Source organism: Perna viridis, chromosome 3, assembly GCF_037379345.1.
Source record: "Perna viridis isolate PV_CMFRI_1.1 ecotype Kerala chromosome 3, ASM3737934v1, whole genome shotgun sequence".
Classification (NCBI taxonomy): domain Eukaryota; kingdom Metazoa; phylum Mollusca; class Bivalvia; order Mytilida; family Mytilidae; genus Perna; species Perna viridis.
This window is the reverse complement of record NC_142447.1, coordinates 28827857-28972035: the sequence shown is the minus strand read 5'-3', so window position 1 is coordinate 28972035 and position 144179 is coordinate 28827857. Positions and strand designations below refer to the sequence as shown.

Sequence of the window (144179 nt, the reverse complement as noted above, 5' to 3'; positions counted from 1 at the left end):
CTGGTGGTTAATAAGTCTCGTGTATTTTTAATCACTGCCTGGTGGTTAAAAAGTTGCATCATTTTTAATCACTGGCTTAGAATGGGAGGAAAAGATTTCAATGGTTGATTATCTTGTTTTGTTTGTAAAAAAATGTTCTCTATTCAATTTCTTTTGAGATTGTGTAATTAATAAAATGATTTGCCCATACATTTGATGACATATGAAATAAATTTGTATTGTGTTTAAAACCACTTTATTTTGATATTTTGAAGGATAAATGTGGTAAAAGTCTAAATGAGATATGGCCTTACCTTCTACAAGAAATTAGACCAACCTTAGATGAATTAGGAATCTTTACACCAGAGGAACATGGCTATGACAAACCAGAATTGTGGTTGATTGATGTAGATGATCTCCATGGAAAGTAATGCGACATATTTTTAGGTAGGTAGAAGTGTACAAAAACATATTTTAATTTGGTACAGTTATGCTAAAGTTGACTATTTTCATCTAAATCTAATTACTTAGAAATTACTAAAGAGATGATTTATTCTTTTAACTGAACATCTGCAGATAGGCACAATTTTTAAGTATTATTGCACTCTCAGAAAGACATATTTTGATATTGATGAATACAATATTGTTCTTTCATAAGGTGTTTTAGTAAGTGTCACTTTTTTTTCTTTTACAGGTAGTGTGGAATCCATCTGTTGTGTTAGGATGAAACAGGACTTTATATTTTTCCTCTATTTCTATGGTGAAATAGACATTTCTTGTTTTAAGAATAAATGAAGAAAACAATTGTATTTACCATTTTAAAGGATCTACATGTATCAAGCATTGCAAACATGCTTACAGCCATTTTATAAGTTCCCTGCCATTTTTGTACATAGGTGGATGAATTGATTGATTCCTAAGTATCCTGTGATAAATTTGGGTCTAATCAGAGAATTCCTGTTTATTGACGTCAGGCGCATAGCTGCTGTTAGGCAAAAAAGCTTTTGCTTGCACTTAATTTTGCCAATTTAAAAAAAAAAATTTTTTTAGATAAAATACATCCAGGAGAGGTATAAATGATGCTCTAAAACGCTTCAATTTGGCCTCAGTTATGCACTTGGATGTAACCTTGATAGTTTATAATTGTGCTATAATCTCAGTGTGTATCATTGGGCAAACAATATTTGTTAATGATGAAAGTGCAAGATGTTATGTCGATAATTCAGATTGCTAATTCTTATGAAGATGTCAATTAATCTTACAAAGATATTGTCTGCAGTGTAGGATGGATAGCAAGCTTGTTACAATACCACCTACTCTCATAGTGGCATTAATCATTTGTGGATACTTAAAAATTCTAAAGATTTCCTTCAAAACTTAAAATCCTGCAGCTTTCGGAAATTAGTTCTCTCCAAACTTTTGACTTTAAAACTCTTTACACTACGTTATCACATGATTAATAGAAATCTTGTTTGAAAGGACTTGTTGGTAAATTTTTGCTGTTTCAAAAAATTATGTTGTTCTTGGTTACAAATCCACATATTTTTAGCTCACCTGGCGTCCGTCGTCGTCGTCGTTAACAATTTTTCAAAACTCTTCTCCTCTGAAACTACTTGACTAATTGGAACCAAACTTGGTATGAATGTTCTTTGGGGTATCCTGCATAGAACTGATGTGGGGATTTTTGATCCGTCGAAAAACATGGCCGCCATTACTAAAAATAGAACAGGGGTCAGACAATAGTTTTTTGCATATATCTACAAAACGGTTAGGTTAAGCCCAATCCTGACTGGGTAAAAGTGTTCAGCGTGATGAGATCTATCTGCTGTCAAATTTTCATTTTAATCTGTTCAGCTACGTTGGAGTTATTGCCCTTCTTCAACGTTTTTTACTATTTTTAATGTTATTTCTTTCAAAAATCTTCTCCGACACTATTTTACCAATTGAAACAAAACTTGGTGTAAGTGTTCCTTGGGGTATCTTGCATAGAACTGACGTGGGTTTTTTTTTGATCCGTCGAAAAACATGGCAACTGTTACTAAAAATAGAACGTAGGGACCCGACAGTAGTTTTTCGCATATATCTCCAAAACCGTTAGGTTTAGCCAAATTCTTTCAATAGCTGAAATGATCCTTATTTTTCGGACTACAAAAGTCTTCAGGCATAAAATTTGTCAGACGCCTTCTTATAAGAGGTATTGCCTTTAACGGGGAAATGACAGGTGTTTTTTTTTACAGTTTTCAGCCAATATCTTGAAAACTAGGATAGATTTAGAATTTCATTTACTGAAATGATCCTTATGATAAGTCTTATCAAAGTTTTCTTGGGTCAAAATTGTTGGACAACTTATTTAATTTATTGCCCTTGAAAAGTGAAATGTAACCAGGTGAGCGATTCAGGCTCCTGGGAGCCTCTTGTTTCTAAACAATGACAGAAAGGCAAGTTTGCAATATGCTTGATTTCCTAATTGATATAATACATGTATTTGTCACATTTGGAGGAGCAAATTTTCAACAATAAGTTGGCATTCCAATGGGCACTGTCTGTCAACTCTCATAAAGAATAAATTTAAAGGATGCTAAATCATTTAACTTGACACTGACATATTGATATATTTTCCATCAACAACCCTTCTTTTGGTAAATGGTTACCATAAATATATCCAACAGAGCTCGAGATAAAGGATATTACAGAAACAGCTTCTTCTGCATCTTTTTTTGACCAACATCTCGAATTTGACAACAGTGTGCAAGATTCATCTCAGCACTAAGATTTATGATAAAAGAGACTAATTTTAATATAAATCAACCAAATTTTTAACCCAGCTGAATTCTGTGAATTGCTGTGGATCGAATTGGTCTGGTTCAGTTTTTTTTTCTCCGTGCAGGTCCGGGTGTCAAAAGAATATGCCTGTAGCAGGGCAAAGCTTGTCGTAAAAGGCGACTAAATAGTGCTCAGAACCCTAGCCGGGGGCTAGGGCGCTCTGCCCACAGAACAACTGGGTTGTGTGCCCCAGGTGGTGGAATGGGGTACCCATGGCGTGTTATATGCTGGGGTTGTCAGGCTATAATACGGAAAACCTGACCGCAAACTACAGTAGTGCACCATGTTGGGAAAGATGCCACGTTCCTCGTACGTTAAAGAACCCTGCTGTGGTACTCGATAGGGGTAGGAACCTTTGCGCTCCGCCACAGGAGGTTAAATTGCCCGACCCTACCCATCCCTTCCTTTTTCTTGTGACAATCAAAATTTGACCCTACAATACTTGTGTCCTATCCCTTTTTTTCATTTCATCATCCCATTTCATTGCCCGAATATAGCTGAAATATTGCTGCTGGGGCGTTAAACCCCAATAATCAATCAAACAATCATTTTTTTGGCTATTTTGCTAATTGTTCATTCTATGGTCGTTTCATAAGAAATAAAAGGTTTTTATGTGCATTCCCAATAAAGATATGGGATTTTTTCCTACATGTCTGAGAATTGGGAGTAGGGAAATCAGTGAGTTTTCTTTCAATGAATATCAGAAATCAATTTTTAAAATGGAATATGTAAATCAGCATCTGCAATACTATACATCCTATAATAAATGTGTTTGGTAAAGTTATATTTCACATTCGTTTAGAAAGCAGGGTATTAAATTTACGGAAATAAAAACCCACCACACACTTCAGGTACCATATCGAATGGTAAGTTATTGTCTGGATATCAAGATTATTTTCTATCCCAAAATTCTTAAACAATTTCAAGTCATAACCCCATAATAAATTAAAGTCCATTAATTGTCGATGGACTACGACAACCATCGTATTATGGTATGGTGCTGTCATGTTCTCTATCGTCTGTAGACCCTTGTTTTTGTGCAAAATTGTAAGTATTTGAAAGTTTGATCTTTATTCAATGTTATAACAAGGTTCAAAACCACAAAATAAAGATTGATATCGATTTTGAGGGTAATGGGTCCCAACTGATTTTGATTTACCAGTAAGGACAAAAAAATTAAAACAAGCATTTCATACAATAAAACCATTATATGGATGTGCACGATATTGTTCCACAATATTCTTTACAACAAAAAGCAGACTGGGTTTGATTTCGGGGCTTGAACCCTATTGGAATAAGAAGCCTAAATAGGGCAAGAAAACATCATATTTCTGGTATCCGGCCAATAACGTTTCTATTAATGGATCTCTCTTAAATTGGTCAACAAGATGCCATATCAACAAAGGAATGCTTGGATTAAATTTTAGAGGCTATGACAAATTTACTGGGAATGAAGAATTGTGAGCTATTGCCATCACTTGGCGTACGTCGTCGTTAACAATTTTTCATAACTAGCTCTTCTCCTCTTACACTACTTGACCAACTGGAACCAATCTTGGTATGAATGTTCGTTGGAGCATCCTGCATAGAATGATGTGGGGATTTTTGACCTGCTGAAAAACATGGCTGTGTGACCATAGGGGTCAGACACTAATTTTCTGCATATATCTTCAAAACGGTTAGGTTTAGCCAAATTCTGACATGAATAAAAGTGTTCAGCATAATGAGATCTGGGGTCAAATTTTTGTGTTAATCTGTAGAGCCATGTTGGAGTTATTGCCTTTTTTCAAGGTTTTTTTGCTATTTTTAATGTTATTTCTTTTAAAAATCTTCTCCTCTGACACTACTAGACCTCATTGGGGTATCCTGCATAGAACTAATGTGGAGATTTTTTATCTGTTGAAAAACATGGGCGCTGATACTAAAAATAGAACATAGCGGTCAGACAGTAGTTTTTCACATACAAGACACGAGACTGCAAGATTTTAGCAGAAATATCAGAACACAACAAATCTAGTCAACTTTTACATATTTTTTTTCATTTCGTACACATCATAAATTTAAATATTTTAACCAACGAATGGGTGAGAGTGAGGTAAGGAGAACTTTCCTGGTAGGAGAGATTAGGAAGACATATTGTTAAGAGGAAATACAAGTACACATGCACTGTTCAGTCTACAAACTTTTAAACTGAAATACATTTTTGGATTTGCAACATTCTATAATCTATATATGTTTTTCATCACAAACTACTTTACATTCTTAGCATTGTTCATTAAAAAAAAACTTTCCCTTAGTATGCCACTGTAACGAATAGTCTAGATCAGAGGAAAGCTGCAAGGCACCAAAAAAGTATTACTACATGTTATAACAAATATATAATATAAATAACTACCATTGACAAGACAGATTCTAAAGCAGGAGTGGAACAATGTTTCTCTGATAAACTTGCATATTTAATCAGATCAGTTTATATTTAGGACTGCCAACAGCTTAGCTATTGAAGAAAGAACTCAAAATCTACGAAGAATTCTAAATATGTAATAATGCTACCGACACATCATATTTGTCATTGCACAATGTCCTTTCAAAACAAGTTTCTTCATGTCATAGAATTTCATTTCATACCCTGTAAAACAGATCTTGACTTATAAATGGTGCTTTATAGTATTAATACATTTTTGACAACAAATGTATAATTAAAGTTAATTCAACTGACAATTAATACATCACTTGAAATACAAGGAAGGTGGAGTAGAAACATGTCTTATTGTACTCCATTACATCACTTTAAATGAGTCCTGATATGAGGATTAAATGTTTTTCAGCATTACAACATATCAGTACAAATCATGGTGCAAGTTGGAATACTTCACTCCTATGTACAATTTACAGTTAAGTAAAAAATTCTTTTTATTAACAATAATTTATAGAAATGAAAGACATCTTCAGACTGCATTCCACAAACCCAACATAATCAACACCCATAAAGAAATAGCACGTTGAAATAGCACTTAATACTAAACATGCTACACTGTATATACAGGGCTTCATTTTATAAATCTTACAGAATAAATATACAAGGTAATTATGTAAGCTGGATATTTTTGCCAGGTAATCAAACACACTGTCATGGTTTCCACAGGGAGAAAAAGCTCAACCACCAGAATAAAATGGGAAAATTTGTGGTAAGACAAATCAACAGGTTTGCACTCACAAAAATTATCCATACTACACAATTACATCCTTGATAAAAGTTGAACAACATTTAAATATTGAAAAAATACAATATATCCTTATAAGATATAAAAGTAGTTAAAATTATACTAGTACATTTTGTATTGCACTACAGCTCTTTAATATTAAATCCCTGATACTGTCACCTTAAGTACTGTGAAAGTATTTTTGTTTGTGGGGCAACAATTTTTAAGGATTCATGAGTTTTACAAACAACAAAATTTTGGTCTATATTAAAAAAAAACCATATTCATTCATTAATAATGCTGTTGATTCCAAAAAAATCAAAAATTTACTAATGTTTTTTTTCCATTTAACTATGAAAATTTGCACCTATTCGTTAAAAAAACTTTCACAGTACTTATTATGGCTTTCACTTACTTGAAACAGTTCAATTAATTTCTATTTAAGAAAACAAGCCATTTTTGTTAACTATATACATAAAGTACCTAGCAATTTCATTCTCTCCTCGAATTCAGATCAATTACATGGTGCCAATTTACTTAGCAGTTCCTAGCTTCAATGGTCAAAATCTCTCCTGACCAGTATGACATCATCAAGCAAATTTTAAGCTGCTCTGAGTTGCTTTTAATACGTCCTGAGTTTTGACATGAAAGATCACCAATAACAACTCAAAGACATAAATTCATTCAATCTGCTTTAAACAGCAGCTAACTGAATTGTAATATCTGAAGCCAAAGGGCTATAGTAACAGCTAGGCTCAATGAAAGTGATTCAGTCATAAAATAAATCATAAGATATCATTCGACAAGATAAGATTATGAAACACAAAAAGCAAAGAAAACATCTTTCATAGGTAAAACCTGAAAATGAATACAAATCTGGACAGAGTACAGATGTAATCTCATACAAAAATTAAACACAATAATTCAAAACTTGCGTTTGACATGGCAATACAGTTCAAACCATGTACATGGTTTCAAAAAATTAGCTTTAACAGCTGCGAAGCTTTAGAATAATCTTAAATGCAAATCATAGAATGTGGGATGGAAAAATTAGGAATGTACATAGACCAACATACTAAATATAACTTTACCAAGACGAAAAATAATACAAAACTGATATGCAATAATGATGAGTATAAACCAAATAGAACTGTTCTAGAGCTTGTTGTGGTTGAGCATCTGTAATTTTTCTTGCTTAATTTATTCTTTTTTTGAAGGGTCACCTAATCTTTTCCTAAGAGCATCATTGATAGCTCCTTGGCTAACATCTTCAGCAAGGTCACCAACTACAAATAGACAAAAGAAATTTTAAAACATAAAACCTTGAAAGATTTCAACACATCTAAAACACAGTTACATGTACAAACATTTATGGACCCCAAACACATTATTTGGTTACAATAAACACAAGACAGTCTAAGAATACTGGTTAAGAATTATCAAGTGCAAATCATTTCCTACAGAGATGTCACAGAAGAAAAGAGACAATTTCTTTATTTTTTATTCATCGAGTTAAGTTTTTTGACAAATTTTTATTGCACATCTTTAAGCCCCCCAAAAGAAGTCATACATGTCAATACTCAACTACTAGCAAATAGGAAAGTCTGCTGACATTTGTGAGACACAATATTAATGGGATATAAGTTGAACTCAAAGTGAATGACAAGGAAACTTGACATTATCTAACATGAACATTTCTAAATTTTACATGTATTAGCATAGGTATTTTCATTAAAGAAGAAATCAGTTACAATAATACTTCCATGTAATCACTATTTTTATATAACATGCATTTAAAACGTATGCAAAAGATCAAACCCTAAAAAAACAAAAGGCTCCCAGGAGCCTGAATCGCTCAACTGGTTAAATTTTTGCCTTTCAAGGCAATTCTGACTCCATGAAGACTTTGTTGGAACGCGGAACTTAGCATAACGGTAATTTTATCCTCTCAAGGGAAATAACTCTTAAATGGAATCGTCTGACAACTTTGATCCCATGGAGACTTTTGTAGGCCTTATAATAAGGATCATTTCAGCAATTGTAAGATATTAGCTAAACCTTAAGGTTTTGGATATATGCACAAAACTACTGTCCAACCCCTATTTTCTATTTTTAGTAACAATAGCCACGTTTTTTAACAAATCAAAAATCCAAAGAACCATTTTGTGCAGGATACTCTAAATAACAAAAATACCAACTTTCATTGAATTCTGTATAGTAGTTTCTAAGGAGAAGATTTTTGAAAGTAATAACATCAAAAGCAGCAAAAAAATGTCCAAAAAGGGCAATAACTCCAACATGGGTCAACAGACTTTCACCAAAATTTGACCACATAGATCTCATCATGCTGAATACTTTTACCCTTTGCCAGAATTTAGTTAAACCTAATGGTTTTGGAGATACAAGGAACATTCATTATAAGTATCATGATAATCTATTCAGTAGTTTCTGAGAAGATGTTAGAAGAAATTGGTAACAACGACAACAGACGCCAAATGATGGCAATAGCTCATGTGGCCTATGGCCAGGTGAGCTAAAAATCAGTATTCTATAAGTGTACAAGAACCCTTGTGCAAGAAAGATATACATTTAAGAGCAGCACAAGTAACCCATCTTTCTGTCTATGTAAACAGGTACATGTACTGCATGGTTGTAAAATTCTTGTTACCGTAAGTGCAAGGATTGAAAGGTAAAAATGGAAACAAAACTTGCTATGTGATGCAAAAAACAATCTTACAACATAAGAGAAAAGCAACAGTAAATATAACCAATTTCACAAGTCATGCATGTGTTTGCTAAATATTTATTCACTAAGAAAGTGTCAAGATAAAATCATTTTCATTTTATGTGTTTCATCAGTATTATTGACAAGTTTATGCTACTTGTAGATGATCTGTATTTTTGACTCTATTCTCTGAAAATTGATCTGCAAAATCCTGAACTTGAGTGATTAAAGCAAAGATACAAAATAGAGAGATTCAATGTATTATATTCTATAGTGTGTACACACACAATATAATTTGCAGTCAAAATTTGTAGAAAATAATGATAAACACCTCTGAGTTATGCACGGTAAGAAATATATTCATACAGGGGCATACATGAAAAGGAGTATTTAAAATAATACAAATGAAAGATTCAATCAATACATTCATTAAATTTTGTTTCAACCAAGACAAATACTTGCAGGCAAGCTTCACAAATTAACCAAATATCCTAATACATGTATATATTAAAATATAAAATATTTATCACATTTTCATTAATTGGGCGTACACAGTTAAGAAGTGCTACATTCACTTTCACTCATTCTAAACCTAACATAGGACTTGACTTGTACACATATAATAGTGTACATGAACATATAACACAGGATCATGCTTTTGTATTTAAAGTTTGTTTACCTCCATACATTGCTATATAAGAGAAAAAGCACTTGAGTGATTTGATACATTTTTTTTCTTATGGATTAAACATTTTAAAATGGGTTAGATTTCAAGGGAAATCAACAAAAAATAGGTTAAACTCCTGTTACCATGGTAACCATTTTACTTACCTTTTTGTTTAGCCATACCAAACACTTTACAAGTAAAATGGAAAAATATATGTTGGTTAAAGCTGACATGTTAGAGGCTGATTAAAATATATTAACAAAAGCAGAGAGGTTTTGCTAAATTGGGTGAAGGTTATTACCCACAAAAAAGTTGCACACTTAATGATTATTTACTAACTCGTACATGAAACACTGATTATTAACTTTCATTCAGAGATCATTTCTCATGTTCATTTTATGCTCTAAATCATAACTGAGAGGTTCCAAATCATTCACAACTGAACTTTTCAAATATGAATAAGAGAAATGATACAATGTACCATGCGAACAGCCATGCAAAAGCAGACATAATTGAAGAAGCCTTGCAAGTACAAGTACCATATATACATCAACTTTAAATTCACAGACTAAACAAAAGTATTGTAATGTAAACAGAAGATGGGAGAAAAATTTGTAAAGTATAAAGTAATTATTCTAGATACATAGAATAAAATGAAAGTAAGTGTTTTATAAATTTAAATGTAGTGAGAAAGTAAAAGAAAAATATTACTGAATACCTATAAATGAAAAGACAGTAGGAAGGAAATTACTTCATGACAAACAGATCGAAGGGTTCAAGTTATGCTCAGCACAAAGGTTAATATTGGATGAAGGTGATCTGAACACAGTTATGACACTAATGTACGTATAAACCCAAGCAGTTTAACAGAAATTGGCTAAGCTGTCTTGAAGCAAACTTTAAATCTACATGTATGACAGAAACTTAACTTCAAACACAGTAATGGCAGTACCAAGCCTTGCCAACTGCCAAAATCTGTTTTTTTTTTTAAATCCAAAAAAAAAAAAAAAATTAAAAAAATCCAGCCATCTTGTTCTCACCTTCATGAAGTTTGTCAGCTGCCTTGTCTAAAGCATTATCAATATCGCCTTGATATTTCAACACAACAGGCTTAATTAATCTGTGATAAATCATCTGGGATCCATTTGATGCTATTGGGGCCATACACCATGTCAAGAACACACACTGAAAACAAAGCATATACATATATTTGTGCCAGATACATTATACAATTACAAAGTAAAATTGATGTGTCAAGTACATGTAACTACAAAGTACCTTTGAATCCCCTTTTTTTTTTTTCAAAAACCACTGATAGTAAACATTGATTTAGTTTCTACAAGGTGAAAAAAAGGTCAATAAAATTATTGGGCAAAATTAATCCCAGTTAAATGGATGCCTGTCTTTCATGTGAAAATCATTCATATTTGATATTATTACTTCAGATGTAATGATTTTAAAACACATTGAATATTTTCTCATAGTCTATGTGGTAATGACTTATGTCATTGTATGTCTGTATTGTTATTTATTTCAATATTTATATTTATTTTAAAAGCTCAACAGAGCTTTGTTTGTATGTTTTATATGTGACAACTTTAAATAAAGCTTTTGACTTGATTTTGAGTATAAAGAATAAATCTTTTGAAAGAAAGAAATGATACTTGTTGCAAAAAGATACACATGGCATACCTTCAGGAACCAGTAGAATGGAATCCAGAACAGGAAAATGTCAGCAAAGAATTCAACTAAAGCGAAAAAACTGTAAGTTACCCAATAGGTTAACCATTTTGTATCATCATCTTTCTGGCGGCTTTCAATCGCCTTAACTCTGAAAATTAATAGTAATATGATTACGATTTTTTTAAATAGCATAACCCATAACAACCCTGAGTAACACACATTATTACCTAAGAGATAGCTTCAAGTTTATAAATTGGTGGAGAGGTTATGGAAATGACAATGACTGATAAGAAAAATGTCAATCATTGTGAAAGTGTTACAGTTTTTCCTGAGCTGTAATGTACACTGTATCACTAAAGTTCAGCTTGCACAACATAGAATTCTCATTAAGGTTCACACTGTATTACATTTTGTATGTAGAAAACTTGTATTTTTTACGACAGTTTAATACATGACTGAATGTACTAAATACAATAATATAAAGTCATTTTTTTTTCATTTTATCAAATAACAACTGAATTGTGTGCATTGTGGTCATGGGTAATTTTGGTGTACAACTTTTGAGAACCTCAAAAACTCAATAAACATTAAACACATCAAAATGCTAAACAAATACCTGCTGTCTCCAACTATAGATTTACATACATGTAAATATGTACATGTAAATGTAAGTACTAAGTATATTGTACTTTTACACATGTAAGTGGTGTTCAATCTAGAACTTTTTCACAGGGAGTCATCATGGCCAGAGCAAATTGGCAGATGGGGCAACTACTGGGAATATCATTTTGGGTCAACAGAAAAAAATATCTATCAACAATACAATAACCAATATCAGAAAAGGTGTCCACAAAAAACAGATTGGTTGCAATCATACATGTAGATAATTTAAGTGGTGGTAAATATATGAAAAAAACTGATATGAAATTTGAAGAAAAATTTAGTTCTGAAATTGAAACACCCATCAGTTATTTATTTTTTTATTTGAACAGAAATCCACACAATCAATGTCCTTCTGCAGGAACTTTTTTATACTCGACAAAGTTTGAATTTGCACATGGGTGTCACAGGCACCTGTATCTATCAATGGTGGAAGACTATCATTATGAAAGCATACATGTATTTGATAGGCACCGACCAATTATGAAAACAAATGCCACTGACAAAACTTGCTGAAAGGTATAATTGACAAATTTCTGACACCGTACATATTTCAGTTATATATTGTCATTACTTCCTTCAGGATATTTTTCAGGATTATGAAGCACTTATCTCTCCTGCACAGTTCTATAATATAAAGAAATATGCTCAAAGTGTTTAGTTGGCTTTGAAGTAAGGAAAACAGAAAATGATGTATCATGTGCAAAATTGACTCAGATTTTTCTAAAATCATATGCATTATGCAAACAATTCCTGTGACTCATAAAAAAGGCTAATCTGAAAAGGTGAACATTCAAAGTGTTCCATTCGGCCAAGATTACCATTTCTATTGTGCGAGAATGACAAAAATCGCAGAAATCCTCAAATGGCACTCTAAACTGAACACTGTGTAAGAATAATATAATATCAATATAATGTAGTCAAATATGTAGGAAAGATCACCTGTATTCTGTGATAACCTTTCTAAGAAGACTGAGTATACTGGTAATACACCTATGCATTCTACATGTATATGAAAAAAAAGTTAGCACCTGTAATGTATTTTGTGAGTACAGTGACTATTATTTTGCTCTCCATTAGAAGATCACTTAAAATGGGTTTGACTGTATTAATACAAACATTTATCTTTACTTACGATGCATAAGCTGGGTAGAGAAAGCCTATGAAGTTACAGAGGAACTGTGCTCCATACCCTACCATCAAATAAAGACCTATGAATGCAGCAAGACCTGAAAATGAAATTAAATACTTGTACCATTGAGATGACTCCTGTTGAAGGCAGTTCAGGAATTTGGAGGCCTTTACAATTAAGTCGGAGGTAGTGTATTTTTGAATGTTAATGTGTGATCCAGAAAGAAAAAATACACATTGTATAAGTAAAAAAAAAATATTAACATATGTACATTTAAAAATTTGACCTCTAGTATATATTTACATGTAAACATAAAAAGTGGGTACATGTATGTATACAACTTTCTACGCAAACTATCAGTAAATGTCACTTTAGAAGCAAATTTTTTAAGTACAAATAAAAGAACAGCGTTCCAATGTCCCCTGCAAAAAAGAAAGAAGTGAGGAAAACTTTAAATTTACTGAAATTTTCAAGTCCAAGTTCAAATTTTAGTCCAAGAGCCGTAACTTCTAAAAAAATCATTCAACCATAACCAAAGTCGAACTTAATCAATCTGTAACTTCTCATAGTAAATTTAAAATCAATTGGTAAAAGCATTACAAAAAGGTGCAGAACACTAAATTCAACGAAATTTTTTAAGTCCAAGGGCCACAACTTCCATAAAAATCATTCAACCGTCACCAAGGTCGAACTTAATCTGTAACTCTTCATAATGAGGCCACATACCAAAACAAACTTATTTGGTAAAAGCATAACAAAAAAAGAGAGGATAACGCAGACGGATGCCTGGCATTTCAAAGTCCTCTTGCAACGAGTCGCAGAGGACAAAAATGTACCACCCGGTGTATATTAAATCTCACACTGCATTTGCCACCTTTGCTGGCATATGAATTATACAACATGTTCTGGCTTCCAAATTATAAATTTTAAGTACACCTGTACATTGTTACTTTGAACAAAAGGATCCCAGGAGCATGAACCGCTCAACTGGATAAATTTTTGCCTTTCAAGGGCAATAACTCTAACAAGAAGTTGTCTCACAATTTTGACTCCATGAAGGTCTTGGTAAGACTTATCATGAGGATCATTTCATCAATTGAAAGTTTCATTCTATCTAGTATTGTTTTCAAAATATTGACTGAAAACTGCAAAAAACGTAATTTTTGCCTTTCAAGGGCAATAACTCTTATATGGAGTCTTCTTACAACTTCGATCCCTGGAGACTTTGGTATGCATTTTAATAAGAATCATTTCAGCAATTGAAAGTTTCATTTTATCTACAAGTATCATACATGTAGTTTTAAAGATATGGGCTGAAAGCTGTAAAAAAAAAAGTCATCTTTCACCTCTCAAGGGCAATAACCCTTATATGGAGTCATCTGACAACTTTGATCCCTGAAGACTTTTATAGGCCTTATAATAAAGATATTTCAGCAATTGAAAGGTATTGGCCAAACCTAATGATTTTGGAGATATATGCAAAAAAACACTGTACGACCCCTATGTTCTATTTTTAGTAACAATGGCCATGTTTTTTAACCGATCAAAAATCCAATCAGTCATTTTGATAAGGATACCCTAAAAAACAAAAATACTAACTCTCATTGAATTCTGTACAGTAGTTTTTGAGAAGAACATTTTTGAAAGTAATAACATCAAAAACAGCAAAAAATGTCCGAAAAGCACAAAAACTCCAACATGGGTCAACAGATTTTCACTAAAATTGGACCACAGATAGATCTCACCATGCTGAATACTTTTACCTGTGTCAGAATTTGGCTAAACCTCCCGGTTTTGGAGATATATGCAAAAATCTGCTGTCTGACCCCTGTTCTATTTTTAGTAACAATGGCCATGTTTTTTTAACCGATCAAAAATCCAATCAGTCATTTTGAAAAGGATACCCTAAAGAACAAAAATTCTAACTCTCATTGAATTCTGTACAGTAGTTTTTGAGAAGAACATTTTTGGAAGTAATAACATCAAAAACAGCAAAATATGTCCGAAAAGCACAGGAACTCCAACATGGGTCAACAGATTTTCACTAAAATTGGACCACAGATAGATCTCACCATGCTGAATACTTTTACCTGTGTCAGAATTTGACTAAACCTCCCGGTTTTGGAGATATATGCAAAAATCTGCTGTCTGACCCCTGTTCTATTTTTAGTAACAGTGGCCATGTTTTTTTAACCGATCAAAAATCCAAACAGTCATTTTTTGCAGCATACTTTAAGGAACAGTCATGACAAGTATCATGCACATCTATTCAGAAGTTTCAGAGGAGAAGATATTTGAAGAAATTGTTAATGACGATGATGTACACCAAGTGATGGCAAAAATAGAACACTAGAGAAGGGATGCTGTTAACAAAATTCTGGACTGGCAAATTCAAGGCACTAAGTTCTTTATTTTCTGAAAATTTACTTGTATAAATGTATGTGTACATGTGAGTTAACAAATTCAGGAGTAATTACTACCTAATCAATAGGTAAACCATAACTACATGTACTTATGCTAGTAAATTCATTTTAATCTCAGTCTCTGGAATGGGATTCCAAACATTCATTGTAGAAGTAATAACAAATATATAATGCAGTTGTGTCCATGATGAGTGGTGCAAGATCTAAAATCCCTTAAGGAGAAAAAAATAGGATGTACATGTGTACAGGAAGTGGGTCTTACAATTTCACGTTTAATAACAACGAACAACACAAGGAAGATTTAAAAAAACATTAACACAGCATTTACATGTAAATCAAGTTAAGATTTTCTTGTCGGATAACATACATGTAAATATTTCTTAAATTGTTATTAATAATATAAATTTGTACACCTACAAGTACGTTACAAAACATGATACTGTACCTTGCATGAAAATGTCAAGGTAAAAATGCACATTTACATGTATCAATGAACCAGTAAATAAGGACAAATGCATTGTACCTCAAATGTCAATACAAAATTACATTATCCATTGTCATCATTAAATAAAAAAAAATATAGCACACTATTGATCATAAACACATGACATGTATAATGTAGAAGATGAATGGGGAAAATTTTTCCATATTTCAGTTTCAATCATTTCAAGAATGTAAGGTTCACTCATTCATCATATTAAATTGTGCATGTGTACTACAATTAATCAGAAATTGAGAATATGCTGGAACAATTTACAAGAACAATTTGAGGATGTGAACATTTTCTATTCAATCATTCTGTCCTTACAGACACTGATTTAAGCTTTTTTACCATACATTTGAATCATAGCAGTATTCTGGAAATTTCAAAGCTCTGGAGCTGTACATGTAGATCAATATTTGCAGGACCAAACCAGGATTAAAAAGAATCTGTGAACACATTTCTGGCTTAAAACAAGCAGGATATAAAATTTGCCCACTGTAAGAATTATGCATGTAAGAATTATGCATATAATTTAAGCATTTAATGCATCAACATAAATATATTTGTATGCAAGTACTTTAATTTGTACAAAATCAATAAGCAAAGTCAGACACACACATATGCACTTTTCTCAGTGATCAAGTTTTATAGCAGACCAAAATTCAATTGTATCATGAAAAATAAATGAGAAAAGGTGTTATATATATTACATTTACTATATGTGTAAGTCTAAGCCTTGAAATCCTGAAATTTCTGTACGCATTCTCAAACTATCTTCATGTACACATATATATATACATGTACTTGCATTTATATTTCAGATACATTTCCCTGCACGCCGATTAGCCATTAGAACATGTTAGAAAAGATCTGAATTTCAATCATTTTAATTTAAACCTCTAGTCTATTAGTATGCATTACCACACATTTGTGTATATACATGTAAATTCAAGAGAATGGGCACACTTTTTAATGAAAGATGGCAGAAAAAGGCTTTAAAGTAAATTTGAAAGATTGGACAGCATTTTTCAAAGAAATCAAATCTGCAAGATGGCGGAAAAGGGCTTTCCTGCAAGTGAAATATCTCCAACTCCTGCAATATCATAAAATCACATCAAAACATGGTGGGAAGTGGGACCATGATTCAATCTGACCTGCAGAAAAATTGATGAGAATGCTTGACAATATAGTGTTCTTTTGTGAGAATTTATGAGACAAAAGAATTGTCCTTGCAGAAGCATACAATGAGAATAGGTATGTGTTTTCAAAGAGAAAACAATTTCACTGGAATGAAAATGTCAGCCCAAAGCCACCCATTGGTCTACAATGAACGATGACGAAACCCTCATACCATAAGGAAGGCTGGCCCAAATATACATTGTACACGCATATTGAGCAAGCTAAATTACCAGGGTTTTTCCTGGGATTTATTTTTGGTCCACTATCATGAAATCCAATGGGCCTTCAAACCAGGATGTTGGTCAGGAGGCTGCCTAACTCCCAGTGGGGTCAAGGGGCAAAGCTCCTGTAGGGTTCGTGGAGGCAAAGCCTTCTCAGCAAAATTTTTGCTAAAGTATGGAAGTAATTTCTTGGCTGCTACATCTGTATTTCATTTGCAGATCATTTGCAATTGTTTCAAAAATTATTATTCAAGGCTCACATTTATAAATTTGTTTTTCCGATATATTCATATTTTAATTGTATTCAGGTCCTTTTGTACTTTTTAAATGTCGCTACTCTTATTGATGTTTAATTTGAGCCACTCACAAATTTTTAAATAATGTATATGTTTTAAGTTTTGTTACAGAAAATTTGAAAACTTGGAAACAAAAACATGAATTTAGACTTTAAAAAAGACCTGGTTTCGGAGATAAGCTGTCTTCTAAATATTGTAAGGATAAGCAACCAGTCTGAGAAATTCAAGTGTCAATGAAACACACAGCAATTTTGACAGAGCAGCATTTGAAGAATAAATGCATCAATTCCACCATGCAAAGTTCAAAAACTATCCCTGAAATATTACTAAGCAGTGTGACGAAGTGGTCTACTGGGGGCACGAAAATTAATTTGGACACAGGGTGGGGTTCCTGGTTTCACCGGTCTCAATATATTTTCCAAAGGAAAAAATTGATTGTTAAATTAAAACAAAATATACATCAAAACAGAGCGCAACTCTGACTCACACAATACATGATATACTACATGTACATGTACCAGACCAGTCACTACACAGAACCGTGGACAGCTGTTGCCGGTTCAAGGTTCACCAATAACTTTAGAAAACTTTCAAATCTTACCGATTGCAATGTACAAACGTCGTACACCTGTCTTTTCTTCCACCTTTTGTAACAAATCTGTGAAAAAGTTCTTTTCTTGTAAGGCTTTGTCCAATTTTGCCTTCCATCCATCGGCGGTTCCTGAAGTGCTTGCCATTTTGATGAGGTCTCGAATCAATGTGAAGCGGATGCTTGTTTAGCAGTAATATTTTGGGACCACGGATCGAAATCATTCAAATCTAAATTAATGACTTCAATATCTCGACCCGATTCCCAAAATAACGGAACGTGAATACGAGTAATCAAGGGAACCAAGGTTATAGCGGTAATCAAAAGAATGTAACCCAGGGACAAGGACCAGACATGGAAAACCGACATACACATCAAAGGACATAAAGTAACTAAAATCATGCAAACATAGTAACAAAAGCAAATGAGCAACAATGACTCCACTAAAAACTGAAATCATGGATCAAGTGCACCGGTAGGGTAAGCGTCCTCTGCTTTTCTAGAAACACCCACCAAGTTGCTCATAGAAAGTCCGGGGTAGACGAAAGAGGGAAGGTAAACTATGACACGATGAACAAATCAGTTTTCATGGCGCAGATGGATACACCGTAGCGATCCACGAGTTCATGATGACGACCATACAACATTCCAGCATTTTGTAAACATCACCTTCTGTATATTTGGAAGATGATTTGGAATTATTTTTCACAAAGTATGATGAATCTCTACCAAGAACTATATATTTGTATCTAGGTGTACCATTTTTTTTTGGAAAAACAACGATGTATAATGTAATCATGGTCGGGATTTTAACTGAGTATGGGAATAGAAGTATACAGTGTTGAAAAGTCATAGGTTTTAATGCTACTTTATTCTGATAATAGTCTTGACCTGATTGTCTCCAAAAGATCTTTCGAATTTTTCAGGATCCACATTGAATTAATACCACTACGGGAGTAACAAGTATAGTGATCAGATTGCAGACTCTCTTTGACAGTTGTGAATATAGAATTTAAAAGTTTAGAAAGAGGTTTAGTGGTATACTTTGCAGAATCCAGTTATGTAACGTTGTGTGTATGGATTCTTGTGGAGTTTAGGAATCCAGTACATAGATGGTTAATCACAATCATCGTCTTTGGTAGAGAGACCAAAAGAGGATAGCACAGACTCATGGTTTTCCATAATCTGCTGGTACGACAACATATTTGTCATGTATAGTAGACAATGCTTTTGCTACATCGGGGTCTTTCAAAACTGATGTAGCTTTGGCACTCATTGACCTACTTGAAACTTTCATTCGTTTCAAAATTTAAGACCTCACGGCCTTTAACCACCCTGACAGAGAATCAATGTCTTCATGTTCTCGTTTTATCCATTTTCTTGCGTAGTCCTCCACGGCATGCATTCATAAGAACTTTAAACTTCATTGTTTTAGTTTGGCCTTTTGTGTACCCTACTTAAGTTAATACTTCCTGACATGGTGATTGGACAAATTGCGCTAATACCCAAAATTTTATATTAATTCCAGACTCAAACATTATTATACTTTAAAAATTGCATTTTATTAAAAAAAGTTTTATATAAATATTAAGATTTTAAAAAAAATTTAATGTGCCTTTTGTAGAAAAAGGGGGGTCTTTGACCCCAAACATCATCTGCTTGAAATACAAGAGAAACGAGGCAGTTATGATATGACTTTGCTCGTATATTTTTGCTACAGAAATGAAGATATGACTGGAAAAAAGTCTGTTTATAGCTCTGTCATTATTTAAAGGGGTGAATTTATCAAACGTTTTACTATTGCCGCCTATAGGAAATAAATAGTACCGTTCTACCTATACGCTTCAGCAAGGAATATTACTTTGTCCTCCTTGCGAAAGAGTATATTGGGCATTACAAAAAAAGTCAATAATAATACTGAAATATCGAATAGGTGAGAAGAGGATACATAAAAACATTAAAACTGGGCGTTATGCTTTCCCTGTAAAAACTCTCCTTTTCCCATTACCGAATCAATTTGTCGCCAAAGAATATTTTAGGATTATTTAGCCTATATTTGTACCCCACTGGATCAAAAAGCCAAGATTTTTGTGTCTCAATTGTTCGAGCGTCTATGTCTCACTGGGACAGCAGGTGTTAATAAACTAAATATATATATATCACCCATTATTTCAGCTTTACAAGGGTACCAAGAAAGTTGTGGTGGCGCATAGGATTATTTTGGGGTAAGATAAAAAATGTACGCTACCCCCTACCGAAAAATCGCTTAAAATGACATACTTCCAATGTTAAAACCCTTAAATTATTCATACTTCAGTCAAAAAATGACTTATTTCTGGATCATAACGTCTCAGTTTGGTATTATGCGATAGATAATTTTATTTTCTACATAAATACACCACGAAAAACTATTTCAAGAAAGAATATTAAAAAAATGATAATAAATAGTACCTCTACCCCTAGAAATCTGGTCTCAGTATCAAACATAATTTTCATTCACAGCACACCGACGCAGTGAAACTCATAAAATTTAGGTATTCATAATTATTTCTTTTCTGTAAAAGAATACAGGAAAAATAGCAGAAATTGGAGAAGGTGATTTTAATGAAAAAACTTGTACATGTAGAATTATTATCTTCATGATTTATTTTTATTTTTGGCATTTTAAAAACAGAAGATAATTAAAAAAAAACACCCGAGGTTTCATCAAAACGTCAATAAATGAAACTGTTTTTCACAATCAATATAAACTTTTTGTCTTTAATGCTACATGTAGTTAAAACTAGAGAGCTGAAAGCCGGGTTCAATCTTCCGCCAACATCAAACACCCTGCATTGAAATAATACTTTTATAATTAGTTGTCCATATTCGAATATTAGAATTGAAGAATTACTTCTCCAGTTCCCTTACAAACAAAACATTCCATACAAGAAGTCACGATGACTTAAATTGCAAATCAACAAACTTAATATATGGATTAGAATGCAACTTATGTGGTTTAATATATGTCGGAGAAACGCAAGAACGATTAAATAAAAGAATGTGCGGTCATCGTTCGGAAATAAACACCGCCAAATTCCCGACAATTTACAAGCACTTTAATCAACAAGATCATTCAATCCTCTTCATGAAAGTTCGTATTTTAGAAAAAAAATTACCATCCTACGAACAGTCCCGCGCTAAAAACTATCGTAGGGAAAGAGAGGAGTACTGGATACGCAAACTAGGTCCTACAATACCTTACAGATGCAATGACAACATCAAAAGTATAGGAAACTTTTCAAGCCAATATAACAATAACATAAATGTGATGAATTTATTTGACAAAAATCCAAGACGGGAAAGGAGTCATGGCCATCGCCACTATACGTCACCTAAGTTACATGATGTCTCCATAGATGGTCTCCTTCCTTTCATACAAAAACCTCTTGGACTTCATCACATTAGAACCAAACTTTATTCTATACCTCTCACTCTACTACATTCCCTTTACAAAACAAGTCTTGACACTCCTGTTTCTGACTCCACTTCATCATTATGCAGACTTGTTGCCATCATTTTGGATATTGGTTTCCACAGACTCTTTAAACCAGTTTGTGTGAAAAGTCAAGATGAAGAAAAACGATCATTTCTTCCACTACCGTTTGCCAACAAAGGTATAGATGCAATTAATTTGGCTAACATCCTCCATCACAAAAACGTTACCTACAAAATTCCCCAATATTTCAAAGACAAATCCATACCAATTATTTCATATTCCTATACTTCACCCATAGCATCCAAAATTGTCAATTATAAAAGGCTATTGCAGAACCTCGAGATTGAGGACTTCAAGGCTAAACCACCTGACTGTTCTTGCAAAACCTCTCCATTCAAATATGGTCTTTCTGGTCACGTCGTTACGGGAGATTTAACCATTATCGAAAACGAATCTCTGCGTAATATCCTTTCTAAAGGTCCCAAGTACCGTGAACCACGCTCCATAAATTGGAATTATAACTTTAAAGTTCTTATGGATGCCGTCGAGGACTATGCAAGAAAATGGATAAAACGAGAACAAGAAGACATTGATTCTCTGTCAGAGTGGTTGAAGGCCGTGAGGTCTTTAATTTTGAAACGAATGAAAGTTTCAAGTAGGTCAATGAGTGCCAAGGCTACATCAGTTTTCAAAGACCCCGATGTAGCAAAAACATTGTCTACTATACATGACAAATATGTTGTCGTACCAGCAGACAAAGCCCAAAACAACACTGTTTTTGTCTGCAAAACGTTTTACATCCAATGTTTATTATCAGAGGTAGACGTAGAAAATAATAGCAGTGATAAGACCTACAGTGCTACCACTCTTTCCAAAGAAGAGATTGTGGAAAACCATAAATCTGTGCTATCCTCTTTTGGTCTCTCTACCAAAGACGATGATTGTGTTTTACCGTCTATGTACTGGATTCCTAAACTTCACAAGAATCCACACGAACAACGTTTCATAGCTGGATCTGCAAAATGTACCACCAAACCTCTTTCAAAACTTTTAACTTCTATACTCACAACTGTCAAAGAGGGTCTACAGTCCTACCACAACAGTTGTTACTCCCGTAGTGGTATTAATTCAATGTGGATCCTGAAAAATTCAAAAGATCTTTTGGAGACAATCAGTTCAAAACTATTATCTGAATATGATAGCATTAAAACCTATGATTTTTCAACACTGCATACTTCTATTCCCCATACTCAGTTAAATTCCCGACTTAAAAACATTATACATCGTTGTTTTTTCCAAAAAAGATGGTACACCTAGATACAAATATATAGTTCTTGGTAGAGATTCCTCATACTTTGTAAGAAATAATTCCAAATCATCTTTCAATATACAGAGGAAGATGTTTACAAAATGCTGGAATTTTTAATCGACAACATATTTGTCCAGTGTGGTGGACGTGTTTTTCAACAAACGGTCGGCACTCCAATGGGAACAAATTGTGCTCCTTTACTAGCTGACCTATTCCTTCACTCTTATGAGGCTGACTTTATAGCTGATCTTATCAGAAAGAAAGAATATTGTTTGGCTAGATCATTCAATCACAGTTTCCGCTATATAGATGACGTGTTATCTTTAAACAATCCTAATTTCGGAGATTTGATATATCGCATCTACCCAAAAGAACTTGAGATAAAAGATACTACAGACACTGTGAAGTCAGCCTCATATCTTGGCCTACACTTAGAAATCGATGGTAAAAGAAAACTATTGAACAAACTTTACGACAAACGTGATGTCTTTTCATTCAGAATTGTCAACTTTCCTTTCATCTGTGGCAACATCCTTTCGGCTCCTGCGTATGGAGTGTTCATATCACAACTCATACGTTATGCCAGAGCTTGCCGGGACTACGCAGACTTTTTGTATCGCGCTAGAACTCTAACAAATAGGCTTCTAGAACAGGGTTATGTTGCTACAAGATTGAAGTCATCACTACAGAAGTTGTATGGTCGTCATCATGAACTCGTGGATCGTTATGGTGTATCCATCAGCACCATGAAAACTGATTTATTCAACGGGTCATAGTTTTCCTTTCCTCGTTTGTCTACCCCGGACTCAACTTTTTATGAGCAACTCGGCGGGTGTTTCTAGAAAAGCAGAGGACGCTTACCCTACCGGTGCACCTGGTCCATGCTTCCAGTTTTTAGTGGAGTCCGAGTTGCTCATTTACTTTTGTTACTTTGTATGTATGATTTTAGTTACTTTATGTTCTTTGTTGTGAATGTCTGTTTTCCATGTCTGGTCTTTGTCCCTGGATTACATTCTTTTGATTACCGCTATAACCTTGGTTCCCTTGATTACTCTTTCAAGCTTAACTATATATTCTCAATTCCACGCACCTAAATCCTCCATTCATATAATGACCAGACTGTATAATGAAATAATGAACGAAATTATTTTCAACAATAGTAAGGACGAAAGGAAACAAAATCTTAATCGAAATGTCCAATATATAGCATCATTTCAAGACCCTTAAAACGTGTCATTTAAGGGATTAAGATTTTATCTGATGCTGCCAAAAGGAAGCGAATCAAGAGAGAAAAAGATAAGAAAAGAAATGAATAAGAACAGAAAAAGAAGAGAACATGTGAAGTAAATGTATCTGAGAAGAGTTCGTTCTTATCAAACATCAGACTGTGGTAATAAAGAGACGTACTTTGAGCTGGTGCTTACTTCAATTCAATCTTTCCCAAATAAAATGGGCTAGCATATGGCTCTTAAAAGGCATAGAAATAGTCTAACTTTGTCGCCTACTAGAGATTTCCACTAAATTGACAAACGAACGGTCGTGCAGATAGGGATCGCCCTTGAAAATAAAATCAAAATAAATGGACTGGGCCTTTTATGTATTCATCAGACTAAAGGTCGAGTAAAAATTTCATACGTACCTTCCGTTCGGTTACGAAGGTAAACGAATCCCTGGGATAATGAAAGCGGAGAAAACTTTTAATTGTTAAATTGTCGCTTTTATCATTATTTTTTCTGCTTTATATAGTTTTCTTAGAGTTTTTCAACATTTCTTATATATTATGATATTATCCGAATCAACGTTAAGTATTTTGAATTTTATGAAATGTAAACTATTATTTTTGCAAAATATTTACAAAGCTAAACATCATAAAAACATATAGGCAGTGTATGGACACATATTAAAGCCAACAGACAACATCTATGGCACATATTAGTCAGTTTCATTTCATTTATGAACATGTGGCAAAGACGTGTAGTTTAGTGGCGTTTGGAAATCTCAGTCTGTATATAAATTCGGGTGGTAATTGGCATAAAATTGTTATTCCCTCTAAGGATTCATTATTTTTCACAGTAAACACATTCATAACTGGTGCTTTTGACAGTCAGGCATTTTGTGGAGTATACCTGTATCCCCATATTGAGTAGACTCGGCGAATGACTACTTTGATAGTGTAGTATTATACACCTACTGCCAGAAGTAGACGGTGGTACACTAGATTACCGCACGAGGGAAGAATATTGCATTAGACGAACTCTGAGTGAGGTGTATGGCACGCGATACTTCAGCAATGCTTCAGGTTGTCTGGCAAGCTATTTTCCGACTTGGTGCCATCCTAACCTCTAGCATCTGACATTTTGAAAACAATTGTTTTAAAATATTTTAAGTCTTTTATTTACATAAAAGAAGTTTAACCTACCGGAAATCAAGCGATAAAACTCCTAAATATTTGTTTAATACCAAGAAAACATTTGTAATGAAGACAGTTGTCAAAATGACCAGCCGTTTTGAACTAGGTCACTTATTTTAAGGAATAAAATATATTTTTGACAAAACGAACTTAAAGTTGGTAAAGGCAATTCATTGGTTAATTTCATATGGTCGTTTCGCAAATTTTAAAATCCGTAATTTTATCAACCGGAATAACACACTCAAAAAGCTGAAAAACCAAATATGAAGTTCATTTTAACTGCTTTTACAAAGGATTTCCAGGATTGCTGGATTTTCTCTTCAGGAAGGTCATTTGTTTTTCTTCAGTTTAGTCACCTTCCCCCGTGTCATGGTAAAGAAACTGTATTAACGTTTTAAATGGAAAATAGTGTACTTTATTTCATATCAGTAACTAATCCGTCATTTCAATTGGATAAAACCTATACACGTAGTATTAACTAACCTGCAATATAAAGTTTTACCAGTCAATATCATAATGTGACAAAGCGGTATTGACTAAGACCGTGATAATGAGCTCGCCTACGGCTCGGCCATTATCGCTGTCGCAGTGAATACCACTGTCCTATGGGCAGTCTAAATATCACGATATTGACCAGTTTATCAACAACTATTATGTTTATTTCATTGAGGAACCACTATCACGGTCTTAGTCAATACCGCTGTCCTGTGGGCAGTCTAAATATCACGATATTGTCCAGTTTATCGACAACTATTATATAAATAATTCTGCCGATTTCAAAGAACGTCGGAAGGAGCGTTATGCAATATGGCGCTCGGAAGTAAGAGGTTGGTGTATGGAAGAACGGAATTCCAACCTCTTACGTTGTAGGAGTAGGCACGCGACAGCAACAAAAATTCGATAATCTGGGTTTATCGCACGTAAAGTGTAATAAGCGGCCGCTAAACCTAGTTTATCGCACGCAAACTGTAGTTTACGATAATGATAATTAATCATACTTATTTTATGTATTTTCATGTACGATTTCTAATGATAATGGGCGTGAATTACTAGTACCTGAAAACACCGAACAAGAATAATTCAACATTACGATGCATAATTCTTGTTTGTTTGCCATTTTTCAGAAATTATTAACGCAATACCCCCAACGCGTGGAGACTCAATAATCTACACGTAAATATCCAAAAATAAATTAGCGCCCTAAAATTAAGCGATTATTTATTAAGTAACCAATGTTATAGCGGCAATAAAAAGAATGCAATCCAAGGACAAAGACCAGACATGGAAGAGTAATTAAGGGAACCAGGTTTATAGCGGTAATAAAAAGACTGCAATCCAGGGACAAAGACCAGACATGGAAGAGTAATCAAGGGCACCAAGGTTATGGCGGTAATCAAATGAATGAAAGCCAGGGACAAAGACCAGACATGGAAGAGTAATCAAGGGAACCAAGTTTATAGCGGTAATCAAAAGAATGTAATCCAGGGACAAAGACCAGACATGGAAGAGTAATCAAGGGCACCAAGGTTATGGCGGTAATCAAATGAATGAAAACCAGGGACAAAGACCAGACATGGAAGAGTAATCAAGGGAACGAAGTTTATAGGGTAATCAAAAGAATGAAAACCAGGGACAAAGACCAGACATAGAAGAGTAATCAAGGGAACCAAGGTTATAGCAGTAATCAAAAGAATGTAATCCAGGGACAAAGACCAGACATGGAAAGAAACAGATCTCCAGAGAGAAAATAGTGCAGCAAAAGGCGTCATAAAATCAAATGAAACGAATCTCCAGAGAGAAAATAGTGCAACAAAAGGCGTCATCAAAACAAATGAAATAAATTTCCAGAGAGAAAATAGTGCAACAAAAGGCGTCATAAAATCAAATGAAACGAATCTCCAGAGAGAAAATAGTGCAACAAAAGGCGTCATCAAATCAAATGAAATGAATCTCAAGAGAGAAAATAGTGCAACAAAATGCGTCATCAAATCATTTGGCAAAACCAAAAAAAAATGTTTTGTACATTTGAAAACTTGAAAGTTATTTGACTTTTAATGGGATTTTAGATTCTGCGCATGATCAATAAAATATATCCCATGCTTAATAAAAATGTGACTTATTCCATATATTAATACAAAATCTTTTAAGATATGTCACTTATGCAACTCCTCACTTCAGTACTTTAAGGTTAAGAAAAGTATTAAAGTATATAAAACGCAGACAAACCTGTATGCATGCGGACGATAGTCGGGTGGATTATTCGAGTGCTCTAGACAATAACTGAAAATTATACTGAATTATTATCTATTCGAAAAAAAAATCTTTAATTCAAATTTACTGTCGCATGAGCGGAGCCAGTTGTACTAAGGTTTGGAACCCCCATTTTATTGGAAAAGTTTACTAATTTTATGCAAAATTAGAACAAAAAAAAACGAGCTATTATTATTATTATTATTATTATCACAATATTTGCACAATAATTATACAATTACTCTAAGCGCTTTACATGTTAAAACATATGAAATACATTCACAATATATCAATATATAAAAATGAACAGTATTTATAACAATTTTGAGCTCAACTGCATAGATAAAATTATTCAGCGGATACACATTAAAAATAATCAAATGAAAAACCACAATGAATAAAATCAACACTTGAGTCAAAAAATAAATTAAGTAAAATATTTTAAAATGAATAGAATAACAACATTTCATGTTGAACATTACGTTAACTTTAAATGCAGAGAAATTTTAATAAAATTTTAAATGACTGAAAGAGTAATCAAGGGAACCAAGGTCATAGCGGTAATCAAAAGAATGTTATCCAGGGACAAAGACCAGACATGGAAAACAGACATACACAACAAAGAACATAAAGTAACTAAAATCATACATACAAAGTAACAAAAGTAATTGAGCAACTCAAAAACAGGGAAATTAGATTTATATTTGACAAAAAGTAAAGAAGGCATGAATAATGTATATGAATTAATCAATAAAAAGTAAGGCAAAATAATAGCTTAAATTAAATGCTTACACAACATAAATATTAATGTACAAAATTGATACAATAAAAATATTGAAATAACCACTTAGATTTGATTGATAAAAATCTTTAGATGAGGAAAGTTCATTCAAGGGCGACAAGTGAAAATAAAAAAAATAAAAAGTAAATGTCTCAAAAGCGAGTTTAGACAGGTGAGTTTTTTTAAAAACATCCAGCGATGTTACATTGCGTAGTTCAGCAGGTAAATTGTTCCAGAAGGTTGCTGCTGATTTAGCGAATCGCCTCTCACCGAAAGTTTGTGTTTGAACTTTCGGGACTTGCAGAAGGTTACCATTATCTGAACGTAAAGATCTGGAGGGTTAATAGATAGAAATCAGTTCTTGGAGGTATGCTGGTGCTGTTCCATGGAATGCTTTGAATATATAAAGTAAAATTTTGTGCTGACAGCGATACTGTATTGGCAACCAATGAAGAGTTATTAGTACAGGTGTGAGATGATCATGCTTTTTAGTTATTGCAACAAGTCTTGCTGTCGTATTTTGAACACGCTGGAGTTTTGCTATTAAACTTTTGTTGACGCCATATAACAATGCATTTCCGAGGTCCAGTCTAGAAGTAACTAATAAGCACACCAACGTTTCACAGGCATTCTCAGTTATATATGGTCGAATACGTCTATTGTTTCGAATTTGATAGAAACAGGCTTTCCTGATAGCACTTGTTCGGTTTTCCTTACTTCAAGTTTTGTTGAAGAAGACGCCAAGTTTTTTTTTACACACCGAACGTCGGTTCAATCCAACGAAGGCGAGGCGAAAATCGGATAAGCTGCTACGTCGATGTCTCGGAGCGAACACAATACGTTCCGTCTTATCTTGATTGAGTTGAAGTAGGTTGGAATTTATCCATGCACTGATATCGGATAAGCAATGTTCTAACCGAGTTGATAACTCAGACCAATCCGTCCAATACGGATTTTATTATACAATACGCCATATTGGCCTAGACCAATATCACATATTGGACTAGTTAGTGAATAAAGGTATAACTGCGTAAGGTTTTCCATATTTTCGGAGGCTTTGGTCCTCGACTAGCAATATTTGACTTCGGCTACGCATCAGTACAATATGGCTAGCCTCGGGACAATAACTAAGCCAATATGGAAAACCTTACGCGAGAATACTAAAGTAAATTTGTCCCGTATATAACATTCTGAGGGCCTCGCTTTATCTCAACCCTGCATTACATGGCTAACATTTATGATATGGCCGACTTAACATTTATTTTATAGTGATCAAGTTTCCTTCAAATTATTTTTTTGAATGGTTAATGCCTAAAATATTCACCATATAAAGAAATCTGTTCATTCCAATGGACCAAAATTTGGCAAATAATTCATCCGGAATCAGACAAAAAATATCAAATTACGTGATATTATGTGTCCTTGTTTATTGTATGTAAAAATATTAAATTGGACTCAATTGGCGTAAAACAAAATAAACATATTTCTTTTTTACTATGACAGATGTAAGTCGCACTGCATAAAAAAGTAAAAAAAAATCCGATTTTTACTTAACAAAAATGACAGAATATCTAGTCTTTGTAAAGCTTTTGGTGTTTCCGACATAAGTACAGTATCATCTGGATATAACAATATAAATATTTTCATAAATACACTTACTATTTCATCTGATGATGAAGTTAAACCTAAGATATCATTCCTGTCTGCATTGTTCTTAAATGATTTTAAAACATTAATATGTTTTAAAATCATTTAAGAACAATGCAATCAAGAAAGGTGAAAAGTTTTTACCTTGACTAACTCCAATTTTAGAAAGGAAATATTCTGATGTAGTTATCATAAACAATGTTTGATTTAATATTCTTGTATATCTTCTGTATAACACTGAACATTTTGCCATTTATAGTTCTTATAATGCATTTATGCCAGAGCCATCTCTCCAAACTTTATCAAATGCCTTCTCAAAATCTACGAAGGCACAATACAACCAAAATAAGCTGGGCGATGAATATCATTTTTGTTTTTGAATGCATCACTCTGAAAGAACAACGCTCAAAGTATATCCACACTTATTTTGTGTAAAATCACAATATATTAAAGTTGTGTAAATTCACAAAGCAAATAAAAAGCAGTGTTATAACACCTGTCTAATACCAATTGGTGGCATACTGTTAACCAAATATCTGGGATTAAAGGGGTGGAATCTAGTTTTCCACCGCTGATAAAGGGGGATAATGTTATATTTGACGATCTCGACAAGGCAAATGAGTTTAATAATTATTTTGCATCTCAAGCCAGGGTCGATGACTCTAATAAGAATCTTCCAGATTTTCCGGGGAACGCCGAGAGTATGTTTGATAACATTATACTCAATGAAAATGAAATTTAGGATGTGCTGTCAGTTTTGAACTCGTCGGAGACTTCAGGTCCAGACCTTATCAGTCCAAGATTACTGAAAGAGGGTGCCACTGTTTAAAGTATCCATTATGCAAACTTTTTAATCTATCCCTACGTATTGGCATCTATCCTTCTAGTTGGAAAAGAGAGTGAATGTTACTCCCGTTTACAAAAGTAAGGCTCCAAACGAAATAGAAAACTATCGCCCTATATCCCTGCTTAGTGCTGTCTCTAAGTGCATGGGGCGATGTGTATATAAATATGTCCATAATTATGTGCTTAATAATAGTTTATTGACAAAACATCAGTCTGGTTTTTTCTAAGGGGGACTCACCAATTAATCAACTTATAGATATATCAAATAACTTTGGGATTCAAAGCTTTGGATAGTGGAAAAGAAATTAGGGTAGTATTCTGTGATATCAGTAAGGACTTCGATAGGGTTTGGCACAAGGCTCTTCTCTTTAAACTTATGCATCTGGGAATTTCGGGTAAACTATTGGATTGGTTCAAAAACTATCTTTCAGGGAGGGTCCAAAGGGTTGTTTTAAACGGTTCACACTCAGAGTGGCAACCAGTAGAAACTGGGGTTCCTCAGGGACCCTTGTTATTTCTTATTTTCATTAATGATATTATTACAGAAATTAATTCTGTCATTAAGCTTTTTGCCGATGATACAACCTTATATATGGTGGTTGACAACCCAAATGAATCCGCTACTATTCTGAATGGGGATATTGAGAAAATAAACAAATGGGCATCTACATGGTTGGTTACATTTAACCCACATAAAACAGAATCATTTGTTGTATCTAGAAAACTGAATAAACCTGATCATCCTCCACTCGTTATGGCTAATCAACTGATAAAAAATGTTTCTAGTCACAAACACCTCGGTGTCATTTTCTCCAGTGATGGTCTATGGCACAGTCATATAGATTATGTCGTTGCTAAAGCCTATAAGAGATTGAATATTTTGAAAAAAAAATTACATCTCTTTTATACGCCCCATCCTAGACTATGCAGTTGCAATCTGGGATACAAAAAATTTAGGTCAGATAGATAAAGTTGAAAATGTACAACTTGAAGCAGCCAGAATAGTTACAGGTGGGAGCAAATTGACCTCACACCAAAATCTGTACATCGAAACTCACTCGGAAAAACTGACGAACAGACGGCAAAACCACAGACTGTTGTTATTCCATAAGATGTTAAATGGGAAAACACCGCAATATAAGTGAGAACAAGAACAAATTTTTATTCAGATTATTTTCTTCCGTCTACAGTAAAAGACTGGGATACCTTGCCTTCCGAGTTACGAAATACTGAATCTGTTGCCTCCTTTAAACGTCAGTTGTCAAATCAAAATAGGAAGACCCCATCTTACTATTACTCTGGTTGTAGACTTGGTCAGATCCTACATGCACGACTCAGAATGCATTGCAGTTCCCTAAATGAGCATCTTTTTCTAAAACATTTATCTGACTCACCAAGATGTATTTGTGGGCAAATAGAAACAGTTGAACATTTCACCTTACACTGTCAAAGATATGCTACTATAAGACAAGATATGTTTAATGCTATGACGGATTGTAATATCAATGTTAGTATTGATACGAGCTTATTTATTTTTGGATCTATTCTGCTATCAGATGAACAAAACTCTATGGTTTTTAAGCTTTTCCAGAAATTCATTCTGAAAAGTAAAAGGTTTAACACATAACTTAATTGTTATTGATACTCATATATTTATACATTTATTTACTTATTTGAAAAAAAAAATTATAATATTTTTTTTTCTCTCTCTTCTCTTGGAAACTTAATGATCATTCCAATATATACATTTCTTTTTGTAATTGTTTTCATTCACTTAATTTTTTCAACTGAATTCTTTATAAGTTCTTAAACTGTGCTATATTTTATTCAATGTATTTGTCATTGAGCATGCAAAAAAAATGTCAATTATATCATGCTTGTTCTTATGAAGACAGATTTATAAAAGCATAACTATGCTTGTTTCTGGATCTTATATCTATTATATTTGTATGTATGTTATCACATTTACGATTATATGTTTAAGCTAACACCTAGCTGGCTTAATTATGTTTTCTGTGTGATTGTATATAATTATATGGTGTATATAGCTGTTCAATTGTGTTACTTTCATGTACACGTATTGTTTTTTCATCGTAATTCTTTGTACCAGTGTAAAATTGGCAATTTGAAAAAAAAAATAAAATAAAATAAAAAAAATAACCCTAAACTTGGATGCTAATTGCAATATCGGGGTTTGTTTCTAAAAATGATTTGCTTTTAAATTGATGAAAATGTGTTAAATGGAAACAGAACAAAACAAAACAAAACATGAAATTTAGTTGAATAACCGCATGAAATATCTTGCATTTTTAAATTAATACAGTCGAATCCCAAAATGAAACTTAGAGCGCTCTAAATACAGTACTCCATATGATTTTCTAACAACCCTCCCCCCTAAAAAGAATCAATAGAAAAAAGAAGTAATCGTTTCAGGTGTTTTTTACTTTTTACCGAAACATGCATAAACAGTAAACATTAACAGTTTATTTTATCACACTGTAATAAATCACACAAATCAATCAAATTTGCTTTTATTTCTATAATTTATCTTATCTTATAAATTATTACCCCTACATTTTAAGATAAACCATTAGAAAAAAGGGAAATTTTAATTCCATACATGTACGCACATGTACATGATATCCAATGGGATAATTTAGGATTTCTCTGAAATATTATAAAATAATACGATATATTTCTTATAAATTTTTATGCAATATTATATAAATCATTCATACAAACATACATACGTACAGTCCATAAAGATGAAAAAAAAATGAATTAAAGTCATATGGCAATTATTTCATGCAATGATTGACCAGTTGGAAAGACCGACCTGTATTGTACTAGTCCAGCACGCTAAACCAGATCTTTATTGTGCTAACTCATATACAAATGTTGTTGCAACAAACCGCAGGAAGGCATGCCATCTAACGCGGACTCGGATTCCGAGTCAACCAATCGTCACTCTATTTACTACATGTCACGTGCTTCCAAGGCAGATAAGCAGAAACGACTATTAAAAAAAATTAGTGTGACTCGGTCGGGGATAGAACCAACAACCTCCCATACTCGAGGCGAGCACGCTACCCCGAAGCCACCGAGGCGGTTAATGTTTGAAAATATAGAATGGTAGCTGTGGGATAAACTTTGTAGGGAAGTGATTAAAACCATTTTCTTAATCCTATCTGTTGTTAAATGGATAACCAGAAAACAAAACTAACTTAAATGAAGAGATTCTATTTCACGAAAATTCCGATGGTTAGAGCCGTATAACAACTTGAGGTAAATTGATTAATTGATTGCTGGTGTTTACCGCCCAAAAACGAACATGAAATGAAAAAAAAAGGATGGGACACAATGATGATGGGGTCGACAAGTTTTGATTGCCACTGGAAATAGGGGGAAGTTGGTAGGGACGGGCAATTTAGCCTCCTGCGGCGGAGCGCAAAGGTTCCCATACCAATATAATACCACAGCAGGGTTCTTTGACGTGCGAGGAATCGGCGTCTTTTCCAACACATTGCACCACTGTGGTTTGCAGTTACTAATAGGTTGATTTTTTTTCGTATTATGACCTGACGATCCCAGCATGTAGCATGCCAGGTATAGTCCATTCTATCACCTAGGGCACACAATCCAGTTGTTTTGTTGGCAGAGCGCCATAGTTCCCAGCCAGGGTTCTGAGCACTGTCTAGTCGCCTTTTACGATAAGCTTACAGCTGCTGGGGCCTATTCGTTTGACCACCGGGACCCAATCAATGGGGCATTGAGGTGACAGACAGCCCCATTAATTTTATGGTATATTGGAAATGAAAATTTAAACATGTCTTTGATTATTGTTACACGATGTAAATTACTGATTTTACAAATTTATAAACCTGCATGCATGTGTAGGACACTTAAAGATACTGTACTCACGAACAGATATACTCACTAATCCATATATCCTACCCTTTGATTTTAAGAGGGGAATCAAAAAGGCACGATTTAAATTTTCTCAAAATAAAAACACAGGATAAAAAAATTGATCCTAACCACCCTATACAAATCAAATGGTTGCTAACCACTGGGTATATAAATGTAACTACGGGGATTTTTAACAGACATGCATCCCGTTTAATGAAATTAAACATAAAATGCATTTTCTAATCGAAACGAAAAATATCTTACCTTTTAAATAATCATTTGTGTCTTTTGGTAAACCTAATTCGTGCAGCGTAGTAAAATTAAAATATGAGGAATTCGAGCAAGGATTGCCACGTCTTGATTTCCCATTAGAATTGCTCCTTCCTTCTTTACGTGTCATTTCTACTTGATGCCAAAATTGCACACTGATACTTGTATATGTGTAGTAGTGATCACATTTAAAAGTGATCAATGTTCGGAGCAAATACTGACCCGATCGCAAGTGCATGAGCGAGGTCAATAGTTTATTTGGCCCTGGGTATAATTTAATGTACTGCCTATTAAATTACACGCATCTGTAAATAGTGATCATTTCCACGTTATCCCGAATGTACACATTATTCTAGAACTTTCGATTATAGTCCAAGAACGGACAATTTTTCAGTTTGTAATTGAGTTTAATAAGTCATATATTCAATGTCATGTGCTAAATTAAGTAACTTTTTGACCGCTTCAAAAATCATTGCTTACCTTTAAGCGTAAACGTTAATTAAAATGTAAATGCAGTATTTTTGAAAGTTACGTTTTGCAACGTTTCAAAGAAATATTTTGTTCTAAAATCGTCTAATTTAGAAAACACAATGTAAGTTGAATGAAGGCAGAGTGCCTGTCTAGGAGAGAACGAATCCTAAACAATTTCCTTGTTAACATTGAAATTCCCCACATTTTCTAAACCTCAGCGTGTGTTGTTAGCACGAGTAATCAACCAAGTTATTATATTATATCATATGTATTTTTTGGGGGTTAATTAACCACAGAACACGGTTATTAATAATTTCACTGACCAGTAACATACTTGACAATATAAAGCAATTTAAAAGCAATTGTAAGCATATGTACACGGTAGGATTTTGTGTATATAAACATAGGGTGAGCTTGGTGATTTCACCAAATATACAACAAAGAGCTTAGATCATGGTAAGTTTCTCTCCTTATTATTGATTTTTCAACCTTGCATTCTATGCTGTGTTCCATATGTACGTACAAGTGTTTTATTATTTTATTCCCTTAGAATTATCCAAACTTATACGTAGAGACAACATAATCATAAGGGTCCACAGGCAAATGGGCATTATGGGGATTTTTCCCCTTTTGCGGGTGAATTTATAGCAACGATGTATTTTTATGCCTCATTGGGTATGTTGTGATAGGAGTGTCCGTCTGTCCTTCCATTATAAGGGTCTGAAGCTAGGCTATATAATAATATAGCTTTATTTTTATATAGCCTAGCTGGCCGAGTGGTCTTGGATGCTAGAGTTCGTGCAGGCGGTGTTGCCATAGATGTCACAGCGGTACGAGTTCGAGTCTTGCGGTGGAAACGACCAAAAATTTGCATCGCAAATTTGACAGTTCTAACATCGCTGGGAATTTTTCAGACCCTTCTATAAGTTTACATTATCTTTCCTGTATCAATTTGATCCGATTTCGCAGTGTAGCTAATAGAGTCGTCACATTCTGAGACGTTTATATAGCTATATATATATCGCAAATTTGACAGTTCTAACATCGTTGGGAATTTTTCAGACCCTTATATATATATATACTTCTTCCTTCGGTATTGCGTACTCAGATTGTGCATATCTTATTTTATATTTTGATTCAAATCGATTTGTAGTATTCAGACGTTGTCATTTATGAATATGGGGACACAGGGTACCCATCCCATATCGGTTACTTTAACTACACGAATGAATGAAATTTAATGGAACTCAAACAGAATCTTAATTATATATTCCCATTGTGCACCTTTAATTGTTGAGGTCAAATTTTGCATGTTATCCATGTGGGAGTTGGATATCAGTGAAGTGAGCGTTGCCTAACATCTTTTTTTTTCTAGTTTTACCTTTTTTTAATTAACAGATAAAGATTCTACTGCTAGTTGTTTTTGTGGGCGTGGCTTCAGCTACATGGAGAGGCGGAGGTAATCATAAAAATGATACTGTTCAAGTCAATAGTTGAATAATCAGTTGTTTTAGTCGATGTCTTAGCAAGCCATATAAATCTTAAGCCAGAAAAAAATATTTTCCAAACAAGGGCTATTTAAAGATTAATGGGTTAGACGAGAGTAGAGATTATTAATACAATTTACATGCAATATTATACTCCTTTATTATTATTTGACTGAAAAGTTTTATACATTTTAACTTAGAGGGGAGAAGGGAGGGGCGATCAGTGGTCTTTTTGTTTGTTTAAGTCTTAATTGCATTGTATGAACAATGCAATCTATAACGTGTACAGCGGTCAATTGCCATACTCTTTGCTTACACATGTACCACGACTAAATGTTTACTCAGTAAAGTCAATCAACTTATTACAATATAAATAGAAATACATATTCATTATATTAAACAGAAAATTTTCATTACCGGGCAATTTCGACGAGAAGGACAATGAATTAGTAACAATAAAAAGAACAGAAAACACCAATATTTTCGCAAAATACAAATTCTTAAATGATAACCAATGCCACAAGACAAAAATCAAATTTTGTGTAGGACGTCAATTACAGGTGGCGCTATGTTAACTTGAATATTTTTTCTAAAAAAAAAAGCCTTTTAAAATGAACCGTTCGAGAGAATAAACTGATACATAAATTACTTTTGTGAAATCAAAATTGTACTAGAAATTTTAATTTTGTTATTCGTCCTGATAAAAAAAATCAAAACATTTTTAAAATTAATTTATACAAATAATGGTTCACATTTCTTTAACAAAAACATCAATGCCCGCTTTCGGTACCAATAATGGACCTGGTAAATGTCCTAATATGATCTTTTCTATATTTGGACCTATACCATGTCATTGGTATCAATAAAGGTCTAGGACGGCTGTTATAGCCCTCGGCGTTGTCTCGGTCCTTTACAGAATTCTCGTCCATTATTGATACATCGGGAATGTTACAGCGCCAATACGGAAAAGAGCATACAATAATACTATAATAGATAAGAAAAAAAACAACCAAAAAAACAAAACAACGAAAGGAAGATGACTTTCACAATAACTATCCCATTGACATACGTCCTTGAAATGACTAGTTGACAAGTACATGTGTAATTGTTCGCATCGTTGTAGGCGGATGGGATGACGATTACTATCGACCAGGATGGGGAGGTGGTGGAATAATGGGTGGCGGGAGATGGGGCGGCGGAGGAATCTGGGGAGGATCTGGGGGTGGCGGAGGAATCATTGGAGGAGGTAGATGGGGCGGTGGAATTGGAGGAGAATGGGGAGGAGGAGGAAACTATGGTCGATATTGAGAACATCACCAAATATCCAATAAATGGTGAGATTTAAATTTAGCGTCAGATGTACAGGTTCACGTCTTTTACCATTAGCACATTTGGTCGATAGAGCTCTTAGGATAATACTATAGTCAGATCATTCTTAAAGTCTAGTATTTCAAAACACGAGCAACATTGGACAACTAGTAAAGTTATTAATTAACTATTAAAAAAGTATAGATATTCAGTTTGTCCAACGAAGTGGGTTTCGGTATTTCCAAAATTTTAACCGATTACATCTTTTCTACCTAATTTAAGATATTTCATTTAATTACATGTATCTATAATATAAATTAAGGCTTTACTTATGAGGAGCGGGCTATTTACATTTCGGCTCATGCCAGGCACTTATCCAAGGAAAGGCGAACCGGGCGTGCGCCTCCTAAAATTGGAATTCTTGAGTTTTCACAAATTCTACACCCTACTATTAACGCCCCCTAACACGAAGTGCTGGATCCGGTTCCGCATGCTAATGCATGTAATACGAGCCATGCATTCAAACCCGACTAATTTGAGAAATATTTGTAAATTTTATAACATAGTTTAGTTGATGCTCTTTAGCTGGAAGGGTTTAACACTCATGCAAAATAAATGGGACTTGGATCACAGGGGCTTGCTCCCACTATCAAATATGCAGCTCCACTTGTATATATACAGGAGCTACATATTTGATAGTGGGTGCAAGCCCCTGTGCTTTGATTATTGATTCGGCAAAACTCATTTAAGGTTCTGCTAAAGTCAAAATCTAGAACATGAATTGTCAAGATGATTTTAATCAAGATGTTAAGAATGCAATTATTATGTTCCTGAAAACTTTGCTTAATGCTTCTTTATACAGTATTCTACATATATACATGTTTCCTTTTCACAAAACTTGTTACTGCAGCCATATTTTGCTAACGACAGAAGTGTAAACATCAAATTTTAAAATAAATGTACAGATTTACCAGCACAGATCTTTGATTGGAAATATGCTGTAGCCTAAATATCCAGTGCACAGTAAGCTAGCAATTAATTGTGACAAATTGCTAGATTTTAATGAAAAGTTTAATATTTTATGTGGATTATGGCGTAAAATATGACCTCAGTTCATTTAAATTTAAAGAAATTGCATTTTTTTTCAAAGAAAATTAAGCTAGCTTGCATAATACATTTAGGAACAGGGCTAAACGAATTTCGGACTTCAAATCTTGTTTAATAATTTTGACAGCTGTACATGTAAATTTATTTTAGAATATGTTTACATTTTTGTTGTTAATGTTATGTAGAAGTCATAAAACTTGTTTTCCTAAGTTTGACTTGTGCTTGTGTATCAAATACATGTAAAGATGCATTGAGCAATGTTTCAGTACTAAATTTGATGTATTATTAAAACTATGAATGAGAACATTTCATTAAGTAGTGTCCTAGACACTGACTTTAGTTGAACCTTAACTTACCCGTAGTAATACTTAGTATTACTCAATAAGAACTTGATGTTGATGATTTCAAGTGGGTGATATCTCGACCAGTAGGGATGTACGAGAACTCCTTCTGAAAAGGCTTATTACATTTCAATCACAGCCTTGAACATTACAACAGCTACTGATTATTAATGTGTAATTTCATAAATGTTTGCTGCTTTTTCCCCGTCAAATCTAATAACAAATATAGCTCACCTGGTTCATTTTGTTACTTTTAATGGCGATAACTCTTACAAGATCTGATAACTTGACCCATTGACGTCTAGAGTAGGCCTTATCATAAGGATCATTTCATCAATTGAAAGTTTTTTTTCTGTCTATTATACTTTCAATGTAGGTATTGATTAAAATCTGCAAAGAACCTCATTTCTCGCCTTTCAAGGGCATAAACTCTAACAAGATGTCGTCCTAAAACTTAAACAAAATAAAGACGTTTGTAGGCCTTATCATAATGATAATTTTATAAATTAAATGTTTTCTTCTGTCTGTTATAGTTTTCAAGATATTGACTGAAAACTGAAAACACATCCTTTTTGGCCTTTCAGGGGCAATAACTCTAACAAGGAGTCGCCCGACAATTTCGACCAAATGAACACGTTTTGTATGCCTTATCATAAGAATCTTTTTATAAATGAAAGCATTTTTTCTCTGTATTGTAATTTCGAGAAATAGGCTGTAAACTGCATAAAAAGTCATTAATATTCGCCTTTCAATGCCAACAACAAGGAGTCGACCGACAATTTTGACCCAATGTAGATTTTATAGAACTCTGCAAGCTGAAGGAGGATGTTCACATTTATTTTGCAATATCTCTAAAAGTTCTTGTAATATATGTAGAAGTTGGTGACTTGACCCCTGTGGTGTAAACATAGCAAAGGCGGCCATGTTTTTTTAAAGATGGTGGTGATCAAGTTTGGTAGTAATCCTTTGAGTGATTTCAAAGGAGAAGATTTTTATAGAAATATTAACGACGGACGACAGACGACAACGGACGCCAAATGATGACAGAGGTTCACACGGCCTGTTAGGCCAGATGACCTAAAATAAAAGATTAAGTACAGAAAGATTTTGACCCATACCTGTTCCAGACCCTTCGGGTTTGTATGTATAGATAAAGGATATCTATATTTCATCTATTTTTAGTTAGATACACTTGCATGGGATAGTATACCTTTCCGTCAACAATGCTCACAACATAAGCCCACAAAAGACCAAAACACATGTAACAAAAAACTAAAAAAAAAACAAAACAAAACAAAACAGATTTATGTATTTAGTTTCGAAACATTGTAGTGGTAAAGTAATAAACTTTTTTAATCATCATTATTTCACTCGATAACCATAATTTACATGTGTTTTTTTTAGGTGATATCTTTCATGAGATCAAGACGTAAAATGACGAGACGTTTTTTCTTTTTGTCATGACTTCAATAAAAATATCGTTGTGTAAATATTTTTTCTCCTATTATTTGGAATCGTCTTGTTATCGTGTACGTACGTTCGCTGAAACACATGTACATTTGATTTCTTTTGAAATCATCCAGTAAATGTTTGGCATGAACTGATTATGAAATGAAAAATGGGATGAGACACAAGGATAATAGGGTCGACGAATTTTGATTGCCATTGGAAATAAGGAGAGGCGATAGGGCCGGCCAATTTAACCTCCTACTCCTAACGAAAACCACAGCAGGATTCTTTAACGTGCGAGGAACGTGACATATTTCCAAGGACGTTGCACCACTATGGTTTGGGGTCAGGTTTTCCGTATTATGGCTTGATGACCTCAGCCTGCAGCATTGTTGCGTTTTCTATTCTCTTCGAAGTTTACATATATATTTTCAATATTTGCATAACATATCAAGTGTTTTGCCCTATACAATGCATAAAGGCTTCAAACAATTTTTACCAACGCATGAACTTAGACTTTTATGTAAGAAATGTTTAAAAACTATTACAGGGGCGTAGCGACAGGTACGGCTTGCATCGTACCAATAATTTTGTTGGTAAGGCATGCCGTACATCAATTTTTTGTACAAAAAGACAAGAACAAAAAAAAAAGATTATTATCAGAATTTAATAACATTAAAATCCATGATTTTTTGAACTCTTTATACTTCTATTCCCCATACTCAGTTAAAACCCCGACTCAAAAACATTATTCATCGTTGTTACTCCAAAAAAGACGATAAACCTAGATACAACTCTTGGTAGAGATTCCTCATACTTTGTAAAAAATAATTCCAAATCATCTTCCAAATATACCGAAGAAGATGCTTTTAAAATGCTGGAATTTTTAACCGACAACATATGTGTTCAGTTTGGTGGACACGTTTTTCAACAAACGGTGGCATTCCAGTGGGAACAAATTGTGCTCCTTTACTTGCTGACCTATTCCTTCCCTCTTATGAGGCTGGCTAATCCGAAAGAAAGAACATCGTTTAGCTAGATCCTCAGTATCCGCTATATAGATCACGTATTTCGTTAAACAATCCTAGTTTCGAGGATTTGATATATCTCATCAACCTAAAGTATCCAAAGAACCTGATATTACAAACTACAAACACTGTGAAGTCAGCCTCATGTCTAGAGATCGAAGGTAAAGGAAAACTGTTGACCAAACTTTACGACAAACGCGATGACTTTTCATTCAGAATTGTCAACAGTTATTTTCCTGTCATCTGTGGCAACATCCTTTCAGCGCCTGCGTATGGAGTTTTCATAACACAACTCATATATTTTGCCAGAGCTTGCCGTAGAACTACGCAGACTTTTGCATCGCGACAGACTTCTTACAATTAGGGTTCTGGAACAGAGTTATGTTGCTACAAGATTTAAGTCATCACTACAAGAGTTATAATTATGGTCGTTATCATGAACTCGTGGACCGTTACAGTTTTTTGTGGAGTCCTTGTTGGTCATTTCCTTTTTTTTACTTTGTATGTATTATTTTATTTATCATATGTTCTTTGTTGTGTTTGTCGGGTTTCCACGTCTGGTCTTTGTTCCCGGATTACATTCTTTTGATTTCCGCTAAAATCTTGGTTCCATTGATTACTCATTTAATCGCAAATAGTTCAACTATAATCAAGACGAAATCGCAAAGAAATAAATATGCAATACATATTCAGTGTCCTAGCATATCGGAAATATGGGTATGAGGTTAAGAAACGGGGGTTTCGTGAGGCTTTGCCGAGCGATTTACTCCCGTTTCGCGCCGAGTAACCCATATTTCCGATATGCTAGGACACTGGTTTTGTATTGTGTTTATTCTGCAAATACAAAAAAATTTTGGTTGAAGTCAATTCTATGTAAAATCGCTTTTTACGTGGTTTACAAAAGGTACCCCTATTGCGCCTCTAACGACACAGTGCGAAGTAATATCTTAGCGACAGTATAGGTGTGCAAATCCGTACGAGTCTGCCAATTCATTTTAAAATGATACATTCGGGAGAAAATGCTTTCTGTATTTGTAACCTAAATATTTTTATAAATGTAAATGACTTTAAAAGTATTTTGAAAAATATTTTCTTGTAATTCCATGCCGAAATTACGGTTGCGGGGCTGAATTATTTCTTTTTTGCGTAACCGGCGACGCACTTTTCTGAAGCAGTTGTTGACAATGGGCGCTAAAATGAGTACATAAATTTATGATTTATTTTGATCTTTATATCGTGAAAATCACATATCACAATAATATAAATGAAAAAGGTAACTGTTTTACACCTTGATGAAAGCGTCGATAAGTCTTGTCAAACGCTTTTACTGTATCATAACGTCACGAAACGAGTCATTCATGCATGGAATTCGGCGGTAAATGCATGTAAACATTAAGATTATGGAAATTCAATGTCGGCGACCAGTCCATGTTAAATTGCGATACAGGCTCCGTTTCACTGTCGGAAGACATTTGTGGACGGCTACCGGTCGTCTGCAGTGGAATGCGGAACGAGAAGGATAGACCAGCATAGGGTTATACAAAATAACACAAAAATATTCAGACATCATTTATTTATACATCACATAAAAACAAGTCACGATTTCAATATTCAAACTTTTTATTTCCAATGAGGAGAAATATTACATGCAGAAAACGTACAAAATGTATGACTGATTTTCTAAGCGACATCGACACGGAGGCCGCCATATTGTTTACAGTTTCCAAGGCAAAAGGTAGTTCCCACGTTATTCTAAAAATAACTGCCCAATATCGATTTACAATATTGGACAGGCAATATTGGCAGAAAATGCGTCCTTTGCAGGATAATATTAAATCGGTGGGCAGTATTCCCTCACAACTAGGTATAATTTGATTTTTGTATTTCTAGAATAGCAGATGACGCTTACACTATCGGTGCACCCGGTCCATGCTCCCAGTTATTTGTGGAGTCATTGATGCTCATTTACTTATTATTTTGGTTGTTTTATATTCTTTGTTTTGCGTACCTGTTTTCCATGTCTAGTCTTTATCTTTGATTTCCGCTCAAATCTTGATTCCCTTGTGGTTACCTTTTTGTACATTTATTAAATTCCTCTGCTTATCGAAACAGTTTTTTTGTCTACAGTAAAAAAATGTTTGTCATAGCATTCATTGCAATGATCGAGTTGTTTTGTTATTTGTATCTACATTGGTTTTATCATACCAGTTTAGTTTGTCGGTAGTCATATTTCTATTTGACGCATATGTCATTATAGTGAAAAATAAAACACGTACCTGTGTTATATTAGTGTAATTGATACTGGTTAGTGAAATCAAATCAATTTAGATTGGCTTATCATTTCATGATAAGCATGGTAGTTATGCCACACCCCAACTGCTCATGCATATTCATTATTTTGAATTGTAGAAAGCACGTGCAGTCTGGGGGATATAAAAGAGGATTGATGTTAATTTTTGGGTGTTGGGTTTTTAGATAAATTTTAAGGATTCTACAAGTTATATTTAGTAGTGAAATTTTATAATATGAGAACGAACTGATGCTATATGTTAATTGAATACCGTATACTATGTAGCCGCATTCATAATTAGATTTAGTGATTAGTAGAATAATACATAGTAACAGAGCTATATCTTGCCTTAACTTTTTATTTAAAACTGAAAACAATTTATTGGATTTCGATACCTGCAGTACGAATCTAAAACCTGAAGTGTTAATCAAATGCGAAATGTTTGTTAGGTTAATCAAAACATAATTCACAGAAAAATAAAAACACAAAAGGCAATAGTTTATTAGAAAAACCCTTGACAAACTTGGGCACAATGTATTGCTATTGATTGTATCCAATTGTTTTTAGTAATATGTAACATCGATGATTTAAAAGTATTATTTCAAGAGATTGAGGAAAATTACAGGGCATGATATAAACAATAACACCATCAACAAGTCACTTTTATTGGATTAAAACAGATCGAATGTATTATATAAAATTTACAACTCGATAACATTTTATAACATTGGAAACAATCATGGGCAGAAAAGTAAATAAGTATGATGATTACTATTTTTGAGGACACATAGAAATGCGCATGTAACCCCCATGGTTAGTTACATGTAGCATGATTGAACAATAAACAAATAATTGAAATTTGTTTTTTTTTTTCATTCATTTAAGTAGTCACTGAGTCGAACTGAGAATCACTTCGGACAAACATTTGTTACAAACATACACACAAGATCAATTACGTTGGACAGTAAGCAAATTAAGTGGACATTCGTAACGTGAATAAATGTTTTGGAAGCCATGCAGAGTCACATTTGAGGGCCGATATTTTTCCTAGACCAACAGTAGTTATAACGTATTTACCTCATTTGCTATTTGTTTACCATACTGAGAGAGATTATTGTACAGGCACATTGACCCAAAACTTCGAATAGATTCAATTAGGATATGAAGACAGTAATACGGCACCGACTCCAGATAGATATAGCCGTTATACCAAAACGATGCACTGTAATTTTTGTATACTGACAATATTTGTCGAATATAAGTTAAAAACTTCACAAAGGCACTAGTTGACAGAACTACAGTCATTACAGTCTGTATTTGTCGAAAAGAACAGTTGTATTAATACATAAGCCAATAATTTTGAATAAAATGCTTCCATTTCATTTTATCAAACAAAATATCCTTTAACAAATAACCTCTTTATTTTACATTTTTTCTCTAAAATTACACTTTACAACAATAAAACCATTGAAAAATAAGGGAAAATATATTTATGAATGGCTATTCATTCGATCATTATAAGCTATATTACTTTGGCAGCTTTAATATGGTGTGTTGCACATGAAACATGACAGTTTATATCATTGAACAGGCAGACAGTAGAAAAATATTCCTCTATAATTATTAGAAGTATCTTTAAAAAAATGTTTGGCTTAGTTTGCCTGTGCGCTTCTTTCTTAAATGAATGACTAAATGAAACAGCATATTTTAAAGACAAACTTACTCCGCTATCATAAGTTTGTTATGTAAATGTCAATTTCCAAAAACAGAGATTTTGTAAAGTGTAAGGTTGACCAAAAAGCAATGACTCTTGCTTCGATGATGGCCACATAGTACAATTTTAACTTATATCTGTATCATACGACTAATTGTACCTAGTACATCCACGATTTATGTACGTTAAGGAACTAATCAGTGTTGTTGAAAAATGAAATAAGGAAATGCATATACCAAAAAAAGAAAAAAAAGAAAATAAAAGTAAATGATAAAGAAAACACATTAACAAAAAAAAAACAAAAAAAAACAACAAAAAAAAAACAAGAAAACAAAACAAAAAAATCCAAAATACAACCCACCAGTAAACATAACACACACACAAGCAAACAAACCAAGAACAGTAATAGTTTTATTGAACTAATTTGTAATACCAACACCAAATTCATGAAACAAATGGTCTAAAAGAAAATATTATAATATCTATATCAGTCATATTTCACAAAGAAACATTTTTTTCTGTCCGCAATATTCATCAACAACCTGTCTTGGTGACATTTTTAGGCAACCACAGTCAGATTCCTTCCCAGGGTAACCACTGTCATTGTTGTTGAATGAACTGAAAGGGAATGATGATGACGCGTCTTTCATGTTCCAGCGCCAATCACCCTCGTTTTTTAGATCACTGGCACCAATAAAGTATTGGTCGTTACCAATGGCATCTGCAAAATATAAAAAAAACAACACAAACGGTTCTGTGTAGAATTTGGCGTTGTTATTCTGTTCAGTGGACGGGATTCTGTTTACCCAAAGCACACATATATAAAATTGGCACGACTATAACTAGATATACAATTAAACAGTGTTAGTTAGACTTGAAATATATTTGAAATGCCCGTATAAACTGCATAAGACAGTTTTGATTTATAACGAGAGCAGTAACATTGTAAGTATCATGAAAAAACTGATGTGTATCAATGAATATAACTTAACAATACATACATGTGTTATCTAAAAAGTCTAACGCCAACAAGTGTTTAGATGTAGAATCCATAACAATTAGTTGCCCTCCATCTTGTTTGCAGTGCGTTTTAGCGTCATGCCAGTTCAATTTGTCGGTACTTCTTTTAACGCACATTCCTTTGTAGAAAATATATTGCGAGTGGACACAGACTACAACGATAATAATAAATAGGAAACTTTAATGACGTACAGTCTACGTCTACTTTCTGCACGTGTACGTCATTTCCTACAGCGTAAGGTTGTATTCAAAAACCGAAAACACATATTTTTTTCACTTTGAAAAGATAAAAAGGAAAGCAATCGCTTTTGATCCTTACACTAGAAACTTATTGAAGTTGTTCACAAATTGACAAAATAGAAATATGAATCAGTAATAAAGGGCATGCAAGATTAGGTCAAATGGCGGATGCAATCTGTGAATATTTAGCAAAAAGAAAAATAGCAGTTTGATGTTGAGATAATGGGCTATCTCAAATACCGATGATTGTTTCTCTCGGCTGTAAATTTGTTTAAATTTTAATGACATGTCTCTTGCTATTTGAAAAAAGAAATCATCGTTGCAATAGTAAAACATACTAGTTTAATTGCCGTGTTTGTACCTTGATTTGGTGTTTTTATGTACACGTCGCTTTGTGAACTCCCCTTGTATGAGTAGGTCATGGAAGTCGGATAGTCACTAGCGTAACATGATGCACCAATGACAATCACAACTAAGCAGTTCTCATTCTGGATACAATATTCAAAGCAGGAGTGTTTTGTATTGTCATTTTTAAATAAATAGCTAAAAGGAGTAAGAGGTAGTATTGTTGACAATTCCTTTGTTTTCTTGAAGGTGACGTCGACTACAGTGACTGGAATGAATTAAGAACTAAATAATTACGTTTGCAAATCATATATACTAGGAGGCCTTGACAGTGCAAATTAAAATGAAAACTATTAAATATTTTAAAATTGTGATAAGTGGGTTGAAATAATTTAATACGGTTCAAGTTTTATCTTTTGCAAGTACCATATACATATAAAAAGTGACGCAATAAAAGTTTTAGCTAATAATCCTCTTTGATCAGCGAGTCTACATTTCTAGATCGTAAACGAGTATTCAAAAACCGATGATTTTCTAAGGAATTTTTGACAAAGTAGGGTGACTGAGTAAACCTAGAGGTCCCTAACTTGAAATTTATTTTTTAATGTGAAAATAGATGTCAATTACGTACCTGCAGTATTATACGCGATTATGCATCCAAATACCATAAGATAGATAAAACCGGACATCTTATAGGATTAGATTCGTAGCACCTTTACTTAAACCTTTTGACAGAATATCCTATATACCTGATAATAAAATTAATTAGCTAAATTGATAAATCAAGTTCACTTATAAATTGATGACTGATGAATATTAATTTTCTCCCCTTTAAAATCGTAACTTTTATTGTAGTAGTTAATCGACTTTGATAATAATCAATATGATCGTTTGAAAATATTTTCATAAAAACTTATGTCATGACATAAAACAAAGCAAAAATAATCCTACATTTAATAAGTTTACGAAATACACAGATATTTAACTATTATATCCATTTTATATATATCCAAAGATACAATATACCCGATTATTTCCGATTTATCCTGCAATGAGGTTATTTGTTAAACGAATAAAGGTTTACGGTTATTTTTTGCTGTATCCGTACATTAGCAGGTTATCGACTTTCTGGCTCCGCCCACTCACGTGATCGGGGGAACTACTTTTTGCTGGTATGCGTAAATTAATCATGGCCGCCACCATAGATACGATATAAACAAATTGCGATTTCGTATCGGTTAATCTGTTTTTTTTTTCTGTTTTGTTTCGTTTTCTCCTGAATGAAATAGAAGACCTTTTTGTAAACCAAATAATGATTTTGTTTGTATTTTTTTCACCGTCATATATATGGCAAATCCCAAATCTCGTTCAGATTTGATTCATTATCAGCTTGCAGACGACTTCCCCTGTCATTTCAGTCATGTCGGACTCGGAGTCAGCGTGTCCGTCACATAACATAAACTGGGCCCCACTTAAAGAAATTGAAACATTACAATATGATAAAACTCTTGAAGAGACAAATGACCAGGGAACTGTTATGGTCTTGGATGTATTACTGCCTAAACCCCAAGATAATGAATCATGATAATTATAGATCGGCCATACAACTGCCTTCTCTTCTTCAAAAATCTTAAACAAATATTTCAAATCCCAAAGAAACTAGTGCACAAATTTCACCCCTGAACTCTACTGCCATATAACAAACAGAAAAAAGTCAGCTTCCACCTTGCTCGCGAAATTCAAGACTTAATGTTCTTAAAATCGACTTTACAACATTCAAAATATTTGTGTTTATTGTTCATTTTACTTCTTTGTCTCTTGGAATTAAATAAATTTTGATACATTGCTTATTTTCTTCAAACAGCTTTGACTGATTATATGGTGCGGATTGAATTTCAATGTTTACTGAGTCATGCGCCATGCGTATTAATTTTTTATCTTCGGGTTTAACGAGCCGGGGCTCATCAGGGGATATGCATTTTAAAATTTTATTTTAAAAATGTACACACGCACAAAACTAATAATATAACAGGATGAAAACAATATAGGTACATTGTCGAAAATTATTGAAGATATGTGTATTCGGCTTGGAACGGGGGAAATAGCTCGGCGGAGACTCGCATTTCCTACCCGTTCCGTCGCCTCATCACATATCTTCAATACTTTTCGACAATGTACCTATATTGTATATATCCCTCTGTTATTGATAAATATTCCGTTCCTGACAAACATATCATAGATGTAATTTTAAAGTGACAACAAATTTATTTTCTACATATTTTCACTTGTAATGGATTATTTAATCATGATGCGTTTTCCCGTACAAAGATCAAGAGAATTTGGGAGTTCTTTGCTGAAGTTATATTTTAATTGTAGTTAATTCCTTTCTATTCAACTCATTTATACTTCATATCGTCTGTACTATTTTGATTACTACTTTTACCAATATTGACTGGTGTCAATTTTATGCTACCCGTTTGTACCTTATTATACATGTACATGAAATGATTATCCTTATGGAAATGGGAGGTTTAGCGCGCCATTTATCTTGGTTTAATCCACCGTTTCCATCCGAAATGCCTGTACCAAGTCTGGACCATAGCGATGGTTTCCAAATTTCAAGGTGCTCCCTAGGTATTGCCATTTGTTATATAGACTTTCCTTGTTGATAATTTCTTTTGACTATTGCCTTAAGTTCATCAGTTCGGTAACTTGTAATTATCCTTCATTGAATTAATTCTGGTTCCGTTACCTCCATGCGCAACAAATGTTTAACAGTTAAAAGGTTATAATATTAATTTGAACTATATATACCGTATTTCTTTAATTGAATTACGTTTTCGTTTTAGCTTTGATGTAATCTTTACTTATTTTATATCTGAGCATTTAGCAGGTATATTAATTTGTATATTTCAAGCTTTTACTTAACAAGTAACATTTGCCTATCCCTATGATGTGCCCCATTTACCCCAAAGAAAACGAAATAGGTTGGTTTTATTTAGCACCAGTAAATACACAAGCAAGTACAAGAAAACAGTATGCAAAAGTGCTTCGCAACATTTTACGGCAGTTCGGGATATTTAGCTTCTCGCTTTGTCGCTAGCTTTGTAGTAAAGAAGAGCCCGAAAATCCCAGCTAGACAATCGGTGAAAACTCCACGCTTTGACAAAAAATATGTACGTATTCCCTTCAAGGCTAGGCAAATAAATAAGAAAATAACACAATACACAACTCAAATCAGCTAGAAGAGTACAAAAGAACTAAAAATATGCGATGAGTTCCACATATGAAAACGACATCTACGATGTTGGTAGAGATGACCACACAAGAACAATCAATAAGTTCATAATATTGACCGTATTTTTTTCTAGGATGAGATGGTAGAATAAAACTCCATATAGCTTCGGCAGGCTTTGGCAAAATATATGTGATGCGATGTAGGAAGACTTATGCAGAGATACGGACACATAGACAATTCACAATTTTAAATTAGGTCATTGCATATGCCATATGATTTAGTTCTGAATCGTACTCCTTTGTTGATTTGTAATAGTAGGTCAAAATATGGGCAAACCTTTTAGTGTCCATAGTTTCTAGACTGTTATTGGTTGTCTTTTATATATACGACTTTTTATTTCAACTGACAATGTGCTTCGTTGCCATCAAATTATAAACCATAGTTATAATATATGCTTTATTAATATGTTATTCTATGAAATATAAACAGCTAAAAATAAATATTTACAAATCAGAATTCCGTGTTGTAAACAGGGCAATGTTTTAGGTTAATATGCTGAAACTGAAAAAAAAAATATTGATAAACAAGTGACGAAACGAGAATAGATCATAATCGTAACAGCTTAATGTAATTACGTACAAAATAATGAGAAAAATTATCAAACTTTACACCAAGAGCAAAATACGCCATGGTCAAGGAAATAAAACTGCATTCTTGCATCTTTTAACTGTCCTTTAATTTAACACTTCAATACTTTTTTGCAAATATAACTACATCATGAAATACTGAAGCAATGGAAAAATTAGTCATGATTTTAGTGAAGAAAAGTTTCTGTCCGGTAAAATGTTCGTTTTTTTATTGATAGAAGGGGTAATTTTGTCGACTTCGCCACAACTAAATGCATTTACAAACCTTTCTTGGCGCCGCCCCAAATTCCACGTCTGCCTCCTAAAATGCCACCTCGTCTTCCCCATATACCACCACCCCATATGCCACCTTTGCCACCCCATATGCTTCCACCAATACCACCACTGATTCCACCATACCCTCCTACTAATCCACCATATCCTCCTCCTAATCCACCGTATCCTCCCCATAATCCACCATAACCTCCTCTTAATCCACCACCATAACCTCCTCCTAAACCGCCATAACCTCCCTGTCCTCCTCCATAGCCACCTAATCCACCGCCAATGCCGCCGTATCCATATCGTAGGTAACCCCAGCGACCTCCTCCAAAACCGGGTCTGCGATAACCACCTCCGTAATAACTTTTATAACCTTAAATAACCAGAATAAATCTACAAGTGTGTATTCTCTTAGCATTATTACCATTTATAAAATATACCAATAATATATGAATCATAAAACATGTCCGTTAACTGTGGTATACGTGGTTTTTCATTCAATACGAGATTTTTTAAGCTATCAATATTATTCCACCATTATTGCATTTTATCATCCATTTCATGTTCATCGCCTGAATATAGATGAAATATTGCTGCTCAGGCGTTAAACCCCAATAATCAATCAATCAATCATTCCATGCGTTCTGATCAGTTGTATTTAAATGGGGTGGATGGGGTTTCTCCCGGAAACGACTGACCACCGAAGTAATTTATGTAGGATAAAACGATGAGTAACAGATAAACAAATGAAAAAGGAAAAATATAATTGAAGTGATAAAAACAAAATGAATAATAATTAATGAAAAATTACTTGCAGATGCAGCAGCAAAAAGAAAGCAAAGGACGAGAAGCTTCATTTTCCTACAAATAAAGAAACAAATAATTGTTGTTACCTGTTGTACAAATACTTTTATTCTTTAATTTGTCATCCGTGTGTCAAACATTATAGCCGTATCTTAATACATTTTAGAATTTTTAGAAAATATTTTATTGCATATTCATAATTGAAGCTATGGTTCTATGCTATTTGAAAATTCGAATGTCTGATTTAAGTATAACTATTCGTTTGGACTATATCACTAATATTCATCCAAATAATTATTGTTAATATCGTCGAATCAGAAAAACTGTAAGATAAAAGCTGAAAAGAGGTGATCTATTCGGACGACTATTAAGTGTTTGTACTTTCACATACACATGCGCAGACAGCTTAGTAAGAAAGACAAAAAAAAAAACAAAACAAAACAAAACAAAACAAAACAAAACATCTACTATAATCAAACTATCCAAATAAAATAGTTTTAAATAAATAAATATTAAAATAATATTTAGGATATTAATATAAGTAAATCTATTGGCGATTTTATATATGAAAATAATTAACATATAGTATTTAGATATTGAATATTAGCGATGATCTTTATGTTATTATAGCTATTTGGAAACCGTGAGAAATATGTAAAAGGTACATAATTTCAAATGGAGTACTTTGAAACTAGTTTTTTAACAAAATATATTTTTTAATTTTGTGGTCGGCAGATTGATACATGTAATCTAAATTATCAGTGAAGTCTGTTACAGTTAACGCCTCAACATATTTTGACAGGAGAAATTCCTTGATTGAAATTATAAACTGTATGTTCCCATTTCAATTATAGAAGACTAATCAAGCGAACCAAGATTCTAGCGAAAATCAAAATAATGTAATCCAGGGACAAAGACCAGACATGGGAAACAGACATACACAACAAAGAACATGAATTAAACAAAATAATACATACAAATTAACAAAAATGAATTAACAACTCGGACTCGACTAAAAACTGGGAATGATGGACAAGGTGAACCGGTAGGGTAAGCGTCCTCTGCTTTTCTCGAAACACCCGCCGAGCTGCTAATAAAATGTTAAGTCCGAGGTAGATGTTTAGCATACATGGAACATTCGATAATTCACTGCTATTTATATATAAAATAAACGCATTGTTAAAACAAAATAAATCTTATTTGTATTATAATAGCATTCAAGCAAATACAATATATGCATAATGAAACACAAGCAAATACAAATGCGATTTTGTTTTCTTAATTCATACTATTCTTGTTTATCGAGTTTTATCTTATAAATACATTTACTTGTTTCATAAAATTTTAATCATCTTTGAATACATACCTTCCTGCTATGTGGAATCTGCTCGGCACTGTTGTTGCAGAATAAACTAAACCTATATATATAATATATAATATATAATATATAGATATTTTATATATAAGATCAAGAAAGGAAAATTCTAGTAAATAGTTATCTAACTACTTAACTTATTAACACGTGTTTTAGCAGATTTTGATGGGTTGTTACTTGATGAATAGGTTTAATGACTCTAAAGTTCTTGTTAAAACTGATTTATTCGACCGCATTACAAAAACAATCAATGTTTTGTTTATAATGATTGACATATACTGTTAGTTACTGGACAATGATGATATTCCTTTGATTTAGGATGAAGCTTATAACAACACTCACAACACTTGGTTTTGTTATGGATTGTTTTGCCCGATATGATGTTTGTTTCCAGTGTAATGCATTTGCCTCTTTGTAGTACTCGTGTCCTTCTCATATGATTGGGGTCATTGTCTTTTTTCATAATTTGACCTTTTTCCATGGCACTTCGATTTTTTCGCTCTGCTTTTCTTCATCCAAATTCAAACGATTTAATATAAATTAATATAAATATTTTGAATGAAAGATGTTTACAATTAATAACGTGTGACAAATGTTTTAATGGAATGTTTCAAAAGGCTAGGGTAAAGTCACCACAGAATCATCAAACAAAATAAAGTACTAAACACAAGACAATTTAAATTTGCAAAACACTGAATTGCAAATCTTGCGCCGCTTTTTCTTCAATCTACCATGTCATGTGAGTAACCATTGGATGCAGATTCACATGGGATTCAATGAAATGCATTTTATTTTACAATTTTTGATAAAATAAACTCATAGTTTCAATTTAAAAATCATGGGATTTTTTTATCCCATGGGATTCTTCATTATCCCATGGGATTTCATGAAATCCCATGGGATTTTTTTTCTCCCATGGGATTATTTTTGTCCCATGGGATTTTTTTTGTCCCATGGGATTTTTTGTTTGTAAATCAATACAGTTAGAAACATATAAAAATGGGTACATGTGTATGAAGAAGTATTATGATAAGATACCAGAAAGTACAAATGTGTGTGTAGATTGAATGAAGCTATAGAATTTAAATAATTTTACATCTCTATTATTTATAAGCAAGTAATAACCAATGCGTTCTCACTTTTAGTAAGTATATTTACTACTTTATTAAATTTTATAAGGAATATGCATGTTTTTATGTATTAAATTATTCAACTTAAAAAAGAATTGAAGCTAAATTATCTTGATAAGTGTTATTTCTTGAACATGCTTTATAACAAAATATAGTTCTTTTTTTTTTGCATTGCAAAAGTACTGATATTGTTGATAAACTACAAAAAGGTTAGTCTTTCATAACATTTCATAACCATATCCACATTCAACACAAAAGTATCTGTTTTTTTTTTGGCATTTTATGTCCATTCTAAAACAAAAAGTGTTAAAATGCAAAATCAACTTTATTTAATACAACCCCCCCCCTCCTTTTGTGTAAAAATTGGGTTGATTTTGTGCAAAATTTTGGCAAAAAATGAGCAAATTAACGCCTAAACCTTCTTTCATAATTTCTAAGGATATGAAATAGATGCCCATGCAATTTGACAGGAATTAAATGTCTGAATCAAAGTCTAACTTATCATTTTGAACCTTATATCATGGGCAGGAATCACAGTTCATATAAACTATTCCAATCTGGCTAACATAGACATAATAAAAACACCTAATATTGTCATGAATGTAAACAGATATAAAATTACTTTAACAGAAAATGAATGCTTGATACATATTACAGCACGTCAAATCATAGTAAGGTACAATAATGTATGTTCCAAGTTTTTTCTGAATCGACAGACATTTATTAATGATTATTTAAAAAAATTAAAACCTTTTTTGCAATGGTGGGGTTTTGAATAAAATGAATTGATTTCTTCTGATGAATAAAGGTGTAACTACATTCCTATTTCAAAATTTATAAGTTTGTTGCTTATGTCTAAACCCCTATAGTTTCCTCCAATTTTACCCTTCTGTGAAGAAGGCTGATACATCAAAACTATTTCTTGAATGTCAACACTTTAGCTTCAGTGGGAATAATATTAGCAGTCACAAGTACATGTATGTACATATATCATATGTAGGTAGCAATGATGATTTCTTTACAACTGTACTCCAGTATCACCAAAAGAAGATTCTCAATTTCTCATTTGATGGTAATAATAGTAAAAGCTCATGTTATGAACTGTACACTTTGTAGTGATGATCTGATCATGATAGTGTTGCTCTTAAATATAATGTGAAAATCCTCCTAAAATTTTGCAGGAATTTCTTGCTGTATACCAGTAGCTATTCTGACCATAGAATCCCAACCAATAATGATACCTAAAGAATAGTTAAGAACTAAAAATGTCATAGTATTGGGTAGATTTTTAATTAAAAAAAAATGCAAACAAAGCACAAAAATGTGATGTCAAGGTCAATGGTAATTAACCCTAGAGCATGTAGAAGGCTATACATCTTACAAATGCTTCACAACATGCCAATTATCAAAAACCTACCTTGAAAGATAATAAAATAACAACCTAGTGTAAACATGATTTGTGTTACTGGCTGACTAATTACTGAGGGTGATTGGTCAGTTTCAGCAGGCAACAACCACCCCCTCCCTTTTCAAAGCCATGCAAAGCATAATCTGTAGGTCTTCAACTCTTAAAGGTTTCTTACAAATATTTATAACTTGTTAATGTATTCTGATTTATATGGATCTCATTCATGTATAAAGACAGAACTTAATGTGCTAATTTGAAAAACTAACTACAAGTAATATGCTTCTTGTGCTCAATTAACTAACAGAGTGCACAACATTAATAACAATTTGAAGTAAACTGATTACCTAAAAAAAACATCAAAATCATGTACAAGTAATGCTTTACCATGCATATATAGGAATACCTGTAATTACAAGTTATCACATGTTGCTCTCACTACAGGATCCAAAACCCAATCCATCAGGTTGGTCAATGTATTGATAGTCATTTGGCATTATCAGCTTGTCCCTACAACATACAAAGCTAAAAGTACTGCATTGAATCTCTACTGATGCATTTCTTCACATAATTTTTTTTTTTTAAATACCTTGAGTGGTTTTGGAGGAGCTGTGCTAACAAGGTTTTCACATTAAAAACCAATCAGTTTAATTATCTCCCTTTATGGGTCTAGTGCATATATTATATCTTTACATAAAGCCTAACTTTCCAATTTTAATAATATAAAAAATTAGATGACTTTTTAATCATTCAAACAGTATGTGTGAAAGTTTCTGATAGTCTGTGAAACGAAAAACAAAATCAAACATCTCCACTACTATTTTGCGAGTTTAAGTGTGCTTTCTATTAAAATGTGCGTCATGAAAGCTTCATGTGTATTCAAAGCAAAACTGTTTCAGCCTATTGACAATGTCATCAAGATTATGTTAAAAAATGCATACCTGTGGATGAAAAAAAATTGTTTAATTATTTAATAATCACTGAGTATTGCATGTATAAGTACTTACTGCTACAGTAATTGTGTCAAATGATAATCACCCTTTTTAATTGGTCAATATTCTTCTCTAAGAAATGTGTAAGTGTCTCTTTTTTAAATACAAGTCTTCACTTAAAGTTCTGAAAAAATAAAAATACAGCTAGACAAATTTAGTTGTACAAGTATTAAAATGCCAGCCACATGTGTAAAGATTGAGTTAAATATGGTTCTGTTGAAAAATTTCTGTTGGTATTGAACCCTCCCCCCTCCAAAAAAAAAAAAAAACAAAACAAAAAACAAAAAAACAAATGCCAATCAACATATTTCAATCTTTGCACACAGCATATCTTATCTTAAGTTCTATTTAAGAACTTTTAAGAACTAACATGTACTAGGAACACATACTAAGCAACAAATCCAGTTAAAACGTTTTGCAGGATTGTCAGGAAGTGCCTGTTTTGTACTATAAGTAAACAAATTGTAAGTCTATTCTACTGACTGAAAATTCGTGACTTGTTCTTGTAATTAATGTTCAAATGAGGTTGAATTGATTACAAATACTTTAATTCTTCTTTGACAGATAAGTAGCTAAATGCTGGGCAGATCCAGAAATTTGTAAAAAGGACTGGGTATTCTTTTTATCACTAAATAAGTATAGCTGAAAAAAAACTCCCCATTAATTAACAAGACATATTTTCAAATAGAAATATTGATTTTGCTTGCTGGTTAAATATAAATAAAAATATTGCACTTGCGAAGCAAAAATTTTCATCCGGGTCGTCCCCCCCTTCCCCCTGCTTTGTAATGTCCATTATTATTTTTATAAGACTTGCACAGACGGTACATATACAGTAAAGCTCACGGTGCTCGCTGACTTAGGCAATGCCTACTCCATATTATAAACTTGGTAAAGAGTGACCAGTCCCTGTAATATAAATTCCCTGACCACGGTAACTTTAATCATTAAATATTACAATTACAGTGAACCTAATTCAAAAAAGGATTCTTCAGATACAATAAATATTCCCCCTTCAAATAAAATACTAAAAAAAATCTAATTTCATAATGGGTAAACACCGCACGAGAACTCAGCTGTAGTTCCCAACTTGTGACTGTGGAAGGAGGAGACTGTTTCAGGAGCAGAGTAGTCAGAGCAAATCATGCAGATTTTCTGGAGCAGTACAACTCCTAACTTACTGCAGTCGGAACTTGACGTATGCATTCATTGCTGTATTGGATTCGTTAGTTTCTGAACGACTGCAGCATCAAGGTACCAGTATCGTATTGCATATCCCTGAGTGGGTGTACGTCAAAACATGGATGCCATAAAAATATAGTGCATTTTCTTTTTGCCTCTCTACAAACTAATGTTTTGTCAAAAGACATGAACAATGACTTAAAAAATAGAGCAAACATCACACTGTAAGATGAAGAACTTTTTTAAAAGAAAATCTAACATAATATCATAAAAATGTTCCACTGAAAAGGTTGGTTTGATGAGTGCAAAAGGAAAGTGAAAGTAGGGAAAATGGCTATTTATAGTTCAAGACTACTTTTCTGTCCAATCTTCGTGGACTCACCCTATTTTCTTTGCGGAAAATTATTTTTTCACATGTCCTTAGAAATGCTACATAAGTGAAAGTTTTATTGAATCAATTTACATATTTTTTAAAAAATCCTAAAAATATGCACTTCACTATAGAAGTCTATGGGAAAATTAATACGATACTGAGACCTCAACACTTATCTCGCAGCTGGGACGAGGTCATAGCGGGGAATGAACCGTATACAAAAGCGTCTAGTGTCATGCGTGATTTCGGCACCCCGTTTCGCCACTGACTGACAATACATATCCGAGGTTTCCTTTGTAATTATCCTTTCGTATAACACTTGTTGTTTTATCGATGCAGGAACGCACAAGATGAGCATTCCAGTAACGTAGTAAATAGTTGTACAAAAAGTTATTTCATAGCTAGCGAAGGAGTTAAATTTAGGTAAATGCTATATATAATATAAATCCTTGGGCTAACGAATGAAACTGCACTTCCTCTGGACTTTGTCTTGATTAAACATAGTACGTGTACATTTTAATACCCAGAATACTAAGATGCTGGCATTTCCGTTCGTCCATAGGATGGTGCCATATCAGAAAATAACTTCCATGCAAGCGAACCTCTTTCACGGGCTGCAGTAATTCAGTAGTGTAATTTAAATTAAAGCATGGACTGTAAAATCATTGGTGACAGTTACACGCATAGACCTGTAATTAAAGTTTAGGTTACAGACCACCAATTCAACCAATGAGCATTTGGAACGTACGCAAAAATAGTCCTACGCAGAAATTACCCCTGTTCCTCATAGTGCTGTGAAAAAAGTTCTCATCTCATTTAAAAAATTTAAACAGTTTCTGAAAGGAAAAACATTTCTGTACATTTTATAGGTGCATTTTGCTTCTTGTGATGTGAAGCCTAATCTCCATAATGATTTCTAAATATACCCCTATCTTGTGAAAACACTGGGATTCCCCATGCTATTTACAGACACTTCACTTCCGGTGACCAGTACTGCACTGCAAGTCTGCTAACCCCACATGCCATTTTGAGGATTGTGAGCTGACATATGTAGAATCATGCTGATATATAGTCCTCTGCAGGTTAAAGTTAAGGTAAAGTCCAGAGAAGCCATTGAATATTGTGAAATTAGCATAGAAGCCTATGGGAAGTGGAATTAGTGGTTTTTAGCCTTATAACTCCCTGTTACACGTACGGTTTTAATTCGCTAGTAAAATTATAAAATCCTTATATAAATTAAAAGAAAAAAAAACTCATTCACTAGTAAGCAGATCCTTTCAGTAAATATAATTATATACAAGGACTTTTATAATAGCCTATCAAAATCCTTTGGTTGTTGTATTCAAAAAAAGAAGTATTAAAATGATATAATTGGATTAATGTGGATAATTTCATGCAATATTTTGGTGAAAATGAGGAAATATTATACTATGATACGCCCCTTTTTCTAGACCCCACCCCTTTTAGAACCCACTTTCAAAATCTCGGTTAAGTTTACGTACGACACTACACAGGCCAGGTGACGAATAGAATCGCCCTGAGGTAATTTTTAAAAAAAATAATTGTTTTATGGCTCAGACAGATCAGGTGACTCAACGGGTGACAGGATTTAACTGTCCAATATTGCAGTAGAAGATGTTCGTTCCCTTACAGTTCTGATCATCCGCGTGTATATAGTGTACAAAAGTGCGTTTCTGTTATATACAAGAAGCTTTTACAGATGAGATGATGATAAAGGTATACTAGTATATTCCAACATTACAGTAAAAATCCTTAATTGTATAATTTCAAAATCGCCTACATACATGTAGGGAAACTGAAGCTCTAAAGTTTGTCATACCTCTGGTTATAGCTACAATTTATATGATATGCATTAAACTGCATTGTACATACGTGTAATAAGATTCACCCATTCTACTTTTCGAAACATTATACGGTGGAATCTATATGTACAATCTATACCTGGTGTACACTGAACATACTATTTTGTACAGTTCATATTGGTTACCAAGTGTCTACACGTTGAAGTTCAATGAAAGTGTACATGGCGCGTTTTTCGATTCAACTTTTGCGCCAATTGGATAAAAAACTAGTTTAATTGTCCCAACATATTTCCCCGTGTTTGAATTGCGCTTAAAAAGACTGGCACTAATTGTGTCAGTCTACCTGTAAAAGGTAGTGATATCAAATATTTCATAAAAATATGAAAATAAAATAGAAGTTAAGAATATATATATCCAAAAAATGCCAAAAAGATGTAATCTACACTTAAATAGATTTACCTTGTATTGGATCTAGTATTGAAAAATCTTTTAAATGGACATTACCTCCGCCCGGATAACTTGCCGGTCCCAAGTCTGGATGTCCCTATCATATGTAAAATCAATTTCAATTCTTCACATGCGCGGTTGAGCCACGGTGCTTCACACGCCATACAGTAAGGACACAACCCATGTCATGCCAAAAACTGTTTTAAAATATAGGAGAGTTCTTCGTGATGTCATCACTTACCTGTGATTTGGAATTGGTTGGCAAAAAATCCCTTGAGTGGCATGGGGCATCAACTTAATATCATCATAACGTTTTCGTTTTTTAAGATAATTGAAAAATTCTTTTGGTTCTCTACACTGCCAATAATACTCTTTTTATCCACTGAATTTTAAAATAAATATTCAGTAATTAGACTATGTGAGCATACAAAATTTAAAATATTTTTTAACGATAATAGAGCTTTACATATAAATATCATTTCAAATTTATTTTTTAAGTAAGAGAGAAAAAATTTACACACAAAATATGAATTATTTTATCTAAATGAAACATTTTACAGAACCAAAATTGGATATAAAATAACAAAGTTACAAAGTTTTGAAAATTGGGATTCTAATCATGAATTTGCTAATTGTTTATTTCGTTGTTTATTTGCCAACCAATTTGACACTTAATGATATGAAAATTAGTGAATATGACATCACTAATGAGATTGGCGAACTCTCCTATAGTGGTCCAATTTCTATTTAAAGACTCCATGAGCGAATCAATGAAATACCAAAAAAATGTCATCCTTAAAGATCTGACAAGAATATCATAACATATCCCTCACGAATAAGCCTATTCAACAGTTTAGTTTACTTATTGGGCGAGTGTCGAGCTTTCCGTGCTATGTGTAGAATATTACCGTAAAGCAAAGGGTGAGGGGCAAACATGAATATTTGTCCATAACAAATGAATGGTTATTAACAAAGTTATCGAAGTGATAAACTCTATATAAGAGTCAAAATGAAAAGTCTGCATAAAGTTTAAATGGTATTATCAAAGTACAACCGGAAAGTTTGCAACCATTGCAATGGTCATCGTCACTCGGTACAGGCATTTCCTTTGGACATTGAGGATTAAACCAGGTTTTATGGCGGCTGTCCTTGGTCCCCTTATAAATTGATTTTTTTAATGTGACATTTGTGCATAAGAAATAATCAAACAAATAGTTGCTTCACATATTTTCGATAAAAGTGAATAGAATGTATCATGTATTTATTACCTAGATTATAAGTGCCCCCAGCTAAACCGACCACTTCCTGTATATCGTACTCAATTAACAGTAAAACGGAATATCGAGCTGTTAAGGCTAAAAACCACTAATTCCACTTCCCATAGGCTTCTATGCTAATTTCACAATATTCAATGGCTTCTCTGGACTTTACCTTAACTTTAACCTGCAGATGACTATATATCAGCATGATTCTACATATGTCAGCTCACAATCCTCAGAATGGCATGTGGGGTTAGCAGACTTGCAGTGCAGTACTGGTCACCGGAAGTGAAGGGTCTATAAATAGCATGGGAAATCCCAGTGTTTTCACAAGATAGGGGTATATTTAAAAATCATTATGGAGATTAGGCTTCACATCACAAGAAGCAAAATGCACCTATAAAATGTACAGAAATGTTTTTCCTTTCAGAAACTGTTTCAATTTTTTAAATAAGATGAGAACTTTTTTCACAGCACTATGAGGAACAGGGGTAATTTTTGCGTAGGACTATTTTTGCGTACGTTCCGAATGCTCATTGGTTGAATTGGTGGTCTGTAACCTAAAGAGTCACTTTTTGTCTTAGAAAAAATAAAGAACTATACAGGTATCTTCCTACACACATACTGAATGCATTTGCAAAGTTTCAGTGAAATGTGACAAGCACTTTTTTAAATATTTGATTTTTAAATATAGGGTAACCAAGTTGTGCGAGCAAAAAAGTGACAATATTTTACCATACTTAAATGCATTAAATATTTGCAAAGAACTTTTTCTGACTTTTCAAATAAAAAATATCAATCACAACTTGTTTTGTAACAATATTAATGAAGAAATAGTTTTAAAAGTAATCATTTTCTGAGAAATTGGTCTATTTCTAAAAATTTATTTCTGACATGCCTCCCCCTTTTTCTTGATCACATGTCAAAAATCCTAAATCTTTAAATTTTCACAAAAGGTGATATATTTGGCTTTAAATTTGTAAATACAGTGTTTTCACATTAAAACATGACCAGTAAAGGGCACCTAAAGCAAAAAAAGTGCTCAATAATGGATTTTCCATGTTGCCATAGGGGAATGCTTATATGGCCTTAACCGCAATAATGAAAGTGAGTTTTTCCTCATTTCTAACCTAATTTTTGCTCAAATCTACACAAAACTTGATTTCAAGTGCTTATTACTACCATATTTAGGTAAATATAGCCCTCAAAGTTTAATATTTGATATTTTTACTAAATTTTCTACACTTTTTACAAGATAGGACATAAAAATCAGCCAAAAAGACCAATTTTCCATAATTTGGACCTATAACTTAAAAAAATGCATATTTTGAAGGATTTTTGTAGTGTATTCCTCTCATGGCAAAGTTAACAAGATCTTCAAGTAGTTTAAAGCTATTTCAAGAAACTTTTCATTTTGCCATGGCTTCAACTTAAGGCTAAAAACCACTAATTCCACTTCCCATAGGCTTCTATGCTAATTTCACAATATTCAATGGCTTCTCTGGACTTTACCTTAACTTTAACCTGCAGATGACTATATATCAGCATGATTCTACATATGTCAGCTCACAATCCTCAGAATGGCATGTGGGGTTAGCAGACTTGCAGTGCAGTACTGGTCACCGGAAGTGAAGGGTCTATAAATAGCATGGGAAATCCCAGTGTTTTCACAAGATAGGGGTATATTTAAAAATCATTATGGAGATTAGGCTTCACATCACAAGAAGCAAAATGCACCTATAAAATGTACAGAAATGTTTTTCCTTTCAGAAACTGTTTCAATTTTTTAAATAAGATGAGAACTTTTTTCACAGCACTATGAGGAACAGGGGTAATTTTTGCGTAGGACTATTTTTGCGTACGTTCCGAATGCTCATTGGTTGAATTGGTGGTCTGTAACCTAAAGAGTCACTTTTTGTCTTAGAAAAAATAAAGAACTATACAGGTATCTTCCTACACACATACTGAATGCATTTGCAAAGTTTCAGTGAAATGTGACAAGCACTTTTTTAAATATTTGATTTTTAAATATAGGGTAACCAAGTTGTGCGAGCAAAAAAGTGACAATATTTTACCATACTTAAATGCATTAAATATTTGCAAAGAACTTTTTCTGACTTTTCAAATAAAAAATATCAATCACAACTTGTTTTGTAACAATATTAATGAAGAAATAGTTTTAAAAGTAATCATTTTCTGAGAAATTGGTCTATTTCTAAAAATTTATTTCTGACATGCCTCCCCCTTTTTCTTGATCACATGTCAAAAATCCTAAATCTTTAAATTTTCACAAAAGGTGATATATTTGGCTTTAAATTTGTAAATACAGTGTTTTCACATTAAAACATGACCAGTAAAGGGCACCTAAAGCAAAAAAAGTGCTCAATAATGGATTTTCCATGTTGCCATAGGGGAATGCTTATATGGCCTTAACCGCAATAATGAAAGTGAGTTTTTCCTCATTTCTAACCTAATTTTTGCTTAAATCTACACAAAACTTGATTTCAAGTGCTTATTACTACCATATTTAGGTAAATATAGCCCTCAAAGTTTAATATTTGATATTTTTACTAAATTTTCTACACTTTTTACAAGATAGGACATAAAAATCAGCCAAAAAGACCAATTTTCCATAATTTGGACCTATAACTTAAAAAAATGCATATTTTGAAGGATTTTTGTAGTGTATTCCTCTCATGGCAAAGTTAACAAGATCTTCAAGTAGTTTAAAGCTATTTCAAGAAACTTTTCATTTTGCCATGGCTTCAACTTAAGGCTAAAAACCACTAATTCCACTTCCCATAGGCTTCTATGCTAATTTCACAATATTCAATGGCTTCTCTGGACTTTACCTTAACTTTAACCTGCAGATGACTATATATCAGCATGATTCTACATATGTCAGCTCACAATCCTCAGAATGGCATGTGGGGTTAGCAGACTTGCAGTGCAGTACTGGTCACCGGAAGTGAAGGGTCTATAAATAGCATGGGAAATCCCAGTGTTTTCACAAGATAGGGGTATATTTAAAAATCATTATGGAGATTAGGCTTCACATCACAAGAAGCAAAATGCACCTATAAAATGTACAGAAATGTTTTTCCTTTCAGAAACTGTTTCAATTTTTTAAATAAGATGAGAACTTTTTTCACAGCACTATGAGGAACAGGGGTAATTTTTGCGTAGGACTATTTTTGCGTACGTTCCGAATGCTCATTGGTTGAATTGGTGGTCTGTAACCTAAAGAGTCACTTTTTGTCTTAGAAAAAATAAAGAACTATACAGGTATCTTCCTACACACATACTGAATGCATTTGCAAAGTTTCAGTGAAATGTGACAAGCACTTTTTTAAATATTTGATTTTTAAATATAGGGTAACCAAGTTGTGCGAGCAAAAAAGTGACAATATTTTACCATACTTAAATGCATTAAATATTTGCAAAGAACTTTTTCTGACTTTTCAAATAAAAAATATCAATCACAACTTGTTTTGTAACAATATTAATGAAGAAATAGTTTTAAAAGTAATCATTTTCTGAGAAATTGGTCTATTTCTAAAAATTTATTTCTGACATGCCTCCCCCTTTTTCTTGATCACATGTCAAAAATCCTAAATCTTTAAATTTTCACAAAAGGTGATATATTTGGCTTTAAATTTGTAAATACAGTGTTTTCACATTAAAACATGACCAGTAAAGGGCACCTAAAGCAAAAAAAGTGCTCAATAATGGATTTTCCATGTTGCCATAGGGGAATGCTTATATGGCCTTAACCGCAATAATGAAAGTGAGTTTTTCCTCATTTCTAACCTAATTTTTGCTCAAATCTACACAAAACTTGATTTCAAGTGCTTATTACTACCATATTTAGGTAAATATAGCCCTCAAAGTTTAATATTTGATATTTTTACTAAATTTTCTACACTTTTTACAAGATAGGACATAAAAATCAGCCAAAAAGACCAATTTTCCATAATTTGGACCTATAACTTAAAAAAATGCATATTTTGAAGGATTTTTGTAGTGTATTCCTCTCATGGCAAAGTTAACAAGATCTTCAAGTAGTTTAAAGCTATTTCAAGAAACTTTTCATTTTGCCATGGCTTCAACTTAAGGCTAAAAACCACTAATTCCACTTCCCATAGGCTTCTATGCTAATTTCACAATATTCAATGGCTTCTCTGGACTTTACCTTAACTTTAACCTGCAGATGACTATATATCAGCATGATTCTACATATGTCAGCTCACAATCCTCAGAATGGCATGTGGGGTTAGCAGACTTGCAGTGCAGTACTGGTCACCGGAAGTGAAGGGTCTATAAATAGCATGGGAAATCCCAGTGTTTTCACAAGATAGGGGTATATTTAAAAATCATTATGGAGATTAGGCTTCACATCACAAGAAGCAAAATGCACCTATAAAATGTACAGAAATGTTTTTCCTTTCAGAAACTGTTTCAATTTTTTAAATAAGATGAGAACTTTTTTCACAGCACTATGAGGAACAGGGGTAATTTTTGCGTAGGACTATTTTTGCGTACGTTCCGAATGCTCATTGGTTGAATTGGTGGTCTGTAACCTAAAGAGTCACTTTTTGTCTTAGAAAAAATAAAGAACTATACAGGTATCTTCCTACACACATACTGAATGCATTTGCAAAGTTTCAGTGAAATGTGACAAGCACTTTTTTAAATATTTGATTTTTAAATATAGGGTAACCAAGTTGTGCGAGCAAAAAAGTGACAATATTTTACCATACTTAAATGCATTAAATATTTGCAAAGAACTTTTTCTGACTTTTCAAATAAAAAATATCAATCACAACTTGTTTTGTAACAATATTAATGAAGAAATAGTTTTAAAAGTAATCATTTTCTGAGAAATTGGTCTATTTCTAAAAATTTATTTCTGACATGCCTCCCCCTTTTTCTTGATCACATGTCAAAAATCCTAAATCTTTAAATTTTCACAAAAGGTGATATATTTGGCTTTAAATTTGTAAATACAGTGTTTTCACATTAAAACATGACCAGTAAAGGGCACCTAAAGCAAAAAAAGTGCTCAATAATGGATTTTCCATGTTGCCATAGGGGAATGCTTATATGGCCTTAACCGCAATAATGAAAGTGAGTTTTTCCTCATTTCTAACCTAATTTTTGCTCAAATCTACACAAAACTTGATTTCAAGTGCTTATTACTACCATATTTAGGTAAATATAGCCCTCAAAGTTTAATATTTGATATTTTTACTAAATTTTCTACACTTTTTACAAGATAGGACATAAAAATCAGCCAAAAAGACCAATTTTCCATAATTTGGACCTATAACTTAAAAAAATGCATATTTTGAAGGATTTTTGTAGTGTATTCCTCTCATGGCAAAGTTAACAAGATCTTCAAGTAGTTTAAAGCTATTTCAAGAAACTTTTCATTTTGCCATGGCTTCAACTTAAGGCTAAAAACCACTAATTCCACTTCCCATAGGCTTCTATGCTAATTTCACAATATTCAATGGCTTCTCTGGACTTTACCTTAACTTTAACCTGCAGATGACTATATATCAGCATGATTCTACATATGTCAGCTCACAATCCTCAGAATGGCATGTGGGGTTAGCAGACTTGCAGTGCAGTACTGGTCACCGGAAGTGAAGGGTCTATAAATAGCATGGGAAATCCCAGTGTTTTCACAAGATAGGGGTATATTTAAAAATCATTATGGAGATTAGGCTTCACATCACAAGAAGCAAAATGCACCTATAAAATGTACAGAAATGTTTTTCCTTTCAGAAACTGTTTCAATTTTTTAAATAAGATGAGAACTTTTTTCACAGCACTATGAGGAACAGGGGTAATTTTTGCGTAGGACTATTTTTGCGTACGTTCCGAATGCTCATTGGTTGAATTGGTGGTCTGTAACCTAAAGAGTCACTTTTTGTCTTAGAAAAAATAAAGAACTATACAGGTATCTTCCTACACACATACTGAATGCATTTGCAAAGTTTCAGTGAAATGTGACAAGCACTTTTTTAAATATTTGATTTTTAAATATAGGGTAACCAAGTTGTGCGAGCAAAAAAGTGACAATATTTTACCATACTTAAATGCATTAAATATTTGCAAAGAACTTTTTCTGACTTTTCAAATAAAAAATATCAATCACAACTTGTTTTGTAACAATATTAATGAAGAAATAGTTTTAAAAGTAATCATTTTCTGAGAAATTGGTCTATTTCTAAAAATTTATTTCTGACATGCCTCCCCCTTTTTCTTGATCACATGTCAAAAATCCTAAATCTTTAAATTTTCACAAAAGGTGATATATTTGGCTTTAAATTTGTAAATACAGTGTTTTCACATTAAAACATGACCAGTAAAGGGCACCTAAAGCAAAAAAAGTGCTCAATAATGGATTTTCCATGTTGCCATAGGGGAATGCTTATATGGCCTTAACCGCAATAATGAAAGTGAGTTTTTCCTCATTTCTAACCTAATTTTTGCTCAAATCTACACAAAACTTGATTTCAAGTGCTTATTACTACCATATTTAGGTAAATATAGCCCTCAAAGTTTAATATTTGATATTTTTACTAAATTTTCTACACTTTTTACAAGATAGGACATAAAAATCAGCCAAAAAGACCAATTTTCCATAATTTGGACCTATAACTTAAAAAAATGCATATTTTGAAGGATTTTTGTAGTGTATTCCTCTCATGGCAAAGTTAACAAGATCTTCAAGTAGTTTAAAGCTATTTCAAGAAACTTTTCATTTTGCCATGGCTTCAACTTAAGGCTAAAAACCACTAATTCCACTTCCCATAGGCTTCTATGCTAATTTCACAATATTCAATGGCTTCTCTGGACTTTACCTTAACTTTAACCTGCAGATGACTATATATCAGCATGATTCTACATATGTCAGCTCACAATCCTCAGAATGGCATGTGGGGTTAGCAGACTTGCAGTGCAGTACTGGTCACCGGAAGTGAAGGGTCTATAAATAGCATGGGAAATCCCAGTGTTTTCACAAGATAGGGGTATATTTAAAAATCATTATGGAGATTAGGCTTCACATCACAAGAAGCAAAATGCACCTATAAAATGTACAGAAATGTTTTTCCTTTCAGAAACTGTTTCAATTTTTTAAATAAGATGAGAACTTTTTTCACAGCACTATGAGGAACAGGGGTAATTTTTGCGTAGGACTATTTTTGCGTACGTTCCGAATGCTCATTGGTTGAATTGGTGGTCTGTAACCTTAATACCTGTAGTCATTTTCTCGTAATAAACGAAAATTTAAGTTTTACGGATACATTTTGACGGCAGATTTTGATTTTTTAAATTCATTATGAAGATCAAGTCAAATCAATATCTGTATAAGTTAAGTAAGGTAATCATGCTCACCAGTACAATGTTACAACAAACAACAGTACATATCCCAGTATTCTAACAACTGAACAGAAGATGATATACGTTACAAATGCAAATACACAATCATAATTAAAGTAATTAAGTTAAGACTGTAAATACATGGAAAAGGAACCTATATAAATTACGCATCACCTTGAAATTTCCAGTGATTTTGAAATATATGCATGTACTATATTTTGAAAGAGGAGGGGCTTCTAAAATAATAAGGCTAGACATACTGGCGTCACAACTCGATACAAAATGAAATTCATCCTCGACACTTTTCATTGTGCACAAAGCACACTATCTATTTGACATCTCTATACCATAGTAACCCCCAGTTTCAACAAACAAGGAATGTGATGATTATCTTAGTTTACATCTAGTAAGGCATTTTTTGTAATAAGTCCGTTTTGTTAAATATTTTTGCAGACTTGGTACAATTTCAACAACAAATTTGTACAAATAACACTTAAGAGAGCCCTGAAAGGTTCCGTTTAGATCAAATGTTAAGTACCAGTCAACATAAAATTCAGACACTGCTAATGGAAAAGTGATTCATGTTGGATATATAGTAATTCACGGTGAAGAAAAACCTACCAAACAAACGATGCTTCTTTTTCTCTATTTAGCGCAACAAACAAATAAAAAACTAAGACTGGTTATGTGGTCAGTAACTGTTTCTAAACAAGAAATAGAATTAAATTGGGTTGGTTTTTGACGTGCTGTCTGATTTTTAGAAAGTCTGATAAAAAATGTACTTGCGATTAAAATACTACGAGTGTGAAATGTGGTGCACGATAGAACGTTTCCATATGTTGTTACGTTTTGGTCCGTGGTCAAATCATAACTTGTCACATTACACCATAATTCGTTTCTTTCCCCTGTATTTCCAAACTCATTGAGAAACTCTTCGCATGAGAATAAGCACGCGAGAATAAGAACTATCACTGCTTTCAAAATCTTGGATGCAATTAATATTTTAAACTCGTTCTTTCCAAAATAGAAACAGGTTAGTATCATTCATTCCTGAGTATTCAATATTGTCGTTTACTAAACGGAAATAAACGCGAGTTGAAGGATCAGTCAGTCATAACCATTTTACTGCTACAAGTGAGGCTGCATGTACTGGACAATAACAGCAGGTCTCACTTCCAGATAATGTTTACTAAAGCCATGTAAACATGATGGCTTTTCAAAGGGTATGGTCTGGATTAGACACCCCTTTTTTTTGTTGGAATTTTTTTTCAATATTTTGCCATTTTTTGGGCAAATGTGGCAGAGTCAAACTTCATAGTTTACATATTTTAAGCAATAATTTTTTATTTATGTACTGCAATGGTAATTCTTCTACAAGTGATGGAATAAATATTGAGTGAAAAATGTGACTAAAACAGTATAAGCAATGACCATTTTTGAATGCTGGAATAATACATTTTGTATATGTTCCATAAGTTTATCTGTGCACACAGTAAGACAAACTAGATAGAGGTAGGTCCTGTCTCACACATAAGATACAGTACAAATGTTGTTTTTTTTTGTTAAAATGTAGATATGGATAGTTATGGGTACAAATGTAACTTCTTCTGTATTAACAATTCAGAAAGGCTTTAAATTTGAAATTAACAATATAGATATGATCATTTGAAACCATAATAGATTCAGTGCTTCTAGACCCTAATGTAGTACAGAGTTTTGATTTTAGCATTTTAAATATGAAAATACTAGTTTAGTTTTTCAACCTGTCCATCACACACTGAAGATTGGATGCAAGTTTTCATTAGTGGGAATTGGGGTGTCAGATTTCTTGTGTTTGAAGAGAGATTGTGTTACGATTTGGAAATTGTATATATATGGCATATAAGTTGTACTGATTTCATTTTTTCTTCTCATGGACTTTCATCAGTGGACTTAGTACTGTCATATTTTAAAAAATTGGAATATTTGTTTTTGGCACCACTTTTTGCTCTTATTTCTGAACATTGATAAAAAAAAATGGTGACAGAATTTTGGAAGCCAGTGCAGCCCCTGTTTCAGTTACATGTTTATAACTCCATTTTACTGTCTATATACAGAATCTGAAAGTTATCTAATTTTGAAATAATGCATAATGAGTATAATTTTGTTTTGAAGGTGCTCTATGTTGCTCAAGAGAGATTAGAGGATGCATGAAAGGATTCTTAGTAATGACTCGTAAAAGGTGAGTGATGTATAAAGAACTTGCAAAATTAAATATTAAACCAACTATGTCTGAGGAAAGATAAACAAGCTCTAGCTAGATGTTAAGTTCTGGTAAAAATCACTATTACTTGCTATCAGGAGATATCTCTTTTTATATACAGATGCTTTTGTTATATGATTAAGCCAAAAACAAATATCTTTATTGTGTGAATATTCAATTGCAAATAAGAGTTTGTCAAGTCCTATTCTAAAATTATAGTTGAACTGGACCATTATTTTTTAAGCTCTTCTCTTTGCACCACTAACATACCTTGTGTTTCAAAGGTAATCAAGGGAACCAATGTAATAGCGGCAATCAAAGGAATGTAATTCAGGGACAAAGACCAGACATGGAAAACAGACATACACAACAAAGAACATAAAGTAACTAAAATCATACATACAAAGTAACAAAAGCAAATGAGCAACTCAGAATACACTGAACTTGTTACATTTTTTTGAAAGTTCAACGACAGCTTTCTCCACAATCTCTTAATTAATTTTGATTAAACTTACCCCCAGCATGTTTGACTTAACATTGAATGTTACTTATGTGCATTACAAGATAACTGCTTTAAGGATGCTTGCAATGAAAATTAATTCAACTAAATTGAAAGGTACCATATGTATTATCATGCAGAATTGTTTTTCACCATTTCAGGGACCAGCCACCTGCTTGCCTCTATGGTGAATGACTAATTCTGTATATGCAAACTTGATAGCTTATCATATCAGGTATACACTGTTCTTCAGAATTTTTGTACTCCTGCTTTTTGAGACGGGACATATTATGGCATACTGGTGACCGTCCATCTGTTCTTCATACTTTGCACAATAAATCAAAAGGGCTGCCATGAACTTATATAGAAAGCACTTTATCTGTGTGTCTGTTTGTCTGTTCATGTTATCTTTTAGATGTCTGATTGCAAGTAATTTCAGCTGTTGATATTACAAATGAACATATATCAAGTAAGAAAAAATAAGATCACTGTGATTACAAATAAAATGGTATTGTAAAATATTTTATATATTTTGTTTGCATAAAGATTTTTACTTGTTTTATTCTACAGAGACGAGAAAGGAGGATGTTTCATGGGTTGAAGCTGACCAAGAAGAAAAAGAAGTGCCAAAAAGCTGATTATGGACCTGAATTTAGACTTCCATTAGAATTTTTATAATTTATTTAAATACTAAGATAAAAGTACTGCTCATATAGCATTCTAAGTTTATATTCTTAAACAGCATATTTATAGTCAGAGTGTCTTTGAATATTTTTTTCTATTTGGTTGTTTTACATTTGTGGTTGATAAGTGAATTTTCAAAGTGATTTCATTTCAAAGCTATAAAAGATTAAAAACTTCAAAAACATCCCAAAACAATACAAAAAACCTCTCTCTTTTAGTCATTCAGCTTTTTTATTCATACTGCACAGAAGAAAAATGCACTAAGTGAATATGTAAGGCATACACTCTCTATGACTATCATTGTATTTTAACACAAGATATCCCATGGGAGAAAAAAAATCCCATGGGAGAAATTAAAATCCCATGGGAGAAAAAAATCCCATGGGAGAAAAAAAATCCCATGGGACACAAAAAAATCCCATGGGATTCTATGAAAATCCCATGGGATTCTATGAAAATCCCATGGGATTTCATGAAATCCCATGGGATATTGAAAAATCCCATGAATTTCAAATTGTAACTACAAATTTATTTTAGTAAATATTGTAAAACAAAATGCATTTTATTAAATCCCATGCAAATCTGCATCCAATGGTTACTCACATGCCATGGTAGGGTGAAGAAAAAGCGGCGCAAGATTTGCAATTCAGTGTTTTGCAAATTTAAATTGTCCTGTGTTACTAGATAAAGAACCATATAGATATCACGCACTTTTGAAATGTGTAACTAAATGATATTTTATTGAATGTTTGACATGAACCAAATAGGTCCATACAGAAAGTGATGCTGTTTGGATACTTAAAAAACAAATCGATAAAATAGCCATACTGCATTCAAAACATTAATTGAGCAAGAAAAGAAAATGTTTTTGGGTAAAACTGAACTGAATGAATCGCAAATAATGAACTACAAGTATAATGACGAGCTACAAGTGTAATGATTTGACATCCCTTTTTTTCTATTTTTCACAAAATGCCCAGACAAAAATTATATTCCAAACTTTTTTTTTCTCATATTTCAAACTGTTTCATTGGTTTTTATTTTAAGACATTTTTTTTTCAATTTGAGTTGAAATTCCTCTTACTAAAGTTTAAATATTCATTTTATGACTTAGTTTGTATATTTATGCCTGTTGAAATGTTTTACTTAGCTTTTGCTGTATTTTAACTGTGTTATTATATATTTGTATGTTTATGTGACGCGCTTAGAGTAATTGTAATATAATGAGCTATAAAATATTTTTTAATAACAACAAATAATAATAATAATAATTTTAATTATTATTATTATTATTATTATTATTATTATAATAAAAGATTGTTTTTTTTATCTAGACCATTATTCAAGATATCTTTATATATCACAGGGACTGTCAATCCTTGCTTTTCAGTTAAAATTTCTTGCATCGAGCTTTTTTAAGGTAATAAGAATAAATTATTGTTATTATTCTCTTGATGACAAGTGATCCTACAGGTTTCTAAAATCTTTGCGTTTCTGTTCCAATAAGGGAGGTAATTGGTATAATACATTAAATATTTTCATTACACTTGTAATATATTCAAGCCCCGTGCGGGTCCGGATATTAAAAGAATAGGCAGCACTAAGCTTGTCATAAATGGAACCTAAATACAACTAAGAACCTTAGTTGGGTGTTAGGGCACTCCGCCCAAAAAGCAAGTGGTTGAATGGGGCTGCCCTGGCATGCTACATGTTATGATCGTCAGGCCACAACATGTAGAATCTTTACTCAATCTGCAAAAAAGTTGAAGTCGCAATTTACACCACTGAAATAAAGTTTGCCAAAAGTCATGTATTTCCAACTTCAGTAAAACTTTGCAGTAAAACTTAAAAATGAATAAGATTTCCACAAGAGAAGCATTGATTTGAGTTTCAAAATAAGCCGATCTAATAGGTACTAGATCACAATTACCTCCTCTAGATTTTTTGTCGCATACGAATATTGTTCCTTTTGTTCCTTTCTGTGTCTGGTCATATGGAAGAAGATAAAGATTTAGGATACTTTGCAGTGGTCACTTTTCATGTCTACGGGGTCTCCGAAGCATAATTGTTAAAACATAAACACGGCATAGGAAGAATGTGATTGATTTTACACTCGATGGGGACATCACTTTTTGTAAGTAAATATTGGTCTGGGGTTGGCATGTCAGTTAACTACTAGTAGTCTTTTGTTTGTACATTTGTGTAATGTATATTCAGTTTCTTACTTCTGTTGAATCAAGGGAATCATACTTTTTCAGAGTGTTGTGTATGTCTGTTTTCTTTGTCTGGTCTTTGTCCCTGGATTACATTCTTTTGATTACCGCTATAACCTTGGTTCCCTTGATTACTCTTTGAACTTATTTTTAGATGTTTTTAATTGTGTAATATTTTTTCACAGTGGCTAGATTTTAAAAGGGGGGTGTAACCACGCCAAAGTACTTTAACCTTTGTTTCGTTTTCACCTTTAGTTTATTTTTATGTTACTTGTTTATATAGGAGCAACTCGTTCGCTGCAGCCTGCCCTGTTGTATGAGGATTTCCTAGTCGGTCATTGAAGAACGGTGGTATTGTTGTCTCTTTGAAATGTACACTATACCTATTCTCGTTATATTCTATATCAATTAGGTTTTAATGGGATTGAAGCGGTGGAAATGTTTTATATGTCAAAAAGGGTCTGTTGAAATGGATTACGAAATTATTTGTGGTCTCGTACCTACATGTTCACGATAAAAGGACGGTACACCGGAAAACTTTGAATATGTATTAACGTTGTGGGCACTATTCGTGACATTCAATAAAATGACTCTAATTTCGGCTATTTACTGTTCTTGGCTCAATTTTAATTGATAAAAATCATACTTTTTGATATGATTCGATAGATCTGTAGATTATGTCTCACGCAGTCCCATGCAGGTCCTGGTGTCAAAAGAATAGGCTCACAGAAACACGAAGCTTGTCGTATAAGGCAACTAAATAGTGCTCAAAACCCTGACCGGAGTAAGAACTATTAGGCACCGCCAAAATGAGGCTACATTGCCCGATCCTACCCACCTCTTCTTATTTTTCAGTGGCAATCAAAATTTGTCGATCCCATTATTCTTTTGTTCCAACCGATTTTTCATTTCATCATCGTATCATGTTCATTTTATAACCCATTGCACGTTGCATGAAATATTGCTGCTCGGGCGGTAAACCCCAACAATCAATCAATCAAAAGTACCGGAGAACAAAAATCGTGTAGAAAATTTTGATAATGAAGTTTATGGCAATCTTTCATATGATTTCCAAATATAACAAACAAGTATCGATCTGTTGAGAAGCTTCTTAATAGTTTACCAAAGGCCCTGTTAAAATAACTACTATCATATACGCGTGTTTTTAAAGGAACTCCACAACAATAACAGCCTTTGTTGAGGCTGAAAAGCTATTGTCATGGAAGCCGAAAAAAAATTGTCAATATCCAGTTCAATATTTGATGATGTTAACCAGGTTATAAATACTGTCAAACATAAGAGTAAAGACGATGCTACTATGAATGTCATTTGTACATCAATTGCAGGTCTGGAAGCGAGAAAAAAAAAGAAGTCAGATAAATTCGGTAGAAAACATTGTTCCCAGTTGGCAGTATTTTTTTTATACGCCAAAATTTATTTTCTACAGAGAAATCATGCCTTAATGCGACTAAACGGAAAATGAGGAGCGATACGATTCCAGATTCAGACATGGAAACAGCTTATAACTTTTAAACTGAACCACAAAACCAGAGACTCACTAGTAATAAAATGGAATAAAACGAGATAGAATCAGGAGCACATGTATGACAATCCCAACATTTATAAGACGGAAACGGAAGTTTATATTGACTTTAAAAAAACATTCAGATATTAAGATGTGCCAGAGAACCCTTGAAAGATGTAAGCTGTTCTATGTAATTGCGGTTTAGCCAAACGATAGACAGACTTGATGTTGTCGATACCACGTTGAGACGAGAATTTGTATGAATTTCAGGCAAAATATAACCAGGAAAACCAATCTAGAAAACATCGATCAATGAACATATAAATTACTTGATCATATGAATCAGAGAATAACGACAAAATACTAAAATGATTAAATAGAGAATGCTAGGATTATGAATCGATAAGTTTGTACTTTTGTCGGAAGAATCAGAATGAGATATCCGTTTTGTTTCTTAGTATCGGTACGAAAGCATCTAGACAATATCAAAATGCAACGAAATTAACAAACTCAGCCTTAGGAAGAAAACATCTCTGGGAGAAACGTTTAGTTACTACCAAATATTACTTGTTTATTTTCCTGCTCACAAGTTTCGTGCTAATTGGCATTCACATCAGTTAAAACACTTATTAAATAATCAAAGATTTGCTTTTCGGAACTTTTTTTTGTTTTCCGAAATTTTTTTGTTGTTTTTCAGAAAAATAAAGTCAGGTTTTAAGTTTTGTCCCTGCCAATGGTACTCATCAGATGTCCATGTATACCAAGGATACCACGATAGTTTATATCGTTTAAAGTTTATATCCACTAAAAGGTAAAATAAAAAAAAACACGATACTATAAAATAGTAAAACAGTTCATATATTGTTAGCAATGTTAAAAGACAGAGTCACTTACAAAACTTAAGACCCAGACATGACACATAATGTGCTCTCGACTGCGAACCGGAACAATACTCGTTATATTTATCACCTGTATCGGAATTTATCCAGGTCAGCTCTTAATATGAATAATTTGTCAAAGAGACAAAACACCACCATGATGAAAACTGTCAACTATACATGTACGCATGTTTAATGTTTGATATTAACTCACAAGTTTTTGTTTCTCATACTCAGGTACATAGAAAGTGTGCAAAGAGATAAACTATTTTGATATAAACCAGTTCCACAAAATCGAACTATATATCAGATCGTAAGAACTGCAGATCATTCTGAAAATGTTTGTGTAATTTATCGTGCTACGATTATGTTTTTTTTCGAAGGCGCGTACACATAGAATGGAAATACACAAGTCAGTTCAAGAAAACATGTGATGCATACCGAATCAGTAGTGCTATTTTACATGATGCAGATTGTTCAATTTACAGACAGTAGACGTAGTTTCCTCATTTCCATTTGAAACCGAATTTGCCATCCTATGTGCAACTTTGTTGGAGCTTTATAGAAAAAGGAGAGGACGCTTACCCAAAACGAGAAAACACGGGAAGAGAGCTTGATCAAGAAGGATAGTATCTTAGCTTTATATACTAATGATCCAAATGAGGAACATTACAAATAGTGAAAGCATTGTCTCAACCAAAAGTTTTGAAAAAAAGATATTAAAGACTACTGGGGGATAGAACAGGAAAGGGGACAGAAGCAGTAAAGGGTTATTACTTTGAAAAATAGACAATACGAATTTCAGATTCACACTTGTCAAAAACATTATTGCATATGCACCAATTTTATCTTTGGAGCATATTTTGATAAACGAAATAAATTCTGGTGTTTTAGAGATAACAGAAAACGATCATATGAACATTTTGCGGCTCGTGACCTATGCAAATACGAAAATGTAAAGAATATTTTCAGTAAAATATAAATCTAATTAGCCTTCTGTCTAGTCTGTTGCCTGTTATTATTTGTATATCTTATTAGTTTTCCTTATATGCATATGAAATAGAGTATGATAAATAAAAAAGCAAGACTGGTAAAAAATGATAGACAATCAAATTTAGAAAATGGAATGACCACAGTTAGAGTGATATCCAATAATGAAATTCAAAGAAGAAAAAAGTAATAGGAAAACATGGACAACACGACAAAAAAATTAATGTCGACTTATTTATAAAACAACGTCATAACTTTTATGTGTAAAATTACATGTCACCAACATTGCGCGGAAGTCATAGTTAATACACGCCTAGACACAGCATGGCATATTCTCAATTCACAATCAATTGAATAACAAATTTGAAAATGCATATTAGAGATAGGAATTTAAGCAAGAGACTTGACAGCGAGAGACTTATTCATGAATAAGCCAGATATAAAAATTACTCGTAGGAAACTGAGTTAATTCATGGTAAATACAAATTTATAAGTAAATAAAACTTAGAAGTATTTTGCTATTAAATCTTTATTTTTTATTCTGTAGATGAGAATTCAAAGCAAGAGTAAATTTGTATTTATATTTCAAATTTAATTTGAATAAGTTTTATATGCAGAGGTGTTATTGCTGTAAAACACCATTAATAATCTGTAATAAATATATTTTATGTTCTGATAAACAAAACAAGTTCTAGAGGGACCATTTCTACAATTTAGGTACAATTAAATCTGCTTAATACATGTATATACAAATTTAATCAGAACTGTCAAAGATGAAATGAGGCATTCATTATTTATTTTTTGACGTGATGTTGCATCTTATTAATGCCTCTAGACAGGTAGACGGGAATTTGTATGACTTTCAGGCAAAATATATCCAGGAAAACCAATCCAGAAAACATCAATCAATGAACAGTTAATGAACATATAAATTACTTGATCATATGAATCAGAGAATATATTTGTACTACGGTTTAATGTATCTTTTTTCATCTTTATTTAAAAAATTTTGACTACAAATCAAGATCAAATGTCTGATATAAATAAATTTACGTTATAAAAAGAAAAAAAAACATAAACAAAAACCATTGCACCGGACCGATTTTGTTTTACTTTATAAACTAGTAAAAGTTTCTTCACAAAAAACATTTAAAATCAAATTTGGTTTTACAAAAATGAACAGGATATTGAGCTATATATAATGCACAATATGTTACGTTAGCTGTAACACTGAGACCAAAGAGAACTGAAAATATGTATTTTGTACAAGTACGTACGTTAAATATAATTTGTTTGCCTTACGTCTCTGATATATTAACACATAATTATGTAAAAAGTTAATTGGTAATAGAAGAGTCATGAATAGCAATATTTGTTTTATAAACCGAGATACCACAATATTATATGTTTAGATTAAAGTATACCTTTTTGTATTGAAACCTACCGAACTTGGCGTTAACCAGATTTTGCTGCCTTGTAAAGTGATGGGAACCGCTGATGGATCAGGCCATGTTTACCTTACCGGAGAATCTGATTTTACTCATGTTTTTTGCCTAAGTTCTTACTCCACAACTTAAACTGTTGCGTGCTGTCTTGTTATGTTTAGTTTTAACATGTTATTGTATTTTTTCTGTTGTCTATTGTTCGTGAAGATCGTCTCTGTTCCACGTTTTTACGATTTAAGCTTCGGTATATTTTTTGTCGATATGGACAACTAGATGTATTTCAAAGTTAAAAAATTGGGAAATGTTTAAAGTCAGAAAAACCATCAACATCCCGTTTGTCCCAGTAAAACCAAGAGCTTAAATTGGCATCATAGGCTTCATTCTTAATTACTTTGAACATAAATACAATGGGAAACCACACCAGTCTAGTGAACATTAGGTGGCTCCGATGATTGAATACAAATGGAATGTAAGGTTGTTCCAAGATAAGGATGGTCAAAGCACGGCACCAAAATGTTGAGAAAATGACGTAATCAGTTTATCAATACCGGACAATTCGACCAAAAGACATTTCGGCCCATTACAACCAACGATTCCTTACCAAATTGGATATTTCAGCCCATACATATTACAAACTTTGACAATAGGAAATAAAAATGGATAATAAATCCTACCACTTTAGAATCATAACAGAGCTGACAACAATTATGAAAGGATATTCTTAATAAAGGTGTTTGAATTCACATGTTTCTTCGGCAGCGTTTAAGATTTCATCTTCTCCGTATTGTAATTAAAAACAAAAATTATCATTTACAAGGACGCCATGATGAAATGAACAGGAAAAAATATGACTGCGCTTTTCTTTAACGTGCAGCGGTCAAAATTTAAGCACAACGTACTTGAACGTCCCAACACCCCGACCCACCCCACCCATGAATAGGCCGTTGAGGAAACTACATTTTTTTAAAAAAGAAAATCAGTAACTAAACTATTATAAATTATTACTTGCCATAAAGAGAAAGATATTGCTTATATTTCTAAAGTCTTTTCGTTATTTTGCAATACAAATTAATAAAAAAGCTACTTTTTTTTATTGAAGATTGATAGATTATTGATTAATTAGTGTTTAAGCCAAAGCACAAATATTTCATCTATATTCGGGCAATGAACATGGTATGCATGATAAAATTAACAAGAAATGATAATGAAATGAAACATGTGATGAAACACAATGTTAAAATGGTTGACTAGTTTCGATCGCTACTGTAAAAATGGAAAATGGACAGGGTCGGGCAATGTAACCTCATAACCTCAGTAATGACCCTGTTGAGTGTTGTTTAAGTAAAACTAAAATCAAATATATCCTTATCACTTTTTATTTATTATTGATATTTTTTTTCATACACAAAAATATAAAAAAATAAAACTTAACAAAACATTAATATCAAAGAAAATACAACACACAAATAAGGAAACTGATGACATTATAAAAACTTGTATTTGTTAATATATTAATCCTAAATAGTGAAACTAAGTTTTTTACTCTTAGTTAAAATAGCATGTCTCATATCGTATTTTATGAAGAATATTTCTAATGTTCATTTTCCCAATTTATATCTTGCTCTGAAGTTGAAATAACGGTGAAATTTGTTACTCTTGGTAAAAAATGTCATGCATCCTATAATATTTTATGAAGAAAGTTTGTTCGTAATTTTATTTGTTTTATTTATAGCTCAAGTTCCAAGTATAGGTAAGATTATCTTTGAGTGCATTACACCGCCACATATTAATTTTTCTTTTGCGACACACTTTTTGGCATTTGCAGGTATATTATCTTGTGTCAATTTAATTGTTTTGTTAATTATCGAATTTGGTTCAATAAATGGTACAAAATACATTTGTCTTTAAAACTTTATTAATTATCATTCTTCTATTTGGTCCCAAATCTGGTTATAATTTGGTTAATTCCATCCATTCATAAATCCGTCTGATTGTAGAACGATGCCGTGCTCTGAACGAAGGTGTACAACAACTATTAGATAAAAGGGATGAAAACTGGTCTTGGGGTAGAATGGTACAAGCTAAAGCTATTATTGCCTTACATCTGGCAAAATTTGATATTTTCCCAAAGAGTAACGTTAGAGTATATACCAGCGTCGAAGAATTGAACATTGAACTTCTTTCCGCTCTTTCACAGTAAGTATTTTTTGTGTACAGATGAGGGTATAAGAACTTGCACTACATTATAAACCAGGGCTGCACTAAGACAAAAGAAAGTATATGACAAAAAACTACCTTTATTTTTGTTTTGAAAATCGAAACGAAGTATATCTATTTATATATGGGAACATCTTCTTAGACAGAATGAGTTTCATAGATTCATTGATTGACGCCCAAAACAGCAATATTTCAGCTATATTCGAGCGATGACTATGAAATAAAATGAAAAATGGAATGAAACACAAGGATAATTGGATCAGAAAATTTTCGATTGCCACTGGACATTGGGAGAGATAGGTAGGGTCCAGCAATTTAGCCTCTTGTTTTTGCAAATTGACTTATAGTTCCGATGAAATGCACAGAAAATGAACATTTTAAAGCCAGATAACTCTGTCAAAAATCTAATTTTTATAACATTCTATTAAAACATTTCTGAATCTTGTGATACAGTGATCAAATATTGGTATTTTGAAATAAAAAAAATATCCTTTTTGTGAAACAGTAATGTCTTTTCGGTGGCTTTTGTAATACATGTTTCTTCTTTATCCCATTTTGTCGATACTTACACTTTATTGCATATTCTGTAGTTTTCCATGGATCAGACGATGATTTTGTGGTCCACATATACTATATTTTCAATTGACGATAGTGTTTTATGTATTTAGATCTGTACCTTCGAGAAAACTACACATTAATCTGAAATGAACCAAATCAAACCAAATCAAGAACGATAGCTCTTGCAAGGTGCTAATTTCGTTTACAATCAATATAAATTTTATCCCTGAAGCCCAAACCCCAGATGAAAAACAAAGACTGGTTATGTGATCCATAAGACATAAAACTGAATTTGGTGGGTTTTTGACTTGCATAAACCACCTCCTGTCTGATTTTTATAAAGATTGCTACTTAATATGTGATCAACTGTCTTTCATTATGCGTAACATAACGTACATATTTGGTGATTTCTTAAGTGATAATGACCTCAGTGAAGTTGATTGGAGTCGTGGAAAACTAGCGTATTACGTTCTTTGGTTACTCGCCACATGCCAGAAACCTAATGACTTTTATGGACACGACTTGGTGACTACTTTGAAAAACAACATGGTTCAACAGTCAAGTTATTTGAACAGTAATAAATTTGCATACGCCTTAATAGTAATAGCTCTATGCAAATCAGGAGAAAACGTGTCCGACTCAGTTTTGAATAATATTTCAACAACACAAGGGCAATATACTTTTGGGGTTGGTAAGTTTTAATTTGGATTTTTATTGTACTTACTTTACAAAAAAATAAATTGAAAAGTCATGCATATCTTGACGCCTGTCTTTCGAAACACAAAACAAAGTGTGCACTTATCTTTTCAAAACACATATGAAACTGAAGCATCTACAAATATATGCTGTTAACTCCATTATATGCATGTACAGCTATTTCTCTAATCTCCAATCTGTTTTCACACTTCTTGACCAGAGAGAGAGAATCGAGTTCTCAGGAGCTGATTGGTCGGAATGAAATGGGCGATCGGATATTGTATCGCAAGAACCAATATCTATCGACAAGAGGTTTTCTCATGTTCATTACAAGGAGTGGAGCCTCAGTGATTAAGGGATTTTGAAATTTGTAATACTTCAATTTAATAAATATAATAAGAATATCGAAATAGGAAGAGAAGTCCGTCACTGAAAGGTTCTATCATATGCATTACAATAAATGAAGGCCCAGTGATTTAGGAATCTTGAAATTTGTGATACGGCAAATTTTGATAAATAATATATAATTTAATTCGGGGTCGGACAATTCTGACTACTTGATTGGTGAATGCATTTGGTCCTCCAACAATGTCATAGACCCAGTGATTATCGCACACAAAATAACCAGTCATATTAATTTTGCAAATTTCGATATACTGTATACGTGTTTCATTGAGTAACCTCTAATCAGCAACGTTAGTAAAAAAATATCATGTTACATGTGCAGTGTTCTTTACCATTGACAGACTATCCATTAATGATGTATGTTTTATGTAGTCAGATGTACTTTAGATTGCTTTACAGTTATTGTTAAAATCAGTATCAATATAGTGACGATAATGGTCGTTCATGGCATTCTGCCAAATTATTTACCTAACTGTGCAATATTGATTTTGAATTGCATAAAAGTGTCAAGAATGTCATATACGAACTTTCATTTCATCTCTCATCTACTTGATTCATTGACGTATTGTTTCCCTATGATTTTAGAACCCATCCCAACTGTTCCGTCAGCACCTGTTATTTTTACTAAAATAAGGGTAACAAACGTTGTAACAGCATCTAATTATGACCAATCTTGGACGGCCTCCTTGACACCCGGACAGACACTATATGATGATATAGTCAATCTTGCATCAGCAAGGCAAGGATTTAGGTAACTATCTATTACTAAAGGCCGCGTGCAGGTCCGGGTGTTAAAAGAATAGCCCTGCAGCAGCGCTTAGCTTGTCGTAAAAGGCGACTAAATAGTGCTCAGAACCCTGAGGCCCTCAGAGCAACTGGGATGTGTGCCCCAGGTGATGGAATGGGGTACCCCTGGCTTGTTACATGCTGGGGTTGTCAGGCTATAATATGGAAAACCTGACCGCAAACCATAGTGGTGCACCGTGTTGGGAAAGCTGCCACGTTCCTCGCACGTTAAAGAACCCTACTGTGGTATTCTCCCGGTGTAGGAACCATAAGGCTCCACCACAGGAGGCTAAATTGCCCGACCCTACCCATGTCTCCCTATTTCCAGTGGCAATCACAATATGTCGACCCCATTATCCTTGTGTCCCATCCCTTTTTCATTTCATCATCATTTCATGTTTATTTTATCACCAATTTCATGTTCATTGTCTGAATATAGCTGAAATATTGCTGCTCGGACGTTAAACCCCAACTAAAAAAATCTATTACTAAAGTAATGTCAATAATTGCAAGTTGAAAATTTGCGCATTTCAACCTGAAATAATTAATGAAACAGTTGATTTAAAATTGACAAACATCAAAGCATTACATATTAAAACAGAAAAAAACATTATGAAGGGAATATATCATACACGTGGAGAATTTATGTATTATTTTAGTAATTATTTGGTTAAAATAACATAGCAATTCGTATGTAAACAACTTTTCGTTTTTGTTTAATGTGAAATACAGACCCAAACCTTCCAAATATTTATTTCAGACAAGTCATTGCATGAAACTTACATACATACCTATGTTTTATGCCAACAATTACATGCACTACTATAGTTTATCTACCTCCAATGTTGACAATTTTCTAATTAGGCTTGTGACTCATATTTAATCTGACTTGCTTCAGAATAATTGCATTTCATTTAAGTGGATTTTTATACATTTTTTGTGTTTTTTTTGTAAAGTTTTACCAGCAAGGATACAACTTGGGGACAGTTGATTGTTCCTATCAATGGAATGGTTGCCTCTTCAGATAAAAGGCAGTACTGGTCCACATTAGATTCTGAAGGCACACCACTTAAAACAGGTATGTTAATATATAAGTCCAAAAACAATGGAACCGTAATATTCGTAAAGTAAACAGGAATTTCTGCCAAATCATCCTATAATTTTTCAGGTCATTTGTCAAAAAGTTTGTTATTTTTATGTAAGTGAACTTGGATAATGGGTGACCGATTTGATAAAAGGAATATGACAACAAAAGTTTATGAAATAATTATACATAGAACAAATATGAACACAAACTAGTATTGTTCAAGTAGCAAGTATAGACGAAAACTGATATTGTCTAAAAGCAAGTGAGAACATTTGTTCGTTTATCTTGAACATGTTTGTATCATCATCAAGGAAGAATGTTGCAGTTAGCGAAATTTATGCCGCATTCATCATTAATGAGAAAAACTTGTTAGGTTCGTTTATTCTATTATGAGTCAATGATTCGTTTTTGAATTTGGAGATGCCTCTTATTGGTGTGTTGAACATTGCTGTTTTATAACGACAGGGTGGTAACTATCTATAACACGTACGAAATATGGAAATGTCAGTTCTGAATCTGTTTTTGTTGAAATGTTAAGGCACGCAACTCTGAAAGGCAGAGTATTGCAATTACTAATACTCTTTGTAAATGCTAATGTACTTCAGATTTTACAGCATCATGAAATGGACTTATGAGTTAAGTGTTAAGTTCCACGCATTGTTGGGCTAGGTATATCCCAACAAGAACGACAATTCCACTAAGCAGAGAGTTTTATCAGACAGTGACATACCAAATTTAGTTCAATCGATGCAGTCGAAAAAAATGTCGGATTGATTCTAAATTGCAACCCATTGGTTGAATTGGGACAGAGACCTGAAATAAGTTATAAGTCTACGTGTGTGCAAAATATTTGGCAGTTAAATTCAACTCTTTCCAAATAGGGGTTTTAGTACATAAATGATACTTTGCTGCTTACATAATTATTTAGACAAAATAACATACCATAAACTGCAAGTGCACATCGGGAACCAAATGAATCAAAAATACAATGTAGAATACACATATAGAGCATTCATTAGTGGACCTAAGTGTAAATTGACTTTTATATATTTCAGAAAATACATGCAGGTGCATAAAATGTGTCTCTCAGAAACAACAATCTTCTCATATGAATTTTGACGACCAAACATTATGCGGTAGCTGTGTTAAATTGGAGTGCTGTGGCATCTTTCTGTCTGGTTTTATTATGATGTTATCCACAAAAAGAAAAATAGGAACATTCCTTAACTAACTTTATGATCTCTTTATGATACCACGGGCAGGTTTTAGCTGGCTCCTAAACATCAGTATACACAGGTAGAGCTAACGAGCTGGCCCTGTTTACTCAAGTAACATTAAAAAAAAGGTGGAAACGAAACAAGACATATAGAGAAAAGAAATGTTTGAGATGGGACTGTTGCAAAAAGTGCAGCGGGGTTAAAGTACCCCCCCCCACCCCCAGAGAAAGACTGAGCTTGTTTTGTCATAGTTTGTCGTTGTCATATAAAAAAATGTCTGAACAATTTGTTATCTTAACTTATATGCCTAACATCTGTATTGTATACCTAACAATGCTCATTTTTGCCTCCGATATACATATATATTGTACCATAATTTGACTCTTTAAAAACACATATCGAAAACACTATGTTTATAAACAAACAAAATGAGACCTAAACACAAAAGGTGGAATATTGAACAATTAAGTCAATTAAAAAGTTAGTATCTTTTAGATTTAGTATTTAATCAATTTTGTATTGATACACAAATAGCAAAACATTTAAATATAAATTAATGCAAAAAAGTTTTTTGATTTGATGTTGTCATATTTATCATTGGTATCGTTGAGTCGGGTAAGCATTTCGACATTAGCACAGTTTGAGTTGCGTTTTAGAATAGGGTTTTTTCAATGTATATATTTCACATTTTACGGTATACAAAAGTTTAAAAATATATTTTCAATACAGAAATTAAAGAATGATTAACATTCTTGATACAATGATGCATATACATAAAAAATCAAATCTACGGTACATCTGTACTCCGGAATCGATGCCAGGCTGCAAGTTTACGATGCAAATTTGATCGTTCTCTCAGCGGGATCTGAACCTCATCTCTGGTTGGATCCATTGTTGTTTCGTAAATATTTAAATGTATATACATGTATCGCCAATTGGTTTTAAAGTTACTCAATATCACATACATATTCTCAACATAATACAATAATAAGTTTACTATTATGAAAACGCTACAACAAAATTCTGTAACTGTTTAATTTTGATAGAACACCTATTCATGTTAACCTTATTTAAATGTAAAGATACAATGATACAAATAAGATGATGGGTATCACATTCACAAATCGATCAGACGCAGCGAACACATAATGTTTTTACATCTCTTATGACACGAAATACCAATATCGTTTTGAACTCTCTACCGTTTTCAACTTCATTAAAAATTCTAGCGTATGCATAGCATCGCCACTGAAAGTTCATTGGGCAAATGTGACGTTCTATTGATCTACCAAATTTTCTACCACCGCAACACTCAAACCCGTCTTGATTTTTTTCCTTTTATTTGTATTGAGTTTTGCTTATCATATTCCTTAACGCAGCTCACGAAAACTAGTGCATTGATATATGATAATATATAGAAATTTTATTATTTTGTAAATTAATTTTTTTTCTTTTGTGATAACATCGGACTGAAACCAACGTTTTATGGTATAGCACTTACTGTACATAGTACATTGTATTTGTTTAAAATAGTCCCAGTTCCCTAGAAAATGTGGGTAAAAACCTTCGCCTGATATTTAAGGAAAATATGGGCTGGTAAATTTGTAGAAAAATCCACTCTCTAAAAACCAAAAAAAAAAAAAAAAAAAAGCCATGAATGGTCTAGAATCGAGCTTCAAGATTGGAATACCAAAAAAATGTATTTGAGCAGTCTTCAACCTGACCCTTTTTGGACATTGCAAAATGACTTCATTTTTATGATTTCTTTGAGCATAATGCTAAAAACATTTCGGACTAGGGCACAAAAATTTCGCAATTATATGAGGGATGTTAGATTAGCAGCAAAGTGGTCAACTGCTTTTGTTCGGGACATATGACAAACAATATCGCTTGAGATAAAAAAAAAGGGGACTCCTTGTCCACAGTTAATCAGGAGTTCTGACTACTGTATGTTACCAATCACACTAACAATTATACGTTACAAAATCGGCGATTTTAGACTTATTCCTCTTACCCGGAAAATGCATCTATCAATGACTTCATCGACAAAGCACTTTACACTGTTCTGAACAGAAAATAGATAACGCAGGTACAATGATTCATCTGTTGGGTCGCGGGACAAAGCTATAGTGATTTTAAATCTGCTTTAAGGACGTCTATCTTTTGCTCCTTGCGTCCTAGACTTGTTAGGCATGACATTCCATGGCAAATATTTTTGTTCTTTAAATGTTAACTTTCAGGCCTACATTAGTTGTTCTTCGTATGTTAATAAATGGAACAATATGGGTTAAGAAGCCACGCCACAAACTCTGTGTCTCCCAATCGATAAATCGTTACTTATTAACACACGTTTTATGAAATGTGAATGGGTTGTTACTTAGTTAATACTAGTAGGTTTAATAGGCATAATAAATAATATCGTTAAAACAGGTTTACTCGACAATCAATGTTTTTGTGGTATAATTGAGAGACGTCGTTAATGAAAGGGTTATAACGAAATTACCAAACTGATAAACGCAAGGCAATAGTAAAAAGGAGAGTCGTTGTAACAAATGACAATCTCAGGATAAACATCGAAAAGATGGAAATCATGGCACGCAAATTTCCTTAGCTATTTTTAGAAAAAAACTTTTTCATATAATGTCACGTCCGGGGTTAAATGAAATAAGTGATACACATTGTGGGACGACGAGTCCATAAAAATAATTAAATACAGTAAAAACTACCAAAAATTAATTTGATGACAATCTTTTTGTCAGATCAGAATATTTCTAAACAAGATCTGGATTTTGGGAATAAAGAGTAATCAAGGGAACCAAGATTATAGCGGTAATCAAAAGAATGTTATCCAGGGACAAAGACCAGACATGGAAAACAGACATACACAACAAAGAACATACAGTAACTAAAATCATACATTCCAAGTAACAAAATCAAATGAGCAACTCGGACTCCACTAAAAACTGGGAGCACGGACCAGATGCACCGGTAGGGTAGGCGTCCTCTGCTTTTCTAGAAACACCTGCCGAGTTGCTCATAAAAAGTCAAGTCCGGGGTAGACTCCCAGTGAAAAAATTGTATGCTGTTTAATGCAATACACTATTAGACTTAATGATTTAATGTTTTGTTGTTCTTTCTTTCATCTTTAATGTTTTGTTGTTCTTTCTTTCATCTTTAATGTTCATGTTCTCCTGTATCTATGCATGAAATAAAAAGTAAAATGAAAGACAGTTTTGCAAGTATAATATATGATACATAAACCTGCACTGATCAAGTCTTCAACCAAAACATATATTGCACCAATCCTGAGAACATTGTAATGCAATGGTTTCCGTTGATTAAAACAATGATGTAGATAGAATGGCAACTGTCATTTACCGAAACTGTATGAAATAACTGAAATTCCACATCTGACAAAAGTTTGGAAAATTTCTTTTAATATTTTTTTTCTTGAGATGTAAAGCTCTAGATATTAGCCAAAGATACAAGTTGATTTATTTAATCAAAGAGACACCGTGCCTCCATTTTATCAAGTATTTTCTTTTTGTATAAATTGTCTTTGTTTGTAACTTGGCACAAAGGCAGTTTTCACTTAAGGTTATATAAGTAATTATTTTTCAAAAAGTATAAATTAAACAACTTAGTATAAAATGTTACTTGCCCCGTGCAGGTCCGGGTGTTAAAAGAATAGGCCTGCAGCAGCGCTAAGCTTGTCGTAAAAGGCGATTAAATAGTGCTCAGAAACCTACCCGGGGGCTAGGCGCTCTGCCCACAGAGCAACTGGGATGTGTGCCCCAGGTGGTGGAATGGGGTACCCCTGGCGTGTTACATGCTGGGGTTGTCAGGCTATAATACGGAAAACCTGACCGCAAACCATAGTGGTGCACCGTGTTGGGAAAGATGCCACGTTCCTCGCACGTTAAAGAACCCTGCTGTGGTATTCGATAGGAGTAGGAACCTTTGCGCTCCGCCACAGGAGGCTAAATTGCCCGACCTTACCCATCCCCCTTTTTCCAGTGGCAATCAAAATTTGTCGACCCTATTATCCTTGTGACCCATCCTTTTTTTTTTATTTCATGTTCATTTTATCATCCATTTCATGTTAATTGTCTGAATATAGCTGAAATATTGCTGCTCGGACGTTAAACCCCAGCAAACAAACATAAAATGTTACTTTTACACACAATAAGATCACCATTAATAATAGATGTATTGAGCAAATTCCAATTTCCAATAAGTAATTGACGGCGATTCCAAAATGACTTCCGAATGATTTACCCTCACTTCATAGACAGGAAATTAAGTTAAATTAGAATTATCTCTCTTTTGCTTTCATATTTAAAGAATGCCAACCAATATTATTGCCTCACAGCCACATTTAAATACTGAAGAACCTTCATAGTGTGAATGTACTGTATGCTGCATATAGGCTAAAAACCACTAATTCCACTTCCCATAGGCTTCTATGCTAATTTCACAATATTCAATGGCTTCTCTGGACTTTACCTTAACTTTAACCTGCAGAGGACTATATATCAGCATGATTCTACATATGTCAGCTCACAATCCTCGGAATGGCATGTGGGGTTAGCAGACTTGCAGTGCAGTACTGGTCACCGGAAGTAAATGGTCTATAAATAGCATGGGAAATCCCAGTGTTTTCACAAGATAGCGGTATATTTAAAAATCATTATGGAGATTAGGCTTCACGTCACAAGAAGCAAAATGCACCTATAAAATGTACAGAAATGTTTTTCCTTTCAGAAACTGTTTAAATTTTTTAAATAAGATGAGAACTTTTTTCACAGCACTATGAGGAACAGGGGTAATTTCTGCGTAGGACTATTTTTGCGTACGTTCCGAATGCTCATTGGTTGAATTGGTGGTCTGTAACCTAAAGGGTCACTTTTTGTCTTAGAAAAAATAAATAACTATACAGGTATCTTCCTACACACATACTGAATGCATTTGCAAAGTTTCAGTGAAATGTGACAAGCACTTTTTTAAATATTTGATTTTTAAATATAGGGTAACCAAGTTGCGCGAGCAAAAAAGTGACAATATTCTACCATACTTAAATGCATTAAATATTTGCAAAGAACTTTTTCTGACTTTTCAAATAAAAAAAATCAATCACAACTTGTTTTTTAACAATATTAATAAAGAGATAGATTTAAAAGTAATCATTTTCTGAGAAATTGGTCTATTTTTTAAAAATTTATTTCTGACATGCCTCCCCCTTTTTCTTGATCACATGTCAAAAATCCTAAATCTTTAAATTTTCACAAAAGGTGATATATTTGGCTTTAAATTTGTAAATACAGTGTTTTCACATTAAAACATGACCAGTAAAGGGCACCTAAAGCAAAAAAAAGTATACACAATAATGGATTTTCCATGTTGCCATAGGGGAATGCTTATATGGCCTTAACCGCAGTAATGAAAGTGAGTTTTTCCTCATTTCTAACCTAATTTTTGCTCAAATCTACACAAAACTTGATTTCAAGTGCTTATTATCACCATATTTAGGTAAATATAGCCCTCAAAATTTAATATTTGATATTTTTACTAAATTTTCTACACTTTTTACAAGATAGGACATAAAAATCAGCCAAAAAAACCAATTTTCCATAATTTGGACCTATAACTTAAAAAAATGCATATTTGGAAGGATTTTTGTAGTGTATTCCTCTCATGGCAAAGTTAACAAGATCTTCAAGTAGTTTAAAGCTATTTCAAGAAACTTTTCATTTTGCCATGGCTTCAGCTTAAGGCTAAAAACCACTAATTCCACTTCCCATAGGCTTCTATGCTAATTTCACAATATTCAATGGCTTCTCTGGACTTTACCTTAACTTTAACCTGCAGAGGCTATATATCAGCATGATTCTACATATGTCAGCTCACAATCCTCGGAATGGCATGTGGGGTTAGCAGACTTGCAGTGCAGTACTGGTCACCGGAAGTAAAGGGTCTATAAATAGCATGGGAAATCCCAGTGTTTTCACAAGATAGCGGTATATTTAAAAATCATTATGGAGATTAGGCTTCACATCACAAGAAGCAAAATGCACCTATAAAATGTACAGAAATGTTTTTCCTTTCAGAAACTGTTTAAATTTTTTAAATAAGATGAGAACATTTTTCACAGCACTATGAGGAACAGGGGTAATTTCTGCGTAGGACTATTTTTGCGTACGTTCCGAATGCTCATTGATTGAATTGGTGGTCTGTAACCTATAGATATACTTAAACACGTATTCATTGAATGGGTAAAAGGGAACCGGAATAACTTTGGCATACACTATTTACAAAACATACGCTTTTTGTATTAATTTAAAATCAAGTTTCACAAAATAATATTTTGTTGACAAAACAAATATTAATTAGAAAACCTTTAACCACTCAAGTTTCAATCCCGTTATTGATCATGGTAGCTAAACTGAAGTAGCAACAGCTTAAGTATATGGTTCTAAAGCTGTTGATGAGAAAAAAATCTCATTTAAGCACGTATACAGCATACTGAATTTTGAAAAAATCATATAATTGGTATTTTTGTATTTATACTTATACTTATATACGTAGAAAAGGGAACAGATATGGTTTGTTTGTTTGCTTGTTGGGGTTTAAGGTCCGAGCAGCAATATTTCAGCTATATTCAGAAGATGAACATGAAATTGATGATAAAATGAACATGAAATGATGATGAAATGAAAAAGGGATGGGACACAAGGACAGTGGGGTCGACAAATTTTGATTGCCACTGGAAATAGGGAGAGGTGGGTAGGGTCGGGCAATTTAGCCTCCTGTGGCGGAGCCAAATGGTTCCTACTCCGGGAGAATACCACAGTAGGTTTCTTTAACGTGCGAGGAACGTGGCATCTTTCCCAACACGGTGCACCACTATGGTTTGCGGTCAGGTTTTCCGTATTAAAGCCTGACAACCCCAGCATGTAACACGCCAGGAGTACCCGATTCCACCACCTGAGGCACACATCCCAGTTGCTCTGTGGGCAGAGCGCTTTAGCCCCCCGGCTAGGGTTCTGAGCACGATTTAGTCGCCTTTTACGACAAGCTTAGCGCTGCTGCAGGGCTATTCTTTTGACACCCGGACCTGCACGGGGCGAACAGATATGGTAAAACGAAACAAATGCACAAGCTTATAACCCTAACAAAATAGTAAATGCTTACAGAGATCAACAAAAGGTATTCAATGAATGTAAACTCACTTGCAAGTAAAGTTTGGAAGGCCTCGACAGCAAAAGTAACAAAATTCACCGTAACAGGACGATGACACTCGGCGAATATCATCGGTAGGGCGATCATTAATTTGAATGTGGAATGGAGTATTGGGCACTGAGAAGATAGTTAGGGAATGGAGTAGTTATATAGGGAAATAGGAGATTTTATCTGATAGAGTATTTTTCGGTGGTAATTGAGTTATCATATATATATAAGTTTCTAACAAATCTTTGCACACAACTTAAAGGTTAATTAACATCAATATATCACTTGTTATTCTTAACGTATCGTAAATATCATGTGTACGACGTGTAATTTTGAAGTTCATAGTATTCCTGTTTTAAATTTATCTTGTATTCCAAATCTTATAGGTTCTGTTTGATTTGTTTAACTTGCAACTATCAATCTGATCGATAGTAATTTGATATATTTCATATACCTTCTTTACTGGACAATATCAATAAAGAACTTAATTATATATATTCTAAAAGTCGTTTATTTGTTATTTGTTTACTACGTGACAAAAATGCTAAAATGTTTTATATGTTTTATTATTAAACTTAAACATTGTGCGATTCTTCATATCTACATTTCACCCTGCATTAAAGATTACTGGATAACATTCTTTTGATTACCGCTATAACCTTGGTTCCCTTGATTACTCTTACACCCTATCTTATAAACAACAATCGAATACTGTAATATTAAATTTACAAAAGTAATGTTATTCTAGTAAAAAGTACATGCATTTTATTTTGAGAAAGAGATTTTTATAGCAGAAATACTAAAAACAAAACGCAAATTTATTTATTTAACTTCTGAATTGTTAAATACGCAATTTAAAAAAAGGTAAACCAACAGTACACCATGTTGGTGCTTCCAGTTTTTAGTGGAATCGAATAATAATCATAAAGTTTCAAGGGATAAAAACTAGACATAGATAATATACACATACAGAGAACATATACATCAGGTACATTAATTATTCTCAATTTGCACTCAATAAACTCTGTAACCTTGGTACATGTCTGGTTAACTTTAGTCCATATGACTATGGTACCAAGAATTCCTTTGCAGATTGTTCAATTTTCTTCTAATTTACACCTTTAAATATAATCCACAGAAAATTCTCTGAACACAAAGCTTGAGATAATTTCAAATTCTGTAATGGGGCACTGCCAAGTTACAACAACCTTATTTGAGGGCATTTTCAATACCTTAGGATGCATTTTCTGATAGTATTTGAATCATGTTCTCATGTTTACAATAAACTTTGTGAAAACTTCACTACCTCAAACTTGTTTGGTGCAATTTCTTTGTATTTTCAAGACATTATAGCACATTTGTTTTGCGATATTCCAAATGTCACGTTTTATATTACCTATTGGTTAGATAATGAAATCTCTCATAGATAAAATTAGGAATATCTTGGTCTCACAAAAGAGATATTCAAGTCTTCAAAAGTCAAAATGACCTTTACATTTTGTACTTCCTATGAAAACACAAAAATAATACAACAGTAGTGGCAATTTCTTCTGCGTTGTAATGATTATTTGCAATGGTAGAAAAGTTAATTTTTCTCACTAAAGTAAAATTGTCACTAACAGTACCATCTTATGTTTGTAACAATTATTTGCCATACTACTTAAGTATTGGGCCTACTGGTCCATGCTTCCAGTTTGTATTGGAGTCCGAGTTGCTCAGTTATTTCTGTTACTTTTGTATGTATTAATTTGGTTACTTTATGTTATTTGTTGTGTGTGTCCATGTCTGGATTACATTCTTTTGATTTCCGCTAGAATCTTGGATCCCTTGATTACTTTTTGTATTTTCATTTATTACATAGAAAAAGGAAGAGATATGGTGAATCGCAACAAAGGCACTACCGTATTACCCTTATAGAAAAGTAGATACTTACAGAGATCACCAAATTGTCGTCAATAAATGTAAACACACATTCAATTAACTCTGAAAGGCCCCGACAACTAAAGTAATAAAAACCATGGTATAGAACAATCACACTCCTTAAAAATAAACTAAAATGTAAAATAACCACAAGAATGACCAACATTGACGTGTATATTTCGTGAATATCAAGGGTGGAGCGATTGTGAATATGAATACGGAATGAACATTTGGCACTGTGGAAGGTAGTTGGGGAATGAAATAATTACATAGGGAAATAGGTGATTTGAAAGTTTGCCTGACAGACTATGGGTAGGTGGTAATTGAGGAATCAAATATTTATTGTTATTTTTTGAGTCAGGAAAATATGTTATTAACAGAAGTATCTACGTACAATAGCGGAGATTGGTTATGTAATATTTTTTATTTTTATAAATGGTTATTTATTAGAATTATACAAAAACTTAATTAGAAAAATCGGACAAACTACAAACCACAGAAGACCAAAATGAACAAAAACTAAAAACAAAACAACACAAAAAAACCCAAAAAACAAAACAAACAGCAACAAAACAAAACAATACAATACAAAAACAGGAACGAATGAAAAGAACTCCTTGTTGACAGGAAAATATGAAATCGCCCTCAAAAGATGCAATATGTGATAGGAAAACAGTCTGTACATTGTTTGAAGTCTGTCCAGTATTTTCTAAAACATATATATTGGCAATTGAACAATTAAGAATCTTCTTCAAGTCATTGGAGTATATTCAAAGGTAGTTTATAACAAATCTTTGCACAAAACTTGAAGGTTATATAACATCAAGATTACTTGTTATTCCTAATATAACGTTAATATCATATGTGCAAATGGTAATTTGAAATCCATTTTTTTCCTTTTTTAAATTTCACTTGTATTTAAAATCTTATAGTTCTTCTTTGCTTTTTCAAGTTTAAAACTATCTATCTGATCAATTGTAATTTAATATATTTCCTATACCTATACCATATTACATATCTTTCAAAGACCTTTATTTGTTTATAATTACTGCGTTCCAAACATGATGAAATATTCATATGTTTTCCTATTATATCTAACCATTTTCCGATTCATCATGTTTTAACCCTATCTTATTTAATAAACAACAATAAAATACAGCAATATTAAATTTTCAAAAGTAATGTTTTTTTAATGAGAAGTACATGCATTATACTTTGAGAAAGAGATTTTTACAGCAGAAATACTAAAAAAAAACGCAAAATGTCTCTTTATCTTCTGAATTGTTAAATACGAACAAAAAATAAACCACCAGTGCACCTTGTCGATGCTTTCAGTTTTAAGTGGATTCGAAAAGTAATCATATATAATATAATCTATGGATAATGACTAGACCAAGATAATATACACATACATGTACAACAAAGAACAAACACATCAGTTACATCAATGATTATTCTCAATTTGCACCCAAATATCCCTGCAGTTTTGTACACTGACTAGATTACAAAGAATTCCGTCATAGTTTGTTCAATTTCCTTCTTATTTACACCTTTCAGAAATATCCACAGAAAAGTCTCTGAACACAAAGGAAGGAGATTTCAAAATCTACAATGAGGCTCGGCCAAGTTAGAGAAATCTTATCCATAGACATCTCTTCAATACCCCAGTATGCATTTTACCACTAAGTCAAAATCACTAAGGCTCTAATCTTGGAATGTAACATGGTAGCTACTCTGTTGTAGCTTTTTTGATATACTTTGGTATATCAAATGATGGCTTGAACATACTTTTTTTAACATTTTGGAAGTCTTCAGTTTCCTAAGTATTTGGTTCTAATGCTGCTGATGAGAAGAATCTCGTTGAAGCACGTAAACAACATACCAAAATTTGCAAATATTTACATAATTGGTATTTTTGCATTGACCACGCTGACGTTTTATATCGCGCTAGACCTCTTGCAACTAGGCATTTGGAACAGGTATATGTCGCTATAAGATTGAAGTCATCACTGAAGATGTTTTATGGTAGTCATCATGAACTCGTGGATCGTTACGGTGTATGCATCCTCCTTTCCTCTTTCGTCTACCCAGGACTTGACATTTTGTCTGAGCAACGCGGCTTCGGCGGATGTATCTAGAAATGCAGAGGAGGCTTTTGGGATGCTTCAACTTTTATATGGAGTCCGAGTTGCTCACATACTTTTGTTACTTTGTATGTATCATTTTGGTTGTATTATATTCTTTGTTGTGTTTGTCTGTTTGTCTGTTTTTTAATGTCTGGTATTTGTCCCCGGATTACATTCGTTTGATTTTATAAAAAGTAAATTCTACAGAGATTACCAAAATGTATTCAATCAGTGTACACGATTCTTCAAGTAAGCGCTGAGAGGCCCCGTCCATGAAAATAATAAAATGCACAGTAACAGAACGATGAAACGCTTTCAAAATTATTTAAAATGGCAAATAAGCATACGAAGACACATTAATGGCCAACATCGACATGCTTATTTCATGAATATCATTGGTGGGACGACTGTGAATTTGAATGTTGAATAGAGCATTGGGCAACGGGGAGGGTAGTTGGGGAATGAAATAATAACAAAGGGATATAGGCGGTTTGAAAGTGTACCTAATTGACTATGTATAGTAGTTATTGAGTAATCAAACATACGGTTTTTCAACAGGAAAATGTATGATTAACAGAATTATCTGCGTACAATAGCGAGGAATGATTATTCATTAGAATAAAACCAAAACTAATAAGAAAACTCCTATAAACAACAAACCACAGACTACAGAAAAGGAAAAAGATAAAAAGATAAAAAAAAAATACAAAAATAAATAAAAAAAATAAATAAATAAATAAAATAAAGAAAGAAAGAAAGAAAGAAAGAAAGAAAATAAAAATGAAAAACAAAAAATAATATTAAATAAATAAAAACAAAAACCAAAAACAAAACATAACATAAACAGGAACAAAAGAAAAGAACTCCTGGAGGAAACCAAAAAATAAAGTCGCCTTCAAAAGGAGAAAAAATTAGATAGGAGGTCATATACTAAAATTTGGAATACATATTGCTTATGCAAGCTTTTTCTATTCATTGTAAAATATATATTGGCAATGGCAAAAATAAACATTTTCTTTAAGTTCATTTGAAGTATGTTTAACTCTTTACCATTCAATGTCCAAAGGGACGTAAGCACATTTTTTGCATTGTTGACTCATTTAGAAGTAAAAACCAGGGCTTATACAAAGTTGACAGTCAGCTGTTTGTTTGACAAAAAGACAAAAAAGTCATTAACGTACCAGACATACAAACAGTGGAGACACAAAAGTTGAGAAAATTTTCTTCATACTGATCAATTAATTCTGTTTATTATGACATATTTCAAGATAAAGCAGTATTCAGATCCAGAGATATTTTGTTGCTTGTTCTGCATACAGATATATTAAATGGATTTCTTTATTTCACGGACATGCTAAGGTGTTGCAATTAGTTACCGTAGTTATAATTTTATTCAACATTTTTACTTTTGGCATCTTTATAAGATCATGTAAGTCGTATTTTACTTCTATTTTTTTTCAAAATCAATACACTTCAATGGAGTTTTGTATCTGTAGCGGAAGAAATATACACCAATATCCGAACAGAATTATGCAAATGTTGTATCCTGACCAATGTATAATCATGATGAAAAAATAAGTATTCCCTTAGCTAGCTGAGACTTGTTTTTTCTTTACATAAATGTATCGTACGTTCTAACAAAGATCAATTAACTGTCTAACAATTACACATTTTCTGTTGAAATGCGTATAAAACTCAAGTCAAACCAATGAGAGTTCAAGGTATCAAGTGCATTTTTACCCATCATTCCTTACTGGTCACAGTAGCCAAATGGTTAAGGCAACAAACTTCAAACCTTAAGGACGCTGGATCGAATCCCGTTGGAGGTCAACAAGAAAAAAACTTCAAACCACCCTAATAAGAGAACTTAACTTTAATTGAAATTGAAAATGAAAGTAATAAATATTGTATAGAAAACGACTTTCTGGAATTTGTATAATTTTTATTTTTGTCTGTTCTCCATTTTTTTTCTATATTTTCCCCTCTAAGGCTAATTCTAAAGGGTTTGTATACATCTTTTTTTCTTATTTATTTATGTCAATCAATCCTATAAATAAAAAAAGGTACATTATGTACTATGTACCCGATTATAGCTCAGAATTTGAGACATAATTCAAATATAATTATTCAAAATGTCAAAAAGATGAAATTTCAGTCTTGGTCGATACTATAAAAAATAACATCCTGGTACCCTAGATACCAAAATACGGTGCCTTTTATGTCTTGTTTCTTATACAATAGTTAAAACACCTGTACATATCTTATTTCAAACTACAACCGAAGGTTTTACATTTGATTACATTAAATCCGATAATTTTGCTGTTTTTCGCGGCAAATTTTGTAGATTTGTACCAGTATAACGTTACAAGATGCTTAAACCTACCAGTGTGTAGCTTATTAAAAGGCGCCCGTGCAGGTTCGGGTGTTAAAAGAATAGGCCTGCAGCAGCGCTAAGCTTGTCGTAAAAGGCGACTAAATAGTGCTCAGAAACCTAGCCGGGGGCTAGGCGCTCTGCCCACAGAGCAACTAAGATGTGTGTCCCAGGAGGTGGAATGGGGTACCCCTGGCGTGTTACATGCTGGGGTTGTCAGGCTATAATACGGAAAACCTGACCGCAAACCATAGTGGTACACCGTGTTGGGAAAGATGCCACGTTCCTCGCACGTTAAGGAATCCTGCTGTGGTATTCAATAGGAGTAGGAACCTTTGCGCTCCGCCACAGGAGGCTAAATTGCCCGACCTTACCCATCCCCCCTTTTTCCAGTGGCAATCCAAATTTGTCGACCCTATTATCCTTGTTTCCCATCCTTTTTTTTTCATTTCATGTTCATTTAATCATCCATTTCATGTTATCGTCTAAATATAGCTGAAATATTGCTGCTCGGACGTTAAACCCCAACAAACAAACAAACAAACTTATTAAAAAGGATTGACATATGGGATTTATAATAAGTCCACGTTTGTCACTGTATGTCTGTTAACGAGCAAGCCATATTGGACGAAATTGTAGGCAAACGAGCAATAAAACACAGATTGGCAAAGAGTTAAAGGTAGTTTCCGCTATAAAGATGACGTATTATCTTTAAACAAACCTAATTTTGGGGATTTGATACATCGCATCTACCCCAAAGAACTTGAGATAAAGCATACAACAGACACTGTGAAGTCAGCCTCATATTTTACTTATACTTAGAAATCGATGGTAAAGGAAGACTATTCACCGAAATTTACCACAAACATGATGACTTTTTATTCAGAATTGTCAACTTTCCTTTCATCTGTGGCAATATCCCTTCAACACTTGCGTATGAGTGTTAATATCACAGCTCAAACTTTATGCTAGAGCTTGCCGGAACTACGCAGACTTTTTGCATCGAGCTAGAATTCTAACAAATAGGCTTTTGGAACAGGGTTATATTGCTCCAAGATTGAAGTCATCACTACAGAAGTTTTATAGTTGTCATCATGAATTCGTGGATCGTTACGGTGTATCCATCTGCGCCATGAAAAAAACTGATTTGTTCAAAGTGTCAGTTTTCCTTTCCCCTTTCGTCTACCCGACTTGACTTTTATGAGCAACTCGACGGGTGTTTCTAGAAAAGCAGAGGACGCTTACCCTACCGGTGCACCTGGACCATACTTCCAGTTTTTAGTGGAGTCCGAGTTGCTTATTAGCTTTTTTTGTGTATGTCTGTTTTCCATGTCTGGTCCTTGTCTCTGGATTACATTCTTGTGATTACCGCTATAACCGTGGTTTCCTTGATTACTCTTTCTACAAATCTTTGCACTTAAATGAAATTTTAATCAATATCAAAATAATTTTTTATTCTTACCATAATGCTAATATCGTATGTCCGAAAGGTTATTTTGAATTCATTTTATTTCGGTTTTAAATTTCTCTTGTATTCCAAATCTTATAGTTTAGGTTCGATTTGTCAAGCCTAATTTATCTGATCAATAGCAATTTAATAAATTTCACACACCTGCTATATTGGAAAATATCAATAAAAAACTTTATTACATATAATATAAAAGTCCTTTATTCGTTTACTACGTGACAAACATGCTTAAATGTTTCACATGATTTCCTATTTAACTTTACCATTTTCCGATTCATTACATTTACATGTTTTACGCCCAATCTTAATCAATAAACAGCAATCTAATACAATACTATTATAAAAACGTAATGTTAATTAAGGTAGAAGTACATGCATCTTTCATTGCGAAAGAGAATTAAAAAAAATGCAATGTTACCTATAAATTTCCATAAGCAAAATATTAGACAATGGTTTTTCCTTGAAGGTTTTCACAAGAGAGCCGGCTTGTGCAGGTCCCGGTGTCGAAAGAATAGGCCTACAGCAGCGCTAAGCTTGTCGTAAAAGGCGACTAAATAGTGCTCAGAAACCTAGCCGGGGGCTAGGCGCTCTGCCAACAGAGCAACTGGGATGTGTGCCCCAGGTGGTGGAATGGGGTAGCCCTAGCGTGTTACATGCTGGGGTTGTCAGGCTATAATACGGAAAACCTGACCGCAAACCATAGTGGTGCACCGTGTTGGGAACGTGTTGCCACGTTCCTCGCACGCACGATAAAGAAACCTGCTGTGGTATTCGATAGGAGTAGGATTCTTTGCGCTCCGCCACAGGAGGCTAAATTGCCCGACCCTACCAATCCCTCTTTTTTTCTTGTGGCAATAAAAATTTGTCCACCCTATTATCCTTTGTGTCCCATCCTTTTTTTTTTCATTTCATCATCATAATTTTATGTTCATTTTATCATCCATTTCATGTTTTCATGTTCATCGCCTTAATATAGCTGAAATATTGCTGCTCGGGCTTCAAACCCCAACAATCAATCAATGAATCACAAGAGAGTCTCAAATTCGCCCTTGAGGTCTCGACCAATTGCCTAATATGCTGCATAACTTCATTGTGTGTGTTAATATTCTTTGTCTTTGTCTTTGATTATTTTCACTCTCCGTGCCATTCGAATCCCTGTCCCCTTGATTCCCTTTTAAATCACAAAATGTAAGGGCAGTGTTCTAGCCTGGATTTGAAAAGGGCAAGGTGCTTATATTAAAAAGGGAAAACATATTAATCATAAGCAACAAGCCATATACGTAAAATACCGAGGCTTCATTCCTTGCATTACATATGATAGAACCTCGTTCGATTGTTTTGGTTATGAGTACTTGTTTACAACTAATATTTTGATATTGATCTTTCTACGTATTTGATTTTAATGCTACTGGTGAGAGGTTACTCCTTGAAACACGTGTGCGAAATGTACAATATATAAAACTGGTATTTTTTTGTATCTAAAGGGATATAATGCATTTTTTACACTGTTATTGAAAGCTCTAAATATACAGTGTTGACTGTTTTTGCGTGTTTATGCGTTAATTTTTGATACGATTTACTTGAGAGAATGTTCTCACTACTACAGCAGTACTTAGATGTGGAACAGCTGCTGTTGCCATACATTCAATTTATATACACATATTAGACCAAAATTGGATCGACTGTTTGCGTATTTTATGGAAATTACATAGGCATCGTCGTGATCTATATTTACATTTGATCAAAATAGCGACAGAGAAGCACGAAGTTTCAAAATCGTATGAATGCCTGCAAAAAGGACATGTTTTTTCCAAAAAGACATGATCCCTCCGAAAAAGGAAAATATAACATTCTATCGATGACGAACCAAAACATATTGATAAGGAGAGACACGAGATTAAACTATCTATGCTAATCCTATTGGCGGCGTCATGATTATACACATGCAAGTACGTTTAAACTTTAAGTAGACACATACTTGAATAAAACATTATATATTCTTGTTACAAGGTTTTTTTTGGAACGTCTAATTAAATTTGACTCAGTCAATTTACAAGGAATTAAAATCGGTTTAATATATACAAATTTAAAACGAAATGCCAGAGATGAAGTAAGGCTTTAAACGTGATGCGGGATCTAATGAATGGGTCTAGACAGGTAATATATTTGAACCACGGCTTCATGGTTCAAAGCCTCTGTTGATGACTTTTGAATTTTGATTAAAATCAAGTTCAGATATCTGATATAAATATATTAACGTTATGAAAAAAAAAATAAAAGCAAAAACAAACAAACAAAAAAAAAGAAAAAAACAAAACAAAATTACAAAACAAAAAATTGCACAGCTGCTGATTTATTTTATTCTATAAACAGGGCAAAAGTCACTTCGACAAACCATTTAAAATCATATTTTGTGGTAAACATGAACAGGATGTTGTGCTATATACATAATGCACAATAATTTACGTTAGTTGCATCATCGAGATCCAAGAGCACGGACACTATGTATTGTGTACAGGTAAGTACGTTCAATACAATTTTTTTTACCCAACTTCTCTTGGCTATTAACACATAAGTATGTTAAAAGTCAATCGTTTATAAGTATAAATGTAGTAAATATTCATGATGTCACAAGGACTGTCTCTCTTTAGGGAAACAATCTATCATGAAGTGAAAACAAGTGAACATGACATTGAATTAATAATATTAATAGCTGAGGACGCTTACCATGCCGGAGAAACTGGTCCATGCTTCCAGTTTTTAGTGGAGTCTGAGTTGCTCATTTGCATTTGTAACTTTGTGTGTATAATCTTAGTTACTTTATGTTCTTTATTGTGTATGTCTGTTTTCCTTGTCTTTTTCCCTGGATTTCATTCTTTTGATTACCTTGGTTCCCTTGATTACTCTTTCAATTTAATATGATTTGAGAGATATATCAATTTTGCACTTCTCAATATACCAGTTCTTTATTTTACTTTACAGATTTGTTTTTCACAGCAATTTAAAAAGTGGTGGGGACTAGGAGAAACATTAAGCACATTTTCACACTGTATGTAAACAAGCCATGGAAATGGCCAAAAATGCCGCATGATCCTATGTTTTGAAAGTTGCAAAAGATAATTTAGCGTATGAAACTTAAAAAGTAATACATGAAATTTCTTGATTTCTAAAGGTTTATTCACAAGGGGCATAACGTAAAACATGGGTTTGCATTGGCAGGAATGGTAGATTTTTTAATGAATTTATTACTACAGCAATCAACATTTCAAAATCTTCAAAAATGCTTTTTGAGGTAAGTTCTAACTATTGCTAGGGGAAGTCAAGCATATTTTGTGTTCAAATTTTGGAATTTTATAACTAAATATACGAATTAAATTTCTCAATAGATTTGACGAAAATCTTATCCCTCTACTTATGTTCAGTATAATGCAAGGATATCTAATGTTGAGAAATGTTTTTAGGCAACTTTTTTTTAGATTTTTGTTCCGAAAATTTCCTGTATACTAATAGTAGAATTGTTCTGCTTTATTTTTATCATTGTCACATTTCCTTGCTAGCGGTAATATTCTCCGCGAAAAGAACTTCAGTGAACAAGAAACATATCATAATGGCACATACAAAAACATGGAATGGAGTATCTCATCTGGTTCTGTACTTTTGTAATACCATTTTTAAAAGTATTTGCAGAAAGGTTTCTTGTGTAAATTTCTGTTATATTTTTTAAATTCGTCACATTTAATAGAATTTCCCTCTGTTTGTTTAATTCCATTGAATTTGAATGAGTTGGTATGCATTGCTGTGGTATCCAACAACCTGACTAAAAACCATCCCTTTTCTATAGGGGCTACCCTTTGTAAGTTTGCTGGAATAACAAAACAAACAACATAAGATATCTACTTATACTTCATTTATTGTGGTTATACATTATTAAGTAGATTTATTCAACATTTAGATATCATTGGATGAATCGACTTGCCTTATAGTTTTCGTATATGGATTTTCGTATATTCTTGTTTAAAATACATATAGTTTACTATATATCGCATACCCTATGTCACACCCCTAGACCTATATCGCATACCTTATATCACACCATTAGACCTATTTCACATACCCTATATTGCTTTATCGCACACTAATTGGAACACACTTTAAATATGGTTAAAATAAAATTAACATGACATGTAAAAAATGTGGCCATTGGTGTAATATAAAAGTGTCGGGTTGATATGGCATGTGAAACATACTTTGATATGTAATGTTCAGTGTATCCATCTGCGCCATGAAAAAAACTGATTTGTTCAAAGTGTCAGTTTTCCTTTCCCCTTTCGTCTACCCGACTTGACTTTTATGAGCAACTCGACGGGTGTTTCTAGAAAAGCAGAGGACGCTTACCCTACCGGTGCACCTGGACCATACTTCCAGTTTTTAGTGGAGTCCGAGTTGCTTATTAGCTTTTTTTGTGTATGTCTGTTTTCCATGTCTGGTCCTTGTCTCTTGATTACATTCTTGTGATTACCGCTATAACCGTGGTTTCCTTGATTACTCTTTCTACAAATCTTTGCACTTAAATTAAATTTTAATCAATATCAAAATAATTTTTTATTCTTACCATAATGCTAATATCGTATGTCCGAAAGGTTATTTTGAATTCATTTTATTTCGGTTTTAAATTTCTCTTGTATTCCAAATCTTATAGTTTAGGTTCGATTTGTCAAGCCTAATTTATCTGATCAATAGCAATTTAATAAATTTCACACACCTGCTATATTGGAAAATATCAATAAAAAACTTTATTACATATAATATAAAAGTCCTTTATTCGTTTACTACGTGACAAACATGCTTAAATGTTTCACATGATTTCCTATTTAACTTTACCATTTTCCGATTCATTACATTTACATGTTTTACACCCAATCTTAATCAATAAACAGCAATCTAATACAATACTATTATAAAAACGTAATGTTAATTAAGGTAGAAGTACATGCATCTTTCATTGCGAAAGAGAATTAAAAAAAATGCAATGTTACCTATAAATTTCCATAAGCAAAATATTAGACAATGGTTTTTCCTTGAAGGTTTTCACAAGAGAGCCGGCTTGTGCAGGTCCCGGTGTCGAAAGAATAGGCCTACAGCAGCGCTAAGCTTGTCGTAAAAGGCGACTAAATAGTGCTCAGAAACCTAGCCGGGGGCTAGGCGCTCTGCCAACAGAGCAACTGGGATGTGTGCCCCAGGTGGTGGAATGGGGTAGCCCTAGCGTGCTACATGCTGGGGTTGTCAGGCTATAATACGGAAAACCTGACCGCAAACCATAGTGGTGCACCGTGTTGGGAACGTGTTGCCACGTTCCTCGCACGCACGATAAAGAAACCTGCTGTGGTATTCGATAGGAGTAGGATTCTTTGCGCTCCGCCACAGGAGGCTAAATTGCCCGACCCTACCAATCCCTCTTTTTTTCTTGTGGCAATAAAAATTTGTCCACCCTATTATCCTTTGTGTCCCATCCTTTTTTTTTTTCATTTCATCATCATAATTTTATGTTCATTTTATCATCCATTTCATGTTTTCATGTTCATCGCCTTAATATAGCTGAAATATTGCTGCTCGGGCTTCAAACCCCAACAATCAATCAATGAATCACAAGAGAGTCTCAAATTCGCCCTTGAGGTCTCGACCAATTGCCTAATATGCTGCATAACTTCATTGTGTGTGTTAATATTCTTTGTCTTTGTCTTTGATTATTTTCACTCTCCGTGCCATTCGAATCCCTGTCCCCTTGATTCCCTTTTAAATCACAAAATGTAAGGGCAGTGTTCTAGCCTGGATTTGAAAAGGGCAAGGTGCTTATATTAAAAAGGGAAAACATATTAATCATAAGCAACAAGCCATATACGTAAAATACCGAGGCTTCATTCCTTGCATTACATATGATAGAACCTCGTTCGATTGTTTTGGTTATGAGTACTTGTTTACAACTAATATTTTGATATTGATCTTTCTACGTATTTGATTTTAATGCTACTGGTGAGAGGTTACTCCTTGAAACACGTGTGCGAAATGTACAATATATTAAACTCGTATTTTTTTGTATCTAAAGGGATATAATGCATTTTTTACACTGTTATTGAAAGCTCTAAATATACAGTGTTGACTGTTTTTGCGTGTTTATGCGTTAATTTTTGATACGATTTACTTGAGAGAATGTTCTCACTACTACAGCAGTACTTAGATGTGGAACAGCTGCTGTTGCCATACATTCAATTTATATACACATATTAGACCAAAATTGGATCGACTGTTTGCGTATTTTATGGAAATTACATAGGCATCGTCGTGATCTATATTTACATTTGATCAAAATAGCGACAGAGAAGCACGAAGTTTCAAAATCGTATGAATGCCTGCAAAAAGGACATGTTTTTTCCAAAAAGACATGATCCCTCCGAAAAAGGAAAATATAACATTCTATCGATGACGAACCAAAACATATTGATAAGGAGAGACACGAGATTAAACTATCTATGCTAATCCTATTGGCGGCGTCATGATTATACACATGCAAGTACGTTTAAACTTTAAGTAGACACATACTTGAATAAAACATTATATATTCTTGTTACAAGGTTTTTTTTGGAACGTCTAATTAAATTTGACTCAGTCAATTTACAAGGAATTAAAATCGGTTTAATATATACAAATTTAAAACGAAATGCCAGAGATGAAGTAAGGCTTTAAACGTGATGCGGGATCTAATGAATGGGTCTAGACAGGTAATATATTTGAACCACGGCTTCATGGTTCAAAGCCTCTGTTGATGACTTTTGAATTTTGATTAAAATCAAGTTCAGATATCTGATATAAATATATTAACGTTATGAAAAAAAAAATAAAAGCAAAAACAAACAAACAAAAAAAAAGAAAAAAACAAAACAAAATTACAAAACAAAAAATTGCACAGCTGCTGATTTATTTTATTCTATAAACAGGGCAAAAGTCACTTCGACAAACCATTTAAAATCATATTTTGTGGTAAACATGAACAGGATGTTGTGCTATATACATAATGCACAATAATTTACGTTAGTTGCATCATCGAGATCCAAGAGCACGGACACTATGTATTGTGTACAGGTAAGTACGTTCAATACAATTTTTTTTACCCAACTTCTCTTGGCTATTAACACATAAGTATGTTAAAAGTCAATCGTTTATAAGTATAAATGTAGTAAATATTCATGATGTCACAAGGACTGTCTCTCTTTAGGGAAACAATCTATCATGAAGTGAAAACAAGTGAACATGACATTGAATTAATAATATTAATAGCTGAGGACGCTTACCATGCCGGAGAAACTGGTCCATGCTTCCAGTTTTTAGTGGAGTCTGAGTTGCTCATTTGCATTTGTAACTTTGTGTGTATAATCTTAGTTACTTTATGTTCTTTATTGTGTATGTCTGTTTTCCTTGTCTTTTTCCCTGGATTTCATTCTTTTGATTACCTTGGTTCCCTTGATTACTCTTTCAATTTAATATGATTTGAGAGATATATCAATTTTGCACTTCTCAATATACCAGTTCTTTATTTTACTTTACAGATTTGTTTTTCACAGAAATTTAAAAAGTGGTGGGGACTAGGAGAAACATTAAGCACATTTTCACACTGTATGTAAACAAGCCATGGAAATGGCCAAAAATGCCGCATGATCCTATGTTTTGAAAGTTGCAAAAGATAATTTAGCGTATGAAACTTAAAAAGTAATACATGAAATTTCTTGATTTCTAAAGGTTTATTCACAAGGGGCATAACGTAAAACATGGGTTTGCATTGGCAGGAATGGTAGATTTTTTAATGAATTTATTACTACAGCAATCAACATTTCAAAATCTTCAAAAATGCTTTTTGAGGTAAGTTCTAACTATTGCTAGGGGAAGTCAAGCATATTTTGTGTTCAAATTTTGGAATTTTATAACTAAATATACGAATTAAATTTCTCAATAGATTTGACGAAAATCTTATCCCTCTACTTATGTTCAGTATAATGCAAGGATATCTAATGTTGAGAAATGTTTTTAGGCAACTTTTTTTTTAGATTTTTGTTCCGAAAATTTCCTGTATACTAATAGTAGAATTGTTCTGCTTTATTTTTATCATTGTCACATTTCCTTGCTAGCGGTAATATTCTCCGCGAAAAGAACTTCAGTGAACAAGAAACATATCATAATGGCACATACAAAAACATGGAATGGAGTATCTCATCTGGTTCTGTACTTTTGTAATACCATTTTTAAAAGTATTTGCAGAAAGGTTTCTTGTGTAAATTTCTGTTATATTTTTTAAATTCGTCACATTTAATAGAATTTCCCTCTGTTTGTTTAATTCCATTGAATTTGAATGAGTTGGTATGCATTGCTGTGGTATCCAACAACCTGACTAAAAACCATCCCTTTTCTATAGGGGCTACCCTTTGTAAGTTTGCTGGAATAACAAAACAAACAACATAAGATATCTACTTATACTTCATTTATTGTGGTTATACATTATTAAGTAGATTTATTCAACATTTAGATATCATTGGATGAATCGACTTGCCTTATAGTTTTCGTATATGGATTTTCGTATATTCTTGTTTAAAATACATATAGTTTACTATATATCGCATACCCTATGTCACACCCCTAGACCTATATCGCATACCTTATATCACACCATTAGACCTATTTCACATACCCTATATTGCTTTATCGCACACTAATTGGAACACACTTTAAATATGGTTAAAATAAAATTAACATGACATGTAAAAAATGTGGCCATTGGTGTAATATAAAAGTGTCGGGTTGATATGGCATGTGAAACATACTTTGATATGTAATGTTCAGTACATAATTAAATGAAAAAAAGCGACACATTCTGATTATTATTTATTTCATCTCACGTCTCAATGTATTGAAACTTACCGACCTTGATGCTTACCTGACTTTATTGCCTTGTTAGTGATGGAAACCGCTGATGGATCATAGCATGCTTACATTTACGGATAATCTGATTTCACTCTCGGGTTTTTTCCTGATGGTAATACTGCACAAGCTGTAGCCTTTGTGTGCTGTCTTGTAATTTTCACTGGTACATGTTATGGTATTTTATCCTGTTGTCTATATTATTCATGCGGATCGTGTCTGTTCCCGTATTTACGATTTAATTTTTGTGGTAAACATGAACAGGATGTTGTGATATATATAATGCACACTAATTTACGTTAGCTGTATCATCGAGATTCAAGAAACGGAAAATATGTATTTTGTACAAGTAATTACTTTAAATACAATTCTTTTACCCAAAAATCTTTGGGCTATTAACACATAATTATGCTAAACGTTAATCGTTTATAGATATAAATGTAGTAAATATTCATGATGTCACAAGGACCACCCCTTTTGAGGGGAACAAACTGTCATGAAGTGAAGACAAGTGGACATGGCTTTGAATAATATTTTTTCAATTTAATATGATTTGAATTATATTTTATTTTTACACTTCAGTTGATTGATTGATTGTTAGGATTTAACGTCCGAGCAGCAATATTTCAGCTCTATTCAGACGATGAGCATGAACTAGATGATAAAATGAACATAAAATGATGATGAAATAAAGAAAGGGATGGGACACAAGAATAAAAAGGACCGAAAAATTTGGATTGCCACTAGAAAAGGGGGGGATGGGTAAGGTCTGGCAATTTAGTCTCCTGTGGTGGAGCGCAAAGGTTCCTACTCCTATTGAATACCACAGCAGGAATCTAACGTGCGAAGGAACGTGACATCTTTACCAACACGGTGCACCACTATGGTTTGCGGTCAGGTTTTCGTATTAAAGCCTGACAACCCCAGCATGTAACTCGCCAGGGGTACCCCATTCCACCACTTGAAGCACACATCCCTCGGCTAGATTTCTGAGCACTATTTAGTCGCCTTTTACGACAAGCTTAGCGCTTCTGCTGGCCTATTCTTTTTACACCTGAACTTGCACGGGACTTCACACTTCAGAATTTGCCAGTTATTTATTTTGCTTTTCAGATTTATTTTTCACAGCAATTTGGATAAGATAATTTTGTTTAGGAACCTTAAGAGTAATACATAAAACTTCTTGATTTCTAAAGGTATATTCACAAGGGGCGTAACTTAAAACATGGGTTTGAAGCAATGGGAGTTTGTTTCGTGAATTTATTCTTACCACAATCAAAATTTCAAAATCTTACAAAATGCTTTTTGAGGTAAGTTCTAATTACTACTATTGGAAGTCAAACAAATTTAGTGTTAAAACTTTGGTCTTTTATACCCTACAATTAAATTTCTCAATAGATCTGACACAAATCACTGTCATATCCCTCTATTTATGTTCAATATAATGCAGGTTGTTAAATTTTGTCAAAATAGGTTCCTCAACAATCTTTTTTTTTTTTGGTATTTTTAGGCATTTCTTTCTGGATTTTTGTTCTGAGCTCAATATTTTATGTACACTAATAGTAGGAAAATTTAATTTTTCTGATTGTATTTCTTTTCCTGGTGCTAATACAGGTCACATTAACACATTTCCATGCTATAGGTAATATTCTCAAAGGTAAATAGTATTGTAAAATGCAGTAAATATATAACAATACATTTACAAGTTTAAGTTTGTTTTGTTTGTTTGTTGGGGTTTAACATCCGAGCAGCAATATTTCAGCTATATTCAGACGATGAACATGAAATTGATAATAAAATGAACATGAAATGGTGATTAAATGAAAAAGGGATGGGACACAAGGACAATGGGGTCGACAAATTTAGATTGCCACTGGAAATAGGGAGAGGTGGGTAGGGTCGGGCAATTTAGCCTCCTGTGGCGGAGTCCTATGGTTCCTACTCCAGGAGAATATCACAGTAGTGTTCTATAACGTGCGAGGAACGTGGCATCTTTCCCAACACGATGCACCACCATGGTTTGCGGTCAGGTTTTCGGTATTATAGCCTGACAACCCCAGCATGCAACACGCCAGGGGTACCCCATTCCACCATCTGGGGCACACATCCCAGTTGCTCTGTGGGCAGAGCGCCCTAGGCCCCGGCTAGGGTACTGAGCACTATTTAGTCGCCTTTTACGACAAGCTTAGCGCTGCTGCAGGCCTATTCTTTTAACACCCGGACCTGCACGGGGCACACAAGTTTAAGTAATTCTGGTACAAAGTAAGTGGTAACATTTATGAAAAGTTATTTCAATGCATATACATAGCACATTAGAAATGTGAAACAGAAAAACAAATATGCATGTTAAGAGTAATATTGATTGTTTGTTTGCATTTATAATTTTTTATGATAAGAATAAATCGATATTGTTTTATCATTCCAGTTTCGTTCTCATTGCCCGGCTGAAAATTGTAATCCTGAAGCATCCTTCTATCTTGGTGTAAATAGAATAACAAATGCTAATACATGATTCAAAAACCAACTTTTCTAAATATAAAAGGACTGTAGAAAGAAAAATAATATTGACATTTAGAGAAAATGTTACAAACCATTCAAGTCGAAAAAATAACTGTCACTCTTAGACAAGGGCAATTCAACAGCATGGCGGCCACAAATATGTTAAAAGCATAAATAATTATGCCAAACACAGTTTGAAAACATAGTAGAAAATGTCAACCATACTTTCAGCCTCAAAAACTGAAAAGGAAACCATGACTAGTAAAGCTTGCAGCTTGGTGGAACCTTTAAATCGTATTTTGGTAGAAATTACGGAAGTAACATGAAAAGTACAGAAAAGGGAAACCCAAACGACTTACGCAAAAAACGTAGAGCACGTGTGATTGTTTATGACAGTGACAGCAAATAAGAAAATAATGTACAAATTTAATCTTAGAATGTGGTTGCTCCAACTGTATTGTTAAATCAATGATGTATTAGAAAAAATACACATACTGAATCGACTTTTGTTTTCATTCATTAAAGCATAAAATAAATTCATTTCGTATCTAGAATTCAAATTAATAAATAAGCGAACCGAACTTACCGATTTCTCATTTGAACCATATTATTGATTTTACAAATGTTTTCCATTTAAACGACCGACATCATCGTTTACATATGGACCTTGCCTCACACATTATATGAATATCCATTCGCCAGTGGAATTTCCGTTTCATGAATTGGAGACAAGTGGACCATACCACGTTATTTAAGATTACACCGCCAATATAGGCCATTTAAAAATATTCTTTTAAACAGTAAAATTGAATTTTTGTAAATTATTCAATTCAGCAAACATAAAAATGTTAAAATTCAAATTACCTATAAACAGAACATTTACAGAAAATTAGACAATTGCTTTTTTATTCTAGCTAGTATAAAGCCAGTATCAAATATCATTTACCTAATACTTTGTATATCAAGATCTCATTGTTTAAACCATTATGTTTTTTTTTTCTATTTTAAGAGGGTCTTTTTCTAATATAATTTAAAAAACATATTTGTTTGATTTCAAGGACGAAATAAACATTTAAAAGGACAATGATAATATTAACTGAAAAAAAAACCGCTTTTTTTTTATCAACTCTTAAACGTAGGTGAAAAAATGCATTTATTATTTGTGCATATTTTATTAGTTCTTGTTGATCACTGCATGTATATTTTATTCTCGATTATTTATTCGTCGAAGTAAGTTCCTAGTTCCTAAAATATCCTTAAAAATTGACAGACACTTTGAGGATTCCAATGCAATAATGATGGCTTCTTGCACGATTTATATATGTAACGGGATATTGTGTCACACATTGTAATGTTAAAGTGCAATTTTGAATGTCAACATTCAGGTGGGATATTCGTCATCTTCTCTTGGTTATCAACTATATCGCTTGTCTCGAATAAACCTAAAACATTCTCACCAATAAGTTCGAAAAAGAAAACAAGGATGGACCCAGACACTTTGAAAAGGAAGGGTGCCAGCCGGGTTCCTATAAAAAGGGGATGCTAGGATATTATTAGCCGCTTTTTTGTAATTTTTACGCATGAAAAAAAGAAGAGGTGCCAACCCCTGCATCCTCACCCTGGATCGGCCACTGAGAAAAATATATCTTTTTTATTGAAGAACGTCAATAACTAAATGCTTGTGCAGAATATCATATACATTTGCTCAAATATTGATTATTATAAATATTATTGAAAGTCACTCGCTTATAAATGATAAGACATATTGCTTATATTTCTATATACTTATCCTAGTTTCTCGACACACATTAAACATTTTTAGCACTAGTCAATATGAGATAATCTGAATTTCAGATTGTAGTACTTTTCTTGCTGTACAACTATGTGGCTTGTGTCTGGACTAAAAACTCAAAGTGTTACACAAGTAAGTAAAACTAAAATCAAATATATGCTAATGACAAAGTTATTTATTATTAATATTTCTAGGTCGTTAGGAAGGTTAAGGTATGGTGAGGCATTATTTTATGGGACCAGGTACTTTTACTCCGGCCATAGGGTACAAAATAAACTAAACAAACAAAAATATAAAACAACAAAACTTGAAAAAACAAAGGAAATCTAAAAAAATAAACACATAAAACAAAGAAAATGATGTCATGATAAAAAAATCTGTTAATTTCTTAATCGTAAATAGTGAAACTAAGTTTGTTACTCTTGATTAAAAAATGTGTATTTCTCATATCGTATTTTATGAAGAATATTTCTTATGTTCCCTTTTTAATTGATAGCTATTGCTCTTTTCTGGCTTCAAGTCCAGGCAAGATTAACTTCGATTGAATTACGCCACGATATGAACTTATATTATATGTATCACTCTTTCTAGATAAATTTGTTGTGAAATTTGTAGGTATATTATCTTATGTCAATTTATTGGAGCTTTATCAATTATTAATAAAATATAAATGGTATCACACATATCATTAAAGCTATGTTCATTATCACTCCTTATACTTGGTTTCCAAATCTTGTGATATTTTGCTATTCCACCCATTCATTTATCCCTATTTTTGTAGAACGATGCTCTGCTGTAAAAGAAGGCGTACAACAACTATTAGATAAAAGGGATGAAAACTGGTCTTGGGGTGAAAGGGTACAAGCAGAAGCAATAATTGCCTTACATCTTGCAAAATTTGATATTTTCCCAAAGAGTGATGTTAAAGTATATATCAGCGTTAAAGAAATGAATATTGATCTTCTTTCTGCTCTCTCGCAGTAAGTTTTTTGTGTGTACAAATAAGCATATAAGAACGTATACGTGTACCACATTGAAAAATAGAGCTGTACAAAGAGAAAAGACAAATATATATTATTTTGTTATGAAAAATAATCTACAATGATAAAAACAAAATCAAAATGAAGTATATCTACAATATCTACATATTTATATACATAAGGAACATGTTCTTAGACAGAATGAGTTTGCATGTCTTCGTCATGGATAGCACGTGTACATTCATACTGGTCATAGATCAAACGATGTTCAAATATTAAGTGTCAGTGTATGTAACATCTCACCGTTTTGAAAGTGTAATTTGACTATTTGCACTTTAAGATTCAAGAAAAAAAAGTAGGATTGTTCATGTCATTTATTGTGAATTGAGTTATAATACCATTGAAATGCACGAACAATGAACATTTTAAGGGCAAATAACTCTGTCAAAAATTTCATTCTTTAAACATTCTATCAAAAAAAAATCTGTACATATCTAGTGATAGATAGATCAAATAGCGGTCTTTTAATATATAGAAATCATCCTTTGTGAAATAGTATTGTCTTGTCGGTGGGCTTTTGAAATACATCTTTCTGCTTTATCCCATTTTGCCTGATTATTACAGAGACTTACACTTATTTGTATATTTTGTAGTTTACTGTGGTGAATTTAAAAAAAAGTCATCTTAGAATATATCCTTGAGCTTTAAAATTTTAATCCAGTTAAAAATATTGGCGTTTTGTACTCGTATTAGTGTAGTAGTTTGTTTGTATGTATATTGAAACAATTTAAGGAATTTCATGTGCCTCGTTTCAGCAAAATATGTGGCGACAATTTAATATATAATCAACTGTCTTTCATTATGCGTATTTTAACGTATATATTTGATGATTTCTTAAGTGATAATGATCTCAGTGGAGTTGATTGGAGTCGTGGAAAACTAGCGTATTACGTTCTTGGGTTACTCGCCACATGCCAGAAACCTAATGACTTTTATGGACACGACTTGGTGACTATCTTGAAAAACAATCTGGTTCAACAGTCAAGTTATTTGAACAGTAATAAATTTGCATATGCGTTAATAGTAATAGCTCTATGCAAATCAGGAGAAAACGTGTCCGACTCAGTTTTGAATAATATTTCAACGACAGAAGGGCAGTATACTTTTGGTGTTGGTAAGATTTAATTTGCATTTGAATTGTATTACTTCATAATGTTTAATAGTTAATAGTCACGCATATCTGGGTCTCCCCTTTCAAAGCACAAAAACAGTATTTATCGTACCAGAGCACATATAATACTAAAGCATCAACAATATATGATGTTAACTTCATTCAATAAATGTACAATTATTTCTCTAATTTTCAATCAGTTTTCACACTTTTTGAACGGTATGTGAAAAATACCTTTTGTCTCTCGAGAGATTCGAGTTCTCTGGCGCTGATCGGCCGAATTGAAATGGTTAGTCATTGCGTGTTTATATCGCATTTTCTATAAAATTTCATGGAAGCGACATCTTGACGATTCTAACTTTGTTCTCCCGTAAGACGCATATGCAGTAAAACGCCTTAGTCTTCGTTTTGAAAAATAAAAAGGAACAAAATCTACAATTTTAGCTCGTCGAATATGAAATTTCCCACATCACGAGAAATGGATTTTCAAGCCGCGATATTAAATCTATGAAAATTCATTTCTCGCAATTTGTGAAGTTTCCGTAGGCAAATTGCTATCGTTGTAGAGTGGATAACTACATGTTTGCATGATAGTAATATTTTTAGATGTGGTCATGTTTTATTGTTATGAAGAATGTAAGAAAGGCATTTCAAACGTTCCTGTATAGTCAGTCCGTTCCAGAAGTATTTATATCATCCTTTAAATCATTACATCAATTCATTTTATTTCTAATGCTTTACAACGTTTTATTCATTGTCTAAATTTTATCAGCAAATGTACTTTTAGATTAACTTTATTTTACTGCCATAACTTTTTATTTTAAGACGAGGCTGCTATGGTTTACTTGGCTTATCGTTGTACCAACAATTCATCCTTTATCGATAAAGAAAATGCAGCTATTCAGTTTATTCTTGCATCACAAGATCCGCATGGAACGTTTGGGAATGAATACTCCACTGCCTTGGCGTTGCAGGTACATTTAGATAAGAAAATTAGATATTTTACTATTTGTTTCATTTTCTCGGCAGCTTCCCTTATAAGGAAAAACAAAAACTCTGTGCTTAAAAAGAAAGAATGACTGTAAACAATCAGTAAGTGTCTTAAATATACCATATTAAATTTCAGGTTATATTCGCTGGTGGTAATGCATCTCTCTTAGATAGGACAAACAAAAGCATAAACTTTCTGGCAAAGTCTATCGGTAAGATATATGCCTGTGCATTTATTTTGTGATCGAAATATTTAAAGTAGAAGTAAATGCAAATGCAAATTTGAATCTTCGATATTGTGTTATCATTTCCTTTTATTGAAAAATAAAACTACATTATATACCTGTATGGTAAACATATATATATATATTAGAATACAAGTCAGGGTTCTTGCAAAATTTACATTACTACTTTTGAATACTACTTATTTTATTTGGTATTACAGATGCTGCTTTCATAGACTTATAGATGTGAAATTAAGAAAGTTTTGATGTAATATAAAAGTATATTAAAATGTGATATTAAGGTTTCAAGATACCTGTTTCTATGTTTCCTTTCCAGATAAGATGAATAACCCCTTCACATCTCTTCTCCTGTCTGTTCTTCCTCCTCTGGCGAAGAAATCTCTTCTAGATGTTGGTAATGTACAATGTCCTCCAGGTAAATCTGTTACACATTGATAAGTAAAAATCATTTTTTTTTCATACACTTAATGATACATAGTTTCAAAATAGTTCAAAATTAAGAAGGAAATAAACTTAATAAAACCGAGACTCATTCCAGCTATTATATAATACAAAAAATACCATTCATATTTATATTGCAAATTTGATATGCAGTACACGTGTTTCAAAAGTCAACCCTCATCAACAGCATTAGAATCAATGCAAATGTTACCAAATAATATATGATTTGATACGGGGTCAGATAAGTCGGGCTATTGGGTTGGTGATATAATACCCTCGGGGATGTATGGTCCACCAGCAGTGGTATCGACCAAGTGGTTATTAAATACAAAGATATCAATTATATTAAAATTGAAAATTTTGATATTTTGTACGGATATGTCATGAAGTAACCGCTAATAAGCAGCATTTGAGTCAAATACATAGGAAGATCTTAATTCAAACGTAATTGTATGCAAGAAGTACTTGAAACCAAGAGTATCGAAAAAGTAACCAAACCCGTCACTAAGAGGTTCTACCATGTGTAGTACAAAGGAATGAAGGCCTAGTGAAACAGGAATTTTGAAATTTGTAACACTACGAATTTAGAATAAATGATATATTATTTAATTTGGGATCTGACAAGTCTGTCTAAATGGTGAATGCATTTGGTCTTCCAGCAGTGTCTTTGACCCAGTGGTTATTTAACAAGTAAATACCAATCAAATTAACTTTGCAAATTTCGATATGCTGTACACGTGTTTCAAAGAACAACCTTTCAACAACAGCACAAGTAATAAAAAATGTACGTCTAAAATGTCCTTTTACATGTGCAGCGGTCTTTGTCGTTAACGGATTATTCATAAATAGATATATCTTAAAACTAATTATTTATACTATGAATTGCTTAACAGTTATTATTGAAATCGTATCAATATATTAGCAATAATGACCGTTTTTCACTTCCTGCCAAATTATTTACGTAACTGTGCAATATTGTGAATAACATAAAACTGTTCAGAAGGCTTGTATACACACTTTTATTTCACCTCTTATATAATTAATTCATTGACGTATTGTTTTCCTATGCTTTTAGAACCCACCCCAACTGTTCCGTCAGGACCCGTTATTTCCACTCAAATACGGGTAACAAACGTTGTAACAGCATCTAATTTCGACCAATCTTGGATTGCCTCCTTGACACTCGGACAAACACTATATGATGCCATGGTTAACCTTGCATTAGCAAGTCAAGGATTTAGGTAACTATCTGTCACTGGAGAAATGTCAATACTTACAAGATAAAAGTTTTGCGGATGTCAATCTGAAATAAAAAGGAAACGATTTATTTTATATTAACAAACATTATAGCATTACATTTTTAAAGCAGAAAAAGGGAATTAAGCATAAACATAGATAATTTGTTAAAATTAAATTGAATAAAATGAATGGTACAAATACAGTGATTGGCATGTAAACTATGTTTTGTTTTTTTTTTTTTAAATCGAAATACAGACCAAAACCTTCCGAAGGCATTTAAAACATAATTTAAAAAATAATTATTTTTTTCCATGTGTTTTTTAAGACAAGTCATTGCACGAAATTCACATACATACCTATGTTTTATGTGAACAATTACATGCACGGTTATAGGTATAAATATAGTAAATATTCATGACGTCACAAGACCAATTTAAAATAATTTGAAAGATGTTTCAGTTTTGCACTTCAGATGTCAGATCTTCATTTTGCTGTTCAAAATTTTTTTCCCAGCACTTTAAATTGTGGTGGTGGCTAGGGTCAAATTTAGCACATTTTCACATTGTATGTAAAAACACACCATGGCAATGGCAACAAATGTCGCATGACCCTATGTTTTAAAAGTTGCAAAAGATAATTTGGCTTATGGACCTAAAAGAGTGATACATAAAACTTCTTCATTTCTAAAGATTTATTAACAAGGGGCATCACTTAAAATATGGGTTTGCATTGGAAGCAAGGGTTTTTTTACTGTATTTATTCCAATATAGTTTATTTTGGTCTGGCTACTACCTCTAAGGTTAACAAATGTTCTAATTAGACTTGCAACTCACATCTAATCTGACTTGCTTTAGAAACATTGCATTTCAGTATAAAGTTGTTTTCTGTGTTTTTTGTAAGTTTTAACAGTAAGACCACAACTTGGGGACAGTTTATTACTTCAATTAATGGAATGGTTGCCTCTTCAGATGAAAGGCAGTACTGGTCAATATTAGATCTTGAGGGCACACCACTTTCAAAAGGTAGGTTGATGAAGAACTTGAGTAAAACAAAAACATTTTTTATCATTTTTGGAAAATACGTCTTATAAACACGAAAATAAAAACCTAGTACAACTGACTTATTTTTTATCACTAGATTTTGTTAACATTTTATCCACTAAATGTAAACAGAAGACAGTCTGAGACATAATATACAATATATGATTGGTTCAATAATTTGGTAATTTTTCTCATCTTTATAGGTGTTAGTGAAACATTTCCAACATTTGGTGACAGTTACCAATTTAACATGACAACATGGTAGTTACATACTTGAACTTACATCAGCCTGGAGACAACAAATCAAACTACTAAAGTTAGAGAAACAAGAGTCGTAAAGTAAGCAGTGGTTTCTACACTACCATCCTATAACATTTGAGGACATTTGTTACAGGTGTATATGTAAATGGCTTTTATTGTTTTATTGTTATAATTATTTAATTATTTTCAAGTTATATAATCAACTCACAAAAAGAACTTTAAATCACTTTAGTTTCTATGAACAACATCTTTATATTAAATCAGTCATAAGTTTTGAAATCATTTTCAACACGGATCTACGTCGCGTTTAACTCTTAGTCTTGTGATCGGTATATGATCACGCCTGTCTGTCATAGAAAAACATACGTGCGAACCAACAACTGACTTATGCTTTCTGTTACATATTTTACACCAATAGACCATGTTTTTGAAAGTTTATTATTTCTATATAAGTGAAATTAGATGATGAGTCACAACATAATAAATGTAAATGGCCTTGACAGTTAAATGTTAAGTTCTATGCGTTGTTGGGCTAGCTATATCCCAACACGTACGGCAATTCCATTCTACATGGAGTTGATATCAAACAAGAACATAACAAATTTGAGCAATGCATCCAGTCGAAATAATTTTGGATTGAATCGAAATGACCATCCATTCGTTGAATAGGGAGAAAGAACTGAAATTAGTTACAGGTCTATATTTAGGCATAAAATTCCCTATCATCCCTATAAAATTATAGTTGATATATCCTCGTAGTATTGAACTAAAAGTTCGTGCCTTTCCAACCGCGTGCGCGTTAAACAAGAAACAAATGATTACATTTCCTCACCAAAAAACACCACACAAACAAAGACCGCCAATGAGACACTCCTAAATAAAAAGGACGGGCATAACTGCAAAAGGAGAGGGCACACAAATAAGAAAGAATAGCGCTACAACAAGCCAGTCCAGAAGTAGAGGGGTTGGAGCCTCGTCATCACCAGATGCGTCGTCCAGACCACTAAGCATACGGGAAGTCACTATGAAAAGAACCAACAACTCCGGTTCGAATCAGGTTATCCGTTCGATCCCCCATCTGTGGAATTCCATGCATTTAACCAGGACTCTTTTAGGAAAACAAACTTTTCACAGCGTGTTGACATAGACGAGTACGCTCGATCCATCCCAACACCCCAGTTCACTGAATAACGCGGGTGCAAATGTCCCCTCAAGTAAAAGGAAAAATATGGGCTCCTAAATTTGTAGAATTACCCACTGTCATAAAACCAGAAAGAAAAGTCCGGAATGACCAAGAATCAGGCAACATCAAGATTCGAATCTTCAAGACATAGCAGCCTTTACGGGTTTAAGTAAGACACAACAAACCAGTTAACATGGCTATTAAGGTAAACAGCAATGATTACTCTCCTGTTGGACACTTACAAAAATAACTTCAGATTAGACAAAATCTGCGACAACAATGATCTCTTTATTCATTTAAAGCATTCCTCCCTAACAATTTAATTTCCAATTCAATAAGGTACCTAAAAAAGCGTTGAAAATTTTAGGCATCCAGCAAGTTCATATTTGTTCACGCAGTTTTCGAATTGGCGGAGTTACATACTAACAAGCCATAAGTTATTTCTGGGCAGAAGACAATTATAATTTTGTGTTATTTGAGTAGTTGTAATCGGAAATCCTCTTATGTTTTGAGTGGTTGTAATCGGAACTCCTCTTGATAATAGTTTTATCTAGATGCAATAGAATCATCTGTTGCCATGATTCAAACAACTGCCTGCAAACAAAACAGTAACAATTAAAAACTGTAATGAGACATTAGTACGATGAACTCCGGTGTCTTTTTAATAAATACACATATTCTCAGTACATTGCATGGAAACAAACAACCCAATAGGACCAAACAAATATGTAAGCAACCTAAAGCAGCTGAGGTTTTCACTAGTTAGCCAAGAAGTATTGCAATTAATGATGGCAGACTGTTACCCAGTTTTGAGAAACTACAAAGGTTCCATAATTGTAATAATTCAAAAAAGAATTATATATACAAAGCTGTGCACATGACCTGCTGATTATTATCTGTATATATAATGTTTGTTTGTTTGTTTGTTGGGGTTTAACGTCCGAGCAGCAATATTTCAGCTATATTCAGACGATGAACATGAAATGGATGATAAAATGAACATGAAATGATGATCAAATGAAAAGGGATGGGACACAAGGACAATGGGGTCGACAAATTTTGATTGCCACTGGAAATAGGGAGAGGTGGGTAGGGTCGGGCAATTTAGCCTCCTGTGGAAGGAACCCTATGGTTCCTACTCCGAAAGAATACCACAGTAGGGTTCTTTAACGTGCGAGGAACATGGCATCTTTCCCAACACGATGCACCACTATGATTTGCGGTCAGGTTTTCCGTATTATACCCTGACAACCCCAGCATGTAACACGCCAGGGGTACCCAATTCAACCACCTGAGGCACACATCCCAGTTACTCTGTGGGCAAAGCACCCTAGCCCCCGGCTAGGGTTCAGAGCACTATTTCTTCGCCTTTTACGACAAGCTTAGCGATGCTGCAGGCCTATTCTTTTAACACCCGGATCTGCACGGGAGTGTAGATATAATAAATGTGTAATGTAAATGGTATTGATTTTACCAGATGTTGCGATAGTGTACATGTCAAAAAGTATTTCATATATTGTGCAAAAGGCTGAACTTTCATACCTATTAAATGTACAGAAAAATATATCAATCAAGATTAATTTCATGTAAGAATCTTAGATTGTCATTGTTGAACTTTTGAGATAAAAATCATATCTGACAAAATAGATACAAAATGTATAACATCATGGGTATGGGTTAAATCTAGATTTTACAGCACGCCAAACCTCCCTATGCCATTGTAGTGTATGGTAGTCTCAAACTTTATATACAGATAGGTCTACAGATAGGTCTTGTCTAAACCGGACAAGCATAGTTTATTTTTTTTTGCACCATGTATCACATATATGAATGACATTGCCTGAACTCTATATGGATTGGAACTTTCATTTTAAAACTTTTGAAAATGTTTAACTGCGACAAAATTTGTAATTTTGCATAATTTATTTTATTATAAAATCAAAAGCACTTCTAAATTATTAATTATTTAATGTCAATTTCGAAAATTCGAAAGACATTTTGGAGACAATCAGTTCAAGACTATTATCTGAATATAATAGCATTAAAACCTATGATTTTTCAACACTGTATACTTCTATTCCCCATACTCAGTTAAAATCCCGACATAAAAACGTTATACATTGTTGTTTTTCCAAACAAAAGATGGTACACCTAGATACAAATATGTAGTTTTTGGTAGAGATTCTTTATACATTGTAAGAAATAATTTCAAATCATCTTCCAAATATACAAAGGAAGATGTTTACAAAATACTGGAATTGACTTCATATTTGTCCGGTGTGGTGGACGTGTTTCAACAAACGGTCGGCATTCCTATGGAAACAAATTGTGCTCCTTTACTTGCTGATCTATTCCTTCACTCTTATGAGGCTGACTTAATAGCTGACCTGATCCGAAAGAAAAATATCGTTTGGCTAGATCCTTTAATCTCAGTTTCCGCTATATAGATGACGTATTATCTTTAAACAATCCTAACGGGGATTTGATACATCGCATCTTCCCCCAAACAACTTGAGATAAAGGATACTACAGACACTTTGAAGTCAGCCTCATATATTGACCTACACTTAGAGATAGATGGTAAAGGAAAATTATTGACCAAACTACGACAAACGTGAGGACTTTTCATTCAGAATTGTCAACTTTCTCTTCATCTGTAGCAACATCCCTTCAGCACCTGCGTATGGAGTATTCATACCACAACTTATACGTTATGCCAGAGCTTGCCGAAACTACGCAGACTTTTTGTATCGCGCTAGAACTCTTACAAATAGGCTTCTGGAACAGGGTTATGTTGCTACAAGATTGAAGTTATCACTATGGAAGTTTTATGGTCGTCATCATAAACTCGAGGATCGTTATGGTGTATCCATCTGCATCATGAGCACTGATTTATTCAATGGATAATAGTTTTTCTTTCTTCGTTTGTCTACCCCGGACTTGACTTTTATGAGCAACTAGGCGGGTGTTTCTAGAAAAGCAGACCTACCGGTGCACCTGGTCCATGCTCCCAGTTTTTAGTGGAATCCGAGTTCTTCATTTGCTTTTGTTACTTTGTATGTATGATTTTAGTTACTTTATGTTCATTGTTTTGTATGTCTATTTTCCATGTCTGGTCTTTGTCCCTAGATTACTTTCTTTTGATTACCGGTATGATCTTGGTTCCCTTGATTACTCTTTCATTTAACATTATTTAGTTTGGAATTATTGTAATTGCAGACTTCGGACCGATCTATGTTAATGACGTCATAGTAACATGTTAGTCTATGGATAGTTACCTATCTTGCCTAGATGAAAAATAAACATTCAAATTAAATGATAACGTCATCAAATACAATTATAATTGTACTTTAAAATTAAACAAACGTAACGTTATCAATTTTCACTAGTTTCGACATTTTGGGGTCCGCAAAAAGTAAAATTACCATATATTAAAAATTCAAACGAAATGTAGTTGTTGAAATCAAACATATCATTAAACTTGTAAGACGTATGAGGGGAAATAAAAATCAATATTTCTGCTTCATAATCTCACGTTATATAAAGTCCATATTAAAACTGGGCATTTGACAGTCCATATAGCAATGTCTTGATCCACTTTGTAGATATAACAATTTCAAAAGTTGTCGGTTGCTTTTATGCTGGCTTCACGTTTTGGTCAATATTTATCATCATCATTGGTATCACTAGCTATTTATTGCGGGCAGATAGAGTATTGCGATCGGTCGTGATGTTTCAATATTTTTCATTTTTATTTTGGCTGCTCTAACAAGTCCATCACCTCCTTGTTATGATTTGGTGACGATGGCCATTGTCTATGTTAGTCTCGGCGATTCATGTCCAACATTAATGTTTTGTGTGTTGTTACCGTATGCTTTGGGGAATGTTCTAAGTGAGATTAGATAGTCATGATTCCACCTTCACAAGATATGTTCAATAATTTCACACTGTCTCCTTTTCCGTTTTTGAAATGATGTTTACTAATTTTAGCAGTGCGTTCGATTCCTCAAATTCAAAACAGGGTTGTGGGCCTTCTAAAGAACTAGATTACCATATGCATGAAGAATATAGCCCGGGAAGAAGTCGATGGTGATATTTTCTTCGTGTGGTGATCTACTATACCACCATCAACTGCAGGCAACATGTGTTATATTTCACTATATATCTTGAAAAATTCTTAAAACACTCTGTTACATATTGTATAATATAAACTGGTAGAAAGATCTTATTCATTTTTGAACAAATCGTCACGTGTCTCCTTTGCGTTTTTTTGCCAATATGTTGTCCTAAACTGATATTTTCTTTATTTGTCATTAAAAAAAATCTATTTGTCAACAAATTTTCGTCTGTTGTTTTTGGATTTGCGCGTAAAGATAACAAGCAGAGGATGAAACGGAACAGGGGGAAAGATTTCCGATTGTAGTGATGGTATTTTTGACGGAAGGATAGTTTTCATGCAGAAGGGTGATATTCAAGAAGAAAGTCGGGTATATAAGATTGAAAAAAAAAAAACAAAAATTAAATAAAAAGAATGTTATATGAAGTATAATATTACTTATTAACCCAAGTTTAAGAAGTTTTAATCGATTCTTTCTTAGTGAAAAGTTATAATGACAAGTGAAGCTCTTGTTAAAACTGATTTAATCGACTTCATTAGAAAACAATAAATGTTTTTGGGTATGATTAAGATATATGTTTGATAAAACGAAGGGCAATAACAAAATTACCGAACTGATCAACTTCAGGCAACGGTCAAAAGGAGAGTCATTGCAACAAATGGCGATATCAGGATCAATACCGGAAAGTTGAAAACCTCCGACATGTTATGCGTATTTCCGATAGAAATGGTTTAAACCAGGTTTTAAAGCGCGCTAAGTTTACCACTCGCTTCTATAGGTTAATTATTATCAGTATAACACAATACAAATATGACAGCACGAAGTATAAATCGGTAAAAAGCAGTATTTAAAACAATACAACAGATATGAACAATAGATTGGTGAAATTAAAATAAACTAAACCCAATTAAAAGATGAATAAAAGGAGGCAAGGTGCGTGCGAAAAAAATGTATATTCTAAGGATAATGGCTTAACAAAGAAAATAGAAACACACAAAAAAGAACACGGAGTAACCAAAATTACACGTACAAATAAACAAAAGTAAATGAGCAACCCAGAATCCACTAACAATTGGGAGCATATATAAGGTGCACCGGTGGAGGAAGCGTCCTCAGCATTTCTAGAAACACCCGCCGAGTTGATTATATAATGTCACGTCGGGTGTAAAATGAAATAAGTCTTGAACATTGTGAGAGAGGCCCCAAGTTCAATAATGAAACAGTTACATACGGTAAAAAATAAGGAAAATTTTATTTTTGACATTATGAAAATCATATATAATCATATTTTCAGATTTGAATATTTCTCAAGAAGATCTATGCGGACCACCGTTTTTGGTGCGGGGCGTGGTTGAATATAATTAATTTGGACAGGGAGTATTATGTCATTTTTGCGGGGGTTTCGTGATTTCCATCAAACTTTGGTGACTGTTTGGAAACAAACAATTTATTGGTTGTACAGAAACCTGTCAAGCGTAATCAAGGGAACCAAAGTTATAGCGGTAATTAAAAGAATGTAATCCAGGGACAAAGACCAGACGTAGAAAACAGACATACACAACAAAACATAAAGTATCTAAAATCATATATACAAAGTAACTAAAGCAAATGAGCACCTCGACTCCACTTAAAAATGTGCTTTTTGAGTATAGGGGACCAGGCTTTCCTAAAATTGAAGATGTAGGTACGAAGTGTATTGTTATTGTCTCTATTTATGTTCTTTAAATAAATCTGAATCTTCACTTAGAACAATGGCTGTTTTAGTAACTTAATACAGACAATGATTCTACGAATAATTGTTATGTATATAAGGTGTCAACCAAACATTTCCATCTCAAGGCGATATTTACAGACTCCCAAAGACAAAGTGATATGCTGACAAATACCATGCGCTATTAAATTTAATGATTAATGTTTTGTTATTCTTTTTCCATCTTTAATATTGATATTCACCTGTATCCATACATAATAACACATTATAAAGTAAAATGAATGACAGTTTTATAAATAAAATATATGATACATAAACCTGCACCACTGAGGAAGTCTATCACCAAAACATATATTGCACCAATTATTAGAACATTGTAATGCAATTATTTCCATTGATTAATACAACGATATAGGTAGAATGGTAACTGTCATTTACCGAAACACTATGAATTAACTGAAATTCCACACTTGGCAAATATTTAAAGAAATTTCGTTCAATACACTTTTTTTTTTATGAAAATACTAAATATTTGTGTAAGACACAAGATGATATATTTAAACAGAAAGTCACTGTTCCCATATAATACATTTTATCAAGTTTATTTGATTACATTTAAATTGTCTTTCATTTTTTAACATTTGCACACAAACTTTTCACATAAGTAACTTTATTTCAAAGTTTAAATGAAACAACTTCGTATAAAATATCACTTTTACGCACAACAAGGCTGCCATTGATAATAGATGAAAATAATCCTAATTTCATAATAAAAAACTGCATTTTAAAGAATATCCCTTTTACACAGAACTGACTGTAACTTGAAATTTATCAATAATTAGCGCATTGCCATTTCCAAAATATTTTACGGCTATTCCAAAATGACTTTCAAATGATTTACCCCTTATTCATAGACATGCTCCTATAAAGTAAGAATTATCTCTCTTTTGCAGTCACTTTTTAAGAATGCTAAATACTAGTGCCTCAAAGCCACATTTAAGTATACTCAAGAACCTTCATAGTGTGAATGCACTGTATGCAGCCTAATAATATACTTAAACACTTAAACACGTATATTGTGTGTTATTGAATGAGTAAAAGATAATCGGAATAACTTAGGCACACCCTGTCTATTGTTGAAAAAGTATCAGAAAGTCGAAACTCCTTAAACACTAAGGCTCCATTTTTAGTATTTAACATGGTAGCTACATTGATGTACCTAATTTGAAATACTTTAGTAGATCTTATCGCGGCTTGATTTCGCTTTCTATTTTGAAATATGTTTGTTTTTAGCCTCTCCTGTACATACTTTATTTTTGAACAAATTGGAAGTCTTCAACTTCCTCAGTATTTGGTTCTTATGCTGCAGTTGAGAAGAAACTCATTGAAGCACGTATACAGCATACTGAAGTATTTATATGATTGGTCTTTCCATTTATAACAAGTCTATTTCGTGAATATCATGGGTGGGGCGATTGTGAATTTGAATGTTGAATGGGGTATTTGGCACTGGGGGAGATAATTAGGGAATGAGGTAATTACGTAGGGAAATAAGTGATTTGAAAGTTTACCTGATAGAGTATGGTAGGTAGTAATTGAGTTATCAAATATATATTTTTCTTTATTTTGAAATAATTTAAATGGGAATATATCTAATTAATAGAAGTATCTACGTGCAATAGCATGAAATGGGTATTTATAAAATTAAAACCTAAACTAAATTAGAAGATAAAAAAGAACAACAACAATAAAACCAACAAACAAACAAACAAAACAAACAAAATGAAAAAAAAACAAAACAAAAGAACAACATAAAAAACAGAAACAAAAGAATAAAAATCGCGGATGAAACAAAAATATACAGTCCGCTTCAAAAAAAAAAATAAAACAAAAACAAAAACAAAAATGGGAGATAAGAGGACATTCACTGCACAAATTAGAATACATATAACATAATGAAAAATATTTTGGCACTTGAACAATTAAGCATTTTCTGCAAGTCTATTTGGAGTATTTTTAAAGGTATAATCAATCAATTCAATATACTTTTTTTCATAAATGTATCATCTTAGTCTGTCTTGATTATTTGAAGAAGTAATATTACACCCATACTCGCAACGGTCACATAAATCATTGTTTGCTGGTGCCAACCTGACGTCAAGCCAGCAATTAAATTTGGGCTATAGCTTTTCTGGTCAGTATCAATCAAAAAACCCGTAGAAATGTATAAAATCAGATATTAATCATTTTTATTTTAACAATATTATGACAAGACGTAGGATGGAGTGAAATGTCGTTTCTCTTTTTATTTAATTATGCAATGGTTATTTTCAATTTGTTTTATTGTCTTTTTCCATAATGTCTGACATTCATGTTCACATATTTCTTTATGTGCTTCTATTGTCAAAGAATCAATAGAATACCGTGATCTTTCATCTAACATCATACTTAATTGTTCCATTAATTTGTACCGTAGATGAAGGAAGTAATAAAATTGACAAAGAAAACACAAAAACTAACAACATTCTTTATTTCGTATTTCGATTATCGCAAAAGTAAATGCATGCAATAATTTAGAAACTTAAAGTATTGCTTAAGTTGTGTGCAGTGAGACGCGCTATAGTAAATTTTTGTCAATAACAATTGCATTAAATTTAAAATGCTAGATAAAATGTTGATTTATCGCTTCTTAGCCCAACGATAGAACGAAAACGAATAAAAACAGAAATGAACGGATTTAACACTAATTCATATAGTTAATAGTTGATTTACAAAAACAAAACAAAAACAAACAAAACAAAAAGAAAACAAGAAAACAAAAGAAAACAAAGTAAAAAAACGAACTTAGGGGGTCTACATTAATGTCGCCATTCATTAACCTTTTACTTGAGCGTTAAAGTTTCCAGCAATGCTGTTAAATTTAAGAGCAATCTATTGTTGTTTAATTAATCGTGTTTCCAAATAAGTTTATTAGCCAATCGAATAGCTCTACACATATCACATGCATTATTAGAACATTCACAAAACAATTCCATAACATCAAAAAGTCTTATTTAGTTTTGCTTGGAAAAATGCTTATATGGGTTACGACGACTTCATTTTCTATTGATATGTGTCATAAATGATATTTGGAACATTTTGATTCCACCCGGACATCATATTTTTACAAATTGGTGGTAACGACGCCTCCACTCAGTCTAGATCAGCTGAACAAATCGCTATTGACATTTTTCCTCGGCCCTGTACCGTGTTCATTGTCTTCAGATTCGCTCTGTTGTGATTGGCCAACTTATACCTCCTGTGAAGAGAGAACTTTCTCTGATTACAACCGGAAAATAAAGGAGAAAAACGATTTGCTAGCAAGGAAAATTGACGAGGAGAAGAATGAGAACCTAAAACTTTGGCACCACCGTGGGTTTTGGAAAAAAACTTTTGTGCCATAATGGAGTTCATTTGAACCATTTTGGGATAAGGAGTTATCTTAAACGTCTGCGGTCTGATGTTTTATATGCAACAACTCATTGATATTCTACTAGTAGGTATATGTGTAAATTTGTACGAATTTAATCACGATAGTGCTCATAATGTGGGTATGATTGTTTACATTCTAAGCATCATGTTAGTTCCTCACAGTGTAGGCTTTGAAATGTTAAAATAATTTCTCTCTAGTGTGAAATTGTTTAGTGTAGACAGCAACTCGTAAATAAATTATCTCACAATGCGCGACTGCTTACAGTTTAGGTATTAGCAACTTGTAAATTAATTATCTCACATTGTGAGACTGCTTACAGTGTTCGTATACATACATGTATGTTTATCATCAAGTTTCTCATAATGTGAGACTGCTTACAGTGTAAGGTATTGTAACTTGTGCTTTTGGTCATCACACTGTGTGAGATTGCTTACAGTGTAAGCATAGCATGTGTATGTTACAAATGTATAACATCTCCGTGTGAAACTGCTTACAGTGTAAGCATCCCACAATATATTATTTACTCTCTAGGAGGGTACATGCTAATGTAGATAGGAGAGAAGCACAGAACAAAAACGTAATCTTTTATTTTATATTCATTGCCATACATGTACATGTTCCACTGCATATTCATGATTTCTTATGATGAGTTTAATACACTCACAGTGTGAGCTATATTTTATTGGTACATTTTAAGATATCCATTTACGATGAAACACATATCCATGCAGGAATCATGTACATGTACAATATACATGCACACACATTATTTTCATGTATAAAATCAAAGGTGAATAAGAACGTTCATAGATATATATTCAGCTTGTTATATTCTGTTTTAGGTGCCCATCCATGATACATTGAATACAAAATTTTGTGATTCAGTATTTAAAAAACGCCACGGAGTAATAAGAAGCAAACAAATTCAGCTACTTCAGCTGCGGAGCCACCTAAGAAAAGATCAAAGGTGTACATATTGATTATACCTTGTTAGCAGCGGAAATAATTCGCCAACAAAATGAAGAACAATCTGCCCAAAATCTTACTACATGGTCACACCGGATAATGCAGAACCATCAACTTTAATAAACAATGCTGAGGACGTACAGTCCATAACTGGCGTAAACACTCTAGGTCGACGTAATGTCAGTGAACCATCAGTACAAAATATTGTCAATGAAATATTTTTAGGTGAGCCGCCATTAAACTCTGTCAATATGCAATATACACCCCAAATCAAAGTGGCGGATGGTATCCCATTAGGGGGCCACTATAGCCAAAAAGGTGAAAGAAAAAAATTGGGTTGATGAATTTATTGAATTGAATATGCGTTCACCTCATTATGAGTGTGACCCATTCAGTTTGCTGGTTAGCTATAAAAATTTTCCATAATTTACAGTAGTAATAGAAACAAAATACCACATACTATTAGTCTGTGGACTACAGAATTCCTAATTTTTATGGACATCTATATTGAAAAACGTCCTGAAGATGCTAGGCACTTATTAAAATATGTGCACAACATCCGGGAAATGTATGATTTGTATGGAGGTTTTATGACGAAAGATTTAGGCGTTTACGGGCTTCCATGGGGGAAAATTGTGGACGAACTTTACACTAAAGCAGCAAATGCCTGCAACAGTCAAAGGGATGCACCCCTTTTTCGTCTCCAAACCCATACAATGGTACACCCCAAATCAGACCTAGGTCTGACCACCAACTCAGTGGGTAAAAACTTGCATTTCCTTTAATGAGGGACAACAGTGCAGAAAACCTTGCCCATAAAAACACAAAGGTCCCCATGCACGTTACCAGTGTAGTGTATACAAAGCTCAAACCACCCAAGGTTCAGCATCACAACTTTCCAATAAAACTACAGTTACCCACACAGGTACTAAGTCATTTACCAACACCAGTAAACGCTAGTAATTTAAACTATGAGTTACAGAGTAATCAAGGGAACCAAGGCCACAGCAGTAACCAAAAAACTCAATCCAGGGACAAAGACCAGACACGGAAAACAGACATACACAACAAAGAACACAAAGCAACCAAAATCATACATACAAAGTAACAAAAGTAAATGAGCAACTCGGACTCCACTAAAAACTGGGAGCATGGAACAGGTGCACCGGTAGGGTAAGCGTCCTCTGCTTTTCTAGAAACACCCGCCGAGTTGCGGGGTAGACAAACGAGGAAAGGAAAACTATGACCCGTTGAATAAATCAGTTTTCATGGTGCTGATGGATACACCATAACGATCCACGAGTTCATGATGACGACCATAAAACTTCTGTAGTGATGACTTCAATCTTGTAGCAACATAACTCTGTTTCAGAACAGGGTTACAATCAATCACTTCATCAAAAGCTTGCACAGGGTTTTAAAAATGTTTTTTCTATAGGCTGCATGGGAAAAATCAACCAGTTACCTGCACAAATCACTTATCATTGATAAACAAACAGGTAGTATATGAAAAAATAGGAGGTAATTCATGGTATGATTGCAGGTCCATTTGCAAGGCTTCCTATTCAAAATTGTATATGCTCTCCACAAGATGTCCAAAAACGCTGATGGAACATTTCGTCTCATTCATGATTTGTCCTTCCTAAAAGGTAGGTCTGTCAATTGATGTATTCCTTTTGACAACTCTGCAGTTACCTATGACATTATGGATAAAGTGGTAAAACTGGCTAAATATTATGGGCATAATGCATTAATGGCCAGAACAGACATAGAAAAAGCTTTTCGAATTGTGTCTATTCGCCCTTCATCTCTCATAGGGCTTTTGAATTTTGCTTGTTCTGTTGTTTGTCCTTCTGGTCGAGCATTTCTACGCCGATTGATAGATTTGATCATTGGTATTTCCAAAGCACACCATTCCATTTGGCTTACTTCATTAGCACATGCCGATATAAAAATATGACAATAATTTTTTGAATATTTTAATGGTAAATCAGTGTTTTTCGAGGATGCCTGGTTCTCATCAAATCAACTTTACTATATACACATGCATCAGGCTACATTGGATTTGCAGGTGTTTACAATAGAAGTTGGTTTGCAATGGCTTGGCCTAGCCATTTAACAAAGCATCAGATAGCAATAAAAGAAATGTTTCAAATAGTTGTCGCATTGGAATTGTGTGGACAATTTCTGTCAAATAAAAAAAAGTATTATTTCTGTATGAAAATATGGCCTTGCTGTAGAATATAAACAATCAAACATGCAAACAAAAAATTTTAATGACTTTAGTACGTCGTTTGGTTTGTATTGCTTTAAAATATAATATGTGGTTCAGAGCAAAACACATTCCTGGTAAATATAATATTATTGATGACAATCTTTCACGTTTGCAATATCAGACAGTTTTCACAGTTGCTCCTTGGCTGGAAAAGAGGTCAGTGCAGATCCCACCTCAATTGTTACGAATTTAACAGTTGAGGCACGAAGTTTGATTCGGTCATCTCTAGCACCTAGCACAAGAAGATTCTATCTCAAAGTTTTGGAACAAATCTTGCATTATATTGGAAGTCAAAATGCGAAACTTCCAATTCCATTATCCGCCATGGCAAACTATATTGGACATTTATTCAAGGAGGGTCTTAATCAACCATTAATTCCCATGTTTCTACTGTCAGTTTCGTACATAAAATATTGAACATTAATGATCCAACTTCCATGTTTATAGTATAAATGCTTAAAGGTTGTGAAAACCAAACACCAGCTACATCAGGCTCGAGATTGCCAATTACTAAGGATTTGTTAGGAAAACTGACAGTGTGTGCTTTCTGTTATTAAGAATTATTTTCATCAACTTCTGTTGAAAGCTGTATTTTTAGTTGCTGTTCATGGACTTTTTTAGATTAGGAGAAATAAATGCAGTCTGTACATCAAAGGAATGACATCACTTTTACATGGAATAAAGACATTTTAACAGGAGTAAAACTTACACTTTGGTTTTTCAAAAACAACAAAACCAACAAACCAATGACCATTTTCCTTCCCTGTGGTTCATTACAAAATGACAACCTCAATTGTCCAGTTTTCAGTCTTTATACATATACCACAGTCTTCAAACACACATGTGGTCCACTTTTTCAGCATGTAAACGGTCATGCTTTGTCAACCCAGTGTGCTACTGAACATCTGCACAAACTTGTTACATTTTCAGATTTAGACCAATCAAACTACAAGGGCCAAAGTTTTCGAATAGGGGCCGCTACCCATGCAGCCAGTAAAGGGTACTCAGAGCAGTACATACAAAAAATTGGTCGTTGGAATTCAAATGCACTGCAGCGGTACATACGCATTGACACTCTTTCTTTGGGCTAAGTGATACATATTTAGCATGAAAGGAGGTCAGGATTTTCCTGCTCCTATGTTTCTGATGTACATCTAATTATATTTGTTATATTTGTTACTAAGTAGTAGATAAATATTATATAACATGCTTTTTTTATGAATTATGAACCAGTTTATTTTCATGTATATGTACATTGTACCTGTCATTATGTGCAGTCATTATGAACCAGTTTATTTTCATGTATATGTACATTGTACGTGTCATTATGTGCAGTCAAAGTTTGGTTATATGTACATGTATTTGTAATACCTGTGTGCATGATTATAGAATCATTAGAATGTCTCATTAAGGCCAGGAGTTGCCTGCTCAATTTCAGTGGACCATTTGTCTGCTATGTTTCTGATGTACATTTAGTTATAGTGGTTATATTTGTATCTAAGTAGTAGTTAAATGTTGTAGAACATGAATTTTAATGATTTGTGAACCAGTTTATTTCCATGTATATGTATGTGTCATTATGTGCACTCAGTGCTGGTTACATGTACATGTATTTGTAATACCTGTTTGTATAATTATAGAATCATTAGAATGTCTTTTTGAGGCCAGGTGTTGCCTGCTCAATTTCTCTCGACCGCAATTGTACCATTAAGTGAGGCCTGGATATGCCTGCTCACTGTTTTTCCTTATGTTTTTGTTTTTGAACTAACATGTATGTACATGTATATTTTGCCTCAGTTGTCACATGCTACACTTAGGTTTACATGGATATGAAATTATTGAATTGATCTTTTTTTTCACTAACTTTAGTTATTGTAATTCCACCCGTGTTACTTAAGTTCATGTATATATTTTCAATTGTTATGGAAGCACTACCTGAAATTAGGATTTGCCTGCTCAGTTGACAATCTATATAAAACGCCTGTGTTTATTTTTGTATTATGTATGTACTTGTTTTGTATATGTATCAGTTAATTATTCTTGTTGGCGGCTCACCACCCAGTGTACAGTTGTATCATATGCACATGTACCTATGCTCTATATAGGTTTTTCATAAATTGGGATTCTAAATTCCTCCTTATTTAATTACTAAAGGTCCTACAAATGTTTCCTAAGGTGGCGTGGCTGCAAACATTATTAAATAAATGATTTTGCTTTTGTCTTTTTTTTACGCCAGCTTTTTTATATGATGGCTGTTTTTGAGGGAGCTTACTAAATTTATAACTGATTTTTCAATTGTGAGTTAGCTCCCTTTGTCTGTGAATAATAGTTTACGTCATTTTATTTGATAAATGACCTTATGATCGGAATATTGTTATTATTGTCCACATTTGAGCCAACAAAATCATAGCCAGTCATTTAGACAACATTTTAGGATATGGCAGACATAAAAAATAACAAACAAACAAACGGTAAAGTAAGTAGAAAACGGCAAAAATAGCAAGAAAAATAATTTAAAAATGTATGGCTCAGTGCGATGCATTTAGTTAAACTAAGTCTACACTTTACCTGCAATGAAGTATTCAATTATAAATGTATAACGACATAACTATCCAGACTTTTTGTCCCGCGCTAGACTTGTTACAATTAAGCTGCTGGAACAGGGTTATGTTGCTACTAGATTGAAGTCATCACTACAGAAAGTTTATGCTCGTCACCATGAACTCGTGGATCGTTGTAGTGTATCTATATATGTAGCATGCAAACTGATTTTTTGAACGTGGCATTGTTTTCCTTTCCTCTTTCGTTGTGTTTTTCGCTAGAATCTTTGTTCCCTTGATTACCCTTCCAACAGCATTACTTAATTCAAGCCTTTTCAAAATGAGAAACGATATTAAATCTCTATGGATAGGAGATGACGAAGTATTACTACAAACTATTCTCTGTTAAAAAGAGTATATATAAAAATCTAATTTCAATTTTTTTCTTTTAAAATTTGATTTAAAGTCGACTTTGTGTTAAATCTTTTTCACATTTATCAATACTAATTACAAAAATAAACCTAAAAAGTGGGACGCATTTAGGAAGAGAACATATCAAGCAAGTCCTGTATGAAACTCATTTTTTTCTTTTTGATCTATAATACTCATAAATTACTGAAACGATTAAAATTGCATTAAGCATTGAAAGGTGTATTAAATTTATAACGGTTTTAAGCGCCACTTTCAAACGCAAGGTATTCCATCATAACAGGTTTTGCACAGAGTTCTGGCAATAGACGAGTTTAATTATACTAGGACGAATGTACTTTAAGACTTTTAACGAATAGACAACAGTAGAAATATGTCATCCTAAATTAGATAACATAGAAACAATTAACATAATTGCACGTTAAATCGTTTTATATCAGCTATATATTAAAGGAGGCGAAATTAAAATTTGTAATAACAAATCTTGAATTGAATTTAAGTGTACACTTTATGTTATTAAAATTTGATATAATACCACCATCTGATGTCGAAACTGGTAGTGTAGTCGGTCTATCGAATATAATTAAAAATTACGTACGATTATATAGATACTAGCCACACTTACATAGCATTATTACATCAGCAACAACTTCAAGCATGACAACAAAGAGAAAGCATTTGTTAATATTGTTGGTGTTCTGTAAGTGGATAATGCAAAGAAATTCCTTTACCACGCTACTTTGCATAATTGTTAAACATTTCATGGCAATATTCAATTCGCAATACGAAATACATATATGACCTCAGAATATACGTTGTTCTTCAACACTTGTAAATGATATTTTGATTCTATTTTCCCCTTCTGTGTCTCAGTTTTTGCCTCAAAATTGTTGTAGTATGAACCAACCTGTCCTTTGATACTACATGCACAGCAATCGTATGATCACTTCATTTAATTTTCGTCTGAGTTTTAATTATATATTTTGGAAATAACGTTACAGTATATTAATTGCGTAGATTAAACACACACCATTAAAAGAAAAATTACACGTTTTAATAAATATTTAGACACTCTAACCATTGGATTTTAATTATTTTAACTTACACAGTTCACATTTTTCTCAAGCAATATACTAAAATACCTCGGAAAGATTCTTTAATGAATTACGTAGAATGAACTGCAAAGCCCTTTCATGATAAACGGAACAAGTATTAATGAGTATTAAACAATAAGACACACTATCATATATATCACTTCAGAAACTGATACACAGTTATAATAAAATACCTTTTGCACGATGGAAGGTTGAGTGCTAAGTAAATGAATGGTGTAATGTTTTTGTATCTGATCGTCAATTTTGCCAAGCAATTTTCTTTTAGACCTTAGTAACACGCGATGCCACGTCAAAGGATATCCACTAGTATTATCGTGAAACAAAAAATCAAGGTCCGACAAAACTAAATACGTTTAAATCATTGTACAACAGTTGTACAATTGAAAAATAAAAAAAACAACCAAAATTGTACTTTGTTGAACGTTAAACTGCCTGTACAAAGTCAGGACTATTGCAGTGGTTTCCAACTTACCGGTTTCTACCCTGATATTGCCATTTGTTTTACGGTTTTTCCTTTTGACTGCTGCCTAAATTTAATCAGTACGGTAATTTGTTTATACCCTTCACGACCAGCGAAAAAAAAAATAACGAACAATTTAAATATTGCATTATTGCCTTTTCTTCTTATGAGTGAGATTTATATGCAAAAGAAGGCTTACTACGTTTATGTGGACTATTTAATTAGTTTTAGGAATGCTCTCGATCGCAAACAAGTCGCTGTTTCGACTGAATCGCCTCATAGTCAACTGAGTAGTTATGAGCACAAGTACTTTTTTTCATTTTGTCTTGCTTGTGTTGGTCCTACGCCCAAAACAACATTGTTTTTGTCCGCAACACATATTACATCCAACGTTTATTATCATATGAAGACGTAGAATACAATTGCAGTAATAAGACCTATACTGCTACCACAAAGACGAGATAGTCGAAAACCATAAATCTGTGCTATCTTCTTTTGGTATCTCTACCAAAGACAATGATTGTGATCTACCCTCTATGTACTGGATTACTGAGCTCCACAAACATTAATATAAAAAACGCTACATAGCTTGATCTGCAAATTGTTCCACCAAACCTCTTTCAAAACTCTAACTTCAATACTTGCAGCTGTCAAAGAGGGTCTCCAGTTCAACCAAGAAGCTTGTTAGTTACGTAGTGGTATTAATTCAATGAGGATCCTGAAAAATTTGAAAGATCTTCTGGAAACCATCAATTTAAGATTATAATCAAAATACATTAGCATTAAAACACCATGGATTCGTGGAATCGTTACGGTGTATCCATCTGGCCCACGAAAACCTATTTTTGAATGTGTCATAGTTTTGCCTTCCTCTTTCGTCTACCCTGGACTTGACTTTTATGAGCAACTCGGCAAGTGTTTCTAGAAAAGCGGAGGACGCCTACCTTACCGGTACACCTGATCCATGCTCCCAGTTTTTAGTGGAGTCCGAGTTGCTCATTTACTTTTCTTACTTTGTATGTATTATATTGGGTATTTTATGTTCTGTGTTGTGTGTGTATGTTTTCCATGTCTGGTCGTTGTCCCTGGTTTACTTTCTTTTGATTTCCGCTATAATCTTGGTTCCCTTGATTACTCCTGTATAGAAACCAAATCTCACGTGCCATCACATATGCAATCATTTTTATTCATGGTTGAATATCTTAATGGACTATTATGTACCGTATAGCGGGAATGTTTCGCAAGGTACCAACGAAAATGACCAACTATACCGGAGTATAAACGTTAAACGTAATACTTATTGGATTGATGTAGACATACACAATTGTAAAACACACTCGAATAGAGAAAATTTAGGTAATGTCATATCCTGTATTTTAACGAGAAGGATAGACAACGAAATATACCTGGAGTTAAAGGTGCAATTAGCACTATTATATTGACTAACGTATGGTGGCAAAAACAAACACATTGTATTTCCTCTTACATTATTTATTTGGGAAATAATGCAAACAAAAAAATGCCTACAAAAACGTTAAGAAATGTTTTTATGTGTTTAATGTTCAACTTTAAATATTTTTTTCGATAGGTTTTGGCACAGCTTTTAATTTGTTTTTAAATTAACCATAGCCTCTTACGTAAATTTTTTTTGCGTGATCAAAATGAAAAACACAAAACTATAAATCGTTCTTAGATAGTAAACGTATTCTAGTGTCTATACATAAGAACAACGAATTAAGAGGAACTAATTACGAAACAAAATTGTTCTGAACTCAAAGAAAAATACAAAAATACCATCATATATATTGCAGATTTCGATATGCTACACACATACACGTGTTTCAAGGAGTAACCTCTCATCAGGAGCATTATAATAAAATATATAAAATCTAAATATAAAAAAAAACATTGTATACAAGATAAGTAATAAAAACATGATAAACATTTTCCACAACACCAATATGAAGGAAGAGAGCTAAATATCACAAACGTTAATTTAAACTTATGTTATGTTGTTGTACTTATTTCCTCTTCAGATATTTTTGTACATAGTATGTACAAATGTTTATTGAGATTAACGCTGGCACAGAACTTGATATACTTCTCGAGTATTTAGGAAATGTTTCAAATTATTTAATGTTTTATACAAAATAACCTGATTTGCGACAGTTTACACTATATAGCGCAAAATTTAAAACATTCTTTATAATTAATGTCTAATGAATGACAGTACAAATATTGATACTAAACTAAATTAAACTAATCAAACGTTGTTATGCTTGGGATTATTTGAATTGCGGAGTGCAAAACAATCGACGTATGGTAGGTGACGTCATGGTATCAAACCAGGTTATACAACATAACATGGTTTGCTTTAAGAGAATCATGCAATCAAAAAAGTTGTTACAAATTTAATTAAACTACTATTGTATGAAAAAAAAATTCACAATCAGTTAATAACTTGGTTTCAGTTTTTTTGTTTGCCAAAATAGCAGAATAAAACTCGGTAATATAAACTATATATTTATTGACCAAATATTCAATCAAGTCATAAACAAATTGATTGCCCCGGACTTGACTTTTTATGAGCAACTCGGCGGGTGTTTCTAGAAAAGCGGAGGAGCCTACATTACCGGTACACCTGATCCATGCTCCCAGTTTTTAGTGGAATCCGAGTTGCTCATTTGCTTTTGTTACTTTGTGTGTATGATTTTAGTTACTTTATGTTCTTTGTTGTGTATGTCTGTTTTCCATGTCTGGTCTTTGTCCCTGGATTACATTCTTTTGATTACCGCTATAACCTTGGTTCCCTTGATTACTCCTTCTATTGCAAAAAAGTGGGAGAATGGACCAGGTGTATCGGTAGAGTAAACGTCCTCTCCTTTTCTAAAAACACCAGCCGAGTTTAAAGTATACAATAAATGCCCTTTCATACGACCTCTCCTACAATTTGATGTTCAAATTAAACACAAAATATAATGCTTTGCGGTTGAAGACATCTTTAACAGAGACTATTATAAATGTGAAGAAAATGTTTTGATTTTTCATCATGAAAGTTAAGAAGTTGCATACTGAAAGGACAGTTGTTCCGGAAACTGACAATGGAGATATTCATGTAACGAATCCAACTGAGTAGTTTTATTCTTTCACATGCTTTCTTCAAAGGAATGCCGTCTTTGATACATCGGTAAAGAAATTTTAAGTTATCTCAGTTTATCAGATACTTCAATATTTGTTGTACAAACCCTCAGTCGTGAGAGCATTAAATGGCATTTAATGTAATAGTTGTTAATTTAAGCATCCGAAGTTAAAGAAATGAAAATAAGTTAACATAGCTTGAAAATCCTAAACATTTCTGTATTTGTAAAAATGTAAAAACATTATTTCAAAGTTCTAAACAAACAACAAAGCAGTTGAAATAAACATCATTCGTTAGTTTTCAATATGATTCAGCTAGGCTATGCAGTACATAAACACATAAATAAAGGAAATCAACACTCAAAATTAAACTAAACTGATATATACATGACTGGATACCCATCACTATCATATATTTGTCCGCATCAATATATCCAATACGTAAATAAACACCAAGCAAGTTAACGAGTAATCAAAGGAACAAAGATTCTTACGGAAATCAAT

The 144179-nt window shown here is 33.2% G+C and overlaps 6 protein-coding genes, 5 long non-coding RNA genes and 2 pseudogenes across 14 annotated transcripts in view; 7 read left to right on the top strand and 6 right to left on the bottom strand.

Moving 5' to 3' along the window:
• Nucleotides 1-788, top strand: part of LOC148621754 (cytochrome c oxidase subunit 5A, mitochondrial-like) — a 3939-nt gene extending 3151 nt beyond the window's left edge. Inside the window, exons 4-5 of the mRNA XM_088576432.1 lie at nt 255-430; nt 678-788. Coding sequence (XP_088432558.1) covers nt 255-410 — 156 coding nt within the window. The 3' untranslated portion in view covers nt 411-430; nt 678-788. The remainder of the gene's footprint in view (nt 1-254; nt 431-677) is intronic.
• A 4031-nt stretch (nt 789-4819) lies between these two features.
• LOC148621753 (receptor expression-enhancing protein 5-like) lies at nt 4820-18236 on the bottom strand. 2 transcript variants are annotated; one of them, XM_088576430.1, is made up of 6 exons: nt 18077-18236; nt 12876-12969; nt 11090-11228; nt 10438-10582; nt 9562-9585; nt 4820-7291 (listed from the first exon to the last, which is right to left on the bottom strand). In XM_088576430.1, the coding sequence occupies exons 1-6, from the start codon at nt 18210-18212 to the stop codon at nt 7206-7208; spliced, it is 624 nt and encodes a 207-aa protein (XP_088432556.1). In that variant the 5' UTR covers nt 18213-18236; the 3' UTR covers nt 4820-7205. The 2 variants fall into 2 exon arrangements, with proteins under 2 accessions (XP_088432556.1, XP_088432557.1); XM_088576431.1 differs by lacking the exon at nt 9562-9585.
• A 15605-nt stretch (nt 18237-33841) lies between these two features.
• On the top strand, nt 33842-38075 carry LOC148621752 (uncharacterized). The gene is made up of 3 exons (XR_015920859.1): nt 33842-34070; nt 36834-36894; nt 38046-38075. It is a non-coding gene; the product is annotated as an uncharacterized LOC148621752 (long non-coding RNA).
• A 7902-nt stretch (nt 38076-45977) lies between these two features.
• LOC148621751 (hepatic lectin-like) lies at nt 45978-48028 on the bottom strand. The gene is made up of 3 exons (XM_088576429.1): nt 47781-48028; nt 47161-47331; nt 45978-46880 (listed from the first exon to the last, which is right to left on the bottom strand). Exons 1-3 carry the CDS (start codon nt 47839-47841, stop codon nt 46651-46653), a joined length of 462 nt encoding a protein of 153 aa, XP_088432555.1. The 5' UTR covers nt 47842-48028; the 3' UTR covers nt 45978-46650.
• A 3426-nt stretch (nt 48029-51454) lies between these two features.
• Nucleotides 51455-102950, bottom strand: LOC148621747 (uncharacterized). The gene is made up of 5 exons (XM_088576427.1): nt 102641-102950; nt 54081-54132; nt 52722-52771; nt 51915-52283; nt 51455-51563 (listed from the first exon to the last, which is right to left on the bottom strand). Exons 3-5 carry the CDS (start codon nt 52765-52767, stop codon nt 51550-51552), a joined length of 429 nt encoding a protein of 142 aa, XP_088432553.1. The 5' UTR covers nt 52768-52771; nt 54081-54132; nt 102641-102950; the 3' UTR covers nt 51455-51549.
• LOC148621750 (uncharacterized) lies at nt 55821-57891 on the bottom strand. Its single transcript, XR_015921232.1, has 3 exons — nt 57632-57891; nt 57031-57134; nt 55821-56460 (listed from the first exon to the last, which is right to left on the bottom strand). It is a non-coding gene; the product is annotated as an uncharacterized LOC148621750 (long non-coding RNA).
• Nucleotides 70969-73548, top strand: LOC148621749 (uncharacterized). The gene is made up of 4 exons (XR_015921231.1): nt 70969-71125; nt 72247-72313; nt 72995-73068; nt 73404-73548. It is a non-coding gene; the product is annotated as an uncharacterized LOC148621749 (long non-coding RNA).
• LOC148621748 (uncharacterized) lies at nt 82572-87751 on the top strand. The gene is made up of 3 exons (XM_088576428.1): nt 82572-82764; nt 86187-86308; nt 87373-87751. Exons 1-3 carry the CDS (start codon nt 82640-82642, stop codon nt 87546-87548), a joined length of 423 nt encoding a protein of 140 aa, XP_088432554.1. The 5' UTR covers nt 82572-82639; the 3' UTR covers nt 87549-87751.
• A 2564-nt stretch (nt 102951-105514) lies between the features above and the next one.
• On the bottom strand, nt 105515-107915 carry LOC148621746 (uncharacterized). Its single transcript, XR_015921235.1, has 2 exons — nt 107259-107915; nt 105515-106508 (listed from the first exon to the last, which is right to left on the bottom strand). It is a non-coding gene; the product is annotated as an uncharacterized LOC148621746 (long non-coding RNA).
• Nucleotides 107916-108798: 883 nt separating this feature from the next.
• Nucleotides 108799-122547, top strand: LOC148621744 (transcobalamin-2-like). Of its 3 annotated transcripts, XM_088576426.1 has the most exons (11): nt 109639-109783; nt 110438-110557; nt 115964-116033; nt 116683-116881; nt 117781-118055; nt 118878-119026; nt 119179-119254; nt 119604-119702; nt 120804-120969; nt 121868-121989; nt 122211-122547. In XM_088576426.1, exons 2-11 carry the CDS (start codon nt 110546-110548, stop codon nt 122270-122272), a joined length of 1230 nt encoding a protein of 409 aa, XP_088432552.1. In that variant the 5' UTR covers nt 109639-109783; nt 110438-110545; the 3' UTR covers nt 122273-122547. The 3 variants fall into 3 exon arrangements, with proteins under 3 accessions (XP_088432550.1, XP_088432551.1, XP_088432552.1); XM_088576424.1 differs by lacking the exons at nt 109639-109783; nt 110438-110557 and adding an exon at nt 108799-109214; XM_088576425.1 differs by lacking the exon at nt 110438-110557 and having other exon boundaries at nt 109261-109783.
• On the bottom strand, nt 110134-112004 carry LOC148621745 (uncharacterized). Its single transcript, XR_015921233.1, has 2 exons — nt 111627-112004; nt 110134-111128 (listed from the first exon to the last, which is right to left on the bottom strand). It is a non-coding gene; the product is annotated as an uncharacterized LOC148621745 (long non-coding RNA).
• An 11254-nt stretch (nt 122548-133801) lies between the features above and the next one.
• On the top strand, nt 133802-134503 carry LOC148621743 (uncharacterized; annotated as a pseudogene).
• A 1814-nt stretch (nt 134504-136317) lies between these two features.
• LOC148621742 (uncharacterized) lies at nt 136318-137084 on the top strand (annotated as a pseudogene).
• The last annotated feature ends 7095 nt before the right edge of the window (nt 137085-144179 follow it).

Coding starts and splice junctions, on each gene's coding strand:
- LOC148621751 (XM_088576429.1), bottom strand. CDS start 47,841: ATGACCTACTCATACAAGGGGAGTTCACAAAGCGACGTGTACATAAAA. Junction 47,332..47,780: donor CATAAAAACACCAAATCAAG/GTACAAACACGG, acceptor TTATCGTTGTAG/TCTGTGTCCACTCGCAATAT. Junction 46,881..47,160: donor AGACTTTTTAGATAACACAT/GTATGTATTGTT, acceptor TATATTTTGCAG/ATGCCATTGGTAACGACCAA.
- LOC148621747 (XM_088576427.1), bottom strand. CDS start 52,767: ATGAAGCTTCTCGTCCTTTGCTTTCTTTTTGCTGCTGCATCTGCAA. Junction 52,284..52,721: donor TTTTGCTGCTGCATCTGCAA/GTAATTTTTCAT, acceptor TGGTTATTTAAG/GTTATAAAAGTTATTACGGA.
- LOC148621748 (XM_088576428.1), top strand. CDS start 82,640: ATGGTACAAGCTAAAGCTATTATTGCCTTACATCTGGCAAAATTTGAT. Junction 82,765..86,186: donor CTTCTTTCCGCTCTTTCACA/GTAAGTATTTTT, acceptor TTTTTTGTAAAG/TTTTACCAGCAAGGATACAA. Junction 86,309..87,372: donor AGGCACACCACTTAAAACAG/GTATGTTAATAT, acceptor TATATATTTCAG/AAAATACATGCAGGTGCATA.
- LOC148621744 (XM_088576424.1), top strand. Junction 119,703..120,803: donor TAATGTACAATGTCCTCCAG/GTAAATCTGTTA, acceptor CTATGCTTTTAG/AACCCACCCCAACTGTTCCG. Junction 121,990..122,210: donor GGGCACACCACTTTCAAAAG/GTAGGTTGATGA, acceptor TCATCTTTATAG/GTGTTAGTGAAACATTTCCA.
- LOC148621753 (XM_088576430.1), bottom strand. CDS start 18,212: ATGGCAAGCACTTCAGGAACCGCCGATGGATGGAAGGCAAAATTGGAC. Junction 10,583..11,089: donor CATTCTACTGGTTCCTGAAG/GTATGCCATGTG, acceptor CTTTGTTTTCAG/TGTGTGTTCTTGACATGGTG. Junction 7,292..9,561: donor TGGTATGGCTAAACAAAAAG/GTAAGTAAAATG, acceptor GTCTATTTGTAG/TTGGTGACCTTGCTGAAGAT.